The 101252-nt window shown below is 34.0% G+C and overlaps 9 protein-coding genes, 1 non-coding gene and 1 pseudogene across 19 annotated transcripts; 4 read left to right on the top strand and 7 right to left on the bottom strand.

Moving 5' to 3' along the window:
- Positions 1-1142: 1142 nt before the first annotated feature.
- On the top strand, positions 1143-4200 carry LOC100788966 (uncharacterized). 2 transcript variants are annotated; one of them, XM_014773838.3, is made up of 4 exons: positions 1143-1535; positions 2368-2511; positions 3412-3599; positions 3804-4200. In XM_014773838.3, the coding sequence occupies exons 1-4, from the start codon at positions 1477-1479 to the stop codon at positions 4001-4003; spliced, it is 591 nt and encodes a 196-aa protein (XP_014629324.1). In that variant the 5' UTR covers positions 1143-1476; the 3' UTR covers positions 4004-4200. The 2 variants fall into 2 exon arrangements, with proteins under 2 accessions (XP_014629324.1, XP_003521313.1); XM_003521265.5 differs by having other exon boundaries at positions 1158-1535; positions 2377-2511.
- Positions 4201-6147: 1947 nt separating this feature from the next.
- LOC100789143 (auxin-responsive protein IAA10-like) lies at positions 6148-10927 on the top strand. 5 transcript variants are annotated; one of them, NM_001367939.1, is made up of 5 exons: positions 6148-6936; positions 8010-8347; positions 9561-9696; positions 10394-10455; positions 10568-10815. In NM_001367939.1, the coding sequence occupies exons 1-5, from the start codon at positions 6788-6790 to the stop codon at positions 10615-10617; spliced, it is 735 nt and encodes a 244-aa protein (NP_001354868.1). In that variant the 5' UTR covers positions 6148-6787; the 3' UTR covers positions 10618-10815. The 5 variants fall into 5 exon arrangements, with proteins under 5 accessions (NP_001354868.1, XP_040869731.1, XP_040869729.1 ...); XM_041013797.1 differs by having other exon boundaries at positions 6179-6936; positions 8015-8347; positions 9558-9696; positions 10543-10927; XM_041013795.1 differs by having other exon boundaries at positions 6211-6936; positions 9558-9696; positions 10543-10927.
- A 1891-nt stretch (positions 10928-12818) lies between these two features.
- LOC100789665 (MDIS1-interacting receptor like kinase 1) lies at positions 12819-16565 on the bottom strand. The gene is made up of 2 exons (XM_003520567.5): positions 13611-16565; positions 12819-13373 (listed from the first exon to the last, which is right to left on the bottom strand). Exons 1-2 carry the CDS (start codon positions 16273-16275, stop codon positions 12958-12960), a joined length of 3081 nt encoding a protein of 1026 aa, XP_003520615.1. The 5' UTR covers positions 16276-16565; the 3' UTR covers positions 12819-12957.
- Positions 16566-22185: 5620 nt separating this feature from the next.
- Positions 22186-24928, bottom strand: LOC100790205 (subtilisin-like protease SBT1.2). Its single transcript, XM_003520568.5, has one exon. It carries the CDS (start codon positions 24677-24679, stop codon positions 22373-22375), a length of 2307 nt encoding a protein of 768 aa, XP_003520616.1. The 5' UTR covers positions 24680-24928; the 3' UTR covers positions 22186-22372.
- A 2561-nt stretch (positions 24929-27489) lies between these two features.
- On the bottom strand, positions 27490-29953 carry LOC100790024 (xyloglucan galactosyltransferase MUR3). The gene has a single exon (XM_041014099.1). The coding sequence runs from the start codon at positions 29711-29713 to the stop codon at positions 28016-28018; it is 1698 nt and encodes a 565-aa protein (XP_040870033.1). The 5' UTR covers positions 29714-29953; the 3' UTR covers positions 27490-28015.
- Positions 29954-34409: 4456 nt separating this feature from the next.
- On the bottom strand, positions 34410-42832 carry LOC100790550 (ABC transporter C family member 5). The gene is made up of 12 exons (XM_003521268.5): positions 42437-42832; positions 39935-42202; positions 39497-39817; positions 39335-39421; positions 37961-38659; positions 37702-37866; positions 37175-37469; positions 36767-36981; positions 36255-36560; positions 35487-35550; positions 35119-35358; positions 34410-34989 (listed from the first exon to the last, which is right to left on the bottom strand). The coding sequence occupies exons 2-12, from the start codon at positions 42047-42049 to the stop codon at positions 34877-34879; spliced, it is 4620 nt and encodes a 1539-aa protein (XP_003521316.1). The 5' UTR covers positions 42050-42202; positions 42437-42832; the 3' UTR covers positions 34410-34876.
- Positions 42833-48165: 5333 nt separating this feature from the next.
- Positions 48166-48237, top strand: TRNAQ-CUG (transfer RNA glutamine (anticodon CUG)). Its single transcript has one exon. It is a non-coding gene; the product is annotated as a tRNA-Gln (tRNA).
- A 3829-nt stretch (positions 48238-52066) lies between these two features.
- LOC100791074 (tyrosine decarboxylase 2) lies at positions 52067-58874 on the top strand. 4 transcript variants are annotated; one of them, XM_006576904.3, is made up of 13 exons: positions 52067-52194; positions 52310-52458; positions 52855-52927; positions 53244-53474; positions 53702-53865; positions 54831-54971; positions 55925-55984; positions 56384-56548; positions 56693-56749; positions 57375-57439; positions 57901-58024; positions 58255-58392; positions 58481-58874. In XM_006576904.3, the coding sequence occupies exons 2-13, from the start codon at positions 52330-52332 to the stop codon at positions 58601-58603; spliced, it is 1470 nt and encodes a 489-aa protein (XP_006576967.1). In that variant the 5' UTR covers positions 52067-52194; positions 52310-52329; the 3' UTR covers positions 58604-58874. The 4 variants fall into 4 exon arrangements, 3 of the variants coding, with proteins under 3 accessions (XP_006576967.1, XP_003521317.1, XP_006576966.1); XM_006576903.4 differs by having other exon boundaries at positions 52084-52241; positions 52319-52458; XM_003521269.5 differs by having other exon boundaries at positions 52082-52458.
- A 1389-nt stretch (positions 58875-60263) lies between these two features.
- Positions 60264-68176, bottom strand: PDR12 (PDR-like ABC-transporter). Of its 2 annotated transcripts, NM_001250768.2 has the most exons (24): positions 67731-68162; positions 67497-67617; positions 67300-67388; positions 67072-67156; positions 66787-66946; positions 66599-66675; positions 66158-66211; positions 65975-66065; positions 65571-65872; positions 65189-65470; positions 64785-65101; positions 64502-64662; positions 64310-64413; positions 64057-64213; positions 63858-63983; positions 63609-63742; positions 63183-63515; positions 62545-62835; positions 62367-62450; positions 62121-62254; positions 61734-61961; positions 61468-61639; positions 60927-61181; positions 60264-60817 (listed from the first exon to the last, which is right to left on the bottom strand). In NM_001250768.2, the coding sequence occupies exons 1-24, from the start codon at positions 68042-68044 to the stop codon at positions 60551-60553; spliced, it is 4338 nt and encodes a 1445-aa protein (NP_001237697.2). In that variant the 5' UTR covers positions 68045-68162; the 3' UTR covers positions 60264-60550. The 2 variants fall into 2 exon arrangements, with proteins under 2 accessions (NP_001237697.2, XP_006576269.1); XM_006576206.3 differs by having other exon boundaries at positions 64785-65470; positions 67731-68176.
- Positions 68177-73549: 5373 nt separating this feature from the next.
- On the bottom strand, positions 73550-80858 carry LOC100790728 (pleiotropic drug resistance protein 1-like; annotated as a pseudogene).
- Positions 80859-82873: 2015 nt separating this feature from the next.
- Positions 82874-92453, bottom strand: LOC100791601 (pleiotropic drug resistance protein 1). The gene is made up of 24 exons (XM_014773840.3): positions 92004-92453; positions 91761-91881; positions 91584-91672; positions 91377-91461; positions 91098-91257; positions 90323-90399; positions 89918-89971; positions 89527-89617; positions 89124-89425; positions 88743-89024; positions 88339-88655; positions 88056-88216; positions 87595-87698; positions 87350-87506; positions 87145-87270; positions 86931-87058; positions 86187-86519; positions 85322-85612; positions 85153-85236; positions 84911-85044; positions 84526-84753; positions 84255-84426; positions 83413-83667; positions 82874-83309 (listed from the first exon to the last, which is right to left on the bottom strand). Exons 1-24 carry the CDS (start codon positions 92312-92314, stop codon positions 83043-83045), a joined length of 4329 nt encoding a protein of 1442 aa, XP_014629326.1. The 5' UTR covers positions 92315-92453; the 3' UTR covers positions 82874-83042.
- Positions 92454-101252: the final 8799 nt, after the last annotated feature.

The raw sequence follows: 101252 nt of genomic DNA on the forward strand, positions 1-101252 counted from the left end.
GACATGATTTTTCCATTCTCAATTTTTTTTTTCAAATATACGACAGGTTAATGATGCCTTCAAATTTTAGATTGCATGGTTGGGTGTCTCTATTCTTGTCGTGCATGTGTGAAGCTTTATTTATTTGTTATTTGAAAATTTGGACCTAATTTACACATAAATGTGAATCTTCGATGCAAATCTAAAAAAATAAAATTAAAATATAGTATTTATATTAAATTTTGACACACAAATTTTACTCATTCACCATATTTTTTTCTTAAGCAATAAAAGTATTTCACAGGATAAAATATAGCATTAAAATTGATAATTTAAAATTTATAAAATAATTTTATAACTTATAATTTATATTTATGTATTTTTTGTCATAATCTCGATTGTTAAGTTTTCAAACAATTAAAATCCTCAGCTGAGTTTTATTTTTAACTTGAGGATCGAATACCAAAATTATTTTTTAAATTCATTTTATATTAAATTAGTGTAAAAAAGTCCTTTAACACTCAGCTAATTTGTTGAATGACCTTTTTACATCCATCAATATATACTTAGGTTTTAGCCCATTACTAAAAAAAGGTCGGGATATGTAATTTTTACAACATTTCTATTATTTTTTTATTTGTTCATTTTATAAGATAATACACAAATTAAGCATTATTTTTTTAAATTTATTTTGATATTTTCATTTATATTAACATTGTCTTTAGCTTTTTAATATATCTTTTATTATTATTTTTAACTCAATTGATTGTTGTAAATTATTCGGTATCTCTTTTTGATTTATATAGATAAAAAAATTATTATTTTTATGTAGTTTATGATAGGTTTGTAAAAAGTTTATTAGAAGATTCACACAATTAATTAACTACAGATCTAATAAATCAAATGTTAAATTATTTTATTTTTATTAGTGTTATCAAATTTTAGTTTTGAAAATATAATGTACTTGTATTAAAACTAGGTAAAAAGAACTTTGTTGTCTGTTTTGTGATCTTAATTCTTAAAGCAAAAGTTTATTTTCTTTAAAAAAAATATATATATATTAGAAAAAAAATGTAATTAGTAGCAGTGTCTCTTATCTCTAAAAAGAGAATACACTAATCCCCAACTTAACCATTTTTAACCAACAAAAAAATCTTTAGGCAAATCCTGGATTTAATGACAAAGTAATTTTTATGATTAAAATGCTTTTCATTTTGTCACAAAAGAATAGGTTTTAATTAAACCAGAGAAAGAAGAACAAAAGATGAGAGCAGACAGTGTCGCAGCTTTTTCACCAATCTCAACCTTGTAAGTTTAGGGTTTTTCACAAATTGAGCTTTCACTCCATTTTCGTTCCCAAATACTATCTCCAAATTTTGATTTTACCATCGATATACGACACAACATCGCAATTTCTCGCGGGTCGTTTTGATAACTGGCGAAATCGCACGATACCGACAGCGTCGTGCGGTAATACGACACATTTGTTGTTTGATCATGTTAGCCAAGAGATTAAGCTCTTTCTTCAAACTCTCCCCAAAACCTCAGATTTCCACGTAAGCTCTCTGTTAGCTTCTTCTATTTCCTTGTTTCCTTTGTCACCTTTTATTTGGATTTACTTGTTGTTGCTTGATACTCGTAAATTCGTTCGGCGGTTTCAAAATTTGTAACTTCTTTGAGTTCTGTGTTTCTATTAGAGGCCAATTTATAAAGTATATGTATGTGAAAATTGTGGATTTTGAGTGTACTCATTGACTCATTTGTGCCCTCAATTTTTCACGCTTCAAAATTTCAGGCATCATATTCTTTAACCCAAATTATGAATTTTACATTTTGCATCACGCTAGTTGAGGTCCCTGAATTCAGAATATAGTGAGATGAGTCCTAACACAAAGGAAGTAAAATACTACTTGTGCAAGTTTTGGTTTCAGTTTGGTCTGTTAAATTTAAAAAGTTTTATCTTGGTTCCGTAAAATATCTTGTCAGACCAAAATGGTCCTTTTGTCTATTTTTTGCACTAACAATGTTAATTTTAATTGACATGGCAAATACCCATCTGAAATGACATCCCCCTAGTTTGCCATGTATATGTCATCAAGTTGACCAAATTAGTGAGTTAAATTGATGGAAGAACCACTTAGCTTATCTACTAATTTAAGAAACCAAAGTGAAAATTTTTAAACTTATAAAACTACACGGAAACGAGATTTAGATGAGGGACAGAGTTATATTTTAGCCAAAGTAATACTCTTTTTTTTCCAGCTGATTTTCTTTTTTTGTAAGTGAAAAACATGAACTACTTGTTATTGTTACATTGTTCAAATCAAGATCATAGTATGAAGTGTAATATGCCAATATGGTGCTTGATTGTGAATACCATTTTTTAAGCTCTTGCAGTTCCATGAAGAAAGTGGATGAAGAGACTGGCAAATACTATGGTAGAAAGGCTGTGTCATTTGTCTTGATTACTATTACAGGTGGTGTTGCTTTGAGTGCCCTTGATGACCTTGCCATCTATCATGGATGTAGCAGGTATATATTGAGCTGTAATGTTCTGTGTTAAGAGTTGATGATACATGATAGTTAGTTACTTTAATCTCTTGGGAATGCATTTGGCGGACTTCACAAAACTATTAAGGGCTGCATTTTAACATAATTTGGTTTTAGACTTTAGAATAAGAAGCCCAAGATAGACCTTTTGATTCGATTTTTTTATTGTTTATGATATTTCCTATTTCTCATCTTCATTGTCAAGGAGCTGTTCCTCAAGGAGGCCAAAGTTTTTCCTTGTTTAACTGTAACTTCAGCATTCTCTTATCCCTCCTACATAGTAATAACTATCAATGCGACTATATTTAGGGAAATATCAATTTATAAGGTGAGTTTAGCATCTAAATTTTGTAGTTATCTTTTGTTTCAAAATAACTCTGTATGGCATTTTCATTTTTCATAGGAAAAAAAGGCACTAAGGTGGTGCGTGCAAATCGGATCTAAAAGACTGAGATAATAATTATACATTTACTATGGTAACAATAAAAGGTTCTCATGGAGTAAAGAGGCCTTCTAAGATGTTTGTTCTTTTTCTGTCCTTTGCCATCAATTTTCCAGCATTACAAGTATAGCTACCTTGTGAGTTGTGATATCTTGCTACTTAAATGAGAGTAGCCCTCTAACTTTGATTAAAGTAATCGCTACTTTCAAATTCTTCACCATCCTATCCCACCTTGTAAATCCTATTCTATTTTTATTTTTCTTTCATATTTACATTTTAGATACTAGATAGTAGTAAGCTTCATGAATGCTTTTATGAGACTGTTACCAATACTTATGACTTTATCACAAAAGGAGTTTCTCAACTTTTGTTCTTTACTTTTCCATTGAAAATTTGTTCACATTGGAAGCCCCTAAAATTATTAGCTGTGAAATTTTCAGCAAGGCCATGGAGAAGGTAAGCAAGAACCAGGCAATAATAGATTCTATTGGAGAACCAATTGTTAAAGGTCCATGGTACAATGCATCTCTTGCAGTAGCTCATGAAAGACGTTCTGTTTCATGCTCATTTCCTGTTTCTGGACCACAAGGCAATGGTGTCTTGCAGCTGAAGGCTGTTCGAAATGGAGGTTAGCAATTTGAATAAATCTTAATGATTTGAATTACAACTTTTGCCTAACTGTCAGTTAACTCTTTTAGTCTGTATTACTAACTATGATCTGCTTGCTTACTTTGACATATATTTATAAGATCTATATAGTTTGCGAAGTGGGAACACTGAGGCCAGTTTGACAGCTAATGGAAATTATTATTGGTTGGCTTCTTTGAAACAGATGACACTTGGTCTTCCTTTTTCCTTCCTCGTGATTGGGACATTTTAATCATGGATGCTCTCCTCCATATACCTGAGAATGAGAAGCACCGAACCTTGCGGATCAATCTTGCTGACAAGCCTCTTTCTTGTACTGCTTGCACCGATAGCACACCTCATCCATCAGAAAATTCAAAGGCAAAATTGAGTGCCAATCAATAAAAGCTTAATTAGCAATCTTTAATTCATCTAAAAACAAGTTTTTGACATTTTTATATTTTAAACCTTTTACATGATTTTGAGGCTAGGTGGACATCAATATTTGGCTGATAGAATAAATTTATTTCCAAATTTTCTTTTGGTAATGTGTTATAGTATTATTCACCAGTCTTATTTCATTATGAAAATAAATTTTGTCATGAATGATGTAAAATTTCTTTATTTTGGTTCTTTTTTCCTTTTGGTCTTACTTTTATATTGTAATTTTCTTTACTACTGAAGGTGAGCACTGGTAGTTTTTGTTTGGTGACTTTGTCCGTTGGCAGCCCTTACCTTCATGTCTAGTTAACTATATATTCTGTCGGGCCATGTTTTTCAAGCATCTTATATTATAAGATAATGCCTTAATGAAATCGATAATCTCGTGATCCTTTGATTTACAAACTGTAGAACAGTGAAAATATATTTTCTGCTAGGAAGTGAAGAGACCGAGGAAGGGAAGTGTCTGAGTGGGAGAGAAGTGGCTGAACTTTATCTCAAACAGAAGGGGATTTCATATAGGAAGTTGTACACTTGTACAATGATTTTATAATTGTGTTTTCCTCTAACCAAAAAATAATTATATTTTCCTCATTTCAACAATTTTTCCGAATGACTATTCCAAAAATTTAAAAGTTACCAATCTCTTTTCTCTAAAGCTTTGTAATGTGTTATCATTTTCTTCCACACTGCTCTCATTCATTTCTTTCCTCTTAGAAGTACCCAGACATGTCTTCATATCTAGCCATTAAATGCTCAAGAAATTATTGTCCGTATCATCAGGGTGTCTACCACGGGTAGAATTATCAATGACCCCTTGGTAATAATGAATAAGAATATCAAGACTTGATGATTTGTTATGATAAAAATGTGTTTTACTTTAAGAAAGTTGGTAGTGTCTCAGATTTCATTTCATGTGTGTATGCTTACATGTGTAAGGGCTAGTAATATACTCCATTTAGTTATCAAAATGAGTATTTCATTTCTGGAAGTAAAAAGTTGTTTGTCTTTAGACTTTAGTCCTGAGTGTTTGTCTTTGTATAATTTAGTATCCGAAAGTTTGAAAATATTGTTTTTTAGTCCCTCCATTACCAGAGGAATTAAAAATTTGATAAGTCTAGACTTTCGAAACTAAGTTGTGCAAATATTGAATTGATAAATTTTTTACTGTTGATATATAAACATGAAATTGGTAATTTATTTTACCATTGATATATGAATTCATAATATTTATTATTTTCATTATAGTGTTAACAAAATTCTAAATAAAACAATTTAAGATAATATTAAGAGGATATTGCTGAATAATAAAATTCAATTACCAAACTAAAATTATATACCTCTCTTAGCATATTTTTTTTTCCATTTAGGAAAAACATCAACATACTTATAGTTTTTTTTACATCAGCATACTTATACTTAAGTTTTGTTTTGTATACATTATAGCTATAATTTATAACTAGTGTGAAAATATATGTTAGAGCATTTATGATGATCCTTTGGTTTGGTTACTATATATTTCTATATATTTTTCTTGACTTGAGTTTTCTCATTCCTTGCATGTATCGTGTTTCGAAAACAATCCTATTTAAAGAATTATCATACACTAAATATAGAGATTTCTCTTGACAAGAATTTGAACCTTGATTCTCATTATACAGGATGTTAGACTTTTTCAGTATACTCAATCCTTGTTGATTGATCCAATTTCGTTTTCTAAAATACTAATTCAAGATTTTAAATAAAGAGCATTTAGTCTGGTCATTATATATTTTTCTTGACCCAGTTATATTTATTAAAAACACTGATTCGAGGTTCTAAATAAAATAGTACGTAGTATTACTTTAAAATGTTAAATTTTAGGATATTCAAATTTCAAAATGACTTTCATGTCTATCAATACTTAGTAATTTATATACAAATGAAGAAAAAAACATTTTTTTTGACTGAATAAAAAGAATTATGACAACAGTATAAAATAAGAGGAAAATAATTATGCATTAATGTAAAATATTTTATAGAGTAATTTAATCACAATTTATTATGATAAGTTTATTGATTTTTAAAATAATTATTTTAAAATAATTTTATACTATCAATATATACGCATTAAATTTATAAAATACTACTATTTATACGTATTAATGTATAATCGATAAAATAAAGAAAAATACTGACAAAAAAAAAAAATAACACAGTGAATCAACTTGTTTAGGGTTAACCATATATTTTGAATTTGAGTGTTAGGATTGAATACTTGGGAGAGTATTCGGATTGTATGCAGCAATGTGAATTAGTAGCATATGGGCATATTGCAGCATTCCACGTGTAGGTGCGGGGTCCGCAGGGAGGAGGCAGCTTAGATGGCATGGCGGTCTCCTGGGGGTGGACAAACGCCAGGTGGCATGAAGGATGCAGGAAACGTAGCATGAAAACGATCGACAAGAACATGGTATATTTTCCCTGAACTTTGTCTTGTCGGGATGTCTTATATGGGTGTGTGGGTCCTACCGCACTCGCTAGTTACAAGCAACCACTTCTTCTACTGAGAAGAAGTCTTGTTATTGCTTCCCCTTGATCCATGAGGTTGGAGGGACAAGACAAGAATGATGAACACGTGTCCCACACGCTCATGAGTCTGTCTAAGACTCTTGTTAACCACGCCACTTTTCTTCTTCTTGATATTCCCTCACTTCACTTCACTCTTGACAACTTGAGACTTGAGAGCGGAGAAGGCTCTTCAATTCAATGTCTAAAGATGACAACTCTTCTTCACTGGATTCTTCTTCTTCTGACCTTCAATTATCTCTCTCTTTAACACTCTCTCCCTATGCCACCACTTCTTCTCCTTCATCTATTTCTCATTCCTGTTCTGCTGCTCTTGCCACCGCTGCCAGGTAAATTACCCCTCTTGTTCTTTTCCTATTTAATCTATGCTACAACTACCAGATGTATTCACATTTAATTCATGTCCAACTTGTCTAGAAAAGGATTAGCTCCTATAGAGTTGGAGGGCAATTCAAAAAACAAATTACTGTATTAAATATGTCTGTCATGTTTGGAATTGGATTGGTAAAAAAGGGATGAAATGGAATGGTATATGCTTTATTGTTTGAATTATTTAGATGGTATGGATTTCATTCCTTTTCATCTAATGTTTCTCCTTTTCTTCCCCTGGATGGAACTGGAACCAATCTAACACTCTATTTATTATTGGATCATGTCTCATTTCACTCACCAAACATAGTCTTAATGTTCATACATTCTTTATTATTGGATCATGTCTCATACTTGCTATGAACTTTGAAGATTACTTTTCTTGACAAGGGTGAGACTTGAAAGTCAACATTCTTCAAGAATAGATGAATGTCTCAGATATTTAGTCAAGATTCTAGAAATTTTGTCTTGGACTGACTCAAAATTTAAAATTTGATCCAATGTTATGTACAATCTACAATTTCTTATACAATGTGTGCCGTAGAAATCAGTCAAGCTGTTATATAAAAAAATAATCAAAATTTCTCTGTACTAATTATGACATATTTCAACTGCTTGGTTTGTCAGGTAAATTTTAGCAACCTTATTTGTTTAACAAAACGAAAGCATTGCAGCAACTCAACTTATGCTGTAGAAATTACCCACATAGACTATGAAGTATGCAGAGTTATAGTTTTACATCTGTCGACTAAATTCTTAAGTTGTAGGGTATTTTTCTAGCTTTTTTAATTGTAGCGGTTTCACTTATTATAAAAAAGATTGGTTTATAGTTTACATTTCTTAACAAAAATTTTGCCATGTGAATTTGTGATGTTTTGTTTCTTATTTTTTCTCAATGATGTTCTTGGTGTCATACCCTTTACAGAAACAGAATAAATCAAATATTTGTGAATTTTTTGTTTTTTTTTATCATTTCTTTATCAATGGGATTATGACTTCTGTTGTGAGTTGTGACTAATTTTTTTTTATTCAGTCAAGTTGTTGGATGGCCTCCCCTTGGAGCATATAGAATGAATATCTATAATAGCCAGGCAAAATCACCAGCCACAGAAGTATTCAATTCTACAGTTGACAACAAAAGAGCAAGCAATAGTACTGGGGTTAGGAAGACTGCAGATGGTGGCAGTGATAGTAGCAACATTATTTTCAAAGAAAAAGGAAACCTCAGGAGTTCCCTGTTTGTGAAAGTAAAAATGGATGGGATACCAATTGGAAGGAAGGTTGATTTAGGTGCTCATGGTTCCTATGAAACCTTAGCTCAAACCTTGGAGGATATGTTTGATGAATCAGCTACAGTCCTCACTCACAAAGGTGATTTTTCTTTGTCTTCATGAATCAAATTCCTAACAAAGAAAATGCAACTCGTGTATGGAATTACATTATGTTCTCCAGATCACTGAGATTTTAAGTGTTTGGTGAATATCTAGTTAACTTTATGTCATTTCTTTCTTGAGTCCTCTTTAAATATGATGCAAATGTAACAGGTCGGAGTAGGGGTGAGTAGTGGGGCCCAATAACCTGCGTGGATATCTTCTATTAATATTTTAATAGATTTGACAACAATCTAAAGGTTTCCAAGGATATCCATAGATATAAAAAGTAACAATTGAATAACTCAAAACACACAAAATCTAAATGATCAATAGCTCCATATTTCTTAAAGCACATACTAAATGCACCTAAATTAAAAAGTTAATCAACACATAAATCAAAACACCTAATTTCAAAAGCTAAATTTAGTACATTTAGTTGCATTCACATATAGGATATCAGCGTATATGGATACCTATGTATCCTTCCCTTACCTCATTTGATAAGTAGGTGGAAAAGGAGCCCCGCAAAATCCAACTGGTGGGTTTTACCAGCCGATATCCATTGGAATGGATATTTTTGGCATGACATGATGATAACTTCTTCCTCTCTTTTTTCCTCTTTGCCAAATCTAAACGTATGTATGATTGACTATTGTCCAAAAGGTACATGAATGGATATTTTAACATAAAATAGATGTTTTACCAGCCGGTATCCACTGAAGTGGATATTTTTTGCATGACATGAATCATGATGATAACTTGAACTGTTCTTCCTCTTTTTTTTCACTTTGCCAAATCTAAACATATGTATGATTTACTATTGTCCAAAAGTTACATTTGTAGCTAATAAAAGGTTGAATAGCTGGCAAGCACATGTTGGTTACATTATGAAGGTGGCAGCAGTGGGGGTTTAAACTTTTATTCTATCTTTTTATTTTTCTCATTGTGTACAAAATAAATATCTTCTGTATTCCTTTTCTTTCAAGACTCTCATTATTTCAGTTCTGTAACATATGAGCTATAAAAATATAACAAATTTCAAAGATATAAAGCAAAACTACATAACAACTTGGTATTTTGTTTTCATCAATAAAATTCTGGCATGTCAAAACTACATGTGATTTTGAGATAAAAGCATAGAGTTTAATTTTGTCCTTTTGATGTGTTCGATTTCTCTTTTCTCCTAATGGCATTGACATCATTGTCAGTAGGATCAAATGGAGAAGATCACGGTACTGAAGTTGGAGCAGATGGGCATTCAAAATTGCTGCATGGTTCTTCTGACCTTGTGCTCACTTATGAAGACAAGGAAGGAGACTGGATGCTTGTGGGAGATGTTCCTTGGTGGTAAGTGTTTGGTTCATACTCATCAATTAGATTTTAGTGTCAAAATTTCTTTCCCTTTGTAGTGATATCATTGGCGTGCAGTATATGTTTCCATCCAGCTAAAATTTGCATTGTTGGTTGATTTTCATATAGTACATGTATTGTTTCAATTGGTGTGGCAAATCTAAGAATTTATCTGTGTGCTAGGAAGTACTTGCTGCTATCTTGATGATCCTTAGCTCTTTAGAAAAATCTTAGTGCCGCTAATGCTTATAACTCTCAGAATCAAACATGGTTTTCCTTAATATTACATGCTGTAAACTCATTATTTTTTTGGTAAACCTTTAAAGTTTAAACTTCTACTCTATTGTTGTTACCCTTGTATTGGCTTTTGATGGCCCAGAACTCTATATCAAAAATTGATGGTGCCAGAAATTAGCTGCAAGATATAAGGCTTAAATATATAACTATTTGCTACTGATTGCACAGCCTATTCTAATATCATAACACTTAAGCCGCCATTCAGTGCATAATCCACATATCATTTACTAGAGTTCACCGTGTCATGGCCTTTTCTTGAACAAGGGAAATTGTGTGAGCAATTGTAACTAGAACAAATCTTGATATTTGAGAATTGCAATTGATTTGTTGAGGCGTAGGATCTGTTGTTTTATCTAGTTTGATATTTGTCTACCTTTGTCCTTGAAATTGCAATCAGGATGTTCCTTAACTCTGTGAGGAGGCTAAGAATCATGAGGACACCTGAAGCTAATGGACTTGGTAAGTAGATGCATTATTATTCCTAACGCAACTTCTTTTACTTTTTTTTTTCTTTCTCTAATGTAGTTACTTTTTTTTTTTACCCAGCTCTAATACAGTTACTTATTTGCAGCCCCAAGATTGAAGGAAAAGAACAGAAGATCGAAATGCAAGCTCATATAGATAATGTTATTGTTTGCACCTTTACATGTGCTAGGATACACAAAACTTATGAACTAAAATGTACAACACGAATTGAAGGAATATAAATGGGAGAAAAAACAGAAAGAGGAAAGTTAAGTAATACTGCGAGTAATGGATTTTGATTTTAAATGATCAAACCTCGTTTTTTTTTATTCAATTGAAATGGTGTTTGTTTAATTTCTCTTGGTATATCACTTAAAAGGCACAGGCGGCATAAATTTTCATGTAATATTTTGTCATATAAGGCACTGCTATTTGTTAATAATGTAAACATGAGATGTGTTTGCTAGCTTTCTATCAATTTTTTATTGCCATCTCTTTCCCTGCTATTGTATTTCGAATTTTCAGTTGAAATAAGAGCTGTTTTCCCTGTTTTGGGAACCGTTGCTTTAAATTTGCCACAACTCTTTTGAAAATAGTGTAAGACGCATAATACTTGTTGCAAAAATGCAAACCAACAACATCTGGTTAGCTAGTAGGATTCGCATACTTATTTTCATACCTTTGGATTCCTTGGGATGTTGCTATACAGATTTGAGTTAAATTAGTTATACATTGTTTGTAGTTGTCCTATTTGACTTGATTAGGGATTGACTTTAGTAGAAAATATTTGTAGTCTAAAAAATATGTCTGTTAAATTAATGGTTTGACTGCACCTTTTACTTTCAATTTTTTAATTTTTGACAAATTTTACTTTTAACAAACTAATTTGACATATTTTATCCCTTATTTTTTAAGAAACTTGTAAATTTTATTTTCCACCATTTTGCCTATAACATAATTATATTTTTTACTCATAATTTTTTCTTGACAAATTTTGCATATAAATTTTTTTAACGAATTTTACCACTAACTTTTTTATTTTATTTCAACAAATTTTATCTCTAACTTTTGTTCTTATTAATGGACAAATGACAAAAGATAAAATTTGAAGTTTTTTTTTAATTATAAAATGCATCAAAGGTGCAGTCAAACTTGAGAGTAAAAAATACAATTAATATATGATAGTGGTTTAGAAAATATGTTTTTCAGTAAGGTGTGAAGATTCCTCATTTTTTTATTACCTCTCTCGTCTCTAGTCTATCGTGTAGAACTTGCTTGACTTTATTGTTGCTATATTCAGAAACTAAGGGAATGCATGATGGACGTTATTGCTAAAGGATAGCATCCTTGATTCACGAGCTGTCTTTTGCGTTTAACTAAGTTAAATACGCGTTTATACGTTAATATTTGTTTTAAGGGTTGCTATAGCCTATATAGGCTTTATATTATCACATTACTGGTGGTCCAGACTATCTTATACATTTCTTTGTCTTACAACAATGTTTTGGTCAAAAACATCAAGTCCTCAACTCAAGCACAAGCAATCCTGTTGAACTTACAAAGAGTTCATGCCAGGAATTTCGGCAATCTGTCGGCTGTGAATATTGACACCCATTTTTGTGCTGATACGACTTCTATATAGACTTGAATAAATGAACCGGAAATGAGAACATTGACTAACCGTGTGATTTTAATTTTAATTTGTCACTATGAATCTAATACTTTACCACCAAGTCCATGAATAAAGGTTGGGTGTTTTTTTTTCACGTCTGGAATTGCTTCCTGCACTTCCCATATTATTTCTTGAAATGACTGTTCTGGAAGCAATATGAAAAGTGTAGAAAACAATTCGGGGAGTGCAGAAAGTAATTGTCCTCATGTTGGGTTAATGCTAAATAGTCAGAGAAAAGAATTTTATTATCTATACTAATTTTACTTGTCATTACTGGAGGATAATTTGTGATATGTGAAAAAATAATTGTGCCTAGCACTTCTTAAGATCCTAGAAAAAAAAAAAAAGAAAAAAAAGCAGTGCAAGAAAAATAAAGAGGCTAGAGCTTGATGCACTATTTTCTCTGGTGATTATATATTTTTTTTAATGTTTGCCAGGATTGGGAGTATGAATAACAGGGGAATCATGACTTTTTCAAGTGCAACATACAATATATCTTTGCAAAAGAAAGTTCCTAACATTCATACGTTGTAAAAAGAAAAAAGAAAAAAAAGAAACTCTGACCAAGTTACTTTTGTTTACTTCATTAGTACGTCTACAGAGTTATTATTCCTATTCAAAGGATAATAGGTACAATTGCTTTATCTTAGTTTCTATAAAAATCTATGGCTCCGTACCAAAATCATGATACAAAAGAAACTTTATTTGCAAAAATCAATACATCTTGATATACCAATTAACATTTTGAACATAAATACGCATTGCTAATTACAAAATTACAGCTCTAAACTGGTTGATGGACAGAACAAACTGATTTTTGGTTCCTACACAAGGCTATTATTATTGTTAACTGGTGATGTGCTAAAAACTGGTATCTCTTTGTTGTTAGCTGCATCTTTGCTATTGCTACTGCTCTTTCGCCGAGGCTTTGCCTCTCCAAGCATCATTATGACATCCCTCATGGTTGGTCTTTCCTTTGGGAGCTTGGCAGTGCAAAGAATTGCTATTCTCAGAACTAAAAGCATTTCTTCTACAACATGCCTGCTGTTTCCTACACTTGGGTCTAATACTTCTTCCAGTGATTTGTTGTCTCTAATCTTCATTCTAAGCCACTCTACTATGTCTATTGACTCTCCAAAGTCTGAATCTAATGGCCTCTTTCCTGTCAGAAGCTCCAACAAAACTACTCCATAACTGTAAACATCAATCTTTTCATCCACCTTCAAGGCATATCCATATTCTGCCAAATAGTAAATAATTCAAATGTCATGAATATTAAGTCTTGTACATCTAAGAAAGAGCAAATATGAATATGCACAATCTTCATTAATGTAAACATCTAATAACATGCTAATTGAAATATATGTTCTCTGATGTTTTAAGTTTTAACTATATATCCTACTTGCTCTAAAGTGGTTTGGAAATTAATGTAGCTGTTAATAACAAAAAGAGTAAGATTTATGAACTAGTAACTCACCAGGAGCAATGTAGCCATAGGATCCAGCAACCATGGAGACTGTTTCATTCTTCCGGATCATCATCTTGGCTAAACCGAAATCTGCTATCCTTGCCTCAAGATTTGCATCAAGCAATATGTTATTCGACTTGATGTCTCGATGGATAACAGGTGGATGACAATCATGATGGAGATAAGCAAGTCCTTGTGCAACTCCTAGAGCTATGTTGTACCGCGAAACCCAGTCTACAAGCAATCTTGTTGCTTGTCTACCATGCAAGGCTTCTCCCAGGTTGCCATTGTGCATGAATTCATAAACTATCATCACATCAATGTCATTGTGAATAAATCCTAATAGTCTAACAATGTTCCTATGCCTTAGCCTCCCTAAAACATTCACCTCTCCAACAAGGTCATCACTGCTTCCTACTTCAATATCAGTTCCTGTTCTCCACAATTTTTTCACTGCCACAGTTGTGTTTGATTGTGGTATCTCAGCTTTGTAAACAACCCCTGTGGCTCCCATGCCAATCACATTGGTTTCCTTGATGCAAGCTAGAATGTCAGTACTTGTAAAACCAAGCCTCTGAAATGCCACCAATCTCCATGGCCACCCTTTGCTACCCTTGTAAAATCTTTCTCGGAAACAAAACCCGTCGGTGTACCACCTTATGTACAAAGATCTTGCTACCACAATTGCAATCCCGATGACGAGGATTGTAGATATTCCAGCGATCCATGCTGTAATAATGTGCTTTGCATGCAAGCTTCCATGCCTTGAAGAGTATGGAGAGTTTTGGTCACATGGAGGGAGGATACCACCACATAGGCCAGTATTACCTAGAAGATCATTTGGGTTTATAGTTCTTAGTATTCCATTTGCTGGGACTGGACCTTCTAGCTTATTGAATGAGACATTGAGTGCTTCCAGAGCCGGAGAAATTCCAAAGCTTTCAGGTATTTGGCCTGTCAGAGAATTGTTGGAAAGATCAAGCATGGCCAATGTAGGCATCTTACCCAATGCTTTTGGGATTTCACCAGTCAATTGGTTGTTTTGGAGGTTCAAATTTACCAACTTCTGACATGAAGCAATGCTTGCTGGAATGCTTCCAGATAGATGATTTGATGAGAGATCAAGAACTGCAAGTGATGGACAGTCCTGGAATTGGTCTGGGATTTCACCTTCCAAGTTGTTGTTGGAGACCATGAAAGCTTGCAGATTTGGAATAGAAAGGACAGTGGAAGGAAGAGAAGAATGGAGCTTGTTTCTTGAGAGATCAATGAAGGAAAGAGACGTGGAAGAGGATATGTCATCTGGAATTCCACCAGAAAGACTATTGTTAGCTAATTCTAACCTTTGAAGCTTCCCAAGCTTCCCAAGACCCACAGGAACTGTCCCAGAAAGAAAATTGTTCTGAATTCGAACACGAACAAGCGAAGGACACATTGATAGGCTTGATGGAATTGAACCAGTGAATGCATTGTTGAATAGTATAAGCTTGGTGAGATTGCCCTGGCTGCAAAGAGTTTCTGGAATCTCTCCAGAGAGTGAATTGGACGACACGTCCAACCATTGCAAATGTGAATTCTTGCCAAGGTTACTAGGCAATGGCCCTGACAAGGAATTGTTCCAAAGCTCAAGTACTTCTAGTTGTGGCAAATCTCCAAAGCCAGGAGGCACAGGACCAGACAGCTTGTTTCCCATAAAGTTGAGAAGTTTCAAATTCTTCAGCTGACTTATTTCAGCTGGAATTTTCCCTGACAACATGTTATCTGAAAGATCCAGCAACTGCAAAGAGGTCATGTTGCTAATTGCTGGTGGAATTCTGCCTTCAAAATTGTTGTTGTATAAGAAAACTGTATTCAACAACTTGAGCTCTCCCAATCCACCTGGAATCTCACCACCAAGATTAGCTACTGCCAAATCAAGATACTTAAGATTGGTGAGGTTGCCAAACTCTTCTGGAATTCCACCTTCAAATTCATTATATCCAAGGATCATATACTCCAGTGATGAAAGTTGTCCCAGCTCTCCAGGAATTTTACCAGTGAGGTTGTTCCCAGATAGACCAAGGAACTTCAACTTATGCAAGTTACTGAATGATTTTGGAACTGACCCTACAAAGAAGCTGCCTCTAAGATCAAGCACCTCCAAGGAAGAGGCATTTGCAAGGTCCTCAGGAAGAGAACCTGAAAACTCATTGCTGGATGCATTTAAGGCCACAAGTCTCCATGCTCTTCCAAGGGCTAATGGAAAGTTACCAATGAAGAAATTTTGGCTTACATCAAGGCTGTTGAGTGTGGTGAGATTGGCTATGGATTTTGGCAATGGTGTTGAAAAGGCATTGCAACACAAGTTGAGAGAAGTAAGACTCTTGAGTCTTTGTATATCATTGGATACTCTGCCACTGAGATTCTTGTGGGAGAGATCAAGTATCTCTACAGCTCCATCTGAGTTGCATTTGATGCCGGTCCAGTTACAATGAGCTGCATCCGTTCCTGGTGCTTTGCCATGCAGTTTCCAATCCTGAAGGGCATTCAATGGATCAACGAGACCTTCTTTTATAGAAAGCAAAGCTGAAACTTCATCATTTGTGGAAGCAGCAGCAAAACCATAAGAGAAACAACTAATGAAACAGAAGAATATGAAAATCTGGATTTTCATTTTCATCTTGCTCTTCTTCATTCTGCTTGGTTAATGGCTCAGTTGTCCATCATTTGCATTCTAGTGAAATTGAGGGAGATGTTTGTGAAGGAGTGGTTGAAAGAAGAACATAAGCATGTGATTCTGTGTATTATATGACCAATAAATAAACCAGTTGATTTGTTTGGGTCAATTTTAAGAACTACTAAGCTTTATGAAATGGTATGTCAAAGCAGCTAGTAGTGTTCAACAGTGCAAGTAGTGACAGGTGAAACTTTGGACCTATTTGGAGTTTATCCGACATAAAACATGTGAGAGAATGTGGATCTTAATGCTGTTTTAGTTTCTACTTCTTCCTCTTTTGGTTGTTATCCATGTCAATTTGAAGAGGGATAATGCAGTTAATTTTTATTTCATTTAAAAAGACTTTATCCCTTCTTTGTTTATTTCAAATTCCATTTTACGGTAATCACATTCTTTCTAACAAGATTGTGAGTGAAGGAATGAGAGAATTTAAAATCTTCTCCACAAAGTAGATCAGAAGACTGATCCACAAGGGCGCAAAAGTTCTTATATATTTTTTTCTAGCTTGTTAATATTAATAAATTTATTCATAATAATTACTGACCTCATCTTTGAGTTACATTTCCAATTAAACTATCCGAGCACTAGATCTCACAGGGTCACAATATACATCAATTCTATAGTTAAGATTCAACCAAATATAGCATAAAGAACTTTTACAATTGTATTCAATTACAAGTATAATAAGTTTGTTAATTTTAATAATAAATGTTTAAAAATTATATTTATTAAGATTTTTTTTATTGATTTTTATATTGACAGTACATGGAAATTATATTAAAATAACAGGAATATAACTACCACTGTACCGCAGCACTACACTGTTAAAGGGAACTTTATTTACAACCTCCTTTTGTGCTTTTATGGTTTTGTTTTCAGACAATAAGCATTGTCTAAAGCATCTTTCGCAGTACATTGAATATTTTTTTTTGTTAAGCCGCTTTAAGTGTGTTCCATCACTATGAGTGTGAAAGTGGACTTTCTAGTTCGAGCTGATTGAAGGGTAACTTCTAAGTATGACAAAGATTCAGAAATGATGCATTAGTGGGCCAACTAACATAAGGTTAATGTAGGATCCACCGAAGAACATCGATGTACTTGTGATTATCTTAACATCAAATTCCAAACCAAAGTCATGTTATGATGAGAATAGCTTTTAACAGAGAGAGAAAACACTATGACCCAGTATATTTTTTTAGTCCACTTGGAAGGGCTAGAAAGGAAAGGAAGAAAGAAAGACACACGGGTGGGAAAGGAAGAAAGATGAAAATTTTAAAAAGAGATTAAAGAAATAAAGATCTGAAACACCACCGATCATGCACTTTGATGGTTTTAGTCTCATAATTGTTAATTATTCATTATGATTTTGATAAGGGAATCTTTCCATGTTATAGGGCGAAAGAAACTTGAAAATAAGACAAGTTCTACCACCCATTAAATTAAAAAAAATGAAACTAAAATGCAGGGGCCACAAATATAGTGCAAGGTATTTTTAAAATTAGTGCATAACTTATACACACAATTGACCATTGGTGAAATAGTAGAAGCATATATATGCATATGTGCCAGCAAAAACAAATGCATCCGGGAATTAATGGTCCTTGTTAATGTCTAGACTCTAGACTAGGTTTATTTGTTTGCTTTTTCTATAAAACACAATTCATTCCTTAAGACGAAGAAGCTAGTAATACATGAAAGGTATAGGAACATGTTCATAATAATGGAGAATAAACTATTATAGGAATTGGCAAACAGAAGAAAATGGGAGAAAAGTGCAGCACTAGATCAATCATGGTCTGAGCCTACCAACTGCCACTTCTCATAAAAAATATTTCTTTTTTCCTTTCTCCCTTTCAATATTCACATGCACACATGGTGTGGACTGCTATAACAAGAAATTAATTAATTAAATTAGTGACAATATTACAACCCTTTGTATTGCTTAGATCACATCTGATACCTGTCCACGTACTAAGACAGATGGAAGCCATGTGAAATAGCAGCTTCCTAGTGAAGTACATCCTTCCTTATTATTGGAGACAGACACTGAAGACTTCTCAAATATTGAATTAAAATATGTTTATGATGGTTGTTCTATTGAATTAGTGTGATGGTTAATATTGGTTATTGCATCTACATTTCCTTGGTGGAGAATGGAGAGAGGTTAGAAGTGAGAAACTTTGCTTACTTGTGTCCAAATGCCTTTGTGACAAGGAAAACCAAAACCAGCTTTCAGCATTTAAAAAATGGAAAGAAAAAAGAAAACCATTTTGTAGACAGCGAAGAGATGCCATAATGGGATCATAGTGCTCCTAATTGCACATGTAGCACGTGCATATGACGTGGCTGAGACTTGTATATTAGTTTGGAAAATTATTCCTAGGTTTGGTTAATCAAAACCAAGAAATGGATCGATTTTGGGCTTCCATTGTACCAAGAAGCCTGGATATCTCTTGCTCCAAGAAACCAGGTACCACATCCCATGAATTTTCCGAATTTATATTATCCAATTAGTTAAAAAAATTCTCATATTATCAATTACTTAATTTTGCATTATTGTATTAATACAAAATTGTGATTGTTATGATTGAGAAAGTGTATCCCTTGATAAGTAATAAAAATACGAATTTAACATCACAAAGCATCGTCGCTACGTAAAACGGTGCTTGTTAGGAAAAAAAATAAAAAGGACAGGAAATGAAAACAAAGAAAGCAACCAAAGTATTAAGAGATTTGAAAAGAAAAGAAAAAACAGTACGTACTAGAGAAGAGATTTGCAATCATGGTTTAACTTAAGGAGTTTGGCTTCGCCTATGTAATTATTGAGATATTAATCAATTCTTCCAATTGGCAATCACTTTTTCTTAGTCTATTAAAGTCATTTATGATTTATATAAACATCCATCGACCTGAGAAAATCATAACCTCGTAATGATTTGAATTTTATCATTCTTCCATTTTTTTGGCAAAATCATCAATAACTTATTCATAATCAAGATTTTTAAATAATCATATTCAATAGAAATCAAAACAAGTTTATTTAACCTACCTTGTGTCATAGTTTCAGATAAGATTTTAACAATTTTAAATTCGATAAATTAGTTTTTTTTTAGTGTATAGAATAGGAACAACAATAGTTAATATTCTTTTATAAGTTGTATATGCATTAGCAAAACAATTAAATGTTTTCGAATAACTAAATCATAAAGTTTGATTTTGATTCATTGTTGAAGTTTGAATCATAACAATTGTAATATTTTTTTTTCAAAAACTTTGATTATGTAATTATGTTAACACTAATAGTAATGGAAGGAAATAATTTGTTATATTTTTCTCTTTTACGCTTAACATTGTACTTAAATTATTGATTCTTTTTCTGAAAATTGTAAATAAATTTTGTTGATAAGTTTAATGGTAACTTTCGATCGGTGACACTTGTTTGTTGAAGACTTCAAGTGAACTTTATACTTGGAAAAATCAGTCCATTATTTCATTTCTATTTAACTATTTAAAAAGATCAAATTTCTACTCACCCCCTCCCCACCATTCATCACCTCACCTACACACATGGCCCATTTTGTTTTTCTTCATCTGTTTCTCACAGGGTATCAGCCAGGCCCATTTTCATCATGTATTTAGTTTTCTTTTTCTTTTTTTGTTATTGAGGAGGGGCAAAGCCTCTAAACACTAAACTGACCCTCCCAGTCCTAAGAGAGATCACAGAGGACAGATCCAGGGGGTATGAGTACGGATTGCCCAATCATCACTTGGAGTGCCTAAAACAAATAATGAGATGCCTTAAATAGTTACCCAGATAATCCTGAACCAGAAGCCTGTTACAAGCAACGGGAGCAGAAATAAGGACAGACAGGGTAATGGTTGGTTGTATACAAAATTCTAAATTTACTGACTCGAAATCCAACATTCCATGAAGATTAAGCTTATGGGATTGTAGCCTTTTGGATTATATTCAAATTGGATGTTTGGTTTGCCTCGACATCGAGACAATTGGCATATATATAGGAAAGCAAACAAGGGGAAAGAAGGAATTATAGGAATCTAAAACTTGAATAAGTGAGAGACAATATTGCCTCAGTATGACATAAAATTCGTGATGTGATACTTTATCTTCCTTACAGCATCATGCCAGTAATAAAAATTCATAATTTTGAATGTTTTCAGACTTTTAAAGTAGTATACTGGTTTATATTCTGGGAAACATATTGGTAGAGTTCTTCCTCTTCTTGCAAATTTACTCTATTTTAGCTTGTCTCCCTACATTTTGGTATCATTTTAGCAAGTCTTTCCCCCAAACTGGCTTTATTTCAATCTATTTCCTGCAAGTTTGTTCCATTTTATATGCATTACAAATAATATTCATATATTCCTTCCCTACCATAATCTCTATAATTTCAACAACAATGTCAAGAATAAAAACTTGTCTTGTGGAGAAATGTTATAGGAGAACCAAGAACTTACAATTAATAACAAAACCATCAATAATCTATTTCTGGTGTTTAAGTAGAATCCCCTATAGTTCTAGATACATTTCACCTTTTCTATCTACGTGTACATCAATTTCTTGTATTGTCTTTCCCTTGATCCCAAAGTGGAGACATTCTTTGGAGATATATGTTAAAAGTAATATTAGTTAGTTAAAAATAAGCTCTATATATAGAGCCCTTGGGTACTGTTGATTGTATCTTTTATCATTTTAATCAAATACAATGAGTTAGGTTGTTGGTACTCCTTTCCTTTTCTTTGAAATCTATGATGTGTGGTCACATCAATTAGGTGTTACTTGCATCGATCTCTTCTCCTTAGTTTTCTGAGATATCAACCCTCAGTTTTTAATTCTTCTGTTGAAGTTGGTAATATCACCCAAGGAAGAGATTCCACAGGAGTGGGACAGATTCATGGAACGATATTCTCATGCAAATGGTTTGCAATTCATGAAAAAATAAGTTAATATGCAATACCTTCTCTCTTCTATACTTTGTCATGTTTATCTTTTACAATTTTGTGATATAGTCAGATAAAATTCGAGTGAAGCCTAAAAATAAGGATAATACTGATGTTTATGTAACTGGAATTCACATAAACATAACCCAACCGAGTTCCAATTTTTTTATTTATAAAAAACAAAGGTGCTTGTCCGGCTGTTGTTTATATCTCATGTAATTGTTTACATTTCAATGGTTCCCTCCTTGGTATCATTATTATGCTAATATAACCAACTTTTGAATAATACAACTTTTCTGTGATCTCCCAACCTAGGTTATAAAAAACATTCTATGACTATGACCATGATTTCAGCCACAATGCAAAGATTTTGGGCTCTCCACTATTGCACTCGACCGCAATTTCAACTACATAAACCACACTTGTTCACAATTTTCTGTGATGTCAAGGATTGCAACAAAATCACGATCGGAGTTACAATTTAAAACCTCCCAACTTAATAGGTTACTTGGGGTTCAAATCCTCTTTGATGACTTATTCACCGGATGAAATCTTAACCATTAAAACTATTTAATTTATATTATTAAAAATACTATAAACTAATGTTTCAAAATAATGGATGCATGGATAAGATGCATTCAATGGACACTCTCATTTAGAGAATTCTTACCCATACTTGTGGCCTGTGTGTGTCTATTTACTTCTATCATTGTTGAATATCTTTTACCTATAGAAAAGAAAAATTAATGGGATATTTTTGTGCGACTTTGAAAATTTTGATGGATATAACGTTGTGTGAATCTAATCCTGGTTTTGGAGAAGCTGGACTGAAAAACTTCCGAGTTAGAATGAGTGAATGAGTAACATTCTGATTCAGAAAAAAAATGTAAAGCAGAGAGTTTTGACTAAACCATGGCACAACCAATTTATTTAGCATTTATAAATGGGCTTACTCATAAGATTCCTAATCGAGTTTTCTCTACTAAAACTCGTTCAGTATGAATTCTGCAATCATAAATAAAGCTATTGAACCAATAATCATAATAAAAAAACGCCCCAAGACAAACTTAATTATCTACTACCCTTCTCCACACTACTTTGACTTCCAAGTCACTGCTACCGGGCTTCTAACCCTGTAGGAACCATTTTGTGAGTGCACCCATGTCAAACTCCCTTCTGCATAGTTCACCAAATCATCACCTCTTTTAACCCTTTTTCTTGATATAAACCACACCCTATAACTCAAGCTTTGATTCACTTGCTTAAATACCAACCTCTTTGGTTTCACTATCACTTTTACTCCTTCAGGTGCCTTAACCTCCATTGAGTAGATGGAGTTAGCACTTCCCACATTTGTTAGTCTCCTGCTGAACATCTTTCTCCTCACCCCACCCTTAAAAATTACTGAGAATGAGGGATAGTTAAGGCTGAAGCCTCTATTCATCTTCATGATTGCATTGCAACTCACATTTCTATGTGTGATGCTGAATATTTCTGACTTTGTGTATCCAAGGCTGCAAAGATGGGTGATGTAGTCATCTGGCCTAATGTCATACACCAATCCAGGGTTCAATGCTCTTTGTGGATTCACATGTCCGGCTCCCATGTCGAAAACTCCCGCTGGTTGGTCTTCATCGAGTATTGGCCTTCCGGTGTGGTCAGTCACCTCGGCCGTTGTCATGATTGCAGATTTGATGGCTGCAGGGCTCCATCTCGGGTGAACCGAGCGAATGAGAGCAGCAATTCCACTGACATGAGGGCATGCCATTGAGGTACCGGACATCACAGAGAAGTTAACTCTTCTAGTATCCTCCGGAAGGCCGGTAGGACCGAGGTTCTGAGGCCATGCTGCAATGATGTTCACTCCTGGAGCTATAACATCAGGTTTTAGGATTGAAGGGTTTGTATAGCTTGGTCCTCTAGCAGAAAATCTTGCCACTGATGGAGCTCTAGACTTCCCTATCACAGTTCCTCCGAATTCGATCCTTGCAAGAGGCCTTTTTGTGGAGTTTATGTAAGCCTTCAGGGTGACTGCTTCATCAAATCCTACCAAAGTTGCAGGCAAGACATGAACATCAACTGAATCCTCTCCCAAGTTTATCTCCGTGTTTGTGAGGATCATAGCGACACCACCCGCCTCCTTCACCACTTGTCCCTTTTCTGCTCTTCCGTTGATGCCTCGATCGCAGACCACCATTTTGCCTCTAACTTTGTCCTTTGGAAGAGACCCTCTGAGGCAAAATTGGCTCTCGGTGTCCCCTTCAGACAAATAAACCAGCTCAATTTCTTTGCCGTTGCTCATTGGATGATGATTCAGTGGATACATGGATTCTCCATAGAGCATTTGTCCATTTCCTATGTGAACTGTTGCTGGGAATTTCCTGTCTAGTGTGCTTGCACCAATTGTGGAAATCCAAGGAGCTTCATTGGCAACAGACATTTCCGTAGGGCCATTGTTTCCTGCTGCACATATAACTGAAATCCCATGCTCCATTGCTCTATAGCTTCCAATGGCAATGCTATCATCATATAGAGGCAAAGAGTAGCCACCAAGAGACAAGGACAGAATGTCCACACCATCCCTGATTGCCACATCCATTGCAGCCATGATGTCTGAGTTATAGCAGCCATTGAACCAACACACTTTGTACACCGCAATGTGGGCACCAGGAGCCATTCCTCTCGCCACGCCAGACGCATAACCGAACACGCTCGCCAGCGGAACAGGCACGCCTCCCGCGGTGGATGCGGTGTGCGTGCCGTGTCCTGAGGAGTCTCTCGGAGAGAGATACTCAGGATCTCTGAAAGGTGACACTGAAAAATGGCCTTTTGTGAAGTACCTTGCACCGATGAGTTTTCGGTTACAATTGGTAGAGTTAAAGGCCTTCCCAGCTTGGCATATACCCTTCCATTTTTGGGGAATTGGGGGCATTCCTTGATCATTGAAGCTAGGACTCTCTGGCCACACTCCAGTGTCAAGCACACCAATTATGGTTCCGCGGCCGAAACCGGATTGGTACCAACCATTTTCTCTAGCAGGATTCAGCCCCAAGAACTTGTAAGAGTAAGTGGTCTGAATCTGGAGCTTGCTGTCTGGCCTGATTGAGATAACATCTGGCAAGTTTTTGAGGTACTCAAGCTCAGTCTCAGTTAACTGAGCTGCAAAACCGTCCATGGCAGAACGGTACGAGTAGAGAAGGCGCGAAGAAGGGTCCTCATCAGAGGAAATGGTTTGTTGGATGAATGAAAGGTGCCATTTGAGCTTTGAGGAGAAGGAAGTGCTGGTTATGCCATGAGGGTGTAGCTGAACTATGTAAGTTCCAAGAGTTTCTGCATGGAGGGTGAGAGTGAAGAGGAAAAGGGTGAGGAAAAAGAGTTGAATTTTGGATTTGGATTCCATTGGTTGTTGTTGTTGTTGTTGTTGTTGTTGGTTGGTGATGTGGGGTGATGCATGATTTGGAGGGGTATTTGAAGGTGTTGAGAGAAGAATTCAAAACTGAACAAGGGAAGCGTTCTTGATATGAAGCTCGTGAAATATGAGAGCTCTTCATCACGAGGATCCTTTGTTAAGAGAGAGAGAGAGAGAGAACTGAGAAAAACTGAATTTGACTGTGAGAATTGAGGAGCCGAGGAGCTCACGAGATGTTTTACTTAGCTTTAATAGAAAAAACTAAGTAGCCATTAGTTTCAAATTCTCTGAAATCCATGTTTCCATTTTCTAACATTGTTTTGTCGTCTACATCCACTGTTACTAAAATAATACTCATTTATTTGTTTACGCTTTCATTTTATATCATAGTAGAAAGGGAGGAAAAAAACAGAAAAACGCACATTCTCCTCTCTTTTTCTCCCCATTTTCTCATAAAAAGTAGTGTGAAAGAGAAATATAAAAAATTGAGTGTAGAAATAATATTGTTTTTGTTTGCTAATTTACATATCCAAAAGGATGATGAATCGTGCAAGTTACCATTCAATCAACACTGTATTCGTTTATTAAACGTACGCTCTGAAATTTTTATATTTGGCTCCCTCTCCTCTGCCTCCCGTGTTGGATGTACTTCACTCACTGCATGCTATTCTTTCTTTAACGTTTTAACAAACCTTGCTTTTTATGTTCTTTTACCAAAAATTAGTAAATTTGTTGCCTAACGTCATAAAAAGTTAGAACAGAATTTACTTTTCACCCTGTTTTGGGTTCCATAAATCATAAGAATCTTTGAAGCAATATCAAATAATTTATGACTTGTTTATGATTTGTTTTTGGTTTATTTTAATGAACTCTTCACCATCATAATTCATAAAAACAACTTATAACTCATTTGAAAATAATTTAATCTCATTGCTTCATCGATTACAAAAACAACTTCTTTAACCTCTCCAATGCAAATTATGTAGTAATAATCCAAATTTCCCCCCTCTTGGATTTCTAGTCCCTCCATAGCCTGAACCTTGTCCATCATTGAAAAGCTTCTGAAAATAATCTCCCATCTCTCTTTGATATCCTTATTTGTGACCAAAACTTTCCCTTCTTCATCTTCAATGCATCCTAAAACTCTCCCATTAAAAATGATAATTCGTATTTATAGTATATGATAATTCTTTAACCTCTCCAATGCAAATTATGTAGTAATAATCCAAATTTCCCCCCTCTTGGATTTCTCGTCCCTCCATATTAGTACCTGAACCTTGTCCATCATTGAAAAGCTTATGAAAATAATCTCCCATCTCTCTTTGATATACTTATTTGTGACAAAAACTTTCCCTTCTTCATCTTCAATGCATCCTAAAACTCTCCCATTAAAAATGATAATTCGTATTTATAGTATAGGAATATATCATTAATAAGCTTAAATAATAAAGACCAAAGAGATAGAACGTATTAATGCAGGAGTGACTGTAATTAAGAGACATGGGTGTCAGCCCCTCGTGGATTACATGAGCGCTTGCGACGTTGTGTTGCCAAGGCTCTGCTACATGCCATGCCAGAGGTCCAACTCAAAAACACAGCGAATCATGCATGTTCTTTCATTCAACTACTATTTTTGTCTATACCTGCACGTGTGTGTATCCACCCGATTGGCTTGGTCCAATTACAGTAACTAGTAAAGCAACAAAAAAGTTATACCCGTCGTTTTCAGTGTCAGCTTGCTTACTATGCCAATTTAATTCGCCCACTTTATAAACTTTCTTCATTTCTTCTACCACTCCTACCAAGCCAATAATGAGTTAATGACCTTAGGACTTAGGAAAAGAACAATTCACAGTTTCCAAATAAGCTACGTACAACTGTACAAGAAACCCTTTACCAGTAAGAGAATATTTGACAAGTCCTCTTCTACATGGTATGACAGTTTATCCCATTCTACTTTCCTTGACCAGAAAAATTTGACACAAAAACAAGCTTTCATAGTTTCGTGTCATCTCAGATTACTTATGAATCTTGAGAGATATAAAAGAGCAAATAAATGGAATTTGATTTTCTTTGCTTCAAAATTGAAGAGACAACACAAATAGACATCAAATTACATATGATTATATTGATCACACAGCTACAAACAACGACTGGTTATGATTTTGTTTGCATTATAGTTTACTTGCGTATCCTTCTATAATCGCTCAAGTTCTCTATCATTTCTTGCCACATTGCACAGCCATACCCTTTCTCATTGCAAGGTCATACTGGACAGATCGAAGACAACAAAGAGAAAAGGATACTCGGACACGGACAAGCTGGAAGATTTTTCTAAAATAAACAAGACAGGACAAACAGAATATATATATATAAAAAAAACCATGCAACTGAATTCATCAGTGTGAAATCCCAAAATGTTGTGCATCGCCATGCAAGTGAATGCATCACAGTATGAAATCCCACCCCCAGTCATTCCAAAATATGTGAAAGAAAGAAATGAAGTCCAACTGTCCAAGATAATTTCAGTGAAAAATCTATGCCAGCTTCTTTTTGGTACATTCCAATTGTTCAATATTGCTGACCAAATAGATACCACAACAAAGGAAATCAAATGAATAAAAGGGTAAGTTTCATTGGAATGATACAAACCAGAAGCAACAGTTATTGAAAAAACAGCCAGTAGGTTTCGTAAGTTGCATGTTAAAACTGGCTGCCTAATTCGACATATTAAAGCCTGCAACAGTACATTAATATCAGCCAATATGTGTGCATGATTTAGAGAAAAAAAAATGGGAAAATAGAGCAAGTCAAAGAAATTTATTTTCAAGATCATCAAAATAGAACAGTCTATCTTTTGAATGTTAACCACAATCCAAATAAGATCACCAACACTGGTAGGCAGTTCTGATGATGCAGCAGCCAAATGATATTGCCATTCAAGCGAACACTTGAGCTCACTGCTAACCATAATTTTGTTTATATTTCCTATATGAATCAAGTGAAAAATATATAGTATCAAAGAAATTATTAATTTAGGAAAATACATCTAGGAAACACTAATGCAAATACATAAGGTGGAAAAAAAATCTATATAACAAAACTGTAAAAAGCAGAGAACATCTCTCCATGCTAGGGGTTTTCAATGAGGAAGCCTGCTCAGCAAACCCGATCACAAGCATTGCAGTAAGTTTTCATATAGCAAGAGCCGAGCAATTATTTTATAGCTGTAATTCTTCCCTAATTCAGGGAAACCATTTGAGTCATCAGCATTAAACCACATCTAAGAAGAACCTACAGATGCAATTTATACCTCCCCTTTGCTAATCACGACTGATTTCTTTGCTCATTTTTCCAAGAATTCTTCGCAGCCTCAGCCGACAAATCATCGGAATCCCCACCCGGCTTTGGTTTGGAGAAGAAAGGATCCCATTCGTGAGGCCCAACCTCACGTTGTCCCTCATCCAACAATGCATACTTCCAACTGTTCTCCTCAATGAAGTTCTCGTCTGTGTGACCTTCGATAATGTCCTTCCTCAAGTTGGTAACCTTGTCAATCACAGCCTGCACCGAAACATCAAAAGCATCCTTAAGAGTTTCCAATTTCGATCGAGGATCCGCGTACACCAACCTAGGGATCAAACTAATGACCTCCTCCCTCATGATCCTAACTTCCTCCTCAGGAATCTGCCTAAGCCTCTCTTCTATACTAACATTCCTCTTCCTAATATCATCCTCCTGAATGAATACCGAGTACTTGGTATAATTCTTCGGAAGATGCCAAGTATACTGAGTGTACGCGGAACCCGGATGGAAGAACACAGGTATACACCCAGCCAGCATTGAATCAAAAGCAGATCGTCTAGTATACGAATCCCCTTGAGGCTGAAGGCAGAAAAGCGACCCTTGAAACATCTGCATTATACTACTAGGGGAATGACACTTACTCTCCCCAAAATCACACTCCAACAACTTCCCAACCTTGGATCTCCTACACTGCTCAATAATCTGGCCCCTTATCGATTTCAGGTTATCCGGTCGCGGAGCTCCAGCAAACGAAAACAGCCACTTCCTCTCCAACCTCCTCATCCTCTCCTGCCAGATAAACACATCATCATCCTTGGCAGGATGAAAATAAGTCGGATACGGAATCCCGAAATCGTTCGCGTTCCACGGACTCGACTCCACCACAAGCATCGACATGTTCTTCGCAGCAGGTAAAAACAAAAGCTTGTTCCCCCAATCCGATTCTTCTTCAGTGAGTCTCCGAAAATCCCAAGTGATCCTACCGGCAACGAGAAAATGGTCTCTCCCGTTCATGATCTTCCACTCCGGTCTATTCATGAGCCAATTCACGAGGTCAAGCGATGCAGCGTCGCGCATTGAGATGTTGTATCCCCAAAGGTAGCGAGCGATGTCGAAACCGGCGTAGAAGGGAACGAAGAACGCGGCGGCGACGGAGGGATCGCGAGTGAGGCATTGGTATTGTTTCATTCTGTTGCTGAAGATGACGTCAACGGCAAACTGGTTGGTGGCGTACCAGCCGGTGTCGGAGAAGACGCCGTTGACGTTTTCCAACGGAGGACCGAGGCCGGCGTTGGTAGTGAACTTGCACATGTTGGTCCAAAGGGATAAGCTTCTGCAATGCTTCAACATGTCCTCGTTGAAGCGCGAGGGAAGGTCGTGGACGAAGATGTAGCGTCCTCCGCATGGGTCGCTCTTGTTGTCGGCGGTTCGGAGGGCACGGTCGAAGGGGAAAGTGGGTTCCTTCGGTTCGGAAACTCGCTCAGGGAAGCCGAGGTTTTTACGAGGTTGTTGGTGTTGTTGTTGGGATTGGAAAGTGATGGGGACTGCTGGGTCAGGGGCGGTGGGTTGGTGGCGGAGGACGGCGAAGTGGAAGTAGAGGAGGAGGAACCAGAAGAATGCGGAGAGGGAGGCGAGAAAGCAGAGTCTGGAATGAGGGTTTTTGGTGTTTGATTTCTCCATTTGGTCGGGGAGAACGCCCGCCACGGGGCGCCGTCTCATTGGATGGTGGTTCCGATTGAACAGAAGAGAGTCATCGAAACGAAACCCTACGGTGAGGAAATTGGGGAAATCAAACGAGATGAGGGAAATGAACGGGAATCGCGAGGAATCGAGAATAGATCATGAGGAGGGTTATGGTGATTGCGTTAAGAGAAAGGAACGGAGTGTGCAGAGGTTGGAGAATAACAAGTGAGGAAAATGAATCAAGGTGCACCGTGCACGTTAGCAACGTGCGCTGGCAACTGTCGCGTGTCGGTGCCCTCTTATATACTCGTACATCCTGTGACGTGTCGGTTTGCCCCATGAGACTATGGACTATGCTCATGCTGTAATAACTAGTGAGTGAATTACTCCATTAATTACCCCTTGTGTGTTAGTACTAATACTACTACATTTGAGTAGTAATTACTCCATTAATTACTTGTTGTTCAGTTTTTAATGATTGGGATTATTATTGAAATACTGTATTAATATAAATTATTGCTTTATTTGCTTGTGACCTCGCGCGAAGCTATTAACTTCCTGTATCTCTTCTTGTAGCACTGCCACGGATGTAATTAGTTAAAGACCGGATTTTTAGGTTTATTAATATTGGATTTGCCAGGGCCAAGGGTGTGTTAGAGTAACAGAGAAATGGAAAATAATTAGGATCTACCCACTACATAGTACATTAGTACATACATGTGCTCCAAAAGTAATACTAGTAGGATGTTTTACAAAGTAAGGAAGTCTTCGTGTATTTTTTTTCCCCTTCAAATAAGGGTATTTTTTATAATTTCTTTTTAGCTATTTTGTTTTTATTTATTTAATAAATCATATTAACTTGTTGTATATTTAATGAAAAACTGATTTTAGATGCACATTCATTATTAAATAGTCAGAAAATGATAATAAATTTTAATAGTGTCGTCTAGTGTATATAATGGAAAGTAAATTTTAAATGCACATTTATTTTGATGGCATCATCATTGCTCGTTTCTTACTGGGATCAAAATTATCGGTCTCACCTTGTGTCTCATTCTCGGCTCATTAAAATGTTGTCACATCATTTAAAGATTAAACCTCACCCACGACATATGATTAACAGCATTATCTTCTTTTTGTTATTCTCCATCTCAAATTTAAATCATGGTCTTTCTCCTTTTTTGTTAAAACAGCATTGAAAAAACTCTAAAACATCACTATGCAACTCCCATCACACCATTGTGCCTCATCGGCAATAACACTCTTACCTTATCGCTCTTATTATTACTTCCATAGTTACTTTGTTACAATTAAGAGAAAAATAATAATAATGTCACCCCAACACTAAACAACAATCATCTTCTACTAAACTCTCTTGTTGACGAGGTCTTTTTTTTTCATTTTTTCGTCACTGATCACTTGTTGTCCCTTTTTTATTGTTGCTTGGTGCCAAGTGAGTTTGGCTTTCTGGGTAATAAAAAAAGTTTTACTTTTTTTCTTTTTCGGTGGCTAACATCAAGGTTTTCTCATAAAACTTGAGATTGAAAACAACAAAAAATAATATAATAACATTGTTAAACATCTGTTATGGGTGAATTGTAATCATTGAATGACGTGATAATATTTTAGTGCATGAGATAGATAATGAGACACAAGGGTCTGATGATTTTGATCCCTTTAACTCATTTGCTAAGGATGTTATTCTTGCCTAGTTTTGTGGCAAGTTCAATAGCTAAAATGATTAATCATATTCTTAAAAAAAATTATTCATTATTTAAAACACACAATTTCTTAAATAGAAAACAACTTAAAAAAAATTTAATGTACTGTTTTTTTAAAAGAAATTGTGCTCTAGATAATTTCAGTTATTATTTATAGCACAATTTCTTTCCTTTTTTTGTGGGTAAGCAAAATTTCTTAACCACTTGTTTTAATACTTTTAATTTTTTTATTTTAATTGAAAATATAAAATGAAAAAAATAAGTACACGTGATATCTTAACACAATAACAAATGTACTAGTATTTAACAACCAAGAAAATTATTACTAAAATGGTTTAAGATTATCGAGGGATGATTGATACATTAAATTAAGGGCACTCCTGACTCCACTAATCACTCCCTTGAAATTCACACATCAATATCATTACCCAAAAAAACGATAAAAGTGACACATGGTCACTAACTTTGCCTTCAATTACGCCAATAATTTAATGGAATCGATGAGGATGACCATAGATTAGACTCGGATCGGATCCTCACGCTGGCCCAAGTGTCCATTCCATAGGCCCAAAGAAGAGTACCTTCCATCAATACTGTACTAAAGATTTCTCTTTCTCGTCTTTTCTATTGTCCAGAGGCTGAGGGTCACTTTGATTTGACATCACATTTCAATTCGTGGAAGTCTCACCTTTATGTTTATTTTGAAGGATCAAATTTATAAAACATTGTTAATTTACGTGTTTCAATTGAATTAAAAATTGGCATGGTCCAATTATTTTTTTAAGAACTTCTATAGGCTAAAAATGATGTACTACATCTGAACAAAAAAGTATTTAAATCGTTGTTCTGTATAAAGCAAGAGAAATCCATGTGAATGAATAAATCTTGCTATTTTTAAAAAAGAAAAATCATGCCAAAATCAGCTGAATGCAATGCTTGTTAAAAATAAGCTTGGTGAATTGGTGAGTTCTTATGATCTTCCATTTCCCTGGGATTGAAATGTTTTTTTTTTTTAATTTTAGTGGTGGGAGTTGGAGAAAGAAAATTGAAAACCTCATTTGTGATTACGTAGATGTCTTTTGGAGTTTACATAGTCGTGGGATCTTGAAATCCTGATTTATGTGCATTTAATATTGAAAGGAAATACTACCACCCTCTGTGATGGAACACTGTCTTGCGGTTGGGCATCAACGAGCTTCATCTTGGAGTGGGCTACCAATCAAACATTTAATGCACAAACGTATATAGGGAATAATTTTAAGGAAAATGTTGACATTTTTATGAACAGTGGAACAAGAGAGTTTTTTTTTTAAATCTGTGAGAATGAAAGATACTATCAGAGAATTTATAATAAGTCATCTCTGATCAATCAAGAGTTAAATTTCCTTGACGAGGTGATAAAGAAAAAAAAAGAAAAGAAAAATATGCAATGAAAAATAACAAGAGAATAAAAAAACACCAAAATAGAAAAGTGATCAAAGAAAAATAAACAAATGTATAATAATACTAATAACTAATTTTATTGATCCAATGTAAGGCCTGATTAACAATTCTAGATCTCCAACGAGAGTTCCTTTAGGTTGAAATGATGTTGTCTGTATCCCGAGTTTGCTAATTATATAATCATGATTTCAACATTCTTAAAGTTGACCTTGGCAACTTAAATTAAAGACAAGAAAGCACAAAAAACAACCATAAGTTGAAGTCAAACATGAACACATAATTAGCATTGCCATATAATGCCCCCCGAAAATCCAACAGCTCAAAATAAATTTAGCATACCTTGTTTAATTAGACAACAATAATGATTATTGTAGTTGAGAATAGAAGCACCAAGAGAAACAGAAGAGCCAACAAATTTAAAATGCAAAGCCAAAATCCAATTTTGTTATCCCAGCTAAATAATCTCTTGTTGGATGAGAGAGTTCCTTTATCAACCTTCAAGTTTTCAAAGTATAAACTAACTCCGGGGTCTCTCATCCTTACCTCACTACCATGCAACACTGAATTTGAGACACCCTGAACGTTGTTGTTTACATAAATGTTGATGCAACAACAATCTTTTGACTCACCCTTTGTGCTTCTATGCCGCACCCGCATTGTTGCACCCACGTTTTCGCCCTCCAAGTTGATGTATTCAAACGAGTCATGCTTGAAATTTGAGTCCATGACACTGAAGAGTGTGAGAATGAGCCACCTCTTCCTGCTATTTAGTGTGCATGGTTTATTCAAATATAATTATTTGTTCTTTTCACATGGCTTTAATTTTTTCAGATTTCTCAAAGTTAAATCTAGAGGTTTCCTCTTGCTGAAGGAACCCAATGTTCTCCTGGAATAACTTGAAGCACACTCTAAGTGGATATTAAGAACAATCTCTCCCACCATATTTAGGTTAAATTCGACCGCTTTGAATTTCATCCATTTCACTGATTTCAGGTGTTTTTTTTTCTTGCATTTCATAAAAATCAAACAACTCTTTCTTTAGTCCAACATAGTTCAAAGTTCAAACAATTAGATAACTATGTGTTAGAACATTTTTACATCGGGGTCGAGCCCAACTCATATGGGCAAATTGTAAAGACAATTGTCATGCAAGCTGAGAATCCCGATAACAATTGGACAACTATGGAACAACTACACAGCCGCCACAAAACTAGTGAAAATCAATGGATAAACAATTTTAACTAAAATTAATTTCTTAGTTCAATGAAAGAGGAATGACAAGTTCCAGGCAATGTATAAATTATTATTATTCAAACTCTAATGATTAACTTCTTTTATCTGACAAACTATATGGAATATTTTTCTATGCTAATTTAAAATTTTATTTAATTCAATTTCACACTAATTTATTACTTAATATATTATATAAACTAAAATATATAGTTGATTATGTTATGGCTAATTCGGACATAATTTGAATCGTAACTCTATTCAGAAAAAAAATAAAATTGAATCATAACTCTTGGTAGTAAAAATTAAGAAAAACAAGAAAAATAACTGACCTTATAGGAAAGACAACTAATATAACTTTTATTTGTGAGGGGGGTGCGGAGATTCTGAGCTTGAATGGCTTAATTCTAAAACTTTCACTACAAGAAAATTGTGGAATACACAACTAATTTAAACTCTACACTTTTTCTAACCAAGCAAAATCCTAGTGCCTCATTCTACAAACTACTTCGTTGCTTTCCTGTAATCACAGATCAACTTATTTTGTGTTACAAAGCATGCTAACCATGCATGAATTCCTCAACTTTAAGGGGAATAATCAAACAAATTTCTCCTAGTGGGATGCTTGATTCATGAGGAGGCACAAACCTCTCCCTTTTATTTTGTTTGTTTCCAGCTCGTGTCTCTACGCATGCCCCGAATGCAGCAGTGGCATGCAAGGGTGGCATCAATTCCTGATTCAACTTTTGAACTGTCTTAAGCTCCGGCCACCACACTATGAAAGCATTCACACGTTCCATTTGTTCTAAAAGTCTGGTATGCCACTTGAACGTGATGAATACTCGGTCACCAACTTCAGAAACACGGATGACTTATCCTCTAATAGTCTTGAAGGAGTGTCGAACTCTGCGACTAGACCTACAAAAGCATCAAGCTGATAACTTCAGCACAGACTAGTGAACCATAATGCAAATTTATAAATGGAAAAGAAAAAAAGAGAGGAAAGAAACAAGGCCAAAGAATAAGGCATGATGTTACCATACGCACCATCACTGAGCACAAGAACTAGATCACTGTCAATGACAGTAGGTATTCGATGTGCAATGGTGCAAACAGTGCAGTCTTTGAACTCACTTCGGATAATCTTCTGGATAAGATTATCCGTGGCAGTATCAACTGATGCTGTTGCTTCATCCAGTACAAGTATTCTTGACTGCTGCAGCAGAGCTCGGCCCAGAGCAACAAGTTGTCGCTGTCCTACACTCCAATTATCTCCATTTTCTAGAACTGCATGTTTCAAAGTAATTTGTTGGGATGGCTACTTGTTTGTGAATTGTGACTATCACTATTTTTCTATTTACGGGATGGGCAAAGAAAGATACTGTGTATTTTCACATTTCTTTTTGGCCACCTACCTGGTGTGTCAAGCTGTTGTCCTTTCTCACGGATAACCTCTCCAAGCTGAGACTTATCAAGTGCCTGAGAAAAATTAAAAACCAACAATCACACAATGCACAGCCTTCTAATCAAATAGTCATAATTTTCACGGATTATTGGTCTATTTTCTTATACTGAGTTCTTGCTTAGGAGTGAAGATATAAAGTGGTTTATGGTACTCATCAGAGTAAACGAACAATCTTTCAAATTAGGAACAGAAATAACTTGTCAGTCATGGACAGGTAATTCAGCATCCACTTTTGATTAGTTCCAGGTTTCTTTTGGATACCAAATTTAGCTCAGATGGAGGGTTATTTTTGGCATATGTGGTGAGTTTTCTTCCTTTATTTGCGGAAGGTACATGGTGAAGGAAGTTTGTTAGGTATGATGATAGTGGAGGCTCTGCTTGGTTTGTTTTTGGTGGGGATGGTTGAGGAAGTTTACTGCATAGGTTACTTCTAAACCAAGTATAGGAGAGTTTTTATTTATATTATTGACTTCATCTTCTCATTTCTCCCCTTTATTTATATCTGTTTTCTGTTTGATCTCTTGGCTTAGATGTCCTGACCCCTCTATTGTTCCTCAATCCTGCCTTATTAACAATATTTCCATTTCAATAATAATAGTTTGGCTGTTACTATACATAGACATCCAAAACCTGAATACAAGTAAACTGCATAAGCATTTTTCTAAAAGATAATACAAGCTGAGTAATTAAAAGCATGGAATTATAAAGCAATACCAACCTCCCAAATCTCTTTATCTGAGTGCTCATCCAGAGGATCAAGATTGCCTCGAATGGTACCTTCAAATAAGGTTGGATCTTGAGGTATGATACTGAGATGGCTTCGAAGGTCATGAAGGCCAATCTCTGAAATATTAATGTTGTCTATAAGGATACTCCCACTTGCTGGTTCAATCAATCGAAATAACGCCTGAATTAAAGTAGATTTTCCACTGCCAGTACGTCCAACTATTCCAATCTTCTTTCCACCTGGAAATGTGCATGTTACTCCATGAAGCACCATAGGAAGATTCTCCTTGTAACGGACCTTCAAGAGTGACAGAGTAGGGGGTAAGAAGATCATGGGAAAAAGCCAGTTGCAGTACAAAAATCATAATAAAGATATTTAATAATGTAACATGGCTAACAGCTAGGATTCGATACTAAATCTTGTACACCAAGAAAAAAACAATCGATATATGGCTTTAAAACACAAGAAAACAAAAAGCATAAATGTGAACCTAAGGTTAGTACCTTCAAATCAATTATTTCAATTGTCCCATTTTCTGGCCATGAGAATGGAGGGCGAGAATCTTCAATAATTGTGGGTGCTTCACTAGGAATTTGGCTGTACTGATAAATTCTCTCAATAGATATAATTTTATTTTCAAGCTTGCAAAAGCTGAGTATCCACCGTGATAGGCGTGCATTTAAATTCAGGCCATATGTCACAGCAAGTCCAGCCATGCCTATACAGAAAAAGTAACAGCAATAAGCAACAGAAAAATGTTCCATTATTGCATTCAGCATCATGTATAACCATCACTTGTGAAAGTAAATCTATTTTCTAATAAAAAAACTGCATAAGTTGATCGTCCAGGATTAAGCATACCACTTGTGAAACTAAGAAGACAAAATAACTTATCAGAACAAAGTACTTACTGGGGTCGATACTTCCACGAGGAAAACTCACAAGTAATACCATACAGAAAGCAAATACAAAGGTTGACAGTAACTCCATCCGCAGGCAGAGCCACTCAATTGCAGAAAGACTGCAGAAGAATGGTCGTGCAAAGCAATCAAGAAGATAGAGGTTCCGCTTCATGAACCTTTTTTCTTGTCCAAAACCCCTGATGGTGGATGCTCCAGCAATTGATTCACCAAAAAGATGTATAATTGGAGACTTCTGTATGCTAACAATACGAACCAGTTCCCTTGAGGAAGCCATGTAGTATTTCTGAGATGGAATTGGTTGATGGTTAGAACAAATCAAAGTATAGGGTGGGTGACAGACAAACATTTAAAAAATAATTCAACGAATTGGAAGATTACTAGCACTTTGCAATGTATCCGCTCTTTCCCTCCGGAATATAATTCTCACTTTTCCCCAAAACAAAACAGTTTTTCTTTTATGTAAATCTTTGTGAAAAGCAGTTACAAAGATTTTAAGCTGGACAATTTCTAATTACCTGCATCCACAAACAAGCAACAGCCATTGGGACAACTAAGAGCAAAACTTGCCATGTAACTTCTGTCATTACACCAACAATACCAATAAGCTGTATTGTAGTTGAAGCAAATCCACCAAGTCTAAAAGGAATGTCAAGATCCACAACACTTTGATCAATTGATACCTGGTGGTATACAGAGGACACATTATAATTATCTACACCATACACATAGAGATAGGATAGAAAAAAATAAAGACGACAACAAAAGAGAACTTACCCGATTCAAGATCCTTCCAGCTGGTGTAGAGTCAAAGAAAGACATTGGTGCATGGAAAACACTTCTAAGCATTTTCAAAAATAGCTTCTGGGCAGCTGCAAGACCAAATGTAGCCACCAGAACAGCCCTTACAAATATAAACCATGAGCTGCCAAAAGCAAGGGCCATATAAACAAGAAGAAGAACTGAGGGAGTTACTTTGGGCAGGTCTCCTTCTGTTTGAGGGTTAGCCCAAGCCATCCACCAATTGCTTGCAATCTGAAGGAACTGAAATAATGTTTGTGCAATGATTATGAGTGGAATCAATAAGCCTTTATATGCTGCTGCCATGTATGAAAGATACACCTTCATGCTGACTCTACCTCTAATCCTCTCCTCTTCCTGAACAAGCTGTTTCTTTCTCGATCGTTTTGCTTTCTTCTTCTTCTCTTTAATTGCTTTTTGATCTGAAATAGATGATCCCTCTTGCACTTCCTTTGCTAAACTGTCTATATCATTTGCTGAACAAATGGATTTCTTACTGGTCATAACAGATGCCTCCAGGGATAAATTTTCATCTGACTCTTCAGAGGAGTGAGTAGGGATATCCATAGCCTCTATGGCTTCATGGTGAGCTGAAACCAGAGTATTAAAATCTGTTCCTGCTTGTAAAAGATCATCATACTTTCCTGACTGTATGATGCATCCTTCTTTAAGAACCTTCAAGAATGGAAAAATAAATTTAGGAAGATCATCTTTACATCACATAAATTCTTTTAGTACTTAAAACTTTGAAAAGTGAAAACAAACAGAAATTTCATATAACATGAAATATTTGAATAGGATTCATCCTAGTCCTTGGAAGAATTAAATATAATTATAGATACTGCCAAATGTCAATTAAAGTGACTACAGATCAATGTAGTAAGAAATACAGATTTATTAGAAGTTATTGAAACATAATATTTGAATAGGATTCTTCCTAGTCCTTGGAAGAATTAAATATAATTATAGATACAGCCAAATGCCAATTAAAGTGACTACAGATCAATGTAATAAGAAATACAGATTTATTAGAAGTTATTGAAACATAAAAATAAAAGTATCGGCAATGGATTCAATTAACCTAAAGATGAATCGAAAAGAGTTTCATTCATGAACTTTCTTGTGCATATATCAATTTAATATTACCTACAATTATCTATTTTTCCTCCTGATTATAATTTTTACAACTGGCAACATCTCATGTTGATATCCTTATAAGAACTTCAGTTTCATATAATCAATATTTAAACTGATTCCTATGTGTTGTTTGATACATGTTTCCTCATTGTATTTGTCTTGGCCTCTTACTGCATTATGCTTGAATGTGGAAGAAAAACCGTACAGCCATACCAGAATCAAATCAGCAGCGGGAAGAAATTCAACTTGATGGGTCACAAAAATGACTGTTTTATCTGCAAGTGCTGTCAATATATACTCCTGCAGTTCCATGTCAAAGGGTAAGCCAAATCCACAATTCATTTAAACAGTAACATTATGCTAAGGAAAACTAACCCTAAACAAGTCTGATCCAGTGTGAGCATCAACTGCACTGAAGGGATCATCCAGAAGATAAATATCAGCATCTTGGTAGAGTGCTCGTGCAAGCTGAACCCGCTGCTTCTGGCCACCACTCAGGTTTATACCTCTATCCCCAATAATTGTCTGATCACCATGTGAGAAAAGTTCTAGGTCCTTTTTCAGTGAACAAGCATGAAGAACATTCTTGTACTTTGCTTTGTCCATTGGGCTTCCAAAGAGGATATTTTCTTCTATAGTTCCTGATTGTATCCACGCTGATTGGGAGACATAAGCAGAAGAGCCACACACTCTAACCTGCAAAATAATTCAATGCATCTTATAAAAACTGTTACAAATCAAAAAGATTAAAATGCCAATAGACAGATTAAAAGAAAGAAGGATGGAATTAAAAGCTTAAGTGCACCAACATACTTCACCAGAAAGTTTAGGAATCTCTCCAAGGATGCACGAAAGAAAACTCGATTTCCCTGAACCAACCATACCACAAACAGCCACGCGCATCCTTCTTTCAACTTTCATACTTATCCCTGATAGGGTAGGCCTAAAAGATGAAGAAGGGTCCCAACAGAAGATACCATCCTTAATTTCTATAGCAATGTTAGTAATGCCTTGTGGCAAGACAATAGTTGCATCTTCCTGCAATTCCTCCTCCAGCAGGAAACCAGATAATCGGTCAAGAGAAACCTTTGTCTGAGCCATTGTTGACACCAAGTCCGGAAAATTCCTCAAAGGTTCTTGCAGGATCCTGAAAGTAGCCAGAGCAGAAAGTACACCACCAGCAGTCAGCTGACCACCCAACAATATGGAAGTAGCAAAAGTGACCGCCGAAACAAATATAGGGGAGCTCCAGAATATGAAAGTTATGAAAGCCTGAGAATAGAGGGCTTTCCGAAGCCACTTGAACTCTACTCCACGCATTTCCTCCAATTTCACTCTATATCTGTCCTCCCAAGCTTGAAGTTTGAGAATCCTCATATTCCTCAGGCACTCAGATGTTTTTCTCATCCTTTCATCCTTAGCAGCCATTAATTTGTCTTGATAATTTTCTTGGACCCTGGCAATAGGAACAGTGACGACGATGGAAATTATTGTAGCAATCAGTGTTGCAATAGCAGCAATTCCAACATTCTTATACAAAATTGCAAGGGCAAGAACAATCTGCAGAGGAAGCATCCACATGTCATGAAGATACCAAGAGTAGTCCCCTACCCTCTGAACATCAATAGCCATGTAGTTAACAACCTCCCCACTCGTGTGACTTTGCTTGGCCAAGCTTGATATCCTTAGCCCCTTTCGATATACCATTGCAGTTAGAGCCGACCTAACATGCATACCCAAGATGTCCACCCCAAGATACCACTGCCTAGTAGTAAAGGTCTCCACAAGCTTTGCCACAAAGAATACCCCTGCAAGGACATACCCCTCATGTGGGAAAATCTCTTTGCCAACCAAGTAATCAACAAAGTAACTTATCATGTACGGACCGACATACGAGACAAGAGTAGTGACACCAGCAAATACGGCATTACAAGCTGCCTCCTTCCAGAAGGACTTGAGAAGTGCCCAAGCCAAGGAAGGCTGCTCGGATTGGTTTTCAGCCTTCAACCTCTCCCAATTAGAATTCAAAACCTTATAATTTGTCTTGGATCGGTCTTTCGCCGCAACAAGGGGAATGTCCTTAAGCTCAAGCGGCCTTTTTGCCCCTATGGAAAGAAGTGGATTCAACCAAGACAAAGTGGCCAAGCTAAAAAGTCCGGCATCAGTATAAGGAGTAACCTTGAGACACCCCGGTTCCTCCTCAACAAGCAATGGCTGGTGCTCCTCGGAATTCCTAAAAACCTTTATACCAGTAACACCCCTAATTGCCACAATACACAAAAAGGCAAGAGCAGGAGTGATGGTGAAATTCGCCACAACATGAGACCGCAGGTGCTTGGAACCCTCCATCCAAACCCCCTTACCATCAACATACAAACCACACAAACAAATACCAAACAGCATAACCCACCAAAGTCTGAGCAAAATTGGAAACCTCTCAGACGCCTTGAACTTGCATTGCAAAGCCGAGAAGCTCAACACAACCCAAGCTAAACCCTGCACAAGAGGCACAGAAAGAAGAGCCAAACCCAAATCCAAATCCACATCCAAATCCCTTCCTCTAATCAAAGCAACCCCATCAAACCCCAAGAGCAAAACTTGCACCAACAGAACATACAAACAAGACAACACCGACAACTTGAACCACGTTTCAATCCGAACGACGTCACGTGTTTCCAAATCAACACTAACACAACCGGGGCTGGCATTGCCGGTTATGTTCTCCTTACCAAATCTTACTCCTCTCCCTACACACACAAGCACCTTCCTCGCCGAAACAACGAAGAGAAAGAGAAGAGACAGTGTCAAGTTGGCACAAATTGCCACCAGTTCCAACAAAGGCAATCCGAGGATCGCACTCCAAAGGGTCTCAAACGATCCCGAAGAAGAAAACGTAGGAGACAAGATTTCAATTTCATCGACGGCCATTGTTGTTGTTGTGAGAAGCAAAACGTGGATTCAGAATAGTGAGTCGGTGATGATGATATAGATGATAATAAGTGAGAAGAAGCTAAACTTGTTATGATGTCATCGAAACGTGGAAGAATGAAAAAAGGGCATTTCACCATCTGGAGGTAGATTCTGCAGACACATTGTTGCGCAAACAAAGAGATAAATTTCGTCAACACGGAACCCGAAGAAACAGAGAGACAGAGAGGGACAGAACACGAAAATGAATAAGAGGCAGCAGCAGCAGCACCTCTCAGAGCTGTTTTATGCTTTCCGAAAACAGAAAGGGACAAGCTTTGGGTGGGACTAGGAATCGAAAATAATCAGAATCTGAAGGAAGACACCGAAAAAAAAAAAAAAACTTACCTGGGTTGTTCTCAGAATTATCGTTTCGCTTGTTATGAGGAGGATGATGATGATTCGAGCTCTTACAAAGTAGCACGCCAAATACAGAGAAGAGAACGACAAGGGTGGCGGTGATGAGAGAACAGCTATGAAATAATAAGTACAACAACGTGTTACGGATAGTGAGTGAGAGAGAGACAGAGAGGTGAATCTCTCTCCTCTGCTCTCTTTAATAATATTCTGTTATTTTGCCCTTTTAACTTTGCTGCTCTGTTGTGTTGTTTGCTGGATAATGGTGGTAGTGGTGGTGGTCACCATATAAAAAGTTCCGTGTGAGAATGAGCAACTTTTTGTTTTGTAGCAGCTGTGAGAATATGGATGATGATGCTTTTGGCTAGATGAAAATGGAAATCCTTCTAAGTTTTAAGCCTTAATGTTTAATGGAATGCTTTTCCAATGAGCTTAGAATTTAGATGAGCTACGGGTATGATCTGAGTGAGGGGTGCTTTCATACATTCATTTATTTATGAATATATGATTTGAATTCATTGATATGAAATTGATTGTGCTTAATAAGTAATTAATCTTGAAAGAGGTATATGTGTGTTGTATTAAAAAATAAATATTTTTTAAGAGGAAAATAAGATTGATTATTGCTTGGTTGTATTAAAAGTTATTTAAGAATCGAGATTATTTCATAAATGTTTTTTTCTTTTAATCTAATAAAATAAAATTATAAATACTTGCACGAACTAAAACAGATAATACTACAAATACTGTAACCAATCAAGCATAAGAATGCAGAGAAATTGTGATTTCATACTATTTGTAATGTGCGCGATGTTCATGGTACATACTACATAGGAAATAAGGTGGAGAATAATTATGTTTCTTAAAAGGTTTTGCAAGCATATAGAATATTACAAGTTGATACACATTTTATTAGCTTGTTGTTAATAAGGTATATTTATTACCTCAAAGGCGATAAGTATAATAATGCAGCAAATTTGAGATTAAAGCATTTTTTGAGGGGGGGAAAAAGAAAATACTGTATCTGTGATCTCATTAAAAAAAATATTTATAGGCCCCCATTTGTTATGTGTGAGATGCTGATGGTAAATAGGGGAGAAGGTGGAGAATTTTTCCATTTCTTAGTTTTTGCTAGCATGCAAAATATTACAGGTTATATGCACATTTTTTTTTGTCTTGGTGCTAAATTTTAATAGGGACATATTTGTTCCATGTGTGTGCGCATACGGTTGATGTGATGAGATCATGAATCATGATGGGGATCTCACTATGTGTACGCAAATGAATGTGGTATTTCATAATCAATGAACCTGTCTATTATGCAAATGGTTTAACAAAAGAGATTCTTTTTTTTTACTTACAAAGTTTATGTGAGGTACATCTGATTCACCAGAATCACAACAGACCTCAAAGTTCAATAAATTTTAAAAATACATTAAAATATGAGTTTATTCCTTATTAATTAAATTAATCTTTATTTATAAAGGAGAAAATCTAATGTAAGCCTACATAGTTTGTGGAGATTTTGGATCCTACAATTCCCAAGGAAATACAGAGGGGCGTTGTTTTTGGTAATGGGATTCAGATTAATCAAATCAGAGAGTGGAGAGTGCCAGTGATCCCATAACAATAATTATGTGCTTTTTGAGGATTTGAGGCTATCCTAACATTGTTGAACTTTAAAAAGGAGCATCCAGAACCAGGTCTTATCAATAAAGTAAATTAGGCTTATATATATAAAAAAAAAAAGGTCCAAACGTAGCATATGAGATGCCAAAATCAAGATTAAGAAAGCTCGAGTGTCCTTAACGATACCATTTGATATTATTTTTTTAGTGAACATTGATTCATAGAACTGGCTACATCACTTTGTATCAACTGATCTAGCTGTTTGTACCTGTACAATAAATGTGACCAAAACTTGAATACAAACACAAAAATTGAAACGCTATTTTTTCTCGGAAAACTTTAGAGTTAGGAAAATGAATGAAAAAACTTGGTAGGTGAACTTCGTCCTTGGAGGATTCATAAAACGTGTGGCTGTAAGAATTTTATTGACTTTTATGAGGATTTCTTTATTTATTGCGTGAGGACCCATGTTGCATAATGCTTATGATTGCGAAGTTCAACCAGAAGAAAAAGGACAGTAAGAAAATTAAAAGTTTGCAGAAAGAAAATAGAACGTGGCACAGAAGTGAAATCTTCTAAATGGGATAACTTGAAATTGAATTAAAATATAAAAAGTGATAACATATTTGGAATATTGAGTATAAAAATTAGATTTTTTTTCATATTCTAAAATTCTTCATACTCTTTATAAATAATTATTTGCAAAATAATATTTTCAAATACGTGATATCGTATGACTTTTTCTACATTATATGGAAAAACAAAATAAAAATCATACTTTTCATTTCTGCTCTGGCTTAAAAAAATAGCAAACGATGTCATTTCTGCATTTTCTTTGCAACAATAAATTCAGCTTTTATCTCTAAAAAGAAAAAAACAAATGCAACTTAATTATCCCGAACATGGAATTCGGCATCAGGTAGCCTACCCCCAACACGTGCGATTTATACGATTTACTAATTGGAAACGTCACAGTGTCCATTCATAGTATTAAATAATCATTATTTATTGTTTTGGTTAAATTACATGTTGCTATATGGAGTACTAGTACTATTATATTTTCATTCAAATTATAAGGCTGCTCTAATTATACATTTAAAAGGTAACATCTCTTGAGAATCATCAAATTGTCTCATCATGTATTTTGAAAAGGGGATTGAGTATAGTATAAGTGAGTTGATATATTCTTCAACTATTTATATTTGAAAATAATTTGTGCTACGATAATAGAGTAAGATAATATTCTTATGATAGTGGCATTTTGTTTAAATTAGCTATATTTTTTATTTTTGCTATTTTGTTTATATGTCAAATTAAATTTGTAATTATTGGAGACTTTCGATTAGACTCTTCTACCATATGTTATGCTTGTTGCTTTAGAAGGTATTGTCTCATCAAGATTCATTCCAATTTCCATGGTGGGATGGGTTAGTTTTCATGTTATTAATATAAAATATTCACTGATCATATGAGAATCTGATTGATTATTTTTTATGACATCTCTCCTTTCAATCAAATTTTTTATTATCTACAAAATTTAAACTTAAAATCTTATTTAAGAGAATTAAATTAAGTATTACACCTATCAACAACTTATTGGTTCATTTAACATCCTTTTGAATGACTTGTGAATAACTAGTTTGAATACATATTTATAGATGCAATTTTCAGTTTGAAATAAGTTAGTATGAGTATAAATTTATTTCACAATTTGTTTGATTAATACATATATAAATAAGTATGTCATATAAATAATTATTTTTGAAATTAAATAGAAAATAGGTCTTAATGCTTATGATAATTAGTTTAATTAAATTTTGACATTTAAAATTAATTATTTTCAGTTGTTTCGTTAAAATTTTCTTATTTCCTATAACAATATAATTATATTTTTTATTTAATTTATCATCTTATATATATTTTACAAAACTTTGATTCACCATACGTTCATAATATGAGAATAAATGATTTTGAAATATATTACCAATGAAACTTATTAAATGAACATTTTTTTTCATTATAGCCAATGATAATAATATTAAATAATAAAAAATTTAAAATTAGCAATTAATGAATTATAATAATTTATATTCTTAATTTAAGATTACTATATAACCACACACATATAATTTGAAAATATGAAATGTTAAAAGTATAAATGAAGCTAAAATTAAAACAAACGAATTATTAAATAAAAAGTTTTGGAAATAAATTTAAAAAAAAAAGAAAATAACAATTGTAGTAAAGTCATGTTGATGTATTCTATATGGATTTTATTTTGACTTTTGAAAAGGTATAGTTAATTTATACTAGGGAAATTTGAAATAAAGACGAGATGTCATGTCATACTGTATATGGCAAGTGCCACGAAAATTTGACGTGTAAGGCTTGACTTTGAGAGCGAGGAACTTGTGGTAATGGTAAGCTCATTAATTATGGACCAAACGGAGATACTTAAACAGATAACATTGTATATGATTTTGGGGACAGAAACTTGGGGTGGGTACTTGTGTCTTATTATGTGGGGGTGGAATTATAAAATTAAATACTAGTATGTAATTTACATATAGAAATTTCTAAATTTTAATAATAAGAATTTTAATCTAACTTAGCGGATAATTAAACATAAACTATCAACTAACATTTTTTATTGCTAAATGTTACTTCCTCATATCTCAAATATAAAAAATTAGATAATTACATTTAATTATATTAATTTTAATAAAAAAAATTCAACTTATCTTTAATTAGAATTTGATATTAAGATAAAAAAGAGTCATTGAATTCAACACCTCAATTAAATAAAGAATATTTTAGAGATAGTAATATTAAATAAGATAAAATTAATTAAAAAAAATTTATATTTAAGATCAAGAAAAATGTACTTTTTATATATTTGAGATCAAAAGAAATAATTTAGTAATAAATATGATATTTAATTAAATGAAATATTTAGATCTAATATCTTAAAATTAAAATTTTGTAAATAAAAATTAGCAGGAACTAATAAAATGAGATGCAGTTCCCGTAAAATTAAATTAGGTCAATAATTTATGAATCATACTAACAAGGACATCAAGCGGGCCAGCTAGAATTTATCCAAGTACATTTTTTCCGAAAATGACATTGCTGGTTGATGCATTGTGCCACTGTCAGCATGCCAATTATTTTTGGCATCACCGATTAGGAAAAACATAAATTAAAAGAAAGAAGAAGAATCTGGAAAGGGGCATTCATCGTTTACGTGTCTCCTTGCAATTTTGAGAAGTGAGAAAATAGTCCCTCAATATTGTATTATAAGGGACTTAGTCTTTCACTGGCCTAATTTTTGTTGGCATATTTGTTTTATTTCAAACTATAATATTACTTTTTCTAATGAATCACATTCTCAAAATATTATATCTACGAATATTATTCTCATGAAGATATTTGGTTGGTATTTAATAGTTATATAGAAAAAAATTATTTAATTAAAATTTGAAAAAGTAAAAATAAAAATTTTGTATAGAAAAAGGATATTTACACCTTCTCCTTATCTTACATTCTAGTTATTAGGGTGTTGCTAGGTGCATAAGAGACATATTAACATTAAAATACAATTCTAAAAATATCTTTAAGTATTTTTTGCTTCTATGAATTAGGTATTAATTTAAAATAATGGTCCAAACAAGAGTTAAATATGTAACTTTTAGGTTATTAATTTAACACTTTAATTAATTAAACTATTAGATTAATTATATTATAAAATAAATAATATTATTATATATAACACTAAAATTTTTAATATATATTTAATGCACATGCAAATTTAAATAATAAATTTAATGAAAATTAATTTTGATATAACTCATACGATTAACTAATTCGTATATTTTTTTAAAATTTATTAATAAATTAATTTTTTTAATAGTAACTTTTTTATTATCTGCTCATGCCCCCATGAAGATATAGGCCTTTTGGTCATGTTTTGATTTGTCCTTGGTGTGTCCCAAATGGGGTAGGTAGTTCACTATCTCAAAATACTTGATCTCTCTGCAGTGATCACACTTTAGTAGGCTATTTGATCATTTAAAATTATATATTAAATAAATGGTCCCATGGTCTAGTGGTCAGGACATTGGACTCTGAATCCAGTAACCCGAGTTCAAATCTCGGTGGGACCTCTTTTTAATTAGAAACAAAAGAAAAACTATATTTTAATTCATATGAAGTATCTCTTGTTGAGATAAATTAAGGGGATTTTCCTAATCAGATTTTTTAATTATGTTTAATTTTATTGGATATCCACGTATACAACACGTCTGTGAAAGAATTTTAGTTGAATTGGTTCTATTTTCGATTCTCATAAATAAAAATAATATATAACATGCCTCAAATCAAAAAGACACCTGGATAATGAGTTCGGCATAGTATTAGTTGATTTGGTACTTTATTGAACACAAATAGTCACTTAACAAACTCAAGTTAACCGTCAGGACAAATATTGCTGCCAGAATAAAATAAAATAAAAGATACAAAACTTTTAAAAAATGTAAATAAAGAACAAGCTAAAAAAAATTGCTAAAATATACGAATCTAAAACTTAACACAAGAGACGGGTGAGATGTGAACTTTTAACATTGTAATTATGTTTTTTATTTAATACAAATATTATCTTTTACAGAAGATAATTTATTTTGATTTTTTATTTAATTATGTTTTGTAAGATTACTCTGGCCACAAACTCTCCCTTCTTCCTTCGAATATTATATATTAATCTGGTTGTGTTTCAAGGCTCAAACTCTATATGATTAATTAAGTTGAAAAAATCTCGTGTCAGATATTCTAGGTACTTGGTTGTTAATGTTGTAAAACTTTGAAATATGTTTTTAAATTTAAAGAGTATAACTATTTTTTATTTGTCTATATTTAATTAAACTTGTTTTTCGTTCTTATATATATTTCATGAAAGTAATGTGTTTTTAATCCCTTAACAGACCTTCAACGATAGCAAAAAAAACATCTTTTTAATTTCAAAGAATAATAAACAAATAAATAGAGATTAAATTCATAATAACAAGTTATTTGCCACACAAGGAAGTTGAAATACACGGGCTCGTGAATCGTGATAGATTATGATGAATGACATACAAGATATCTCTACCTACTTCCCTTAAAACATCGCAGAACGATATGAACCATACACTATGCAGAGTTGACACGAATAATAACTCATTCTGATAACGTACGAAATTTGGACTTGTAAAATATCCATTTCAATCAAAAGTTTCCTCTTATAGGATCCTCAATTCATGACTTGCAAGTTGCGAGTAACCCCTAGTGCAAATCCTAAAAATACAGAACTTCGGGCAACCATATTGCAGCATATAAATGCAGACATTGAAACGTTCTCAAACACCCAGGTCCTAGAAAATTACTTTGGTTGTTGGAGCATTGTAAGAGTGGGACTACAGTTCAGTGCCTATTTTAAATTACTAGGTCCCAGAAAATTACTTTGGTCGTTGAGCATTGTAAGAGTGGGACTACAGTTCAGTACCTGTTTTAAATTACCAGGTCCCAGAAAATTACTTGGTTGTTACTATTGTTAGAAATATAAGGGACTATATTTCTTTTGTTGATTATGATATGTATGAAATATTTATTGTGAGTTCAAAAGGTGGTCGTTATTATCTGTTGGAGATTTTGAATATATACAATGTGAATATTAAGAAGACTATATTTTAAACAATGATAAACAAATTAACAAACAAAAACCTCTTGTTATTCAACGATGTGAATATTTTAAATAAAGCTTCTTATAATCTTATTATTCCACTAGGTCAGGTGAATATTTGAAACGATGGTATTGTGTCCGAAGTAGAAGAACTCTTGAATGAATTTGGATTCTTCTCTTATCAAAATGTATTCATTTAGGTTTTAGTATATGAAATGATGTTACAACGGTAAAATAGTAGTCTCGGTCGTTCTTATCATTATTTAAAAAAAAAAATGATAATAAAGATGAAAAAAAAATGTCAGTAATATTCTTTGTGTTATACTTTTTTTTTTGAACATTTTCTGTTACAGACTAAAATTTATCAAAAATCATCATTTTTAATAAACCACACAAGAAGTTTTCACTTCACTAATGTAAGTTCTAATTTTACCTTGATTTAAATTATATTTTATTATATTATAAAAGAGATAAATATAATTTCTTATGTAATTATATATATTCTCTTCATTCAAATAATAAAAGGAAAAATCATTTTTTTTCCAAGCCAGGGACACTAATTTGAAAAATGCCCACGCAAAAACGTAACTTTCAAATTCCGAGTTAGTGAATAATAATGACAAAAAGTGTGTCAATGTCATACAGAAATTTAACTCTGGCCATTGACATCACAAAGCCAAGTTTGGGGTCAACAATCTCCTGGGTAGGGTATTGGTGAGGATTTGAAAGAAGAAGCTTCTCATTCATCTTATCTAGATTTGTACCAACGTACCAACAACCTTAATTTAGGGAAACACTCTCACCATCACTATAGAACAATAAGGTAACCTAAAACTCGTGTTCTGGACCCAGAAATTAGCAACAAAAACTCGTGGTGGATCTTGTTTATGACAGCAGAAAGGGGGAGCCATGGCCCTCAAGACTTTTTACGATAAAATTAAAATATATACACCCAAAACTCGTGGAGGATCTTGGCACTTGCCAGACACAGCAGCCATGTCCCCAAGACTTTTTATTTTCACAATAATATATTTTGAATCAAAACCATCTTTTAAATTCATCTAAACACAAAATAAGGTTTTTTTTTTTTGGCAATGTGAATAAGAATCAAATCAACCATAACATTTGTAACAAGCAGTCAATGGGAATATACGTCTAGTGAAAATGCTTAGAAGATTTTATCTGTCATGACCTAAAAAAATAGATCTTAATTTTTTTTTTGTGTGCATGAAAAAATAAGAATAAACGATACCAATTGTGAACAAGGAAGGACGATGACAATTGACAAGTAGAATCTAATCTACCATCCTTGACTTTTGGTCTGTTCCTGATGATGAAATGGATTTAACTTCCCAAATCAGCATGCAATATGGTTCAAGAACCAAAGCTATACGATCACAAAAAAAAAGAAAAAAAAAAGAACCAAAGCTATACGTTTCGGGCCGCAGTAATGTTGGACTGTGTGTTTGGGCCTGTATTTGTAAAATGAATCTTGAACAAAAACGAATTTGTAAAATCACTCTTAAAATTAAATAATTTATGTTTGAATATTTTTATTTTAACAATAAATAAGTAATAAAATTTTAATCTGATGCAAAATTTATTTAATAAAAATTTAATTTTAAACTCAAAATCAATTCTTCAGGATTAAAATTACATAACTAATATTTTAACACTTCTTTTCTTTTGATCAACAACTCCAAATTAATTCTTGTAACTTATTTCTAAGACAAAAGTTGCAAACATTTATCTAAATTCCGTTATAAACTTATTTATATTTATTTCTAAGACGATTATCGAATTTTGAAGAGATATAAACTTGATTAAGTGGTGAACCTAGAAGAAAAAGAAGAAAGAAACGATTAATATTTGTGAATATAAAAAAAAAATTATACTTTCTTGCAGAGGGATGAGTCCAAATTTTGACTTTCATAATCAAGCAACTCCAAATTTTGAAAAAAGACCTAAACACCATGCATGTACCCGAGATACAATTTTAACTTATCTACCTACTTCTATTTACAACTTGGCTTGATACTAAATTTTGCATATATTTTATTTATTTGATTTGAATCATGAATCTAACCTAACCATTTAAGATAACATAAGAAATAATTTAATTAATTAAAATATAAAAATATACACAAAATTAAAAATTAGACCAAAATTAAAAAAAAAGTTAAAAAAGATCACATGTTAAAAATTAAAAATTAAAAGAAGATTAAAATTATAATTTAACCATTGTTTTTTTAATCCGGTATTCGCTATATTTTGCGACTGGGAAACGACGTTGGGCGTTGTGAATCTTGTGATCATCGAAAGTCACTGTAGTCTATTTTGTCTACAAAATATCTGGACTGACGGAGTAGAAACAACTGCACCACAAGGGGATTGGGGATAATTTCAAGTCAGTCTTCTTCTCTATCTTCCGTTTTTTCTGAGAAAGTAACAAATGTGAGTCGCTAAGCGTATCAAACTCGTGAACACAGTTAGTTAATTAGTTTTCTCATTCTCATTCAAAGTACGTCTAGTGTTTGCAAAAATGGAAGAAGAAAGTGCGTTGAGGCCGATGGACGCTGAGCAACTGAGAGAGCAGGCTCATAAGATGGTCGACTTCATTGCCGATTACTACAAAACCATCGAAGACTTCCCCGTTCTAAGCCAAGTTCAGGTTCTTCAATCTCACTCCCTTCTCTTTTCATTCTAAATGAAATATATATATATATTTTTTTATTTACAAGTGGTTTTGACCCAATGAGTATAGCTCGGTTGACAACACACGCGAAGTTAGTGGGGAGAATACCTAAGTTCAATTCCTGCATATTACATTATTGGGGAAGAGTGAAGAACTTTTAAGTGTGATTAAGTCCTGGACCGAGAATTAGTCCCATAGCAGGCCCAAATGACCAAAACTTGTAGGGATATCCCGGGAAGCCAAATGTCCTAATTACGATGGTTAAACAAAAAAAAATAAAAAAATATAGAAGTGATTTTTTGGTTTCTAGCTTGTAATCGTTGTGAATATGCTGCTGCCTGGTTTCCTTAAAAAGATTTTCCCCCATTGCAGCCAGGTTATCTTGGGAAGCTTTTACCAGATTCTGCACCTGATTCTCCTGAGTCATTGCAAAATGTTTTGGATGGTGAAGCTTCTTACTTGGATTCTGAATTAACCCTTTCTTTTTATGCAATGTATTATTACTTGGCCTTGTTTGGATAAACTTCTTGATAATTACTTATAGGAGAAGAAAACTTAAGAAGTTAATTTATAGAAGCTCTCTCATTTAGCTTCTCCAAAACAAAAGCTGATTTTAACTCATGTTCTTATTTTCTTCTATTTTAAGTGCTTATTAAGAAATTTATCCAAACAGAGCCATTGTAGTAGTTGCAGTTTCGTTATCTTGTAGTTTGTAGAGTTGTTTGAGCAATGCTAGCTTGATAGTGTTTGCCATATTGTAGATGTGCAGGAAAAAATACTGCCAGGGGTGACGCACTGGCAAAGCCCAAATTATTTTGCGTATTTTCCTTCCAACAGTAGCATTGCTGGGTTTCTAGGAGAGATGCTCAGTGCGGGTCTTAACATCGTGGGTTTCAGCTGGATAACTTCTCCTGCTGCAACTGAACTTGAGACGATTGTTCTGGATTGGCTTGCAAAGGCTTTCCAGCTGCCTGATTATTTCTATTCTAGTGGTAAGGTCTTGGAGCTGCTTCATTTCTCTGAATTAATTGTGTGTAAAGATACCATACGCACTACTAAGTCAGAGTTTTGTTTTTTTTAAGCTTGTAAGCTCTTGCTTGAGATGAATTTCATAGATAATAAAAATTTGAACCTAAATGGCATATGAATAATTTATTTGATAGAAAAACTCAAATACTACATGTAAACCTTTGCAACATTGGATGTGATTTTATTGCAGGGAAAGGTGGTGGAGTTATACAGGGAACTGCAAGTGAAGCTGTACTAGTTGTCTTATTAGCTGCCCGTGACAAGATCTTAAGGAGGGTTGGAAGGAATGCCCTTCCTAAGCTTGTGATGTATGCATCTGATCAAACACACTCTGCTTTACTAAAAGCTTGCCAGGTACCTCCAATGACACATAAAATTGAAAATAACATTATCATATATACTCAATGACATGGATTTCCCTAGTGCACCTTCTCACTGTCAAGTATACTCTTGACCATTGTTAACTTTTGTTGACACGTGTTCCATGCTTTCTGACCTATTTTAAATACTGAACATTTTTGTAAACTTTTCTTTCATTATTCTCGGAGTGAGGGTGAGTGTTGAGATCCCATATTGATTAGAGATATGACCAATATAGTCCTTATAAAGCTTGAGTAGTCCTCTTCTTACAAGTCAGTTTTGTTAGTCCAAATTCTAAGAGGGGACTTTTACTTTTTAATTTTCTATTTATCTTGATTCTGATCTATTTATTATTTTATCCAGGGAAAGGAGCTGTTTATATTTTAATTCAATAATCATAGTAATCTTGTTAATAGTCTGCAAAATGAGAAAATTATATAGTTTTTTTCTCGTCTAAGTAAAAATGTAATGGTTATTTGTTTCCTTAATTATATGATTATCATGCTCTTTAGCACTAATTCACTAAACCTTTGAATATTCCAGTGTTACAGTGTGACTTGAAAGCATCTGACTTTAACTAAGATCACACAAAGTTGAAACTTATTTAGCCTATTCTATTGCCTATTAGTAGTTAATGAATTGTTGCTGTGACTATTTTAAAAATTTGTTTAATATTTATCACCTTGTTGATCAAATGATGGCTTGATATCTAGATTCTACTCTTTTGATATTTTACTGTTTCTATCAAAAAAACCTTTTTCTATCCTTGAGATGACATGTGTGGTAAACTAGCTGCCTTATATTCTGGGATGGGATGTCTTAGGCTCCTAGCTTTGAACCTTCCATTTTGAAATGGGAATCTTCCTTTGTGTTGCTTAGATGCAATCTTGAAGATTGCATTATTATCAATGAGATAATTTTTTTATTAGTTGAAATGTTTTTTCACTTCTCCTTGGCAGATAGCAGGAATTAATCCAGAGCTATGCAGGTTGCTTAAAACTGATTCTTCCACAAATTATGCACTTTCTCCTGATGTGCTTTCTGAAGCAATTTCAAATGACATTGCTGGCGGTCTTGTACCCTTTTTCTTATGTGCTACTGTAAGAATTGAAGGCTTATATGAATTTGTGAATTTGTAACAAATTGCTATATAATGCGTTAACTTAACTGCCCATTGTCTATGTGTGTGTGTCTTATGTCCAATATTTTATCATACATGTTTACTGAATTTTTAAATTAGAAATTGCTCAACTCATCTGAGTATCAGATAAAGGGATAACATATCCTTCTTCATGTTGTTCAGAGCTCTGTCTCTTCATTATTTGTTGCTGGGGAACAGATTGTTTTATACCTGTTAATATGGTATATGTTTGGACTAATAAAGGGGAGAGAGCAAGGGACTGAGATCCCTGTCTGATCCTAAAAGAAATAACTGTCTGATAGACAGTTAACTGTTATGTAACACATGGGAGAAAAAATAAAAGGAGATTGAGGGCAGTTAGTTTGGGAAATTGTTGATTGATTGAAAGTTTGGGGAGAGTCCATGTCTCTCAAATATCTAGAATAGGAGGGTAGTGTGTCTGTTATTCTGCATTACTATCTTGTATCACATGTCCTCATTTCTGATCTTGTGTCCCATTGATACAGACCCAGAGATAGAGGTTCCTGCTAATAGACTTTCTGTTTTTCTTTCCATATTCAAATCCAGTCTAATTATGGAATAATATGGATGTGGTTCCAGAGGCTAGTAAACTCTGTTTCATGAAAATTTTCATTTTGGATCTTAAATTATACATCCAAGAGAATTTGTATTGACTATTATGCATGTTGAATTTTACAAGATATTAAATCTTTAGATGGTACTAAGTGGATAATTAACATTGTAAATGTTTGTCACTGAAACTCTGCTTGGAACTAATGCTGGATCTATATTTCTTGTTGATGAGAGAAGACCTATCTGAATCTTGTTGTAACTTGAGGTAACTAGAGTCTATTATCGGTGGATTTCAAGTTTCTGGCATTGATTGCATGCACTTTGCATTTATATATGCAGGTTGGTACCACTTCATCAACAGCTGTTGATCCTCTGCCTGCATTGGGAAAAATTGCCAAGGTAATATATTTTATTGAATCGATGATATAATACATGCTAGTATAGCCACTGATTCATTTTATTGAGGATATTAAACCAAATGTTTATTTTTTTAAAATAAAAAAGATGTGACTCATAAGGAATTAGGAATGCAGCTAGATAGATAAATCCAGAAATGACAAAGCAGTATGTTAGGAACACAAGGAGATAATGATACTTGTTGACTGGAGTTTCAAGAAAGAAAAGTGAGATACATGAATTTTCCTACTGTTTTTGGCTCATTATCCATTGTTTATGCTTTTAGGATGACTGGTTCATAAACCTCCATGGACCTGCATCAAATTTTGTTTGACAAGTTTTTTGATGCGTTTTGTTTAGTTATACAATCTGATAATACTCTGATGCATGTCTTTTTGGAAGACCAACAAACTTTGGTTTCATGTGGATGCTGCTTATGCTGGAAGTGCTTGTGTATGTCCAGAGTACCGCCACTGCATTGATGGTGTTGAAGAAGCCGACTCATTTAACATGAATGCACATAAATGGTTCCTGACTAACTTTGACTGTTCATTACTTTGGGTTAAGGTATCCATAGTACATTTTTTAACCTCAATCTCACTTTTGCATCTTTATTTGTAACATTTCAATTTTCTTCATAAACAAGAACGTATGTAAGTCAAACTGATGAGTTAGCATTAAAAAACAAAACTGATGAGGAGTTGATGACAGGACAGAAGTTCTCTGATTCAATCATTGTCTACAAATCCTGAATTTCTGAAAAACAAGGTATGTTTGTATTTGCACGCTTGATGTTAATACTGAAGTTTTACTGTAAGAGGTTTCCAAATTTTTGAATAATTTTTAGTTTTCCATCCATTTTCTGTGTGTGTGTGGATCTTATATAATTTTTTTGTAAGCTACATTCCGTTGAGTCAAGGTCATTATAGACAGTATCACATTAAATTTATAAGTTAGTTCTCTAAAATAAAATTGAAGAATATAAATCGTTATTCACTGAATCCAAAAGAAAGGAACATTCTGCTTTAAAGGAATCCTAATGGTAAACAAATACATATCATGGTACCAAATTTTTTTTATAAGAGAGAGAGAAACAAAATTGCAGCACCTGCAACTTCCTTCTCTTTTTCCTCTTCCTACAGTGGTGCTTCAAATGTAAAGAGTAATAAGTATTGAATACTTATTGGATCACCAAGAAATGAAGCTGGAGTTATTTATTTTTCATTTTTTTTTCTTTTATATCTCTGTGTAGTTAATTTCCTCTATCTCATGGATTAGTTTTTATCATGAGGGAACAGAGTCATGTGGGATATATTTCTTAAACAAGACGCTTGTCATTTGAAAGCTCACATTGTTATTTATTCCTTGTCTGCTTATATTGTTGAATTTGCAGGCCTCTCAAGGAAACATGGTCATAGATTACAAAGATTGGCAAATTCCTCTTGGACGTCGCTTTAGGTGGTTCTTTTGAAGTTTTCCTCTGGAAATATTTGTCATTGCTTTTCTATTAACAGATACATATATTTTTGTGTTTGGTACTGAAATCTGAAATCTCTCTCCTCCTCTCAAGTAGAACTATTTTCTAGAGAGAATTTTAATGCATATCCACGTCTGGACATACATAAATTGGCATTATTCATACATTGGGGCTCCTAACTCATGTATGCCTATATGTATTTAATAATTTTTCTCTGATCATGATTTGTAATTTTTTTTCTTCTTTTTGGATTTTATTAATTTGTACGTCTATGGATTTCTTTCTTCCTTTTCCCCATTTAAGAGGTTATGGGAACTTCTGATGCCATAACTTTTATTAAATCATTGGCATTATCTCTCTAATAAAAATTTCGGTACACCTTAAAGATTTATGATTACCAGTTGATGTGTAACATTGCCTATTCACCTACTCTGGGATCCAGATCATTAAAACTGTGGATGGTGTTGCGACTCTATGGATTGGATGGTCTGCGAAGTCACATAAGAAACCACATTGAGTTGGCTGCTAACTTTGAGGAGCTTGTACGTCAGGACACAAGATTCAAGGTATTCTTCCTTCTAGGAAAAACTTCAATCATAATTTATTGATTTAAATGCATAAAAGTGTCCATCATATTGACAATTGTAAATTGGTGTTAGGTAATGTCTTTGGTCAAAATATGTCCATCTAAATAATTGTTTCAAGTCAAAATATGCCAATTATGAATGTATTTTCTTAAGTACTTTATTTACTTTTCTGCATATGCCATGAAAATTGCAACAAATTATGTACACAGGTTGTTGCACCTCGCACGTTCTCTTTAGTTTGTTTTCGGCTGCTGCCCCATCCCAATTCTGCAGATCATGGGAATAAGCTAAATAGTGATCTACTCGACTCAGTAAATTCAACTGGAAATGCTTTCATAACACACACGGTGTGCATAAATTTTCTTAGGAGTTTTGTTCTTCATTCATTCATTTTCACTCACTTTCTTTCCCTTGATAATAACCAATATTGTGCAGGTTCTATCAGGGGAGTACATTCTACGTTTTGCAGTAGGAGCACCATTGACAGAAAGGAGGCATGTCAATATGGCATGGCAAATTTTGCAAGATAAAGCCACTGCTCTACTTGAGAGTTTATAGGATGAATCTGCTCTCAGCATCAGCAATTGCTTTTGTGGACATCCAATGTTTCCCAAGATTGCATTCATTTTATGATTTTTTCCTCTATACATGATTCCTTCTTTTTACACCATTGTCATGTGCTGTAAGCTTGTCAGAGATTTATTTTTTCTGAAGCAACAATGTTACTTTTATTACAAGTTGATCATTATTTCCAATTGTAGGCATCTCAGATCTCTGAGTAAAAGGAGAAACATTGTAAACAATTAAATAATCATTTTGGTTCATGAAAGATCAGGAGTCAGATATTTTAGTGTGTGATTGGTTTCATGGTGGATAGGTTCAGGATTTTGATTTTACTTCAGTCCAATGTGATTTCAGTAAAAATATAGATGTTTGATTATTGTTAATTAAAGTGTATAAATTTGAACTATATTAAAAATCATAATAAGATCATTTCTTGTAGTTGATAATTTTTAGGGATTTTTCATATGGTCAAATGAAATCACAAACTTCAAAATAATATTTGGACTTGCGTCCAAGTCGTCTCCCAAAGGACTAATATTTATCCAGACCATTTTGATTAAAAGGCTAAAGAACTAATATGTGAGAATAGGAGTAATGTAAAAAAGAGTAGCAAGAGAATTATCGTAGTATTGTTGTGAAAATTGAGAGATTTAAACGACTAGGGTTGAACTTGGTTTCTCCTTCTTTCAATGTAATAAACACAATTAATCTAATTATTCATGTAATTTATTTCCAATTCACAAATATATTCTAACTTAATGTTTTAGGTGAAAGAGTCTAAATTATTTAGATTAATTCCCAGTTTCTTGACAAATTAATCTAAATAATCAACGTTATCAATTAAGAATTACTAGAGCCTAATTAGTATTGATCTATGTATAACGACAATTCCATTTAGATACTCTTCTTAGTTCAAGAACCAAAAGAGTGTCTATCAATTAAACTGATGGTTCCTATGATCATACAATAGATTAGTCTTAAAATAAACATTAAGAGTAGAAGAAGAATAATAAAAACTTTTGTGTGGTAATGGTAGCCGTAGGCACATGGTAATGCGGGAGGATGGTGGCAAGTTTAGCTCCTTTATTTCTGTTTATTTCAAAGACGAGTGGGTCTGGGGTTGGGTTTTTAGAAAAAAGTGGAGTGGAAAATTTAAATTCAACCACATTTTTGTGGGGTTGAGGAAACTCACGAAGAATCTCTCCCACCTATTTCTTGAAATTTAATTTACTTATGATTTTTAAATAAATTACACATTTAGATATTAATTATATTTAAATGATATGTGAACATTAATAAATACTAAAAATTTTAAAAATAAGAAAATTACGAACCAAATTATTAATATAATTTAAATTATTTTATTTTTTTGAGAGGAAAATTATTTTATTATTATTATTATAATAAGTTTTTATTTTTAATAATTACTATAAAAATAGGAGTGAGAATAAAATTTTAACTCTAACACACACAAACAAGTCACTCAATCACTGTTTTTGTTTTTATCAAGCGAGTACATTCTACGTTTTGCAATATATAGGAGCACCATTGACAGAAAGGAGGCATGTCAACATGGCGATGCAGATTTTGCAAAGATAAAGCCACTGCTCTACTTTGAGAGTTTACAAGTGCTTAATGCCATAAGAAAAAGAACGAAATAACATATGCATTTACTAACTATATCAAGTGTTACATATATTAATATCATCAAATATGATACACTTTTTTTTACAGTGATATGCCAATGAGATTTAAATCTATGATCTCATGAAAACTAACTAAATTTCTCCACTACTGTTGACAGATCCTAGTGGATTTCGACTATGATAAGTTTAATTTAATTGGTAAATAAAAGAATAAAAAAAAGCTATGTGGATATCTTCTCTCAACATGTTACATTACATGAAACACCCTGTACAAACTACTTGAACACGTTCGATCTTAACGCCGTTGGAAATTGAACATCTTCACTGATATGGCAAAGACCAATGCAAAGACTACTGGGAATGCAACAATCACAGCTGCAACCACTCCCAGAAAATCATGCTTGAAACCAAAGTAGCTTCTTACAAAGCCTTCCACTGTCGTTCTCCCGTCGCTGGATTCCATGCTTTGCTTTATATCTCCATATTGTGAAGCCACCAATCCATACAAACTCCATGCTACAGGATTTGCCCAACTGTACCATCTCCACCACACTGGAATTCTCTGTTATGTTATTTGAAGGAAAATATAATAAGATAAAATAAATTAGGATCTTCTATGCTTGGAAAGTACAAATCTCAATGCATAAATATGAAAGGGAGCCAAAAATTACCGGTCGTGGGACTATGAATCCTGAGAAGAGATTCCACACTGCATAGAATGCAGAGGAAACTATAGAAGAAATGTGTTGGTTTGGGGTCACTGCTACTGACATCATGCCATAGTAGGTGAAGGTCAGGAAGGTGAAGTACATGAAGAATAGGTACCAGAAAACTTTAGTTACAGTCCACTCAAAACCAATCATGGCATAAATTATAATGCCATATACCACAGCTTGTACTAGAACATATGGGAGCTCAATTAGAACCTGCAAAAGAAGATAAATATTAAAAATAATGCACAGGTTATGTTTGTAAGATTAGATGCATCGATTTTTTTGCTCCAATGTTTTTGTTATTAAGTATTAAAAAGACTATTAGGATTGTTAGATTCACTCTTGAAACCAATTAACAATATGTAAAAGTGCCCGATAGATATACAAGCTACACCCCAGAAATTGAGACAGACAATGTGAGACTTTCCAACAACGATGATGATTTGTGAGGATATAGTAACACTACAAAGACAAATTTTTAGAATGAGGATTTGCTTGCCTGAGCAAAAGCATACGGTAAAGCTGAATACATTCCGGCTGCTTTTTCCCTATAAAAGACTGTTCGCTCAACAGCAACCACTGGCTGCACTGCATTAGCATTCTTAATGCCAATAAGGAGAACAGCAGCATACATGGAGCCCATGGCATTGAAAAGATCTTGTTGTTTGTCACTGCAAAGATTGATGTCAAAATTTACTGTTAGATCAAATGTTAGTTATTGATTGTTGAAGATTTAACATTTCTAAGTTTCTAGTTTGAACTTACATTTTGGAGCCAAGGTCCCAGAACATGCTACCAAGCACAGCAGCTACAGCAGTTGAGTAAAGAAATCTTATAGCAGTGTATAGAGGATTGCGCCAGTAAGACCAATGTTGTTTCCATAAGCAAGCCATGCATTGAGTGAGGAAGGAGGTTGAGTACTGTGATGGGAAATAAAGGTCTTTTGAACCAGGAGCTGGAGTACTCAATTCTTTAATAAGTGCTTTGTTTCTCCTGAAACAAAATGTCAATGGCCAAATATCAGAAAACATTCTATACTGTGAATAACAACAGATAACAAAAATCTTCGTGTACTTTTTGCATTTTAAGTTCTTTCCGGTTGATTATTTCTGAGTTCTATAGTTTGATTAGACTTCACACAATTGAAAATACCTGTATAACTCTGAATTTTTGTACACCTCAGCAAAATCAATCCCCAATTCCATTTCTTTTGCTGAAGTCGAGACTTCCAGCATCCATGTTGCCGGATTATAGCCATCTTTAATCTTATTGACACCTTGGATTCCCTTCAAGATAAAAGTATGCAATGAGTTAAGTTTTCACATGAAGATAGATAATGATTTGAAGAAAAACATGAATTCAGAATTCCTTATTTTTCATAGCATTTCTATTTTCTACCTCAAAGTAATTAATTAAATGGGAAGAATGATGTCCAAGTGGCCCCACATATATTTCTTGGCCTCCTTGCTTCATTAGCAAAAGCTGCATTTCATTGTGACAAAAAAATAAATTAGAAACTAAGTAATGAAAGAGATCAAACTAAAATTGCTACTTTTCTTAATTCTTCCTATTTCACCTCATCAAAAGATTCAAATATGTCTATGCTTGGCTGATGGATGGTACAGACAACTGTTCTTCCGGTGTCTACTGTGTTCCTAACTGTTCTCATGACAATAGCAGCAGCTCTTGCATCTAGCCCAGAAGTTGGCTCATCCATAAATATTATAGAAGGATTTGCCACAAGTTCAACTGCAATAGTCAACCTTTTGCGTTGCTCTGTTGAGAGACCATTAATACCAGGCAATCCAACTAATGCGTTCCTTAGTGCTTTCAGTTCCACAAGTTCCATAACTTCCTCGATGAACATCTGCAACCATTAAACACGCAAACCTTGTAACGATGATTAAACAAACTTTTTTTGTTCATGTAATAACACTTGTCTTTTTGTTTCCTGTGTTATTTGATGGTATAATAATTCCAGCCAGGAATGGTAAATGATACTAGTTCTGGTGTTTAGACACTCAGCTACTGAGAAAATTTACTTTCACTTTTATCTATACCTTTGTCACAGCAGCTCAACCCGGGGAAGGGAAATGCTGGAAAATGTCAGTAAGCTACAATGGCTACTAATGGCAATCTCAATTGTTCAAACAAGTAACACCATATGATAAAATAAATAAAAAACATAAAAGTCAAGAAAATTCGGATACTAACCTTCCTGGTGTCAGCATTGATTTCTGGGGACAGTCGAAGCCATGCTGAGTAAAGCAAAGATTCATATACAGTAACATGAGGAGAGTGGATATCATTTTGCTCGCAGTATCCAGAAATCCGTGCAAATGTTTCTTGCTTCTTTGGATAACCAGAGATTGTGATATTCCCCCCAATATATCCCCCAGTTTTTCTACCAGCGAGTACATCCATCAGAGTTGTTTTGCCTGCACCTGTGACACCCATTAGAGCAGTGAGAACACCTGGCCTGAAAGCTCCACTGACACCCTTCAATAGAGCCAATTTATCCTCAACAACACCTCTATTCCTCATTTCCTGCATGTATTTAGTAATTTCTTTGTCACAATAATGCTATAAAAGTTGAATAGAAGCCTTTTCAACTAATATATTAGTTTTGTTTCTACATACCACAGGCATGTCGACAGAATATGTTACATCATCAAAGGTGATGGAATGAGGTTCAGAAGGAAGAATCATTCCTCTTGTCCTGTTATGGTTTGTCTCGGGAGAGGTGCTTCCACTTAAACTTTTGCCATTTCTCACTGTGAAGTAGCTCCAATGTTAGCCATAAGATATCATGTGAATATAAAATAAACTATTACTCATGTAGATATAGACATTACTTCATTTTCAGTTGGTACGTGTGAGATGAATTACCTCTATTTGAGTGCTGAGAGAAGCTACGTTGTATGTTCTTCAACACATTAGTTCCCTTTTTACTATCACCACTCTGGTCATTGATTTGAGGTTCCTCTGATATAACAGCTTGATGTTTCCCAAGTGCTGCACATTCAATTTTGATATTAGTACATAGCTAGTTTGTTATGCATTTAAGGTGAAGACCGAACACACTCACGATTTAAGTATGTGAGAGCAAGGATGTAGCCAAAGTTGAAAAGTAATGTATATCCAATCAAAGCCCCAACACCTATCCAGTACCAGTATGACTGAGTGAAGAATCCACGGGATTTCAAAATTTCAACTCCTAGTGCCTCGGTTGAGTTAGGTAGAAACTATATAAGAAGAAATGTATCCCAATATCAGATTATTCATATGACAATGAAGGTATAAAAATAAACATATACATTAGTTAAAATTTAAAAACTTACATGTCTCCATCTCTTCCCAAGGAACTCATTATTTACCATGGCATTTTGTCCATACATCATAGGTGAGATCCAGAAGCCCCATAGCCACCATTTTTTAATATTTTCTGGGGAATAAAGGGAACAAAGGAGAATTGTTAGTCTAGGACATGACGGGAGATAGATTGGGAATGTTTTGTTTTGTATCTATAGTACCTTTTGATAGGACAAAACCACTCATAGCAAATAGGATGGCCAGTGTAAACGACCCAAGTGTTAGAGCCACTGTCATTTCCCTCCCAACTGCTGCAACTAATCGGAACAATGCCGATGCCATTTGATTTACTAGTACAAGAACAAGGTATTGCCTAAACAATCTGCATTAGGTTGACATATAAATACACATCATTAGTTATTAGTAGCATTCAAATAGAAAATGAGACAATAAAGAAAATATGATTTCACAAATTTGCTGCATGTGTAAAAACAAACTTTTTACCTTCCAACATATGGATCAAAACCAATGGCATAGTAGGTGAGGAATACCCAAACACCCACTTCCACAAAAGTCAAGGGGATTTTTAGGATCCATGCAGGAAGTGCATATACCCATGAAGGGAAGAAGAGATAGTCCCTTTGCTTGTAGAAAACAGGAAGCCGTGAAACGACCATGGAAAGTTCAGCCAATCCATTGAACATAATCACAACAACACCATAGAACAATGCACCCACATATATGCCTCCATGAGTCACTGAATCTCTGTGCATCTCGGTCCGGAGGAAAATGGTCATGGCAATAATTGCTAATACAGCAAGCTGAAAGGAGGGGAAACATTTCAGTAAGATAATAATCGCATTAGGTGATAAGACAATAAAATGAAACATTCCAATTTCCAAACCTACTTGGCAAAGTTTGAAGGTGTAGACGAATGAATTGCGCTTCATAAGTAAATATTCCCTCGATAAGCAAGCTTTTAACAGCTCCCATTTTCCCACTCCATACATTTTGGTTGTCAATGCGGCTGGGTGGCTCTTAGACTTGTCAAATTCAGTAGCAAGTTCTTCACCAAGACTTCTCCCAATATGAAATGACTTATGTGCCTCCGAGAACTCTTTGGCTGTGACAAATCTATAAGGCTGATCTTTGTGTGCCCAGTACTGCTCCTGATCTTTCCTTGATGTAACCTATAACATAATAATTAATGGTCAAAATTAAGCGTATAAAACCCTCTTTTACCTGTGCAGACAGATTAAATTATTTGAGACAAGAGATAGGGAAACTTACTTCTTGCAAAAAGTCTGCCACACCTTTCCTCTGGGGACATTTAAAACCCATTAATTCGAAAAATTCAAGCACGTGTTCACGAGGACCCTGATACACAATGTGACTATCAGAGAGTAGAATGATGTCATCAAAAAGATTGTAAGTCTCTGGTGCTGGCTGCAGGAGTGAGATGACTGTGGTTCCTTTGAGAATGTGGACATATTGCTTTAGTGAATTCACAATCTGAAAAGTCGTTGAGCTATCCAAACCTGTGGATATTTCATCCATGAAAAGAGCTTTAGCTGGTCCAACTAGCATCTCCCCTGTATTTATAGATGCATAATTATTTATAGTTTGTCAAATATAATCAACTTTCACGTAGCCAAACAAGATACCCTTCAAGAATGAAGTCAGATTAATTTTACCTGTTGTAACACGTTTCCTTTGTCCACCAGAGATACCTCTTAACATTGCATTTCCTACAACAGTATCAGCACAAACCTCTAGTCCCAAAATCTGCAAATGCATTGCAAAGAAACAAGAGGATTTTAGACAAAATATTATGTTGAATTCACGATGACCAGATAAATTTTGACGAATAAAGTTACCCTCAGGATATAATCTGTTATCATATTTGCCTTCTGTCCTTCAGATGCTACAGCCTGAGGCATTATGAGTCAAAAGAACAACCACTTAATTATCAGTCCTTTTTGTATGGAAAAGAAATCGATGATGCACTTAATTTGAATAGAACAATCACTCCAATGCAAGTAATTGAGATTAAAAATAGCTGCTTTGTTCGCTGTTACAACTAATTTATCACATATATTTACTTCATTACAAGCTTCTTGAACTAGTGAGAAGTTTTGAAATAAATAGCAAGAAGTAAAAGATTGGAATCTCTAAAATCAAACAGCTATTGATATTACAATATATTCACTGGTTTGAAAGTCTACCTTCAGTTGTTCAACAATATAAAAAGGAAGGCAAAGGGATACAAGTCAAATATGAAAACCACATCCCTGACAAAAAAATGTCCTCTTTGTTACCTTCATATAGGCATCAATATCTGGATCAGGCTTGATATTTGCCTCTTTTTCTCTTCTGGACAATTCCGCCAGCAAGTCTACAGATAATATACATAGTCAAAAGTTAATTTTCCTCTAAAATGTTAGCCCGTGTTTTTAACATTGAGTTTAAAAATGAGTGTAAGCATTAAGAATTCCTGTGAACTAACCGTAACGAGGTCCAACTCCTTGGACCCTGGCTGAGAAGGCCAAGGTTTCTCTGACCGTCAATTCTGCAACGTGAAGATCATTTTGATTGACATAAGCAGCAGTCCTTTGGGGTACAAACTCATTCATCCCGTGACCATTATAAGTTACCTTTCCAGAGAACTGATCAAGAAGTCACACTATATTAGTTAGAACTTTAAGACAAGAAAATACTGCTAGAAACATTGAAACATCATTAAACAAGATAAATATACTTTTCTTCAATGTTCTAAGTTCTAAGTTCTAACCTTTAATTTTGGATCAAGTTTTCCAGCCAAGGCTAGTAGGAGTGTGGTTTTCCCAGAACTTGGAGGGCCTAAAAGCAATGTCATTCTGGAGAGGAGCAAACGGAAAAAAAAGAAGTTATATATATATATATATATATTCATTGGTTTCAAAGGTCCTAAAGTTAATTATGGCCTTGTCCTCCAAAGTGATGTTGATCAATAAATACAACAGTATTAGGATTGGTATACCTTCCAGGCTTTATTATTCCGCTAACATCCTCTAGAATGTTTAAATGTTGTTTTCTGTTTGGAAGTACATGAAGAGAGTTCAACAAGCCCTTTAACAAGAAAGATGAAACAAAATGGCAAGTTAATTAGAATCTCCTTCGGTAAGATCATTTAGCATGTTCTACTACAAAATTAATTAACTTGGTACCAATAGTTACCTCCAGTATATTAACGATGAAGTTAGTGAATGTAGGCAAAGCTCTAGTTCCTGCACGAGCTTCTGCTTCGATGCTCAGGTTCTCAAACCGAACCTCTATGGTAGGAAGATCAATTCCAACTCTGATATCATCCAATCCAAGGAAGAAAAAGAGGAGAAGCCATTTGTTTAGTTCATTTCGATCAAATACACCTCTATTAAAATCAAGAAGAAGAAATGAGAGTGGAATCCTCACCTATCAATTCTGTCCTTGAGCTTGAGCAAAAACTTCTCATTGTCCTCTTGAGCAGTTTTCACCAGTCTTTCAAGCAAAGCTTTCTTTTCTTGCAACCCAAGTTTCTTTACATCGATCTCATTGGACTCGCCATCGGGTGAAGTGATCAAAGCTTTCCTCAAACGCGCAACTGTAGGAAGTTTCTGAATGGCAGCCCATTTAAGAGCCTCTTCATCATTCTCTTGGTGGAAAGAGTTTGAGAAGATCTCCGCCGCGTCGCTGTTCCTCCAAATGGATGAACTTCCAATCCTAAAACTACTACCCCCACCCTCCATAACAAGTCTCAACCTTGATGCAACCCCAGTTACTGTTTCACAGAATCAACTTCAAAAATCTGGACAATTAGTTTGTTTCTTTTTTGTTTTATTTTGTGTTGTTGAAAGGACTCAGTTCCTTTACTTTTGGTTGCATGTGAAATATGTTGGGATATATATATATATATAGGTAAAGAGAGAGAAGAAGGAACACGTGTCAGTTCACGGGGTAAATCTCATTTATTTTCAACGTGTCAAAATTGGCGGGGATTTGAAGTTCGCCACATAAAATATAAAGTAAATTAAGTAAGATAGCATAGCATATATGGTTGGGCATGTTGATGTTCCTTGCAACTGAGGGATTACGTGGAAAAAGGAGGCCAAGACCAAGCCAGCTACACGTCCAAACTAGGCTTAGTTTATTTTCTCTTTTACTTCCTTTGATAGAAGGATGAGTGACATCATTGATTATGTCATGCTTTTAGTTCACCTTCTTACAGCACATATCACTTCAGTTGACTTTTGTTTTTCTAAAGTAAAAACAAAGGAAATTTAATTTAACCTAATACTCTATACTAATTAATTAGGTTGATCTTAGTGATCCCACATTTGTCTTAAGTGGAAGTAAGACACACAAGGAATTAAGAATAATGAAAGTAGGAAGAAAGTTCTTTTATTTATTCATTATTGCACTGGAAGGAAAGTAAAATAACTTTTGGTGAATTTTTAATTGACATTGTTTCCATCCCTCTCAAACATGAAATTGGTTTCTTCTTTTGGCATGGAATTATTATTTTCCAGAACAATTAAATATCTTTTTATAACATTTTTTAAAAATAATGAATATAATTTTATAATAAAAATAATGGAATAAAACATTAATTTTTAATTGATATAAATATATTAAGTTCAAGTAAGAATATAACTAATAAAAAATAATTAATGTGATCTAAAACTTTACAAAAGAATAAATAAATAAAAATATTATTTTAAAAATTTGACAATTATATAATTATTTATTAAAAATAATTTAAAATCCACATCACAAATGTTGATGGCCGAAATTGACACCACACAAGTGATTAGTGATTCATAGTTAACGGCATAAAAGTTTATACAAAATAAAAAATAAATTTATTATATTTTGAGGAACTAAAAATATATTTAATTTAAAAATAATCACATTTTCATTGGAGGAAAACAAGTATTTTTTTTCTTCCAAAAATGCGCTAAAGCTAAAACATTTTATAATACAAAATGAGTTTGCACATTATTTTATATATGTCATATATACAAAAATGGGAAAGGTTTTTAAATTGTCAAAATAAGAAGCTTTTATGCAATATTAAATTATGGATTAATAGTATGTGGAGGCTCATCCCATGCTTTTCATCAGTTCAATGAATTTGTCCTTAAATAAAATTTTCAAGCTTTTTCTCAGCTCAAGATCCGCCTCCGCCTGACATGACCTTGGAGGCTTGGACCAGTAATCATTCCCCCACATGTTCAACTAATATGGGCCATAAAATAAAATAAAATAAAAACTCCGTTACTGACAGACATAATATATATTATGAGATGTGATACAATAAAATAATTTTAACTTGAATATATATATTTTTGAATCTTCCTAATATTAATAGTGTGAAGTATCGTTTTTTATTATTATTTGGGGTAATTTTTATTTTAAAATTATCAAATGAAAATATTTTTGAATTAACTCTCATTTAAAGATAAGTCATAAAAGTAGTTATAACTTTTTAATCAAAAGTTGTAAATTTTTAGTAACTACTTTTATGATTTTTGTGTGGAAATGATATAAAGATTTATGGTTTTTAGTTACGAAGTTATTGTTAATTTTACAACTTATGTCTGAATAAGAATTAATTAAAAAAGTATTTCATTTGGTAATTTTTTAAAAAATACCTCTAAATGATAAATAAAAAACCGTATCTATTGATTTTAATAATTTTTTTTTCCAAAAAATATAGCCGATTATTTTTAATGAATTTTTTTAATAGTATTTTTTCTATACACAATCTAAAACCCGAAATTTTACTTAAATAATTTAAGCCTAGTATCATTCGATGATTCGAATAAGAGCATGATGTTGCATAAAGCATATATTTGTTCTAAAAAAAAAAAATCATTAAGTTCCGATGAATAAGCTAAGATTACATAATCAGTGATGTCTACGTAACGACAAGGCTGATATTTGCAATATATGATGTTTGAAGCTGGATAAGAAAAAAAATTAAAAATAAAGATAACATGTTCTCTATTAAAATTAAAAATAAAAAATAAGACGTGATGTGATTTGAGATTATGAGATGTACGCTTGTGTATGTCAACCCTGTGAGCTGTGACCCGCAAATTTCATCAGCAGTGATTAATTTCATTCGCTCACTGAACAACATTCAGCAGCAATTTGTAACATCACAAGATTCAACGACTTTTTTTTTATTCATAAAAAAGATTCGACATAACGACTTTCGGCTAGACTTACCAGACCAACCAGCACAATCAAATTTTGTATGTAAAATATAAGCTGTTGATCTCTCTCTCTCTCTCTCTACCTTCTTCTATGCTTATAGTGCACTAAATATGAAAAGAAGGAACGTGTTGGTCTGGGGTCACTGCCGTGGGATTATGAATCCTGAGAAGATATTCCACACCGAATAGAATCCTGTGGAGACTATAGCAGAAATGTGTTTGTTTGGGGTCACATCATTCTATTGTAGGTGAAGCATGTAATATTCCATTGTAAATAAATTTAAAATACGTTTTTAATTAAAAAAAAATAGAATTTTAGAAAATGGTAAGATTTTATAATTAAAAAAAAATAAGAAGAAACAAATGTATTAAAATAATGGTTTGAAGAAAAAAAAAGATATTTGATTTATTTATTTAATAGAAAATAAAATAGAGTATTTATTTTTAAAATAATAATAAAATAGAGTAAATAATAAGTTGTTACTACCCTAACTATAAATAGGGACATCTTGGATCATTTTTGAGGCTGACGATACTTCTTATGTCTCTTCTTCCTCTTAATTTTTTTTCCCTTTTTCTTCTTCCAAAACTTTTTTTTTTCATATACCACCAAATTTATCTTAGAAAAATAACGATCTCGGACTCATTCACCGTTGGATCATTGTAAAATTTAAGCATCATATTTGAAACTCATTTTCAAGCATTCTCACCGTTGGGAATTGTGAAAAAATCTCAAAGATAAGAGAAATATCCTTTGTACCATAACTTTTTCTTTTCCTGTAGAAACTCAAAACTGTCTCAGTAAAACTACAATCTCAGACACGTTAACCGTTGGATTGTTTTAAAATTTTTATATGTGGTTTGAGATTCATTTTCTCGCATTTTCACCGTTGGGATTTGTAAAGTAACATCTATGGAGAGAGAAATACTCACCGCACATAGACAGTGGAATAGAAGCTTCAATCCCTTCTCATTCTCTCTAATGTTCTGGAATTCTATCAGAGCAGTCAAAGGAAAAACTCGAAAAATCTCAGGAAATCATTAGAGATATCGCTATCGCTGTCACAATACACACTGAGCCCGCTTAGAGGTAAGGGATGAATTTATCGCAATTAGGATTAGAATGAATATGTGTAGAGATCCTTAGAGGATTAAATTGTGTTTATTTTGGGATGTTTATTGAATTTTTCCTTTTTCATTATAAATACAATATTGATGTCCTGATGTGAATTAGTTGATAAAATTGAGTTCTCTAGGTGTTTTCATTTTTCATACCTATGATTTTGATTAATTGATTTTGATATAATTATGCGAAATTATTTGAAGGGTTTTACTTCCCATGTTGTGATAAACATTTTGTATAAACTGTTATATTGAGATTATGAAATTGTGATTCAAACTGTGAGTATATGATAAATTGAACCTATGATGAAAGGTGAAATACATGTGTATTAGGATGTGCGTATTAAGTTGTGAGCTATGAACTATGCAATCACATAAATGCAAGACCCTTTAAGGGCGATGAGTTTTTACGCGATGAGTATTATGATGGGATCTACTGTGGGGACCCGACGAGTTTAATCACAAGCGCGACAAGATAAAATTATTTTGAGAACAATTGAGGAGTCGTGTGTATTGCATAGTTTGTAGGTAAAATGTATATGATTCATCAGATGTGATAACATGTTAAGTTGTGAGTATACCATTGTGATTGAGACCGAGTGTATGTGATAAATTGAGTATGTATTGACTTGTAATATATATGTGCATTGAGATGTTGTGTGCATTGAGTTGTGAGTTATGAATTGTATAATCACATGACTATAAGACTTTTTAAGGGCGATGAATTTTTACGCGATGAGTATTGTGATGAGATCTACTGTGGGGACTCGACGAGTTTAATCACAAGCGCGACGAGATAAAATTATTTTGAGAACGATTGAGGAGTCGTGTGTATTGCATAATTCGTAGGTAAAATGTGTATGATTCATGAGATGTGATGACATGTTAAATTGGGATATACCGTTGCGATTGACCGAGTGTATGTGATAAATTGAGTATGTATTGATTTGTAATATATATGTGCATTGAGATGTTGTGTGCATTGAGTTGTGGGCTATGAATTGTACAATTACACGACTATAAGACTCTTTAAGGGCGACGAGTTAATGCTAAGACCCTTTATGGACGATGAATTAATGCGCGACGAGTACTGTGATGGGAACCACTGTGGGGACCCGACGAGCTTAATCACAAGCGTGATGAGATAAAACTATTTTGAGAATAATTAAGGAATTGTGTGTTTTGTACAGTTCATAGATAGAGTTTGTATGCTAAAATGTTTTCTGGGTTGGACCTGAATAAGGAGGGAGAGGCCCTGACGGACTCTTCGGAGTATAGGCCTTGGGGGTAAATACACCCGGTTTGAGTGCTCCTTTAAGCCTATATTGATCCCATATGGTTGGAGCATTCTTGCAAAACAGCGTGACCTTGACTGGTCTCCCTATAATTTTACCTAGTGAGAATGACCTAACTTGCTAGTGTGTGGTTTGTCTTGTCATGTACTCCTAGGCGTCCGACGGGGTTTTTCACTGACATGGTACCACATTGCATATAAGATTGAGTCTTAGTGAATCTTTTGCATAACGCTTATGTATTGATCGATTTAGTGATATTGTGTTTTGATCATTGAGTATGTGAATGTTGTGAAAACAAATGACACGTGTAATGTTGTGATGTGATATTGTGCGACAAAGTGGTGAAATAACGTGAGCTATGCTTAAGTAAGTTGTATTTTGTTTGTATGATATTTATACCTACATGTTGTCTTGTTTCTCTCTATTAGTTAGGAATGTGATAACTCACTCCTCATGTGCTATTTGTGTTTGGATCTTGTGATGATCTCGAATCTTGTGTTCGTGGGAGCAGATTGTTAGGTGGATGACTATAAAAGCCTCATGCTAGAGGACACGAGAACACAATACTCTGATAGGATGTGACATTGGGGTATAGGTTTCTATATTAATTGCATGAAGTCTTGGACGACCCTGTTTTGAGCCAAGATGATTTATTATTTATTTGGATAATTTTTATTATGATGTTAGAAAAGTAAATGTGAACCTTTTACCCTATTGAAAGACTTGTATTTAAATGTGTTTTAAAATTTTTTTACTTAATTTTTATTTCTTATTCTTTTATTATTAATACATATATGTGAGGAGTAGAGGGTGTCAGAAAGTACAGGAAGGTAAAGTACATGAAGAATAGACACCAGAAAAATTCAGCCGCAGTCCACTCAAAACCAATCATTGCATAATCTATAATGCTATAGAACACAGCTTGTACAAGTACATATGGGAGCTCAATCAGAACCTGCAATAGAAAATAAAGATTAGAAAGAAGCAATATATGCAGAGGTAAATCCTGGTATTAATCTTCCAAATTACTGAACAAAGAAAGTATCAACTACATTTGGATTTGGCTTCTCTAAAGTGAGATAATGATGTTAAAGTAAGTAACCTAAGTTGTTGATGGGAAAATTAAAATGGTTAATATTCCAAGACATTGCAGAACTATTATGCATGTATACACAATATCAATAGTTGATTTTTACATCAGTGATTGAGATTATTTATTTTCACTTATTTTCTTTGGAAAGTGTTGGGATGATTATGATTTAGGAGGATATTTGTAGTAACACTCAAATAAAAGACACTTATTTAAAATGTGAAATTGCTTGCCTGAGCAAAAGCATATGGTAAAGCTGAATACATTCCAGCTGCTCTTTCCCTATAAAAGACGGTTCGCTCAACAGCAACCACTGGCTGCACAGAACTAGCATTCTTAACGCCAATAAGGAGAACAGCAGCATACATGGAGCCAATGGCATTGAAAAGATCTTGTTTCTTTTCACTGCAATAATTGATGTGAAAGTTTCCTGTTAGATCAATCAGTAGCAACAAAACAAATGAGATGGAAGACAACATTTCAAAGTTTCTAGTTTGATCTTACATTTTGGAGCCAAGGTTCCAAAACATGCTCCCAAACAAAACAGCTATGGAAGTTGAGAAAAGAAATCTTACAGCAGTGTATTGAGAATTGCGCCAGTAAGACCAATGTTGTTTCCATAAGCAAGCCATGCATTGGGTGAAGAAGGAAGTTGAGTACTGTGAAGGAAAATAAAGTTCTACGGAACCAGGAGCTGCACTACTCAATTCTTTAACAAGTGCTTTGTTTCTCCTGAGACAATTGCCAAAGACTATATCAGAAAATATTCTATTTCTATGCTGTAAATAATTTTGATGATAACAAAGATTTATTTAACTTTTAGACCTTAAGTGTTTTCTAGCGGATTACTTTTAAGTTCTGTAGTTTTATTTGAATCAACAAATTGAAAATACCTGTATAACTCTGAATTTTTATACACCTCGGCAAAATCAATCCCCAATTCCATTTCTTTCGCTGAAGTAGTGACTTCCAACATCCATGTTGCTGGATTATAGCCATCTTTAATCTTACTGACACCTTTGATTCCCTTCAAGGTGAAAGTGTGACATAAGTGAAATTTTTAAATGAAGATAATGATTTGAAGCAAAGCATAAATTCGGTATTCCTTATTTTTTATAGCATTTATATTTTCTACCTCAAAGTAACTAATTAAATTGGAAGATTGTTGTCCAAGTGGCCCCACATATATCTGTTGACCTCCTTGCTTCATTAGCTAAAGCTGTATTTCGTTGTGACAAAAAGTTTAGAAACTCAGTAATGGAAGAGAGTAAACTAAAATTACTACAATGGTTCTGTTTTCTTCACCTCATCAAAAGATTCAAATATGTCTATGCTAGGCTGATGGATGGTACAAACAACTGTTCTTCCTGTGTCTACTGTGTTCCTAACGGTTCTCATGACAACAGCAGCAGCTCTTGCATCTAGCCCTGGAGTTGGCTCATCCATGAATATTATGGAAGGATTTTCCACAAGTTCAACTGCAATAGTCAATCTTTTGCGTTGCTCTGTTGAGATACCATTCACACCAGGCAATCCGACTAATGCATGCCTTAGTGGTTTCAATTCCACGAGTTGCATGACTTCCTCAATGAAAATCTGCAACAAGTAATCAGATTCAAACTTAATAACATTAATTGATCCAACATCCAAATTTCTTTTCTACAACCCTCAATTTGTTTTGTGTACTGTTTTATGAAATACTAATTCCAATCAAGAATGGTAAATGACTCTAGTTTTGGCCCTTATGCTATTACTTAGAAAATTTACATGCAAACTCATATTATGGGCTTGCCACTGCAACTCAATCAGGAAAAGGGATGTGATAAAATATTTGATTAAGCCACATCAGACAACCTTAAGTGTTCAGACTGGTTAGCTGCCTATGTTAAACTTAAAACAGTAAACAAGAAAGCCAGTAAAAGGCATAGAATTCAGACACCAACCTTCCTGGTTTCAACATTGATGTCTGGAGACAATCGGAGCCAAGAAGAATAGAGCAAGGATTCATACACAGTAACATGAGGAGAGTGAATGTCATTTTGCTCACAGTATCCAGAAATCCTTGCAAATGTTTCTTGCTTCTTCCGATACCCAGAGATTTTGATGTTACCTCCAACATATCCTCCAGTTTTTCTACCAGCAAGTACATCCATCAGAGTTGTTTTGCCTGTACCAGTGATACCCATTAGAGCAGTGAGAACACCTGACCTGAAAGTTCCTCTGACACCCTTCAAAAGAACCAAGTTTTCCTCAGCAACACCTCTGTTTCTCATTTCCTGCAAGTATTTGATAATTTTTAATGTACAATAGTTCTTTGACAGTTGAATATGCAAGCATTTTCAATTTATTTATTTTGTTTCTACATTACCTGTGGCATGTCCACAGCATATGTTACTTCATCAAAGGTGATAGAATATGGCTCAAAAGGAAGAACCATTCCTCTTTGCCTAGCAGGGAAAGTCTGAGAAGATGTGCTTCCACTTTCGCTGTTTCTCACTGTGAAGTAATTCCAGTGTTGTCCATTAGGCATAATGTCAATTGAAAATCAACTATTACTAATCTAGACTTTACCATGTTATCAGTTGTTAGGAGAAGTAGTACCACTATTTGAGCGCTGCGTATAGCTATATTTTATGTGCCTCATCACATTACTTCCTTTATTACTACCACCATTCTGCTCGTTGCTTTGAGGTTCCTCTGATATAACAGCCCGATGCTTCCCAGGTGCTGCAAAATCAATTTTGTGATATTAATACATAGGTTTACCTTAGATGGTTTATTATACATTTAAGTTGAAGAGAGTCACGACTCAAGTACATGAGAGCAAGGATGTAGCCAAAGTTGAAAAGTAATGTATATCCAATCAAAGCTCCAACAGCTATCCAGTACCAGTACGACTGAGTGAAGAATCCCCGGGATTTCAAAACTTCAACTCCTAGCGGCTCTTTTGAGTTAGGTAGAACCTATCAAAAGAAAATATTCAATTATCATATTATTAATATGATGAGGAAAGGAAGGCATAAAAATAAACATCTAGATTGGCTAAAAACTTACATGTCTCCATCTCATCCCAAGGAACTCATTATTTACCATAGCATTCTGTCCATACATCATAGGTGATATCCAGAAGCCCCATAGCCACCATTTTTTTATATTGTCTGGGGACATAACGGGAACAAAGAAGCATTGTTAGTCTATAACATTATGGAAGAAAGACTGAGATTGTTTTATTTGTATGCAAGGTACCTTTTGATAGGACAAAGCCACTCATAGCAACAAGGGAGGCCAGTATAAACGACCCAAGTGTTAAAGCTACTGTCATTTCCCTCCCAACTGCTGAAATAAATCGGAATAATGCTGAAGCCATCTGGTTTAATAGTACAAGAACAAGGTATTGCCTAAAAAATCTGCATTAGGTTGACATAAAATGCATATCATTATTTATTCACAGGATTCAAAAAGAAAATGAGACAAGAAAAGATCAATAAACAAGTTTGCTGATGAGTATGTGTAAAAATAAAGTTCTTTTACCTTCCAATATATGGGTCAAATCCAATGGCATAGTAGGTGAGGATCTATGTAGGAAGTGCATATGCCCACGAACGTGGACCACGAGCTGTCACTTAAGGAAACAAGAAACCACACTCTAACCCAAAATCTTAAAACTCAGGTTTATGGGTCTTCTCCTCACTTATATGGTGCTCAACCTTTCTACTTTTACCTGATGTGGGACTTCACTTCACATTTGTACTCCAATATAGACTTATCAAATTCAGTAGCATGTTCTTCACCGAGGCTTCTCCCAACATGAAACGACTTATATGCCTCCGAGAACTCTTTGGCCGATCTATAAGGCTGATCTTTGTCTGCCCAGTACTGCTCCTGATCCTTACTTGATGTTACCTATAACAAAATCATTAATGGTCAAAATTAAATGTATAAAGCTCTCTTTTACCCGATGAAATTATCGAGAGGAAACACACTAACGCTTACTTCTTGCAAAAAGTCTGCCACACCTTTCCTCTCAGGACATTTAAAACCTATTGATTCGAAAAATTGAAGCACATATTCGCGGGGACCCTGGTACACAATGTGACTATCAGAGAGTAGAATAATGTCATAAAAAAGATTGTAAGTCTCAGGTGCTGGCTGCAGGAGTGAGATGACTGCTATTCCTTTGAGAATGTGAACACATTGCTTGAGCGAGTTTAGAATTTGGTAAGTTGTCGAGCTATCCAAACCAGTAGATATTTCATCCATGAATAAAGCATTAGCTGGTCCAACCAGCATCTCCCCTGCATTTAAAAATTTATAATTATTAAAGTTCACACAGATAATCATTTTATTAGGTGGGGTAAACGTAATACAGTTTCAGAATTGAAATCAGATTTGTTTTACCTGTTGTAACATGTTTCCTTTGTCCACCAGATATCCCCCTTAACATTGCATTTCCTACAATAGTATCAGCACAGACCTCCAGTCCTAAAATCTGCAAATGTAAAGCACATAAAAATGAGACATTAAGACCAAATGTTGTAATGGATTTATGATGATTGGGGAAGGTTTAGAAAGTACAGATTTTACCCTTAAGACATAATCTGTCATCAAATTTGCCTTCTGTCCTTCATTTGCTAAAGCCTGAGCATTAAGAGTCAAGAGGACAACCACTTAATCTCGGTATGGAAAAATGAAATGGCTGATGCACCTATAACTACATGCTAATGTAACTGTTAGAGTTGATGGCCCAAATTTTTGGCTTGGCCTGAAAGCTTGCCGTCCAACCAATTTGGTGATTAAATATTTTTGAGAATTTTTTTTTGTGCTCGTGCTATGATTTATATGAAATAATATAACAGGGCTGCTAAAAATACTGTGTATCTCTCTGATACCAATTTTCAACATAATGAACTGTTTCTCCTCTACCCTTTATTTTATTACCTGCGAAGAGTTTTCCACGTTAAATATGCCTGTTCATTCTTCTACTTTCTTGATCTCTTCTACTTATTATTTCTAAAATATAGTAACTGAAATTTTTATTCACTGCTTTTGTTTGTGGTTACAACTAAATATTACTTACTTTTTCTTCATAACAAATTTCTTTTGAACAGGTATACTATTATAATTGTCAAGCTGTCATATTTTTCTGTTTTTGGTTTGAATGGTCACCAGTTATTCAACAATATAAAAGGCTTAGGGATGCATGCAAATGGGAAAAACACATCCTCTTCAAGTGATGGCCTCTTGGTTACCTTCATGTAGACATCAATATCTTGATTAAGCTTGATATTTGTCTCTTTTTCTCTTCTGGACAATTCTGCAAGCAAATCTGCAGAAAGCCAAAAATATTACGCAGTCAAAACTTAAATTTCATCTATTTGTTGGCATTCGTTTTCAATATTGAATATAGAATAATGAACATAAACAAAAGTCATTCCAGTAGACTAACCATAACGAGTTCCAACTCCTTGGACTCTTGCTGAGAAGGCCAAGGTTTCTCTGACTGTCAACTCTGCAACATGAAGATCATTTTGATTGGCATAAGCAGCCGTTTTTTGGGGTACAAACTCATCCATCCCATGACCATTATAAGTCACCTTTCCAGAAAACTGATGAAGTAGCCACACTATATTAGCTAGAGATCAAAGATTGAAACATAGAGCAAAAACATGAAAATATTGTTCATGAAAAAAGAATTTCTTCTCCTTAATGTCCTTACCTTTAATTTTGGATCAAGTTTTGCAGCCAAGGCCAACAAGAGGGTGGTTTTTCCGGAACTTGGAGGGCCCAAAAGCAATGTCATTCTTAACAGGAGGAAATGGAAACATTATATTGGTTCCAAAGGTTCTAGCTAATTACATTCTAGTCCATGAACAAATATATAGAACATCAGTTGTACTGTTACCTGCCAGGATTTATTATTCCACTAACATCCTGGAGAATATTTATATGTTGTCTTCTACTTTGAAGTATACGAAGAGAGTTCAATAGACCCTTTAACGAAAAAAGTGAAACCAAATGGACAAGTTAGAACCTCCTTTGGTAAGATCATGTATCATGTTCTACTATATACGAAAGTTGATGCAATACTCACCTCCACTATATGAATCATGAAGTTAGTGAAGGTAGGCAAAGCTCTAGTTCCCACATGAGATTCTGCTTCGATGTTCGAGTTCTCAAACCGAACCTCTATAGTGGGAAGATCAATTCCAACTCTGCATGATATATCATTAGGAGAAGAGCCATCCGTTAGTGTTTTTTGATCAAAGACACCTTCATTAGAATCTAGAAGATGAAATGAGAGTGGGAGTCTCACCTATCAATTCGTTCCTTGAGCTTGAGCAAAAACTTCTCATTGTCCTCCTCAACAGTTCTCACCAGTCTTTCAAGTAAAGTTCCCCTTTCTTGCAACCCAAGTTTCTGTACATCAATCTCATATACTTCCCCTTCGGATGAAGTGAGCAAAGCTTTCCTCAAACGCGCAACCGTAGGAAGTTTCTGAATGGCAGCCCATTTGAGATCCTCTTCATCATCTTCTTGGTGGAAAGAGATTGAGAAGATATTCGCGTCACTGTGCCTCCAAATGGATGAATTACCAATCCGGAAACTACCGCCACCTTGCATGCCACCAGTCACCAGACAAAAAAAGAAAAGAAAAGAAGTTTCAAAACCTTAATGCAATCCGTGCTGAAACCTATAAGAAACAAAAACTTTTTCTGATCAGTTTGTTTTGCCGTTGTTTTGTGTGGGGTCCTTTCCCTCTGGTTGACAGAGATACTAGAGAATATGCATTTTGTGTGGAATCACATAAGGATATATGGCGGCTTTTGAAGTGCCAACAAAGGCATAGCTGCACACGTTTTGCTATGTTCCTTTGAACTGAGGGATACTTCGAAAATGGTAGCCAGATCACGACCATGTTACAATGCCAGCTCCACATGATGAAGATACGATACTATTTTATTACTTCCCACGAGTCAAATATTGTTTGAAAAAGTATTACCTAGGCTACATATTGGTCCCGGAAACACGGTAGTGTCTAGAATCTAGATGGATCAGAAGTTCGGTTGACCTTTCTTGTTAAAAAATATTTTTTTTAAAAAAAAATATCATAAAGACAGTATTTTAATATTTTACTCCCATTATGTTGTTCTATAACGTTCTAAGTCTTTTTGTTTTTTATACAGGGAAGAAAAAATAATAATAAATGGAATCTTGTCATCATTAATTTATTTTTAATTTTTGTTGCTAGTTATAAATATTATAAAGCTAAAATGATATAAGCGAAGAAAAGTATTAATTATTATTATATTAAAAAGTTAAAATCACAGTTTTAAGATTTTTTTTCTTTTTACAAAACAATTATCATAGGAATAATGAGGAAATTTGCAAGATTTAATGACATTTTTTATGTAGCCATGTAGGGGACTTCAGGTGTATGTTTGAACAAATTGGGTTGGATCATAACACATTATTTTATCATTACACCTAAATATTCATTTAAATATTTAGTGTAAAATATAATATTAATATAAGTTTTATACGAAAATAATTTAAATTTTTTTTTTTTAATTTATTATATTTTTATAATTATATATATATATATATATATATATATATATATATATATATATATATATATATAAGATTAATTTTTATTCTATGGACGTACTGATTGCAAAACCATATTTTATTTTTATCAAAACATTCGTATGTCACCAACTCAACTTGGCGTGAGTGTTAGCCTTCACCTCTTAATTCAGAGGTTGGAGAAGACGCTAGTAAAAATCCCCACAATCAGATTTTTTTTTTTTTTTATATAGAAAATCTCCGCAATCAGATCAAGTCCCTTATTTCGTTATTTAAATTTTAGTTGAATTGTAATTTTGATCCTGTTTTTCTAACTTTTTGTTTTGGTCTTCTTAATTTCTAATTATAATATTTGGTCCCTCTAATTTTATAAATTTATGATTTTTGGTCTTTCTGAAAAATGATTAATAGATAATTGTGATTATTAGAGATATTAAATTAATTATAAATTACATAAAATTATTAATCATTAAAAAAACTTTAATAAAAGATTATTAATCTTAATACGGTGTTAATAAAAAACTTTAATAAAAGATTATTAAAAGATTAGACTTGCCTGCAGCAGTAAAGATAAAAGAGATGTTTGCAAAGAAGAAGATGAACACATATTGTGAAAAATTATAATTAATAATTTTGTATTCAATTTTTTTAATAATTAATGATTTTGATTAATTTATAGTTAACTTAATAACTCAACTCATCAAAATTATTTGTTAATGATCTATCAGGAGGATCAAAATCGCCAATTTATAAGACTTAGAGGATTAAATGTTACAATTAAAATCCAAGAGACTAAAATCATAAATTTAAAAAGTTAGGAGAGCAAAATTATAATTCTGCCTTAAATTTTCTCAGCCTTGTTTTTAGTTAAGGACTTAAGGGCTAAGATTTACTCATCAAATGTTAAGGGTTAAAATTTCATTGGATAGAAATGTCGCATAAGACAATCCAAAGTAACCCAGTAATAATATTTTCTATTTCATTCATTTGTTCCATAATAAACCTATTATCTATAATCTAATAATCATTTTTCATGAAAATCATCTAAGAATCATTTAAAAGATTAAATATGTTTTAATGTGGTTCCTAAAAAATTAACAAATTTTGTTATTGGTCTCTAATACTTTTTTGGGGGACTTGAGTCCCTAATAATTTTTTACTTTCACGAAAAAATACAATATGAAGAGACAAATATTTTCCCTGAAAGGATATAACCTTTCACTAATGTTGAAAATTTCTCACCATAATGCTCAAAATTAGAAGTAAAGAAACCTTGACATGTGCATTCATTAATAATATCTAGTGTTACATAGACTATCTATTGTCGGACTACCATACACATTATTGAAAAATAAACGAGTACAGAGCTTTGTGGATATTTTCTTACAAAATGATACGTGGAACATCCTATACAAAATACGTGACTGCGTTATTAACGCCTTTGGAAATTAAACATCTTCATTGATATGGCAAAGACCAATGCAAAAACTACTGCAAATGCAGCAATCACAGTTGCAACCACTCCCAGAAAATCATGCTTGTAACCAAAGTAACTTCTTACAAAGTCTTCCACTGTTGTTGTCCCGTCGGTGGATTCGATGTTTTCCTTTATATCTCCATATTGTGAAGCCACCAATCCATACATGCTCCAAGCAATTGGATTTGCCCAACTGTACCACCTCCACCACACTGGGATTCTCTGTTAGACCATGCCAAAATTAAAATGAAATAAACTTACCATCCTATATGCTTAGAAAGTATGAATATACATTGCACTTCATAGAAAGAAGGACAAAACTTACAGGCCGTGGGATTATGAACCCTGAGAAGATATTCCATGCTGAATAGAATCCAGTTGAAACTATAGAAGAAATGTGTTGGTTTGGGGTCACTGCCATTGACATCATGCCATAGTAGGTGAAGCACAGGAAGTTGAAGTACATGAAGAATAGGAACCAGAAAAATTTAGCCACAGTCCACTCAAAACCAATCATTGCATAAACTATAAGGCTATAGACCACAGCTTGTACAAGTACATATGGAATCTCAATCAGAACCTGCAACAGAAAATGTAGATTAGAAAGAAAAAACGCAGACGTAAATTATTTACACATAATGAAGTAACTAGAAGCAAAAATTTCAAATCCTCAGAATTGTTAATGCACTGAAATTTCTGATGTAGTTGTTGCACTTTGTGATGTGCATTTATTATTACGCTTTATGCAGTTTACTAGTACTTGCTGGAGTGTGTTATTAGACTTTGAATTTATGATGGGTAGATGAGTTATTAAGCTGTTTGGTAGAAGCAACTTCAGCTATGACTTTTGTAAGCTGTATTAATAAACCAGGTAGCATACTGCAGCTGTGTTCTATGAATGAATATCAGATTTCTCTCTAGAGAATAACCTTAAGCGTCTTTTGAGAGCATTATTTTTTCTGATTTTATAGAAACATTTTGTGCCAACAATAATAATCTTCCAAATAACTAAATCAAGCAAGCTTCATTGATTTATGTATTTAAGTTATCAAGTGCATCTATTTATCATTATTGAGATTTAGGGAGAAGGGAGATTATGATTTAGGAGGGTGTATATATAGTATTACTCAAATAAAAGACATGAATTTAAAATGTGGAATTTCTTGCCTGAGCAAAAGCATATGGTAAAGCAGAATACATTCCAGCTGCTCTTTCCCTATAAAAGACTATTCGCTCAGCAGCAACCACTGGCTGCACTGAATAAGCATTCTTAATGCCAATAAGGAGGACAGCAACATACATGGAGCCCAAGGCGTTTAAAAGATCTTGTTGCTTTTCACTGCAATAATTGACGTGAAAGCTTCCTGTTAGATCAAATAGTAGCAACAAAACAAATGAGATTAAAAATAACATTTGCAAGCTTCTTGTTTGATCTTACATTTTAGAGCCAAGGTTCCAAAACATACTCCCTAACAAAACAGCTAAAGTAGTTGAGTAAATAAATGATAGGGCAGTGTATCGAGTATTGCGCCAATAAGACCTATGTTGTTTCCACAAGCAAGCCATGCATTGCATGAAGAAGGAAGTTGAGTATTGTGAAGGAAAATAAAGGTCTTTCGAACCAGGGGCTGGAGTACTCAATTCTTTAACAAGTTCTTTGTTTCTCCTGAGACAGAATGCCGAAAACCATTATCAGTAACCATTGTAAATAATTATAATAATAACAAATAAATTATTGCACTTCTAGCGGTTAAGTGCTTTCTAGCATATCACTTTAGAGTTCTGTTATTCTGTAGTTTTATTAGATGTGTTACCGAATATACCTGCATAACTCTGAATTTTTGAACACCTCGGCAAAATCAATCCCCAGTTCCATTTCTTTTGATGAATTTGTAACTTCCAACACCCATGTTGCTGGATTGTAGCCAGCTTTAATCTCACTGACACCTTGGATTCCCTTCAAGGTGAAAGTGTGACATTAGTGAAATTTTTAAATGTAGATAATGATTTGAAGCAAAGCATAAATTCTGTATTCCTTATTTTTTATAAAATTTATATTTTCTACCTCAAAGTAACTAATTAAATGGGATGAATGGTGTCCAAGTGGTCCCACATAAATCTCTTGCCCTCCTTGCTTCATTAGGAAAAGCTGCATTTCTTAGTGACAAAAAGATTAGAAACTCAGCAATGGACAAGAGCATACTAAAATTGCTACATGATTCTGTTTTTTTCACCTCATCAAAAGATTCAAATATGTCCATGCTGGGCTGATGGATAGTACAAACAACTGTTCTTCCTGTGTCTACTGTGTTCCTAACTATTCTCATGACAATAGCAGCAGCTCTTGCATCTAACCCAGAAGTTGGCTCATCCATGAATATTATGGAAGGATTTGCTACAAGTTCAACTGCAATAGTCAACCTTTTTCTTTGCTCTGTTGAGAGACCAGTAACACCAGGAAATCCGACTAATACATGCCTTAGTGGTTTCAATTCCACAAGTTCCATGACTTCCTCAATGAACATCTGCAACCATTAGTCAGTTTGAAACTTAGTATCATTGACTAAACATGCAAGTGTTTTTTTTCTGTAACACTAAAAAATTTGTTTCCTGTGTTATTCTTTTGACATAATGCCAATCATGAATGGTAAATAACTTCAGTTTTGGTGATGTTGGAGTACAAGTGCGAGTAAGAAGTCGCACATTATATAATGATGGGCATGTTGAGCAACATATAAGTGGCATGGCCCTGCAAACCTTATGTCTTAAGGTTTTGGGTTGAATGTGGCCTCTAGGTTATTTGTGTGGTTTACTGATGGCCTATTAATGGATATTTCCCTGGTGTTTTACTCCCCTCAAATTTCACAACAGACCTCATGCAGTTACTGAGAAAATTTACTTGCAAACTCATGTATGGACTTGTCACAGTAGCTCAATCCGGAAAAGTGAAGTCCTACAATATTTGAATAAGCCACATTGCACAAGGATGCAGCATGACTAAAATGCTTAAATCAAGTGTTCAAACTGGTTAAAAGCCTATGTTAAACTAAAAACAGTAAACATGAAAGCCAGTAAGAGGCATAGAATTCAGACACCAACCTTCCTGGTTTCAACATTGATATCTAGAGACAATCGGAGCCAAGAAGAATAAAGCAAGGATTCATACACAGTAACATGAGGAGAGTGAATGTCATTTTGCTCACAGTATCCAGAAATCCTTGCAAATGTTTCTTGCTTCTTCCGATACCCAGAGATTTTGATGTTACCTCCAACATATCCTCCAGTTTTTCTACCAGCAAGTACATCCATCAGAGTTGTTTTGCCTGCACCAGTGACACCCATTAGAGCAGTGAGAACACCTGGCCTAAAAGCTCCACTGACACCCTTCAAAAGAACCAATTTATCCTTGACAACACCTTGGTCCCTCATTTCCTGCAAGTATGTGATAATTTTTAATCCACAATAATTCATTGAAAGTTGAAAATGCAAGTGTTTTCAATTTATTTAAGCTAAAATATGTTTTGGTCCCTAAAAAATTATCGTATTTTTTTCTTGACTTTTGGTCCCTAGAAAAATAATTGTATTTCCTCCCCACCATTATTACATTGGCTCTATTAACTTGAAACATCACCATCTGAAGGAAAACATACAGGTGATTCTGATAAAAAAAAAATTCAGGGACGGAAAGAAAACTCCTGAAATATTCCAGGGACAAACCAACATAATGCCAAAGACAAAACAAAAAATATTTTTTTTTCAGGGACCTAATGCAAAATCTGAAAAAATTTCAGAGATCAAAAACATATTTAAGTCATTTATTTATTTATTTTGTTTCTACATTACCTGTGGCATGTCCACAGCATATGTTACTTCATCAAAGGTGATAGAATGTGGCTGAAAAGGAAGAACCATTCCACTAGCAGGTAAAGTATGAGAAGATGTGCTTCCACTTACCCTTTTGCCTTTTCTCCCTGTGAAGTAGTTCCAATGTTAATTGAAAATCAACTATTACTCACGTAGACCGTACCATGTTATCAGATGTTACGAGATGATGTACCTTTATTGGAGTGCTGAGATAAACTATATTTTATGTGCCTCAGCACATTAGTTCCTTTTTTGCTACCACCATTCTGTTCATTGCTTTGAGGTTCCTCTGATAAAACAGCCCGGTGCTTTCCGGGTGCTGCAAAATCAATTTTGTGATATTAATACATAGGTTTACATTAGATTATTTATTATACACTTCAGTTGAAGACACTTACGACTCAAGTACATGAGAGCAAGGATGTATCCAAAATTGAAAAGTAATGTATATCCAATCAACGCCCCAACACCTATCCAATACCAGTATGACTGAGTGAAGAATCCCCGGGATCTCAAAACTTCAATGCCTAGCGGCTCCGTCGAGTTAGGTAAAATCTATAATATGAAAATACATCCAATTGTAAAATTATTTATATGATAAGGATGCCATAAAAATAAAAATGTAGATTAGTTATAAACTTACATGTCTCCATCTCTTTCCAAGGAATTCATTATTTACCATGGCATTCTGTCCATACATCGTAGGTGACATCCAGAAGCCCCATAGCCACCATTTTTTTATATTGTCTGTGGGCATAAATGAAAGTTATGGAACAAAGGAGTGTCGATATAGTTATAATTTTTCAGAACTGAATATAGCTTTGTAGGATTTATCTTTGAATAAAATCATATTGATTCTGGTATGATTTATCTTTGAATCAGGTATGATTCTGATCTGATAATCAGGTCTGATTTGATCCTATATTTTGCTAGGATTAATTTAATTTATTATGTAATCAGACTGGCTACAGAATCTATCTAACCAGTTCTGCCCTCATTGTAACTCTTTGTAAATCAATGAATAAAAAAATCATTCTCTTTTCTAAACTACATATGTAGCATTGTTAGTACAGAACGATTGGGATTGCTTTTTTTTCATGGTACCTTTTGATAGGACAAAACCACTCATAGCCAAAAGGGTGGCATTTGTACCCGACCCAAGTGTTAGAGCTACTGTCGATTCCCTCCCAAGTGCTGCAACAAATCGGTATAATGCTGAAGTCATCTGCTTTACTAGTACAAGAACAAGATATTGCCTAAAAAATCTGCATTCGATAGATATAAAAATACATTCATTAATTGTTTGCAAAATTCAAATCGAAAATGAGACGGGGAGGAAAGATCAGTTCACATGTTTGCTTAGTATGTATAGAAACTTAGTTTTTACCTTCCAACATATGGATCAAAACCAATGACATAGTAGGTGAGGAATACCCAAACACCCACTTCCACAAAACTCATGAGGATTTTTAGGAGCCATGCAGGAAGAGCATATGCCCATGAAGGAAAAAATAGATTATCCCTTTCCTTGTAAAAAACAGGAAGCCTCGAAACAGCCATGGAAAGTTCAGGCATTCCATTGAACATAATCACAACAAGGCCATAGAACAATGCACCCACATATATTCCGCCATCAATCACTGAATCTCTGTGCATCTCAGTCTGGAGGAAAACAGTCATGGCAACAAATGCTGCTACAGAAAGCTAAAAGGAGGGCGAAGCTATCAGTAAGACAATAATAGCATTAGATGAGTCAACAATAAAATGAAACATTCCAATTTTCAAACCTACTTGACTAAGCTTGAAGGTGTAAACAAATGAATGGCGCTTGATAAGTAAATATTCTCGTGATAAACAAGCTTTGAACAGTTCCCATTTTCCTACTCCATACTTTTTGGTTGTCAAAGCAGCTGGGTGGCTCTTAGACTTGTCAAATTCAGTAGCAAGTTCTTCAACAAGGCTTCTTCCAACATGAAATGATCTATGTGCCTCTGAGAACTCTTTGGATGTGACAAATCTATAAGGCTGATCTTTGTCTGCCCAGTACTGCTCCTGATCCTTCCTTGATGTTACCTATAACATAATAATTAATGGTCAAAATTAAATGTATATAACATTCTTTTACCAGTGCAGACAGATTAAATTATTGGGACAGAACACAAGACCACTTACTTCTTGCAAAAAGTCTGCCACACCTTTCCTCTCAGGACATTTAAAACCCATTGATTTGAAAAATTCCAGCACATGTTCGCGGGGACCCTGGTACACAATATGACTATCAGAGAGTAGTATAATGTCATCAAAAAGATTGTAAGTCTCTGGTGTGGGCTGCAGGAGTGAGATGACTGCGGTTCCTTTGAGAATATGAACACATTGCTTGACTGAATTCACAATTTGGAAAGTTGTTGAGCTATCCAAACCAGTAGATATTTCATCCATGAATAGAGCTTTAGTTGGTCCAACCAGCATTTCTCCTGCATTTAAAGGTTTATTACTATTGAAGGTGATCACATATAAAAAATATTGAGTTGAGTAAACGGGATACACTTCAAGATGGAAATGAGTTTTGTTTTACCTGTTGTAAGGCGTTTCTTTTGTCCACCAGAGATCCCTCTTAACATTTCATTTCCTATAATAGTATCAGCACAGGTCTCCAGTCCCAAAATCTGCAAATGAATAGCAAAAAAACAAGAAACTTAACACAAACTATTATAATGAATTCGATTTTTTTACGAAAGTAGATAAAAAATAAAAAATTATGTACATAAAAGTTGTAGTATGAAAACTTACACAACATGGAAGTTGAGGAGATAACCGTGTATAAAAGCAACATCATCCATGTCATGTAAATAGTTTCTATACTACACCTTTTACGTTAATAGTTTTTTATTTTTACCTATTTTTGTCAAAAGTCTGATGAATTCATGATGATGAGAGATGGTTTAATTTAGAAGAATAGATTTTACCCTGAGGACATAATCTGTTATCAAATTTGCCTTCTGGCCTTCAGTTGCTACAGCCTGATCATTGTCAGTCAAAAGGACAGCCACTTTATAATCAGTTGTTTATATCTGTATGGATAGGAAATGGCTGATACACTAATTATCACTGTTTGCCTTTACACTAATATGCCACCTACTTTATAAATTTCTTTTGGGTGAGAAATTTGAAATCAATAGCAAAAGGTTGAAGAATAAAGGAATATCCAAAACTGAACAGATATACAATTGTTAAGTTGCCATATTTAATTTTCTCTTTGGTTTGAAAGGCTATCATGCAGCTACTCAACAATATATAAAAGGAAGGTTAAGGGAGGCATGCAAGCTAAATGGGAAAAACACATCCCAGACAAGCAATGGCCTTTGTGTTACCTTCATGTAGACATCAATATCTGGATCAGGCCTGATATTTGCCTCTTTTTCTCTTCTAGATAATTCTGCAAGCAAATCTGCAGAAAGCCAAAATATTACACATTTTCACATAGCCAAAACTTAGATTTCATCTTAAATGGAAGCATATGATTTTAATATTGAATTTAACAATGAATATAAGCTAAATGCCTATAAGCTCGGGTCCTCCTAAAGTCATGTCGTACACATACCAGGTACATACCTGTACTTGGTACATGTTGGATCCTCATGGGTATACACCGGTTACGTTCCAAACACATTAAAAAAAAAGTTGGGTACATATATGAGTACTATTTAGGTTCAAGCCTGTACCCAAAGACTTGGTAACCTTATAATGAGGGTGAGAGCAAAACGTGGGATACTATTATAGATGAATTCATCTGAAGGAACTGATCATTCTTGAAGTTGTTACTCTTTCTCTAGACAAACCAGATTTAGGAATGATTATTTTCATTGGTGTCCGGGAAATAATGAGATTGAAATTCTTAAAGTGTGATATCACAGTCATGTGTGATTGATGAACATTTATGTATTATAGTTTTTTATTATAAGTTTTTTTTGTATGCATGTTGAAGAATTTAATCTTCTTTTTTGTTTTAAATTATACTTAATTATTTTTATTTTTATCATTTATACAATTTATTCAAGTTTATATAGAATTCCACTTTTATGTATGTATTTTTTCATCAATTGTGTGCATGCAAGATAGAGCTTTAAGTCATTCATGTAGACTAACCATAGTGAGTTCCAACTCCTTGGACTCTAGCTGAGAAGGCCAAGGTCTCTCTGACTGTCAATTCTGCAACATGATGATCATTTTGATTGACATAAGCAGCAGTTCTTTGGGGTACAAACTCATTCATCTCATGACCATTGTAAGTCACCTTTCCAGAGAACTGATCAAGAAGCCACGCCCTATATTAGCTAGATATCCAAGATTGAAAAAAATATAGAGAGCAAAAACATATGAAAATATTGATAAGAAAATTAATTTTTTCCTTACTAATGCTCTAACCTTTAATTTTGGATCAAGTTTTGCAGCCAACGCCAACAACAGCGTTGTTTTTCCTGAACTTGGAGGGCCCAAAAGCAATGTCATTCTGAACCGGAGGAAATTAATGGAAGCGTTATACTGGCTCCAAAGGTGTTAGCTAGTTAATCATGGTCTAGTATTAGTAGTATATGAATAAATAGAACTTCATTTGCACTAATGCATTGGTACCTGCCAGGCTTTATTATTCCACTAACATCCCGGATAATAGTTATATGTTGTTTTCTACTTGGAAGAATATGAAGAAAGTTCAACAAACCCTTAAAAAATTGTAACGAAATCAGTACTTCAATAAGATCACATATCAAGTTCTACTATTTATGAAAGTTGGCATTTGGTACCAGTTACCTCCACTATATTAAACATAAAGTTAAAGAAGGTAGGTGAGGCTCTAGTTCCGACATGAACTTCTGCTTCCACGTTCAAGTTCTCAAACCGAACCTCAACAGTAGGAAGATGGATTCCAACTCTGATATCATCCAATCCGAAGAACAAAATGAGGAGGAGAAGAAACCATCCATCAGTGCATTTCCATCAAATTAGACATCTCTAATTAGAATCAACAAGAAGAAATGAGAGTGGGAGTCTAACCTATCAATTCGGTTCCTGAGCTTGAGCAAAAACTTCTCATTGTCATCTTCAACAGTTCTCACCAGCCTTTCAAGTAAAGCTCTCCTTTCTTGCAACCCAAGTTTCTTCACATCGATCTCGCTGATTTCCCCTTCGGATGAAGTCAGCAAAGCTTTCCTCAAGCGTGCAACGGTAGGAAGTTTCTGAATGGCAGCCCATTTGAGAGCCTCTTCATCATCTTCTTGGTGGAAAGAGTTTGAGAAGATATTCGTGTCACTGTCGACCCTCCAAATGGATGAACTACCAATCCTGAAACTACTCCCACCCTCCATGCCACCAGATAACAGAAGAAGTTTTAACCTTAATGCAACCCCTACTAAACCTAGTAAGTACGTAGTAACTGTTTCCCGGAAACAAAAAACTAATTTCTCTCACTTTATTTTGCTTATGTTTTGTGTACGTGGTGTCGACTGTTACTTCCCTCTGGCTGAATTATATATATACATTGAGTTTGAGGAAGAAAGGACAGACATTTTGAGTCGAGTCAAATATGTCTGGCGGGTTTTGAAGTGTCAACATCGTCGCTGTGCATGTTTTGCAATGTTCCTTAACTGGTGGATACGTCGAAAACAGTAGCCGGATGACAACCATGTTGCCAGCTCCACACGGTGAAGATACAATCCTACTTTATTACTCCCCTCGAGCCAAACATGAATTAAGACAGAACAGTTGTGTCACCAAACCCTATTTAACAGCTAGAGGGGACGAGGAAAAAAAAAGCATAGGCTTTATAGGTATAGATGCAGTGTTGATATATAAAGATGTCTATAAAACCTATTGCCTAGGGGACATATGGGTTGATCAGGTGAAATTACAAGGTCTAGACCAATTTTCACAAGTCTTTAACTCTTGTTCATAAATCGAAAAAATCATGGTCATGTGTCAATCTAGATACAACTTAGTAACAAATACTAGTCTTTTTTTGTAATTATTTTACTAAAATATTTTTTTGCCCTCTCATCTTGTAATTTTTACCAGTTTGATATACTATTATTTTATTATTTTTTACATATGCATTTTAAAGTTATTATATACTATTATTTTATTATTTTTTACATATGCATTTTAAAGTTTTTTCGAGCAGTCTTATATCCCAAAAAAAATACTTAAAAGAAAATTAAGCATGTATACCAATATGCATTATAATTTGTAAGTGTATATTACACTATAATTAAACGATTCCATTATTTATTTGAAATCGTCAGAGGGACCAAAATTTAGGACTCGGAGTTGAGAGGGACTAAAAAAATATATCCATTTAGTTGTTCTATAATATTAATTAAGTTGATATTATTTAAATTATTATATATTTTTAAAATATAAAATGATCATTTATTTAGAAAACCCAAAGTATTTGTTTAATTTGTAAACATTTACATAATTAACAATAGTTTTAATTGATTTTTTTTACAATATATACCATGTATGTTTTTAAAGATTAAAAGGGATTACTTTTATGTGTTTTTTATATTTGAGAGACTTAATATTACTAAAATTATTCAAATATATTTCCCAACAATGAAAGTGAATCTGACATCAATAGTTAGTTATTTCTGTACCCAAAAAAAATTGTTAGTTGATTAATCTATAAGAGCATGGTAGAGTCTCTTTCTCTCTCTTTTTATATGTATGGAAGAATCATTTTCGATCTATTTTAATTATTAAGAGTAATTTTTCTGGAGAAGAGACAATCATAACACCTTACTAGACTTCATTTTAATTAATGTCCAATTAATTACAACAAAACCAAATATGTATGTAAACCCAAACTAGCACCATTTGGTTATAACTGAACCAAACTATGCTAATTAATTATTGATACTGATGATACAAATAAGTAAACATTTTTACCACTTCAAATAAGATTCTAGCTAGCCTTTCTAAGTGTCAAAAATTAAAAGGCCGATCATAAATTTAAAGCATAGCATGGCTAGCTGATTCACTCACCTAAATTTTAGAAGGAAATAAGACACCTAATAATCTAGGGCAGCATATTGCACGTTGCAAGGCTTCCCACCAACCTAGACTTCTATAAATTGAGTTGACCAACACCTTCCACATTTGTGGTCCCTTTCATCCGCACCGATTATCTCCACAAATTCCTTACACTCTCCTTTTGTTTCCCAATGTGCAGACCCAAGAACCAAGTTCCATCACTATCTCACACTTCATTGTTTGTCTTTTGTTTTTTTATGGCGTTTAATTAATAACTTAATTTTTCACCAGAACTTATTTTGCTCCATGAAATAAGTCTAGGTAGGGCCAAGATGTAGCTAAAATATAATTAACTTTGTGTGAGTGGTGGTGGGTGTCTCTAACCTCGTTTGCTTGACTTCTACAATTATGTAACTAATTCTGCCAAATTTTCACAAATTATACCATTAAAACACTAAATGAGTATTCACAAAATAAACACTAAATAAGTTCCAAAACTTAAACTAATCGTTCTAATGATATATATATATATATATATATATATATATATATATATATATATATATATGATGGAATAATTCTCTCTGTTATCTTTTTTAAGAAGGATTAAAAACATGTATCGTAAAATGGAAATACCCTACGCAGTCAATCTTTAGGCAGCGAATGCAAGAGGAGACTTTCATATAATAGTTGAATCACTTTCTTGGAAGTTATAGTGGTTGAAGATGTGCAATTGATGGGTTGAAGTTTAGAGAAATAAATACAATCATTAAATAGACAAATTGTATAGTATACTCCCTCATTTCTGTTTATAAGACTCAAGTTTAAAATGATGTTTGTTTTTTTTAATAAGACTATAATGTTTTTGTATTAATTATTTTTAAATTAGAAATATTCCTCATTAAAAAGAAGAAAATTATTGACAAATCATTAGAAGAGAGAAATATTAATAATAAGAATAGTTTTGACAAGTTAAAATTATCCCAAGTAGTAAAGTAAAATAAAAGTCCAAGTGTCGAGTTCACAAAGACTTTGTTTATATTCAGAGTTGTGCTTATTCAATTTTTCAAGCAATTAATGAATGGAATTAAGGAGTTGAGAGATAGAAAATTTAAAAGCAAATTGACATAAATGTAAACTAATTATCTAAAACATGCAAGGGAAGAAAAACAAACACTAAGAGCGATGAAGCTGAGGTTGATCCAGAATATAGAGGTGTTGAGCTTAACATACCAAAATTACTCTTGATGTAATAATGTTAATAATTTTTCTCTATTCGATATTATTTCAATTATCACTTACATCTACTCATATGCTCTAACTATGATCCCGCATATGAAACAACCTAATTTACTTAATTCCTCTCCTAATCCCTTAAGAGAATAAACTAGTCAAATTGCATTATAAACAAAGATGTATAAAACAAACTAAACAAAATTATTTTATCCCTAGATATGAATTATTTAGATGTCCTTTTCCAATTCTTAAAAAATAAACATTTTTCAATGCCTAAATCCTAAAACATACCATGAATATGGGTGATCAAATCACAATTAATAAAATTTAGCACATAAAAGAGACAATGAAATTGAAATAGCATTTAAAGAGATAGTAGAAATTATTACATCCAAAGGGTTTGGTTGTTAGACTCCCAACAAGAGGGTTTATCCTCTCATTGTCATAAGAAACTTTACAATTGTAAGAGGGTGATGGGAAGGGAAGAAGAATGGAGATGAGGAAATGGATGACTCCTAATGGTTGATTCCCCCTATTCCTGCACAAACCCTTTCCTTAGCTCTCTGTGGGATGATTTCTACTTTTCGTGAGAACTAAATAATGATAGAACGAATCAATAATTTTTCTCTTTCCCTTCCTCTTTTAAAGGCGCAACCTGCTTAAATTTTACGCAAGCTCGGGCTAAGTGCGACTTCTCCACGTTAAGCGAGTGAGTCGGTGGTTACGCGCTTAGCGCGAGTCGCGCCTTCACATGATATCAGACTTCTTAATGTAACTTCTATGCGCTAAGCGAGTGTTGTCAGCTAAGCGATTGCGTCGCGTATAACAAGCTAAGCAAGAGTCTTCAGATCTTCAACTTCTCTTTCAAACTTTATTATGTGTTCTTACAGCAAATATAACACTCAAGCACTATAAATTTATTGGTTTAAACATCTACTAGACAAAAACTTGAATGATATTAAAATTCTAATTATTCACACAAAAAGAAACAATATCAAAGGGAAAATTCAACAATTTTTATGACTTAATCACAAAATATACCTATTTACAATTATCAATCGACAAATCATTAGAAGAGAGAGGAATATTAATGATAAGAATAATTTTGGAAAAAATTATAATTTTGAAGAATTAGATAATTGAGTCTTATATATAATAACAAAAGATGAAATATTATCTTAGAGTGGTGGATCTCTCTAGCAATCATGAACATGTACAATGCAAACCTCTAATGCAATATAAGCTTATTTTTTTAGCTAAAGATATTCTTCCTTTAAATTATTAAGTTAATTTAGAAATATTAAAAAAAACTTCTAAGACATTTAGCCAAATGAAAATGGGTATTACAAATATATAAATGGATAAATAAACACATTATAAATAATCATAACACGCATACACATTCCATGTGTTAGGTAGGTTCTCTACCATATCTCTACACACACTCCATTTGTAAGGTAGGTTCTCTATCATCTCTAGACACATACATGTTAATATGCACTTGAATCTAAACTTCCATGCAACATTTTGTTTTTTTATTAGCATGTTGTTGATGCTTGGTATATTTGGACTTTGTTGACAACTATTTTTTGGCAAGAAACCTAACTAACTGCCTCATTTAAGTAATCTAAACTCAGTCTGTAACAGCCGTAACTTTAATAACTAAATAAGAAAATAATAAATTAATAAATTAATACATAAATAAATAAGAAAAAATAAAATAAAAATTATTAGGTCATAAATTCTCACTATATAATCCAAATGTTAACCTAGAGAAGCTTTTTGGGAAACACATTCTGTTCCTTTCTTCTTTTCTGACGCACAAGAACCCTAACAGAGCAATCAGAGGAGGAGCTCTAGAGAGCACCAGAGACGCCACCATTGCTAACAGAGAACATTTAAGCGACTACCTCGAGGTAAGGGATGAGTTACTCACGCTTGGAGATTAGAATGAACATGTGTAGGGATCCCTAGAGGATCAATTTTTGGGTTATTTTGGGGTGTTTATGAATTTAATTATGTTTTCATGTTTAATCACGGATTGAGTGTGTTTGATGAACCAATTGGTGTTCTGTTGCGAGTTTGTTGTAGAATTGATGTGTTCTGTTGCGAGTTTGTTGTAGGATTGATGTGTTTCTGTGTTAGGTGTGTACCTTAGGAATTAGAATTCTTTATAATTAGCATAAAAATTGTGTGGTGGTGATTTTGTTTATACCATATATGTTGGCCTTTCAATCTTGTTCCTGTGCTAATGTACATTGTGTCCAGATAATTATTTTTACACCGCAGTGTATACGTGTACATATATATTGATACTGTTTTTTTTACAAACTTTATATTTTATTTTACGTGGGTGATTTCTTGTCATGAAATTCATAGGTGTAGGGATTGTTGGATAATTGAATTGGCTAAAATCATTTAAAGAAATTAACTAAAGTTGTATTCACATTATAATTAGGCATTTTCTTGATGTTGGCAACTTAGTTGAAATATATTTAAAATATAGGTATACACGTTGTTCATAGAAATCAATATGAGTATATATTTTATTGTTATATATAATTTGTATTTACTTAATAATATATTTGATATTATTGTGATTACTTTATATTAATATATATTTAATACTTTTTATATGTTATATATAATATGTACGTTACGTTTACGTTAATATATATTTTGTTATATATTTTGAATATAATATACTTATATATATATTTTACGTGTATTTTATAGTTACTTGTTTATAAGCCTTGAAGTTAAATATTATATGTTATTAATATTATGATACATTGTTATCTAATTGTTGAGTATATTTTGTAATTAGTTAGAGTGTGAAATGTTAAACTGTAGACATGAAACATGGTTGTGAATGAGTGTGTGATTGATATTTGTAGTGATATTACTTGTCATGTGAGTTATGAGTTATACAGTAACCCGACCAGTGTGTACCTTGAGAGAACTTTTATGCGCAGTGTTAAAGAAAATTGTAGGATTCCTAGTTAGGATCCTGAAGGGTTAAACTATAGCGCAATTTGTTAAATATGTTTGAAATATAAGAGTAAGGTCGTGGGTATTATATAACTCATAAACAGTGTCTGCGTGCAAATAAAAAAAAATATTTTAGGGGTTGGACCTGAATCAGGAAGGTGAGGCCCAAACGGAATCTTCGGAGTCTAGGCCTTGGGGGTAAAGATACTCGGTTTGAGTGCTCCTTTAAGCCCATGTTGATCCCATGTGGTTGGGGCATTCTCGCAAAACAGAGTAACCCTGACTGGTCACCTTATGATGTTACTTAGTGAGAGTGACCGAGTATACCCATTGTGTGGTGTGCTTTGTCATGTACTCCTAAGCGCCCCAGTGTTGTTTTTCACTGACATGGTACCACATTGCATATAGGCTTGAGTCTTAGTATAATTGTTGCATAACGCTTGTGTTTGAATTTCATTGAGTTAACAATTGTGGTTGATGTTATTTTATGGAGTGTGTAAACTTGAATGGGTGTGAATAATGTGTGCGATTTTGTGCAGTAATGTTATTTATATAAATTCAGCTTTAAGTATTATATGTTTCACATGCTCTAATGTTTTATTATATACGAATGTGATAACTCACTCCCGGTGTGTGTTTGCGTTTGGGCTGATTACCACTTTGTTTCAGGTGAGCCTTCATATGATGAGTCACATGCTAGAGATGGAGAGACTTAGTCTGTGATAGGGATTATGATTTACTGAATGATATAATTGTGTTATACTTTTCTACTTTAGATTTTTTTATTATTATTTATTTAGAGTGAACGGCCTTGTTTTGAGCCGGGATAATCTTATCTCTTATTAAAAAAAAATATATTCTATTATGTTTTCACTAAGTGGATGTGAACCTTTACCCTTTTGAATTGATTTAAATTAAATGTGTTTAAAAAGAAAAATTATTAATTAATTTTGCATTTTTTTCTTCTTTTATTATTATGTGTTTATAATCTTTTAAATAAATTTTGTATGATTTATTTAATTAGTTAGTTATAATTGTAAGGGTAGAGGGTGTCACACAGTCTCTCACATACCAACATTATGTTGGTAAACATTAATACTTGTATACATACACTAAAATTCATCATTAAATAAAAATAATTATTACAAATTGATATATATGAATATAATATCTCTAATAATAATGATTGACCAAAAAAAATCTCTAATAATAATATTAAATAATGAAATGCTTATAACTTATTTTTAGGTAACCATTTTATTGGTGCCAAATATACAAACTTTACCAATCACTGATTAGAAAGAAAAATAATTAACTTTGAGTGCAGCAATTTTTACCCTTAGAATATAATCTGTGAAAAAATTTGCTTTCTGGCCTTCAGTTGCTACAGCGTGAGCATTACAAATCACAAGTTCAACCACTTATTATCAATCATTCCATTTAATGTTAAGAAATAGGGATAAATAGATGGTGCCTTCAACTTCAATACAAATATACAATAAAAATATAAAAGTAAAGAAGATTTAGCAAATGTGTTCAGAGCATATGTCTTCCTGAAAGGAAATTCCATTGCTTATGGGTAGAAATAGAATTCCCAAATTTCAACAAATATGCTGTTACAATTGAAAAGCAATCATTTTTCTTTTATTAGTTTTAAAGCTTATCATTCTATCTCTCAAAAAGTATGAAAGGAAGTTCAAGAGATGCAGGTAAAGCATACCCCTAGTAGACAAATATTTCTATCTTACCTTCATGTAGACATCTGTATCTGGATCAGGTGTAATATTTGCTTCTTTTTCTCTTCTGAACACCTCTGCTAGCAAATCTGCAGAATGTGAAATAATTTTAGTTAAAACTTGATTTTTCATATGAATTTTGGCTCGATTTCCAAATTGCAGCTCTGTGGGCTAACCATAAGGAGGCCCAACTCCTTGGACTCATGCTGAGAAGGCCAGGGTTTCTCTGACTGTCATTTCTCCAATATGAAGATCATTTTGACTTACAAACTCATTCATCCCATGACCATTATAAGTCACCTTTCCAGTGAACTGATCAAGAAGCCAAACCTAATTAGCTACAAATCCAATAATGGAAAATATGAGCACAAACATCATAGCATCATTTAACAATTAAATAAATGTCTGAACCTTTAGTTTGTGAAAATTGGTACACTTGTCATAGAAAACCAACCAAAAAAAAGATATATTAATATCTCTTTCAAAGAGATTAATATAGAAATCTCTATACTTACAAGGTTGGTACGTGGTACTCTTACCTCTATCTTATTAACCATGTAGTTTGTGAAAATGGGCAAAGCTCTACTTCCTACATGAACTTCTGCTCCAATGTTCATGTTCTCAAATCGGACCTCTATTGTAGGAATGGCAATTGCGACTCTGACACCATCCATCCAATCCGAAAAAGAAGCCATAAATAGTCTTTTATGTAATATGGTGACAATGAGATTTGAATTTAAGACTTCATGCAAACTATCCAAATCTCTACTATTAGACCGACCCTAGTCGGTTGCATGCAGCTTAGTTAAAATCAAGAAAAATGACACTGAGACACACACTCATCTATCAATGCGATCCCTAAGCTTGATCGAGCATGAACTTCTCATTGTCCTCTTCGGCGATTCTGGCCGGTCTCTCAAGCAAACCTCGCCTTTATTGCGACCCAAGTTGATGAACATCGACCTCACTGGCAACCCCTTCAGGCGAAGTCAGCAAGCCGGTCCTCAAACGTACGTGCCTCTTCGTGGTCTTCTTGGTGGAAAGAGGAGTTGGCAAAGATTTCCACACCACTGTTGCTCCGAACTGATCTACTCCCAATCCTGAAACTACTCATAGTAGTACTGCCTGCTGCTTTGACACTACCCCCATCCTCCATTTCCAACGAATAATCAAAGCTCAAAAGTTTCGACCTTCAAGAATCAAAGAGTAGTAATAAAGAAAAAGGCAATGCAAATAATTTCTCAGTTTAGTTTATGGTAACTGGACAAGGTCCTTAGTCTGTGTTTAGTTGAATGTAAGCCAAGAAATTTGT

The sequence above is a fragment of the Glycine max genome, chromosome 3 (genome assembly GCF_000004515.6).
Source record: "Glycine max cultivar Williams 82 chromosome 3, Glycine_max_v4.0, whole genome shotgun sequence".
NCBI lineage: Eukaryota > Viridiplantae > Streptophyta > Magnoliopsida > Fabales > Fabaceae > Glycine > Glycine max.

Excerpts from the sequence above, each read along its gene's own strand:
- LOC100788966 (XM_014773838.3), top strand. The coding sequence starts at position 1,477 with ATGTTAGCCAAGAGATTAAGCTCTTTCTTCAAACTCTCCCCAAAACCT. Across the intron at positions 2,512-3,411 it reads ATCTATCATGGATGTAGCAG|CAAGGCCATGGAGAAGGTAA; the intron begins GTATATATTGAG and ends TGAAATTTTCAG. Across the intron at positions 3,600-3,803 it reads GAAGGCTGTTCGAAATGGAG|ATGACACTTGGTCTTCCTTT; the intron begins GTTAGCAATTTG and ends TCTTTGAAACAG.
- LOC100789143 (XM_041013795.1), top strand. The coding sequence starts at position 6,788 with ATGTCTAAAGATGACAACTCTTCTTCACTGGATTCTTCTTCTTCTGAC. Across the intron at positions 6,937-8,009 it reads GCTCTTGCCACCGCTGCCAG|TCAAGTTGTTGGATGGCCTC; the intron begins GTAAATTACCCC and ends TTTTTTATTCAG. Across the intron at positions 8,348-9,557 it reads TACAGTCCTCACTCACAAAG|TAGGATCAAATGGAGAAGAT; the intron begins GTGATTTTTCTT and ends CATCATTGTCAG.
- LOC100789665 (XM_003520567.5), bottom strand. The coding sequence starts at position 16,275 with ATGAAGAAGAGCAAGATGAAAATGAAAATCCAGATTTTCATATTCTTC. Across the intron at positions 13,374-13,610 it reads CTATGGCTACATTGCTCCTG|AATATGGATATGCCTTGAAG; the intron begins GTGAGTTACTAG and ends ACTATTTGGCAG.
- LOC100790205 (XM_003520568.5), bottom strand. The coding sequence starts at position 24,679 with ATGGAATCCAAATCCAAAATTCAACTCTTTTTCCTCACCCTTTTCCTC.
- LOC100790024 (XM_041014099.1), bottom strand. The coding sequence starts at position 29,713 with ATGAGACGGCGCCCCGTGGCGGGCGTTCTCCCCGACCAAATGGAGAAA.
- LOC100790550 (XM_003521268.5), bottom strand. The coding sequence starts at position 42,049 with ATGGCCGTCGATGAAATTGAAATCTTGTCTCCTACGTTTTCTTCTTCG. Across the intron at positions 36,982-37,174 it reads TCGTGGAAGTATCGACCCCA|GCATGGCTGGACTTGCTGTG; the intron begins GTAAGTACTTTG and ends TTTTCTGTATAG. Across the intron at positions 35,359-35,486 it reads ACAACAGCTTGACACACCAG|TTCTAGAAAATGGAGATAAT; the intron begins GTAGGTGGCCAA and ends TGAAACATGCAG.
- LOC100791074 (XM_006576904.3), top strand. The coding sequence starts at position 52,330 with ATGGAAGAAGAAAGTGCGTTGAGGCCGATGGACGCTGAGCAACTGAGA. Across the intron at positions 53,475-53,701 it reads TGATTATTTCTATTCTAGTG|GGAAAGGTGGTGGAGTTATA; the intron begins GTAAGGTCTTGG and ends ATTTTATTGCAG. Across the intron at positions 57,440-57,900 it reads CCTCTTGGACGTCGCTTTAG|ATCATTAAAACTGTGGATGG; the intron begins GTGGTTCTTTTG and ends TCTGGGATCCAG.
- PDR12 (XM_006576206.3), bottom strand. The coding sequence starts at position 68,044 with ATGGAGGGTGGGGGTAGTAGTTTTAGGATTGGAAGTTCATCCATTTGG. Across the intron at positions 61,640-61,733 it reads TGGGACCTTGGCTCCAAAAT|TGACAAACAACAAGATCTTT; the intron begins GTAAGTTCAAAC and ends CAATCTTTGCAG. Across the intron at positions 61,182-61,467 it reads TACCGTATGCTTTTGCTCAG|GTTCTAATTGAGCTCCCATA; the intron begins GCAAGCAAATCC and ends CTTCTTTTGCAG.
- LOC100791601 (XM_014773840.3), bottom strand. The coding sequence starts at position 92,314 with ATGGAGGGTGGGAGTAGTTTCAGGATTGGTAGTTCATCCATTTGGAGG. Across the intron at positions 91,673-91,760 it reads TTATGTTTAATATAGTGGAG|GGTTTGTTGAACTTTCTTCA; the intron begins GTAACTGGTACC and ends CAATTTTTTAAG. Across the intron at positions 89,025-89,123 it reads TGGCAGACTTTTTGCAAGAA|GTAACATCAAGGAAGGATCA; the intron begins GTAAGTGGTCTT and ends ATTATGTTATAG.